Genomic DNA, 131,104 nt, shown 5'->3' with positions numbered 1-131,104 from the left:
AAAGGTAAAAGTATAGACACAACAAAAAAGATCAGTGATTGTCAGAGGTTCAGGGGAGAGCAGAGGAATGAATAGGTGAAGCATACGGGAGTTTTTTTATATAGGGGACTTTTTAGGGTGGTGAAACTATTCTTTATACAGAATACACACACACACACACACACACACACACACACACACACACACACACACAGAGTTTCATGGGACCAGGAACGCAAGCTTGCTGGCCTCCAGAGCCAGGCAATCAACAGGCATCCCTTAGGTAGCAGCTGCAAAACCCGGTCAACAGACATGTATAAAAGCTTCCTTCTGGGAGATGCTGGCACTCTGGAGCATAGCAAAGGGAGAGCAAGGATGGCTCCTGCCAGTCTAACTCTCCAGAGGGTGTTCACATGCAGGCTCCTGGATGCATGTGTTAAATAGATGTCTGGCCTTCAGGCTGATGCTTTAATATAAGCAGGTGACCTCCTTCACTTTAAGACTGGGCATGATCCCCTGTCTCTGAGCTGGGCCCTGGGGCGGGTGAGCCTGATTGCAGGAGCTCTTTAAGATTGGTTTCTCTGATGGCTTCAGTCTTGTGGGTCTCGTGGATGTGAGCCCCGTTGGTTTTCAAAGCTATATAGTTTGTGGGCTCGTCTCTCAAGTGTATGTCTTAAAAGTTGAGATGCCCTTTGTGGGGCTCAAACCCTTTGCTCCTCAGGAAGAAGCTCTGGAGTTTTGAGTTCCCTCCCAGTGGTAGGTCACCATGCCAGGGGTGGGGTTTATGGCAAGATTATGGCCCAGCCTTTCCCACTTCGGTGTGATTTTCTTCTCATTTACCCAATGTGCGGTTGTCACTCAGCCAGCCATTAGGTTTTTTTAAAGAGGCAATTAATTGTTCCATATGTAGCTATAGACTCAGTGTGTCTGTGGCAGGAGGTGAGTTCAGGGTCTTCCTGAGTCGCCATCTTGAAAATGCTTGTCTTGTGGATGATCTCTCTGCACATATGTTGGCATTCTCTGAACAAACATGTGCCTGGGTGTTATTTAATTAACCAGGGAGCTATGAACATTGTGAAATTTAAGTTTACATATGTTTTCAAACAGCTTATTTTAAATAAAGTTATTTGCAACCAGAAGAGGAAGCTCATTTATTCATTATTCACTGGACTAATATCTGTCCAGCATCTCCTCCGTGCCAAGCACTGCAGTAAGATGTGGCTGCCGCAGTGAACCAGATTGCCCCTTTCCCAAGAGACTGTGTCTCCTAAAAACCTTTTCAACAAAGTTGAAATGTTTTTCTTATGGTGCCTCTGTGGAGTAAAAAAAGAAAAAAAAATCAATGTATTGAGAATAAAGGGCATGGCTATAGCCTTTCCACTACATAAAATATAAATCATCTCTAGATTTTCCTGCTCATCCAGCGCACTTACAAAAGTTTCTTGGATGAATGCCTGCCATTCAATCAGAAATTCACCTTTTCTCATTTTATGGAGTGTATTACAAGTTGCAGTGGGGGAAATATGGACACGTTCTTAAGCAGGCGGCAGTCTGGGAGGAGACGAGACAGGCTAACATAAACAAGAAAACTCTAGGTCAGTTTTTGGCAAACATCATATAAAAAATTAGACGCTGGATTTTAATTTTAGTGTCTGTTGTGGTCTCTGTTGTGACTACTCAACTCAGCCATTGTAGCATGATAGCAACCATGAATAATATATAAACGACTGAGTGTAGCTGTGTTCAAATAAAGTCTCATTTACAAAATCAGGCAACAGGCTGATTTGACCTATAGGCCCTAGTTTGCCGACCTTGCTCCAAGTGAAGACAATTTTGCTATGTCTTCCTTCTTGTGGATGGTCAGTGTGGCGGTGTTCCCGTATATAGGAATCCCTTCCTTCCTCACCATAGGATGTCTGTCCTTCCCAAAGTGACAAGGCCATCTACCCAGATAGATAAGCCATGCTTAGGAAAATGACTTTTTGAGTCAATGTATCATTATTCAAGAACTTCCCAAAATCATACATAAGCCCACATTTCAAAATTAAAATATTAAATTAAAATTACAAACGGTGAAGAAAACTGAGGAGACCACTGCAAATGGAAAATAGAAAAGGCCCAGACTTCGGAGGAGAGTACGAGGGTGCAAGGAATGGCCTGATGGAAGAAAGGGCATGAACATGCACGAACGAATGCAACAGGAGGGTCCCGTGGGAAGATAAGAAGGAATCCTTGGAGTTGGGATTTTAATTCAATTTGGAAAGCAGGTGGGAGCCATGTAAGGGAGAAACAAATGCAATGTAATACAAATTAGGAAGAAGTTGCAGGAAGAAGTGGCAGTCTGGAAGCCACAAGTATCTAGACCACAGTCCAGGCTGTAGCATGGAGTGCTTGAAGTCTACTCTCCATTCCAGGCTGTGGCTTATACTGAACGAGATCAAAGGCCTTGGTGACTTGCAGATATGAAGTTGGAGGAAGGAGAAAGAGTAAAGGCTGATAAACCATGTTCTGGTCACTTGGGCAGACAGGACTGGGTGATGTAATCCTGACAGGAGCACTTCGCTTACAGAGCAGAGCTGAACACCCTAATCTTTAGACAGGCATCTTAAATAAGAAGCAGAGGCAGCTGATGCTATAATGCTAAATCGGGTACCTACCTGCACATATGCAGCAGACCACCCCTGCACATAGACAGGCAGCCCCGTATGTGTCCGTCCAACAAGCCTAGATATTGTCTGCCAAAATCAGCAACACTCAGAAGTTTTGCTTTCCTCTTATACGGCAGACACAGGTCTCAGTCACTTGTTTTTAGAAGACCTACTCCATTTCCCCTTCCCTGAACCTCATCCCCTGGTGGCTAAACTGTCCTGGGTGTGCCCCTCTGTCCACTTGGTGCTCAATATTTGTTGTTTTAGTATTTTTCTCTTCTCTTTAGAGGGGTGAAGACTAATTTCTACTTGACCTATTATTTCCACAGTTCTCGTACATCTTTTTTTTCCCCCAGGTCCAGCTTTTCCTGTTACAATGACCCACTTTCCTCCCCATCTAGTTCAATTAGGCCCAACAAGTATTTATTGAGCATTTGTAATGCCCAGACACTGTCTTAGGCTTTAGAGATATAATAATGAGTAAGATAGCACATTTCTCTTCAGTGAGTTCCTGTCAAATGGGATGCATTGACAATTGACGTAGAAAGATTTATCTATAATTTATTAGACATCGTTAATGATGCATACATTATTGTAATAGGACGAGTTTTTTTTTTTTTAAAGCATTGATAGTAATAATATCTTACATTTGCATAAGCAGAATTACAAGCTCAAAAGCCTTCAGGGTCAGGCAGTTTGTATAAATTAATGAAGCCTACCTGGTGTTAAACCTGAGGACTGTCATTCTTCTGAAAGCACCCAAATTTAAAAACGTTAAAAAATTTGTTCTATCAAAACCAAACATGTCTCTGGGCTAGGTGGTTGAGATTATTGGAATAGTGCTTTAGTTTTTAGGAAGTGAATTCACATGTGTTATAATCTAAGATGCTTATCAGTATAGCAACTTGTCTTTGAGGAAGTCTCCCCGTGAATTCTGGTCTTTTAGAATAGTAGCATGTGTGTATAGTACACAATGCTGGATGTGACCTCGCTTGTCTGGAGCCTGGATTCTGAGCACTGACCTCCTTAATTACCATGCTTAAATATAGGTCAGTGGAAATAGCCTCGTAGGGCCACCCATCCTTAAAGAACACTTGCATGCAGCATGGGGTTCAGTGGCTAGTACTTGTCCATGAGCACCCTGGTTGTTACAATCATTCACCCACCACGCAGTAGACCATCAATTGCGGCATTTCATCATTTTGTTCATGGACTCAGGTATGAAGAACCTACTGGTATGTGAAAGAAACTGCTGGATGCCCGACCCTGTGATTGGGATAGCTTTGGTTGACTGCTAGAACCCTAGAGCTAGGAAGGAACTTTAAAGTTAGCCCGAGTTGGGTCAAGATAGCCAGGCTTTTGCACTCCCACATTAATCAATGATCAGATGGGGGCTGCCCTGAGAAGGGACTTGACCTTGGGGAAGGCACTCTGTATAGTGGAGGCAATTGTTGGAAAGGTTGACAGATGAAGGCTGTCTGCAGGGCAAATAGGCTGGAATGGGATGTGTTCAGTCACCCTTAGTTGTTTTGTTTTGTTTTAATTTCATTATTTTTTTATTTGTTAAATTTATTGGGGTGACTTTTGTTAGTAAAATTATATAGGTTTCAAGTGTACAATTCTACAATACATCATCTACATATTGCATTGTATGTTCACCACCCAGAGTCAGTTCTCCTTCCGTCACCATAAATGTGACGTCATTTTCCCTCTTCTACTACAACCCCTCTTTCCTTACCCTCTGGTAACCACTAGACTGTTGCTGTGTCTATGAATTTTCTTTCTTTTTTTGTCTTGTTCCTTTGTTGCTTTCAGTTTTATATTCCACATATGAGTGAAGTCATATGGTTCTTGACTTTGTCTGACTTATTTCGCTTAGCATGATAACATCAAGATTCATCCATAGAGTCATAAATGGCAGTATTTTATCTTTTCTTATGGCAGAGTAATAGTCCATTGTGTATACATACCATATTTTCTTTATCCAATCATCTATCGAAGTTAGTTGTTTCCGTATCTTGGCCACCATAAATAATGCTGCAATGAACATTGGGATACGTATCTTTACGGATAAGTTTTCAGAGTTTTGGGGTACATATCCAGGAGAGGGAACGCTAAATCACATGGTAATTCTATTCTTAATTTTTGGTGGAAACTCCATACTGTTTTCCATAGTTGTTGTACCAATTTACATTTCCACCAGCAGTGTATGAAGGTTCCTTTTTCTCCACAGCCTCTGCAACACTTGATATTTGTCTTGTTGATAATAGCCATTCTAACAGGTGTCAGGTGGTATCTCACTGTGGGCTTGATTTTCATTTCCCTAATAGCTAGTGAAGTTGCGCATTTTTTCATATATCTGTTGGCCATTTGTATATCTTCTTGGGAGAAGTGTCTGTTCAGGTCTTCTGCCCATTTTTCAATTGGATTGTTTTTCTGTTGTTGAGTTGTACGAGTTCTTTATATATTTTGGATATTAGCCGCTTATTGGAGGTGTTGTTTGCAAATAGCTTCTCCCATTCAATTGGTTGCCTCTTTGTTTTGTTGATGGTTTCTTTGCTGTGCAGAAACTTTTTTGTTTGATATAGTCCCATGCATTTTTTTTCGCTTTTATTTCCCTTGTCTTTGGGGTCAAATTCATAAAAACCTCTCTGAACTCAAGGTCCATAACTTTAGTACCTATGATTTCTTCTATGCAATTTGTTTCAGGTCTTGTGTTTAGGACTTTGATCCATTTTGAGTTAATTTTGTTATATGGTGACAGATAGCAGTCTAGTTTCATTCTTTTTCTCCATTGTATGTTTTTGGCTCCTTTGTCAAAAGTTATCTGCACATATATATGTGGGTTTATTTTTGTATTTTCAATTCTATTCCATTGGTCTGTGTATCTGTCTTTCTGCTAATACCACCCTGTTTTGATTATTGTTGTCTTATAGTATAAATTGAAGTCAGGGTGTGATACTTCCAGCCTTGTTTTTTCTTATTTTTCCTTTAGGATTGTTTTGGCTATTTGGGATCTTTTGTGATGTCATACAAATGTGATGATTTTTTTGGTTCTATTTCTTTAAAAAATGCCATTGAGATTTTGATGGGGGTTGCATTAAATCTGTACATTTCTTTGGGTAATGTGGTCATTTAAACTATGGTGATTCTTCCAATCCTTGAACATGGAATATCTTTCCATTTCTTTGTGTCTTTTTCAATTTCTTTTAAAAATGTCTTATATTAGGTTGGTGCAAAAGTAATTGTGGTTTAAAAGGTTAAAAATAATTGCAAAAACCACAATTACTTTTGCACCAACCTAATAGTTTTCAGTGTATAGGTCCTTCACCTCCTTTGCTAAGTTTATTCCTAGGCATTTTATTCTTTTTGTTGCAGTTGCAAAAGGAATTGTGTTTTTCATTTCTTTTTCTGAAATTTCATTGTTCGTATATATGTATTCTGTAAGCAACTCCTCTAGGAATCTAGTTGATTGCTTTTTCTGGAGGAACTTAGCAGAGAAGGCTAGTGGGATGAACTATGCCCCTGTCACTCCAACTGGTCTTAATGCTGCAACTGATATTCATCATTTCCATCTCCTACTGTCCATTTTAGATTCTTCAACTAGCTATCCCTGGTGGGTCAGACCCAATCACCATGATTTTCTCAGGACAAGGTTGCTGCAGTTTTCCATCCACCACAAAAGTCAGGCATTGAAGTATCAAGTGATGTTCCGCCAGTCACCTAAGTGTCAAACATATTTCTTCTTGCTCCCATTACGTAACTCTGCCTGTCCTCAATGATCAGGATTAATTATCGCTGCCAGCATGGTGACTCCCCTTCTTACCTGCTGGTCCGTTGGCACAAGAACCCTGAAGTACCACAGCAGTCATAGTTTATAATTCAATAGGATTTTTTGCTTTGTCTTCTGATGCAGATATTCCCTCTTTTGTAATCAGGACCTCTAAACCTGCAGAGGTCAGAGTAGCAGGGATGGGAAGAACCAATTGTTCATATGGAAAGCAATGGGATTCACTTGGGAGTCATTCTTCCTACTGAGGACACAAAATTCTATTAAATTATTTGATTCAGAGTGTATATTGTGTCCTTTTGTTCTTGTAAAACATTGTCTCCAAGCTTACACCTCAGTTATGCTTTTAGTAGGATCCTCCAATGCTCTATCAAACTATTTGCTTCTAGGTAATGCAGAACAGTAGGAACACTGGATCCCATAGTCAAAGACCTACTCCCACTTCTCCTGTTCTATAAAGTGAATCCTCTGATCTGAAATAATGTTATGTGGGATCCTATGTCTGTGCTCAAACATTCGGTAAGTCCTTGAATAATGGCGCTGGCTGAAGGCTTGCCTGAGAGGAAAGGTTAACCCATGCCAGAATATGTGTCGAGTTTTGTCAGCATGAATTGCTGCTTCTTCCATAGTGGAAGAGGTGCAACGCAGTCAACTTGCACCAAGTGGTAGCTGGACCGTGCAAGAGATAATAACATAATGGGAGCTCAGTGTTGGTTTCTGTATTATAGTATTATAGTAGATTGGGTATTCAACAGTGGCAGTAACTAGAAAAGTCTCGATAAGTAGGAGCCATGCTACTGGGCCATTCCTCCATCCCTGCCACTATGGCCATGTCACTCATGGGCCCTACTGTCAAAAAAAAAATTTGTTTAACTTTTAAGGTATAAGGATTTCCTGGTTTTCCTCCCACCTCCCTATTCACTCCTTCTCAGTAACTTCCCCTGATTCATTTTCTTTTGCTTACCTCTTAAACATTGTTGATACCCAAAGTTCTGCCCCCTGCTGCCTTTCTTCTCTAGTCATATATTCTCCCTGGGTGAAGTCATCCATTGCCAATGCTTCTTTAATTGATTCGACACTGTGTCTTGGCTCCACAGTGACCATAATCCTGAACTCCAGACTGACTCATATTTACATTTTAGAAAGAGAACTCTTGAAACACTGTGAAAGATGGCTTCACCCAACCATATACCATTTTTTCAATAAATATTGAGTTCCTGTTATCCAATTGAAAAGAGGAGAAATTGGAAGTAGAGAGCATTCAGGCAAGTGGTGGTTGAAACCACGAGAATGGGTAAGATTGTGCAAAGTCAGCATGCCAGGGTAAGACAAGGCAAGCAAGATTCAATCCCTGGGATTCATCAACATTTAATAGATGGGCAGAACGTACCCTACTGATCCTGGATGAATTGAAGAGGGCTCAAAATCAGCAGGCAGGTCTCCAAAAAACCCTCATATCTCTTATCTACCTTGCATTTATTTCCTCTTCCTCTTATATCCTTTTGTCAGGCACCCAAGTCTCTCAAGCTCAAAACCTGAAAGTCATCCGTGTCTCACTCTCATTCTCATCCTCTGCATTCAGTTGGTAACTAAGTTCTGTTATTCTTCCTGGGACACATCTTTATTCCCCAAGCCCCTATCTTTGTTTAGTCTTATGTCACCTCTCACCTAGAGGTGACATTAGTTTTCTACTTTCTGGGGCCAGCTTATGGGACTAGAGAAAATCTGGTATAAGCAGCCTGTGAAAAACATACATTGATGTGGGAGGTCTTGAGGCTGTGCCAAAAGGGAGTTTGTAACCAATTATTATTCTGTGAGATTTTCAGCAAGATGAGAGATCTTAATCAGACTCCAAACAGTGGATCAAAAGGTCATGAGTCAGGAAGCAAGTCGTCTGATGTGACAGGTGAGAGAAACTGGACTGAAACTGGAGATACACACATACCACTTGTTTCCTGAAATGTTCCTCTCAAGTGTGTTTTCATTACCAGATTTTTAAAAAACTGAGCTGACAGAGATGCTAATGGATCTCTTGGCCGCTGATCTGTCCCTCTTCAAAGCTGGTACATGAGAGATTATCATGTAACATTCTCCACACTGCTTGTAAGGGTAGTCTTTCTAAACCATGAATTTTATTGTATCATTCTCTGACTTAAAATACTTCCTTTATCAGGGATTCTTAAGCCGAAGGCTTTGGTAGTGGGAAATGGGGTGGGAAATGGGGGAAAGAAGTTTATGAATCACATTGAATTTTCTTGCAGAATGGTACGTTTGTGTTTCTGAAGGCTAAGAAATACCGGCCAGTTGGATAAAATGTAAACTCCATTTGACCTCCATCTGAATTTCTTGTCTCCCTGTCTTCAGTTAACCTCCAATTTTTCAATCTTTGTTCTAGCTAAGTTAAAATAATTGCTGCCCTCAAACATTCATGTATAATTCCATGCCTTTCCACAGGTGCTTCACTTTTCTGGAACACTCCTCTCTGTGAGCCTTCGAATCATCCCTCATGACTCAACTGAAACATCAGATACTCTCTGAAGCTTTCTCTTGACTCTTCCTGGCAAAGTTAGACTCTCCTAGCAATTGGATGTATTTCCATGTCTGACCTTAACGCACATATATTTGTGAATGTCTTTCTTCTTGCCTAAATTTTGGGCTTTTTTGAAAAAAATTTTTTATTGGGGAATAGTGTGTTTTTCCAAGACCCATCAGCTCCAAGTCAAGTTGTTGTTTTAAATCTAGTTGTGGAGGTCACAGCTCCCTGGCCCATGTGGAAATTGAACTGGCGACCTGGGTGTTATGAGCACTAAGCTCTAACCAACTGAGCAAACCGGCCACCCCAATTTTGGGCTTCTTCAAGGGACCACATCTCCTTCATCTTCATTTCCTCAGCACCTTTACTCTGATGTCTTAATGAATATTTGAGGAATGAAACAATAGTTTCAACATGTTTTCAGGTGCGTGAGTCTTGCAATTATATTTAGCTATATACAGAGATAACGGCGCAGCTTCTATATGGGAGGTCAATTCAACAGAAATGAAACTGCTCAAAGGTACGTTGTGCCATGAGCCTCTCAGATATAAAAAATTGGAATTATAAAGAACACCATCTTTACTTCTTCTTTATAAGTAATTAACATATCTACTTGAACCAGAAATGTGAAACTTTTAAGCAACTCTTTAGGCCACAACAATCTAAATTCTAGCTACTTCTTTTTTACAACCACAAAACATAACTATCATTTTACCATCAGTGATGTTCAGCTAGCTCCCTTCAGATTTACCAGCAGTAACACTATCCATGTATAAACTTGATACTGGTTATGATATTATTGGCTCAAGCACAGAAAGAAAACTGGTCCATTATACTGAGTAATAAATGAAAAGGAAAAAAAAACTACATTGGTGGAAAAACACCTTCACTCTAGCCTCGTCGATTGAAATCTTAATATTTTGGCTTTCCTTTTTAAACCTGAATTTTAAAATCATTCTTACATCCAGACTGATACATTAGTATTTAAAGATTATATCTATTTGTGTCTGATGAATAAAGCTTTCCTAAACAAAAGTCCATTTTAGCCTAATTTTCACACCATTCTCACATTTTGCTTAGAGAGATTTCATATCCTAAATATAAAATGCAGAGGAAAGGAAAGAAGAGGAAAGGAAGAAGAGGAGGAGGAAGGGAGATGTTGTTACCTGGCTTTATGGGAAATTTAAACCTCCTCGGGCTTTTCTTATATTCTGAAAACCATTTTAAGATGAGGTTACATAAAAAGCTAAAGATTTGGTTTTTCTTAATCTCCTTTTATTGGTGTGTAAGAATCAGAGACATTTATGAATTAAAAACCAAAAAGTATGCATAACAAGACTGTGCAATCAGTGATTTGATCACGTGCCTTTGTTAGAATCCAGGATGTCTATTTGGACACCCATGAATCTGGTCCAGAGACCTGAAGGCATCTGTATCCAACTGCTTCTCCTGTTTATGAAATAAATGAAGAGTGTATTCCTCCAGCTAGCACCTCAATTCACACATATTTCCTACACACTTTCATGGATGAAGTTTTCTCATTTTTCCAAATTGTGAGGTAGTTAAGATTTTGACTCAATGCTTATTAAAACATTGACTGCTTGTAGACAGTGAGCTGCCTCATTTAAACCATTTCATTAGATTTACACTGAGCAAAAATGGATTCTAACTGTACCAGAGTCTAAAGAAAGAATCTTATTCCTCCACCCCAAATTATTTTTTAGTCCATTAACTTAAGAAAACACATAGGATTATAAAAATCTGACTAGGTCATGCAGAGGAATTTAGTAGGCTCTTCCTCTGTGCCCTCCCTTCAATTTTACTGCAGATTCCAGGACCCACTTTTCCTTCCAGACTGTTCCGTCCAGATTTGCTTTAAAGCAAGTCTGTGTTTGAAGGACGGAAGACGTCCTCTTCTGTCATGGTCATTACTGTAGTCTTCAGCTTCAGTGCCATTATCTGACTGTTCTGATTTTATTAACCTTTTCTATGTGATGGTTGTTCCCATGGCTTTATTCGAGGTACCTCTACAAGAGACATATTTTTGCTTCTCTAATTACAGAACTATCTTGACAATGACAGTTACTGCCTATAATTACTCCAGTTTCCTCTGAATCTGAAAAAAAAATTGTCAAGTCTGACAGGCTACTCTAACATTTCAAAAATAGTTATTTCCTCAGGTACAAAATTGTCTCCTATCTGCCTCCCCAATTCTGCCTACTTGGTTGTCCCCATGCATCCTCTTCCTCTCTCCCAAAGGTCGTCATCAATCATTCAAGAGCAGACCTACACATGTTTTCCCCTTCTGTGCCCACTGCCCTGGAGACCACGGAACAATGAATTGAGTATATGCATTAGAAAGCCTTGTATACATCTCTGCAGCTATTCCATAACTCACTGCGGTTTCCACCAAAGGGTAAGTGTAAGAGGAGTATAATCAAAATTTACCAAGACATCACTCTCCTAGAAGAAGGATTTCAAGTCTGCTAGTCTTGTTTGTGTTCCTGTGAAAAACAATGAATACACTAATGAATTACCTTGAAGCATATTATAGAGGAAAATAGACACAAATCTGTAGGGGTAATGAGACCTATCTCTGTTTTTTCTTTTTTTATTCATGAGAGAAGTATGTCTTTTCTATACAGAATGAAATCATTAGGCAAGAAAAATTTACTTGAGAAAGATCACTGAGGCCATTGTAATATCATTTGCTTACATCTCTAATTTACATCTGTGCTCTGACATAGGAAAGAACCGAAATGTGATACTTCTGGATACTAGAAATATTTGTAATGACACACAGCAAACTTAATCATATGACTTTCTTGCACTTATTATTATTATTATTATTATTATTATTATTTTTAATTCCATATTCCTTCTCTCGAGCCTCTACTTCTCAGGGAAAAAAAGAGTTTATTATGATGGCAAACCATACTGTGAGTGTCTGCACAAGGAAACGTGATTGATGCATTGGCACTTCTTCTCTATAAGACTAATTAGGAATAGTGATAGCACATCTTAATTAGTAATTATTACCATTTACATTGCATCATTCATTTCAGGTCAGTCAACAACAGTAGTATGAATCCAGATTCTGCATTTGTCACTATGTCAACTGATGGAAATTCAATCAGACTGTAGGATCTCAGAGGAATCATAGCACTGAGTATTAGGATAGAAAACACCTTAGAGATGACTAGTCCAGCACTTACCGCAGCAGCTGTACATCAGAATCACCTAAGGTCATTTTAAAATTGCAAATGTCTGTTGGTCCACGTTCTTATAGATTTTGATTCAGAAATAATATGGAGCTCAGGTATCTATATTTTTAAAAGCTCCACAGGGAACTCTGATGACCAATAAAGATTGTGAGTTACCATCTGATTCATTTCTCTTTTTTCAGAGGAAAAGAAAACAGACCTATACAGCTTTTGACATTTCCCAAGAGTCATACAGATAGGATGTGGCACTGTTATGTCTAAATTCAGGTTTCCCCACTCTTCATTCCATGCTCTTGTTACTGGCCAGGATTCTTCTGGTTGTAAAGGGCAAAAATCCAATTTAAATGACCTTAAGCCAAAAAGAAAGTATATTGTCTCCTGTAATGAAAAAGTTTAGGTGTAACACTGGGATGGGGGCAGTGTTTCTCTCCAATCCTCTCCAATATGTCCACTGGTAGCCTTAAAATTATATTCTACCAACTTGGGAAGTCCAGTGGAAAAATAGGTTTTTCCTCATAGCTCTAGGAAAAAAAAAATTCCCACGGAGCACTTGATTTGACTTGTTTGTGCTAAGTGCTTCCTCATCAGCCAAACACGTGACAAGGGATGGAATTCTCTATTGTCAACAAGGCTGGGTGGGTAGGGTTAACTCTGTCTAAGCATGAAATGGAAGTGGTTCTGTTGCCAGAAGTATGTCCAGAGAAGGTGTTTGACAGAAACAACAAATGTCTAGTTAATCTATCTAACCCACTCTGAAATCTAATTCATGACTTTCAAACTTTTTTTACCCATGACCTACAGTAATGAAAAATAACTTGGTCCTAAAGTCCCCAACTTTTGTAAAACACAAGTTTCACAAAATAGTACTCTGTTCTGCAATACACTTGATTTTTCAATTTTTTCACATTCTACTTTATTAAAAAAACAAAATTCTCATTCTGACTTACCAGTGTTTTCATGACCAGAATTGATTATATTTTGAAAACGAGCTTGATTAATATTCAATTTGACAAATGTTCAATGAGCAATTAATAATGTCCAGCCATGTAGATAGGCATTATGCAAAATTTTAATGGCATATATGGCAGTCTCTAGTCTCTAAATGTGTAAATAATCAAAGAAAGCCTCGATAAGAATATGACATAGAAGGAGGAGGCTAATCAGAGAGGAAAACAGTACAGCATCTCTCAGGATGAGGACTGAGGGGATGGGGATACTGAATCTAGCAGAGATGATGCTGGATACCACATAAACAAGTAAAATGGATGACATCCCGAAGCCAGGAAGTAAAACACAAACCAATGGTGAGCAGAAGGTAATCCCAGGAGGCAGCTAAGAAAAAGTGAGAAAACAGTCAGAACTGAGAGTAAAGACACTTAGCAAGATGCTGGAGGTAATGTTAGGTGAAAACTAGCAGCATGTGAAAGTAGGTCAAAAGCCCTTTCTACAGCTTGTGCTGGAAACTGGCCAGTGAAACCCCCAGTGAGACAGAGGGGTAGAACACTGCTCTGTCACATCCACAACCTGGATAGGAAAATGGGAACCTTGCTTAAATGTTACTCTGATCTGCTGAGTAAATCAGTCTGTGAGAATTGCCGCCCTTTCTAGCCCCCAGCCTCTTCATGAGAATATGCATTATGGAGCACACATTGGCCAGACACATATGGTTAACAGGATCCCTATAAGCAGATAGATTGCCAAGTCTCAAATGGTGATGAAGGATTCTAAGCCAGTCAAATCCTGCGGTGAGCTCCTTAAAGCTCACAGTAGTGGTATTATGTAAGAAATACACTGAACATCTCCAAAATAAGTATATTTCATATATAGGTTGTGGTAGATAAGTTTAAATTATACTTGTTTAGTTAATCACACCTCTTTCGTTCATCGAAGCATTTGAACTTGCTCATATGAATGCTTTCTTATACAATAAAGTCTTCACATTGTGGATGCTTTATCAAACTGAGAAAACAACACCTAGATGTCTTCTCACAATATGAAATAGGTGCAAGGAGGCCCATATATTTCAATACCTTTCCTTTTGATTTTCTTGGACTCTTGTCTGCCTTTTACCTCTTACAGAATTTGTGTATTAGCTCTGATCTTCTCATATAATGAAATAAACCATTTCCTATTGAAATGACTTCTATTTTATTTTCTTTATTTTCTTTGCTGCTTTCTTTTTCCCAACTACATCTTCTTTTTCATATAAAACTGAGATCTAATAAGCATGTGGTCACTACTCAGCAAAATCCCTTGGTAGGTTGCAAAACCTGGATTTCTGTTCTCCCAAAGATCCCTTTCTTCTAATAAGCTTCAGGCTGGGTAACAGTGACTGCCCACTCCCCTCTCCTCTTACCCTTCACCTCCATCTCAAGGGCATAGAACATAGCCTCATCTTCCCCTTTGGCTCCCAATATGCGAATAAAGCCCCACCAACAGGAAGGGGCTTTATGCTGGATTTACTGCTTTCTTGACCAGCAGACTTACACACCACATGGAGAGCCAGGGAGCCCTGGCCATGTGTTACCTTTCCTCATGTTTCATTGTTCCCTGTCTGCCCTCAGGAGAGACCAGGCCTTCAGGTTAATCAGTCTTGAGAGTGATTATGCTGCACTTCTGCTTCCTGTTGTATTTCCCTGTGGTTGGAAATAAGTGACTTGACGAGTGTATCTTGGAACAGTTGTTCTGAGTGTGAGCTAGTAAGATCAAAGTACACAAGTTCCACAATCATTTTTCTACACCCTTATGGTTTAATCCTTTGGAATTCAGATTTTTTTTTTAGATTTTATAAAGAAAATATGGTGTATGGGCCATATGTTATTTACTATCCCCAGCAAGTCTGGGACAACACACTACTGTCAAACACATTGATGTCTCTCCAACAAAGCACATGACTGACTACTCACACAAAATAAGGCAAGTAAAAACTATGAATAGCCTCAAGTCAGATCAAGCCAGATATTGCTTCCAAACAATTACCAAAAAACTTTCATTTTCCAGAGCTTTCTAGATTTTTGAACTGTGGACCTGTATTATAGACAGTAGCTAATAATGGACTGGGTGCCAGTTGTAGCGCTTGGTTATTTATCCAGCATTGGCCAATCACCTGCTGCTGATATTGCATTGCTAGCTCTGTGAATCAGCGCTCTTTGATCAGCAGTCTTCAGCCATAACTGCCCTGTTGTGAGACTGGGAAATATAAGTACCCATTTCTATATGATCCATTTGTTGCCTAACCAAGGTCTGAGTCTGGCTAACATTATACGAAGTTTCTTAGACTGTAATGTGAAAGGATTTTTTGTTGAGATATTAATTTGTATTCTTTATTAGTGTTTTTCCCAATCCCGTGGTTCCAAGAAAGTAATCAGGTCCTTCATTTTCCTTTGCCTCTGTGTAGGCAACCTCCCTCGCTGGCATTTGTTTCCCAAAAGTCTGAAATCCTTGAGGGAATTACACTGGGAAGAAATGGAAAGAAGTGAATGATTTTGAAGAGTGAGAGATAGATAAAGGAGAGACGGTGGATTTTTCAAAGATAAGGAAGAGTTCAGAAATTAGCAGCCTCCACTGAGAATGGGGACCTGAGGCTGCATTGGGATAACTGGCAAAACTTTGGGAGGAGGTGGGCCGCATGGTCACCATTATGAACTGAATATTTGTGTCCCCTCCCCAAATTCATATGTTGAAGCCCTAACCCCCAATGCAATGATATTTGGAAGTGGAGTCTTTGGGAGGTAGTTACGTTTCGATGAGGTCATGAAAGTGAGGTTGCATGATGAGATTAATGTCCTTATGAGAGACCAGAGCTCACTGACTCTGCCATACGAGGACACAGCAATAAGGTAGATGTCTGCAAGTCGGAATAAGGACCTCACTAGGAACCAAATCTTCTGTGCTTGATCTTGGACTTTCTGCCTCCAGAACTGTGAGAAATAAATATCTATTGTTTACGCTACCCACTCTATGGTATTTTGTTATAGTAGCTCAAGTGGACTAAGATTGTCACCGAGCATTGGCAAAAATTCACATGCCCAAAGAAATAGAAGATCCTTCAAAGGTCTATCAAGGACAGTGGGAATATTAGTGGTAACAAGGTTGGACTGAAGATAGGAAGTACCACCCATAATATTTTGTAAGTTTCCTGGAGTCCTTCATAGGATTGGGGTGGGTGGCAGGGGGTTCCAGTATCATTGAGACTGAACTTTCTCTCAACCAGGTCATGGAAATTGAGACCAAAGTCATATTAAATTAGATTTTAAAAAACAAAGGAAAGTAGTGGTTTGCACCTAAGTGTGTGGATTCATATTTGCCATAATTAATTTTCCAATATCTTTCTCTCTGTCACCTTTCTTATCTCTTGGCTGCTTTTGAAAGACATATTGCCATCACCCTCCTGATAATAGTTTGATTTACATTTTTTATTCTTTACATTTTACATTTTTTTCACTTCTTCACATTTCTTCCTTACCATTCCATTTTATTTCCTTCTTTTCTTGATGAGGAAGAATCTCTCCTCAGAAAATTTTGAGATGACTCAGTAAGACAAGAATAGAGGTGGAGCATTTGGGAACTTGAGTATAACTTCATATAACACAAACAGTCAGATTATATCTGGTTCTACCTGGGACCCTTGACCCATCTGTGTCTTCTCCTAAGTTAGGCTCTGGCTTGGTCTGGGATTTGGGAACAGAGACTAAGAGTGGGAAAGCGTGGAGCACTTAGTAGATCTGTGCTCTTTGCTGCTGGGCTAACAGCGAATAGTAGGCAAGTATAAGTACGTGTGAAGTGCCTTGAACAAAGTCTCCATAACTGCAACAGTACTCCACGACTGACACCACTCAGGTTGTGTTATGCCTTGAGTACAAAGAAAGGTGGAGGATACACCTTAGTAATTATATATCAAGGGTGTTTAGGGACTAGGAAGGTCTTCCCAAGATGTGGTCGAATATTTCTTATAAAGAAACCACCAGTAGATTCTTCAGATATTATTCCACATCTTGAATGGACCATGTTTGGCTGGCTGGGAAGTATTCTGAAAGAGGAGCAATACACGGTTGAGGGCTTCCCTGACTGGACAAACATCCAGTTTCATGTTAGGGTTTCTCAGTATCCTGCATCCCTATTCCCCAGGGTCCTCCTGAAAGTTGCCCTGAGGATTTTACAGGTGTTGCTGCCAAGTGACTGGACATGGGACTAAATACCTCAAGGTTTTCATACATGTGTATATTTTTAGAGAGATTAGCTCATGGTTTCTTTAAAGTCTTGCTTATTTTTTTTAGATTTATTGCTACGGACTTATTTTATTGTTATTGTTGCTTTGGTAAATAAATTTTTAATAAAATTTTATATTATCATCATCATTTTTTTTTGCAATGTTTTAAATTTATGTTTAGCACTTTCTCACCGTTGCTTCTTGAATTTCAGACCCTCCTTCTGATAAAATTTTTCTTCCTTTTGAAGTACAGCTTTTACATGTAACTTAAGTATAAATCTCTTGGTGGTAAACTCCCTCAGTTTCTATTTATCAAAACAAATTTAGTTTTTTCTCATTCTTTAAAGAAGGTATTCTCTGCACACAATTTGAGACTGATATTTTCTCTCATATCTTGGTAGATATTCTTCTCTTCTGGTCTTCCTTTTTGAGTAGGAAAGTCTACTGTCAGTCTATTTCTGGTTTCTTTCTAGGTTTCTGACTTTTATCTTGAGCTGTTTTTATGATCTTCAGTTTGTTTTGCCTTTTCTGCAGTGTAGTGAGGCAGATAAAGGTGAATTCTGCACTATCACATGGCATGAGTAAGGAACAGGTTTGTCAGGCGACATTCATAAGCCAAGGGCACTAAGCAAGGACCTGAATGTCCCAAATCTTCCTCCAATCCATAGAGATCTATGCCACTATGAGCTATACAATCAAGATAGAGTCGAGATACGCCACTTTCATTCCTTCTGTTTCATTGGGCACAGAATCATCCCAGTGGGACAACCACTGAGATTACCTAGTTTCCTGGAAATGATGATTCAGCTATCAGCTGTTTACAAAAAGTTTTAAGACATTAAGACAGCATTCGCCACCATTCTACCCCAGCAGGAGTCCTGGTCACTGGGGAAAGAGGACCTCAATGAATGGCTGGAAGATTGAGATCCAGACGGCTTAAAGTAGCTCTGCAGCTACTCTTCTCTGATTCTAGATGACAGCCTTGGAGTCAGAATAACAACTGGAGCCCTGAGAAGACAGCACTGCAAAAGGTCTCTGAATCTACCTCGTCCTCAGTGGGAATGACAAATCCTAACTGGTTAAGCTTAGATACGCTGGACCCCAAAACTGAAGCACTGTGGGGGTGGCTGTGACTGTCTTCCTGTGTCAGATATATGAGGAGACTGGAGGTTAGAGGCTAGAATTTATGGTACTGCAATTGAATTGTCTGAGACTCCCAGAATTCTTCTGTTGCCTGGACAAGGAACTAGTTTGGCCCAGCAGCTACCTCCCACCCCCAACAGGAGGAGCTGCAACTTTTTATTGGCTCCAAGAAGAGCTCCAAGGTACTGGGAAGCTGGCTTTCCCTGAAAACTTGTCTGCCCCTTTGCTCCAGGGAGAGATACTATCTGTATCTTCCAAAGCTACTTGCTAGAAATACATGCTGGAAGAAATAGTCTTGAAAACAGGTCAGCCAGTACCTTGCTCACAAGACATCTAGAAATGTGAGAGACCCATGGGAAGGTGTCTTACACGACATCTTGAAGATAGAGCCAGGATTGATGATGGATTTGTGAGGTATGAAGAAAAAAAGAGGAAATAAATACGACTTCAAAACTGTTGGCCTAAGAAAATAAACAAAAATGTAGTGCCAATTTACTGACAAGGAATGACTATGGGAGTAGCAGGGCAAAAATGACAAATTTGAATTTGGTCAGGCTAAATCAACAAAATAATGATAATCATAATGATGTTTGCCATATACAAGCACTGTGTTAAACACATCACATACATTTACTCGACAAATATTAAATGAGCACCCTGTATATGCTAGTCACTATTCTAGGACCCGGAGATACAGTATTGAACAATGCCAGCCAAATCCCTGCCTTCCATGGTGGTGCATGCACACTGATGGACAGTCAGGCTGCTGAGGAAATTCACTGTGGGCAGAGATAATCTCTCCTTGGAGATACAGAAATGTCAACCTTGTGAGGTAAGTATCACTTTTATTTCCTCTTCCCCCCAACTTTACAGATGAGGAAACCAAGGCTTAGAAAAGTAATATGCCTAACCTAAGGTCACAGTTAACAGCTATGGGAGTCAAGATTCTAATTTAAACCTATTTAACTCTAGAGCCTATACTTTATATTTATCTTTTGAATAAGAATGGACTCATGAATACTCACTAGAGAAAGTGATTATAATGTCTTTTAAGCAGTGTCAAATTACCCTGTCCAATAAATTTTCCTTAGAAACGCAATATTGAAAGTTTTAAAAGAAGTAATGCAAAAATAATGGATCTATGTGGCTGTTACAGTGTGAAAGTTAACTGAATTGCTTTTTCAACTTAATATGGATTTAATTTCACCCTGATACTAGATTTTCTTTTATTTCATTACATAAGTTACTTTTGAATATAGTTTCATTACATATCCTTATTATTTTATTTTTCTTTTGTGGTATAATTTTTAAAATTACCTTATTGAAATAAATTTGAGTTGAGTTGAATTTCAAAATGTTTGTTCTATTCAATGTAATATTAAAAAAACTTTTAATATAAGTAGTTCTCAGAGAGTATGAAGCATTGAAAACTGTGGCCCTGTAATGAAAACCCAACACTTAGAAAGAGCTACTTTTTGATCATTTATCAAAGAAAAAGTTTTGTAGAAAATATTTCCTGAGGCTATACACAGTGAAATTCTCAAATAATGTGACATGGACCATAAGAAACATTATATTTGATGCTAAATGTAATATAAAGAGAGGGGGAAATTGTGGAGAAGAGATTTTTTTTATTCACACATTTATTCAACCACTCATTTATTCATTCTATAAGTGTTTATATGAATAATTATTACTGTCTGAGATTTGGCATTTGTAGCACTCAATAATCTTCTGATTACATCTTCATTGTCTTTCTTCCTGGATTGTAAGTTTCATGAGGATGGGGACAATGTCTCTCTTGGTCACACTGAATCTCTGGCACTCCAGCATGATAGGTCCTCAATAGATGCTAGATTAATGAATGGAGTTAATAAATGAATCTGGGTATTTTAATCCAGTTGGTGCCTAATAAACCATAAGCACAAATATCCATTATACAAGATTGAAAGTTTTAGGTGCTATAACAAGTGTAAATAATAAATTCTACGAGACGTCAGCGACTGGAAAATTTTCTTGAGAAAATTGGGAGAGTTTCATAACATTGGAGTTTGGACTTAAGATAGGTAGATGTCTTAGGTTTGGTTTCCTAGAAATACAGCCTGAATCAATGATGAAATTGCATTCAGATGGAAGTTTCAAACCAAGAACAGAAAGAATGAGTAAAAAGGGAAAAGAGATAGGAGAATATATGTGAGCTTCAATGTAGAAAAATAACGAGTTGAGTTCTACTACTATCTAGGTTGTAAAATCTGGGAAGCATTACTCCCATCCTAACAAGAAAAACTGGAGAAAAGGTGTTTCCAGACCCAATTCTAATGTGTCTGTAGAGGCTTCCGCATACCAACAACCAATTCTGGACACCAGCAGGGTGTCTGAGAATTCAACACTTTGGAACTCAATTCTGGAACTATTTACCCAGAGATAGAATCAGATTCCACAGGTAAAGAGCTCAGTCCTACAAGTTGCCCTCGACTTCTGAGTGGCTGGGTATATATATCAGAGTTCCCACGACCCCCTTCTCTAGTTTCGTTAATTTGCTAGAATGGCTCCCAGAACTCAAAACCCATTTATTCATTAGATTACTGATTTACATAAAGAATATTAAAGGATATGAATCAACTGCCAGACGAAGCAACATATAGAGCAAAGTCACAAATGAAGGACCTTCTGTTTTCTTGGAGATTGGGGCTTAGCACATGGAAATGTTCTGGTTCCTCAGTGTGGAAATGCTCCAAAAAGGGCACCTACAAGCTATCCTTTTGGGGTTTTATGGGGGCTACATTACATAGTCATGACTGACTAAGTCATTGGCCATTGGTGATTGATTCAACCTCCAGCCCTCCTCTTCCCACCTTGGAAATCAGGGGGATAGGACTTAAAGTTCCATTCTTCTAATCACATCCTGGCAACCAGGCTCCGTCCTTAGGAGGACTCCAAAAGTCATTCGTTAGCATAACAAAAGACAACATTGCTGCTCTCATCACTGAGGGTTTTAGGAGTTCTGTGCCAGAAATGAGACAAAGACCAAATATTTATTTCCTTTTATAAATCACAGTATCACAGCTCGATAATTTAAAAATAATAATTTTTCTTTAATTCATCAGAGAGCTAAGACCACAGGGAAACTATGTAGCCTGAAATTGAAGGAAAGACAGGCTCCTGAAGAAGAGATGGAATGAATACCAACCCTGACTCACCTGTGGCAAAATTAGGGGTGGGGGAGAAGATAGGTGCCACACAAGCAGGTAAAAATGTTCAAAGCTAAAATGTTTGATAATTTGGTAAAGGCTAATACAGAGCCAGAGACGCAAAGGGAATTCATTCTCACTCATAGGCTTATCTCCAAGAACCTCCACTAAATGCTCAAAAACAAGATTGAGGGTGGAACAGGAGAAAGCCTCCCTAAGACGTGAAAATCTAGAGGAAGAGGAGTGGCCACCTTTCCTTTGGGAAATCAATATGAGAAATGTTGGAAATTTGGAAATGAACAAATCTCTACCTCAACTCTTATTCTGTATAAAACAAAATATCACCGCAGAACCAGCTCAAAGTGGTCCTATCCTGTTTCTAAGATACTGAGTTGATTTTTAGAGACAACAGACCAAAACCAAAGGTCATGCAGCCAAGGTATGCTCAGAGGAGAGACCTTTGACCTCCAGTGGCACTTAGAACCAAAGTGTCAAACCCTGCTCCCTGAACTAATAGACCATGACATGACTGGAATTTGAACACCAGAACCCTTTCCAAAGTGAAGGGTCCATTGTCCAGGAAGATGGGGGTGCTGAAGCCCCTTACCATACCTTACAATAAATGGCCAAGTTCTGGAGCTCTCCAATCAAAACCTGCTCCACCAGCACTTCTGCATACCAGCCTGTTCCCCTTAAAACTCACTCTGCACTCTGGATTGGGAAGATACATTTGAGCTTTGCCTCCTGTCTCCTTGTTAGTTGACTTAACAATAAAAACCTTTTTTCTTCTCAAAAGCCAGTGCCATAGTATTGGCTTCTATGCATGTCAGGCAGTGAGCCCTTCTTGGTAATAATTTTGGTGACTATGAAATGACCAAAGTCTTGTGACTGCCTGACTGAGGCACTGTAGGGGGTGGGGACCACAACCAATCCTGACTGGCCTATTCTGGTTTGTCTAGAGGCTCATCTGCTGGGTTCCGGTTTCTCTGTTGTGGTGCTTCAGGCTCCTCAGCACTATTTTCTCTATTTGAAAAGTCACTCATTAACATAACAAAAGACTATTTTGCCACTCTCACCACTAAGGAAATTCCAAGGGTTTTAGGAGCTCTGTGCCAGAAACAAGATGAAGAGCAAATATATATTTCCTTTATAAGTTACAGTATCATAGCTAGATACATGAGAAATAATAATTTTTCTTTAACTCATCAGAGAGCTAAGATCACAGGGAAACTAGCCTGAAATTGAAGGAAAGATGGCTTCTTGAAGAAGAGGTGGAATGGGAGCCCTGAAGAAAAGACAGCTCCTGGATCAAAGATCTTTCAGGTGAATGACCTCACAAATATACACTTGTGTATGGATTTGTGCCAAAATTGTATAAGAATCTTTGAGGATTGTGGGTTCAAGTACCACCCTAGGGAGATAATTGGAGGAAAGTTTAAAACTGCTGAGGTCCTCAAACATCGGGTTTGAATCCTAAACCTTGGGTTTGAGTCCCAGAGTCTTGGATTTCTTTATCTGGAGAGTAATCAATCTGCTGTATTGTATGTGTGCACTTTGTTTTAGACTAAAGGTTCTATAATTTGCTACTCTTCAGCAAACCCAGAGGGAGTTGCCAGTGGTAGCCAGGCAGGCCTAACTCAGGGCAGCTGTTCATTTCAACTCAGTTCATTTCAATTGCACTGAGCAAACCCTTGCTTAATCACTGACCAGAGGTCAGTTCTCCCCAACTTGAGTGGATAAAATGTGCCTGGTGCTAGCAAGGATGAGCCTGGGTGATCAGTTTGTCCCCAATGAGGGGATCATCACCTAGGGCCTGAAATATTATGGCAAGTCAGATACTGGAGCCCCACATTCATTGGTTTGAAAGTGGAAAGTCACTGACCTGGTCACTTTAAACAAAATTCTCTTAGGATTTTCCAGTCAAGATGGCATAGTAGGTAAATGCTGTCTTTATCTCCTTTCAGGACCACATCAAAATTACATCTAATCCACAGAAAAAGCATCACTGAGAATCCCCTGAAGTCTAGCTGAACAGAAGTCCTACAACTAAGCATATATAGAACAAGCCACGTCAAGACTGGTAGGTGGGGCAGAAATGTGGAACAGGTTGGTTCCACAACTGCCTATGACTATTAAAAATCAGGAGAGATATCTCAGCTATGGAGGTTCCCCTGGAGGAGTGAAGGGTCCCAACTCCACACCAGGCTCAGTGCCCAGAGTTCTAGCACTGGGGAGAGAAGTCTCCATAACTTCTGGCTGTGAAAACCAGCAGCAATTGTGGCTGGGTGAGACAGAGGTCAGCTAGAGTCCCAGGTGTTCCTCTTAAAGGTCCCATGAACAGACTTACTCACTGATGGGCTCACTCATTCTGAGCTCCAACATTGGGGCAGCGGCTTGAAAGGCATCAGACACATATGGGGGAGGAAATGAGTTGTTGAGTTTCAGAGTGAGGACGGGAGAAGAAGCTTTCTTCCAGACAGAAGTGCTGGCAGAATCCATTGTATCTTTTTTGAGACTTCCCTCCTCCTGGCATACAGACCCAGGTGTCCCCAATATCTGAGTCTCCATCAACCTGGCTAACATCATTTGTCCACCCCTCCTTGGTGATTCTCTGAGACCCCACCCCATCCAACTTTCAGGCATACCCAAGCTGCTTTCAGTGGCTTTTCCATGCAAACAGGCTTTCTCGCCTCATGCTATGGACTTTCCTAAAATCTCTCAAAGATTCACAAAACCCAAGCAAGCAGCATCTAGCATCAGTGTGCCCCATTCCTCTGACTGAGCAGCCCCAAGCCTGACACTAGTGGCATCTAGCTTTGATTCGGGGCTTGGTCTCTCAAGGCAGCTCCAAGCCAAAGCATGCATAGAGGAGAGAACTTTGACTTCCAATTGCACCTGGAACCAAAGTCTCACTCACCCCACCCCCATTCACACTGAACCAAAGGACTGGGACATGACTGGAACTTGAACCCTTTCTAAAGCAAAGGGTCTGTTGTCTAGGAAGATGGGGTGCTGAAGCCCCTTACCATAAATGGCCAAGTTCCAAAGCTTTCCAATCAAATCCTGCCCTGCCAGCACTTCTGCATACCAGCCTGTTCCCTCACCCGGAACTCTGGATTGGGAAGACAGATTTGAGCTTTGCTTCCTGTCTCCTTGCTGGTTGACTTTGCAATAAAAACTTTTTCTTTTCTCAAAAGGTGGTGCCATAGTATTGGCATCTATGCATACTGGGCAGTGAGTCTTTGCTCGGTAACCCAAAGTCTTAAGCCACTGGAAGAAAGGCAGCAATTATTGTCACCTTCAGGGTTCATATGAAAATTTGTAGAACTGGGAGAAGGGTAAAAGGAAAAAAACCATCTACCCCTGGAGCAAAGCAGAAAATACTCTTCCACACAAGATCCCCCAAAGACACACTGCTGAGTTTAGCTGTGTTGGAGAGGAGGACAGGTTCACTGAGAAAAAAAACCATTCCAGAGGCCCAGTGCTTACCTAAGACAGAAGTAGCACAGGAGAGCAGAGAATACTTCCCATTCTCCAAATAAGCCAGTACCAAGTAACAAAAGCAACATTCTTTCTCTGGGGGAGAGGCAAGAACGTGGAGGGAGACCACCTCTGAATTTCAGGTGCACATGCACAGGAAAGGCCAAAAGTTGAGGGTAGAGCAAGAATATTGAAAAAAACCAAACCAAACCAAACCCCAAACAACGTCTTTGTCCATTCAGTCAGCTACAATGAAATACACTGACTGGGTAGCTTATGAACAACATTTATTTCTCACAATTCTAAAAGGTGGAAAGTTCAAGATCAAGGCTCCAGCATATTCAAGTTCTATTGTGAACTTTCTTCCTGGTTCATAGCTGGCAGCTTTTTACGGTAGCCTCATGTGATGGAAGGGGTTTGGGATCTTTTATAAGGGCACTAATGCTATCAGAGGGCTCCACCCTCAAGACCTCATCACTTCCCAAAGGCTCCACTCTCCTAGGACAATCGCATTGGACATTAGGCTTTCAACATATGAAATCCTAATGTTTGTCTTTGGGAGAACACAGACATTCAGACCATAGGACTAAGTTTTCAAATTTATTAACACAAAGCTTTCCAGTATTATTTTCTTTATAATTTGGGCTGCATATTTATTGGTGTAAACTCTCCCAGTCATTATTATTTTGTACCTTTCTGGTCTACTTTGTTATTTTTTTTCAAAACCTAACTTTTAGTTTTATTGATTCTCCTACTTGATATTTGTTGTCTATTTTATTAATTTCTGTTTTTCTCTTTCTTTCTCCTTCCTCTTGTACTTTTGGGTTCATTCTAATGACTTAAGTCTTAATTACTTCAGTTGGACTCTTAGCATTAATTTTCAGTTTTTAAGGCTCTGTTTCCCTTTTAGTACTGCTTTCATTGCATTCTACAGGTTTTGATATTTACTATTCTTGTTATTAAATAACTCAGTATTAAATATAATTAAAAATGGGATATTTCTTTACTTATTTAGAAGCATGTTTTTAAATTCTCAAACTTATGGATATTTTTAAACTTTTAATTATTGACATCTGTTTTGATTGCATTGCAATGAGAATATGATCTTTATGATAACCAATCCTTTAAAATTTGTTTAGATCTGCTTTATGCCCTGGTACATGGTGGTCAACTTAAGTAAATGTGCTGCATATGCTTAGAAAGATGAATTTTTTATTATTTAGCGCATGGCTTTGTCTGGTTTTATGGCTTGTTAATTATGTTTTTAAAATCTCCTATATCCTTACCGTTGTTGTCTGCTTAACCTAACAGTAATTTAGAGATATTCTGTTGAGCTTTCCTGCTCAACAACTTTGAATTTCCACCATTTTTTGCATTTTACATTTTGATGTAATTTCAATAGAGTTGTTCCATATGCTGATGCAATAAAAAAGTTATACTTCAAGGTATACTGAATTATGATCCTCACTCTTAAAATGTATGAGACAAATATCCTTTTTAGTCACTTCAATATCCCTGAATTGTTTCCAAACATAATTACTATGAAAACTAATCAACATGAGAACTAATCAGTAGAGTATATACAAATTTTTGTCATAGCAGAAAGATTAGAATGAACTCTAATGTAATAGGTGGTGTATTAGTTCTCTATTCCTGCTGTTACAAATCACCACACTTAATTGCTTAAAACAACACAATTTTTTTTTCTTTCTTATGCTTCTAGAGGTGAGAGTCTGAAATGAGTCCCAAGGGGCTAAAATCAAGGTTTCACCAGGGCTGCATTCCTTTCTGGAGGCTCTAATGGACAATGTATTTTCTTTCCTTTTTCAACTTTTAGAGGCTGCCTGCATTCCTTGGCTCATGTCCCCCTTCTTCCCACTTCCAAGCCAACAATGTCAGTCCAAACCATTCTCACACTGTCACTCTCTGGTTCTCCTTCTGCCTCACAAAGAATGACCCATATGATTACACTGGGCCCACCTGGATAATACGGTCTCCTCTCCCTATCTCAATGTCAGCTGATAATCTTCATTCCATCTGCAACACGAATTCCCCCTTTCCATGTAATCTAACATATTCACAGGAACTGAAATTGGGTCGTGGCTATTTTTGGGAGGCTCATATTTTGCCTCTCACAGGTGGTAAATAGAAGGAGAGGAAAAGTTGAACATCTTGCTTAGATTGAATTAAAGATTTATAATAAGGTTAGAGAAGGTACATAAAATAATACAGCAACCTGCCTAAGTATGACATTGCTTTCAAATCTACTTCATGTTTTCTCCTAACATAAATATATGAATATAATTATTATTTGATCACTATTTATGTTATTAAATATATTTATTTTGGAAAAAAAATATTTGGTTTATTCTCAGATAATACCCTAAACAGTATCCTCAACTATCTAGAAGGACTTTCACAATGTCTAACATGGTACTAAGGATACATTACCCAATTTATAAAGATCGTGCTGGTCCTTCACATTTAAATTTCCTTATCAGTAGATGACCAAAGGACCAAAGGTAACTTTGTTTCAGAGTAAACTCTCTGTGGCCTCATAAGTAAGATACAATTCTCTTAGCATAACATAAATTGTCCCTGATTGACCTCTTGCCACTCACTAGTTTTACTCTTAAAATTATTGTCTAGTCCCTGGTATGGGATTGGCTGTTTGCCCCTTTTTGTCTTTATCTTGACTATTTTTTTTTTTTTTCTTTGAATTTGTCGGTCTCACAGGTGAACCTTATTCTTTAGACTCAGTTTCCTGGTTCTTCTCTCTGGGAAACTTTCCTTAATCTCTCCAGGCAGTAAGGCACTTCCTCTCAGGTCAACAATTATTGCTTATCATACCAGACACTACGGTAAATGCTGAAGATGGAACTATGAAGAAGACAGGGTTTCCTGCTCTCATAAAGCACCTGGCAAACGAGACTAACATTTAATTATTTAGTTATACTTCTGTTGAATGTTGTATAAAGATGTAGTATTATGAGACTGTATAACCCAGTCTTAGGAGGGTGGTAGGGACTAACTTCCCTTAGGAAGAGATATTGAAAGATTTGATGGACGGTCCCATTGTGCTTTTTATAATTCTCTCTTGCTTAGGCAATTGTATTTGAATTGCTGCTTTAAAAATATGATTTTGAGTAGCTAAGTTTTAGACAATGATTATCACAAGATCCTTCGGGCCATCACAAGAATCTGATCATGATGTCCACAATTTAAATCTATGTGTAACATACACTAAGTATATCATCTTTTACTCCTAGCAATATCCTAGCTATTACTGTTATTAGTCCTATTTTATAGATAAGAAAGTTGAGATTCAAAATGAATAGTTCGAGGATTCTTCCAAGGACTCTGTTCTGGAAGTCGTTGAGTCAGTGGCTCCAAACTAGTTGTTTCAGGACCCCAACGCGTTTTTTCACCGTGTATTTCTACATCTTTTCATTTGCAGAATCTTCTGTCTGGTTTCTGGCAGGTGTTCCATGAATAAATAAATACACGTGAAAGCCTTATGCTAAAGGTAGTATTATTTTTACTCCTGTTACCCTCACCAACATACACTAGAACTTCCTCCTCTTAGAGAGAGGTACATGTAGAACTGGTTTCAGGCTTGCATGAAGACTAGCAATTTCAAGTTATTTATTCAACCCATTACATTCTTTTTCTGTCCCGGATGCCACTAATTTCCTACACCCTCGTCAGAGGGAAAAAAAACCCCCATCTTTTGAATATACTGGTCATCTGAACCCGCTTTCCCCACATTCCCGTAAAGAGACGGGCCTAGGCTCCACGCCTGCCTTCCCTTCCTGCGTGGGGCTCCAGGGCGAAAGCTCCTGCATTCTCAAAGTTTCTAAATTTGGGGCCTCAAGAAGGGAAAACAGAAGCCAAGGGTTCGCGGGCCACTGAGCCCAATTAGCTCTTTTCAGCTGCATCTCTGCGCATCCCCGCGTCCTCTCGGCCTCTGGGTGGCAAAGGACGCAGTTGGAGACGCCCACCCCCAGGCAGCAGCCACGGCAAAACTGCCCTGCAGATAAGTACCCAAGGCCAGCTACCTCGAACCGTTGGAGACTAAGGCGGGGCGAAACTACGCGTGCGAGTCGACGTCACACCGACGCACGAGCACGCCGGCCCCTCCCACAAGCCCGCGGGTCGGGTTTCCGGCGGGAGAGGGGCTCGCGGTGTGGAGGTGAAGCTTCGGCTTGTGTCGGGACGCCGGCTGGCCGCGGCTCTACTGTCCCCTGGTAGCCGCCAGAATGCCTCACTTGGAAAACATGGTGCTTTGTCGCGAGTCCCAAGTGTCCACCTTGCAGTCTCTATTTGGAGAGGTATTGTGGTCAGGTGATCTTTTCCAGATCCCGGAGACAAACGTTTTCGAGGTCTTGCGACGTGTTCCTTTTGTGTGTGTGTTTGGATTGAGAACATCTTTTGCGTTGAGCTAGGGGGTGTTGTAGGTCTACCCCACTCCTTCTCCCAAAATAACTTGTGTTAACCCCTTTAAAAGGAAACTGCACAGCAGGATGGGCCTGCCCTGCAGAATGTTAGCCCACGACGTGTGCTTTTACGGACACGCCGCACTTTGGAGATGGTGTTAGCCCAAAGTAGTCACTAGCGGTTGCTTCTTACTTTCACCCAACTGAACAGGATTTTAAACCACAGGTGTGTGTCATTTATTCAAATGTAAGTTCGCACATTTCAGTGAGGTAGTTGGTGTAAGTCAAGTGTGTATATATATAGGTGGTGGTTTTCAAGATCAGTGAGGGCCAAAGCAGTGCTTCAGGTTTAAAAATTCAGCGGCTTTTCCCAGATCACTCCAACCAGAAGTGGTCCTCTTGAGAAAGAATATTGGCAAATAGAGATGCGGTATGGCTCACCGAAAGGGTTTTGACCTCTTCTCTTACTGCAGATCATGTTTAACATCACTTTTTTGCAAGGTGCTGTGTACGTGGGAGATGCTAAAAACTAGTTAATATTTTTAAGCCGATGTATTTATTCAACAAATAAATGCTGAGCACCTTCTCTATGTCAGGCACTGTGCCAGATCCTGGCTATTAAAGTTTATATTGGGGAGTTTACGAAGAAGGTGAAAGGTTAAATAACAATGCAAGAGTTCAATTTAGTTCTAGGGAACAATAAGAAAGATGTTATAAGGAGGGCTATTATTAAGCACCAAATAATGGACGCGGACAAGTGTGTCAGGATTCCATAAAGGAAGAGTTCTAGTGGAGCTTGAAAAAATTTTCTGACGGACGTTTTGAACTTTTCTTTAGAGGTGGAATATAGTATTTGTATAACAGAGATGTTCAGCAAGCATGCATTTAATTTTTGGGACAGAATTTTTGAGCTAGGTAATTTACAGGATTTTTACATACACTTTCCAAAAAGGATTATCGTATTAAAACACCCATTTTTAGTTTATTTTTAGGGTTTGGGCTGCTTTTGCATTAGGCATATGGCATTTAGAAAGTTTTTTCCTGTATAAATCTGATTTCCAATTTGTCTTGCAAGAGGAAATGTATAACTGAGTGGCTAGAATGTGATAAATGTTTGTGACTACTATTGTAGAGGTAGGTGACGCTCATAGACTACTTTCTCATGGAAGTTGCATCATCCAATTTTCTTGTAATTATTTTTAAAATGTATGTCTTCCGGCTAGACTGCGAGCTCCTTCAAAGCAGATTTTGTCTTTAACTGATATTTATACTCTTCAGCGTATCATGGTTTACAGCACTTAAATGTGCATTGAATGACTGAAGCATATTTGTAGTATCACTTTTCACTAGGCAGCTTACTCTTAATATATTACTGGAGGATCTTATGAATATGTACTTTGAAATATGTGCTATGTAGACTTCATAGTTGTTTTATTTGATGAAATGTATACATTTAGGCCAGGGCAATTTAGTATGCATAACTTGAAAGTATTCTGTAAGTTTTCCTAAGAACAGAGGACTCCTGAAATCCTTCTAACCCTGTGATTACATTTGTTTAGTTTTAGAGCTTTAAAATGTATAATGCAGTTGCAACCTGTGTGGGGATTAGATTCTTTACAAAAGGGTTAAAATAAAAATGAAGTGTGGTCAGAATTATCCTTGGAAAACCTCTTAAATCTCCTATAAATTTGAAAATACAAGAATTTGTATATATAAATCTGTACAATGATAAAAAATTATAACTATATATAATAAGGTAGAATATAATAAATATGCCAAATATAATTTTTTAGAAAGTTTAATTTCTTAACAGAGGAACTGCTTAGAGTTGAATTTAGGTACAAAGTGTGGTGATGACTCCACTGAATGCTCACTTTTGAAATAATTTGTATTCAGTATTTTACTTTACTACATGAAACTTTCTCACGAATTGATAAATGCTTATTTTCTGTTTTGCACGTGCAGATTGAAATTTTTCTTTTCTGTTCTAGAGACATCATTTCAGCTTCCCATCTATTTTTATTTATGGACATACTGCCAGTGGAAAGACCTATGTAACACAAACTTTGTTGAAAACTTTAGAGGTAAGAGTAACCCTAAATAAACTCAATGTTAATTGATTTTTACTGAGTCCTAGAAATGGAAGGGATCTGGGAGCTTATTTAGTCCAGTTTACCTTTCTCTCAAGGAATGTCATCTACATAAAACATTTCTGACCAACTTTTGTTTAAATACCTTCAAAGACTGTAAGCTTCAGAAAAGATTATTAGACAACTTGAGCCTTGATGTTAGAAAGTGATTTTTTTATTTCTAACTTTCATTAGCTGATAATATTTGGGAAAAAACACACATGAGGATAAATTTTTAAAAAACTATTAAAATCTGTTTATTTTCCATTGTTGTATTTATAATATTGATACTGGTAAATCTGAATGTCCACAAATATGAAACTGAATATATCACTTTTACCATACCTTTCTTCCCATAATGCCTATCACAGTGAAGGGTATCGATCGATATTCACATAGCTGTTAAACTTTCTCTTTCCTCATCCTCACTCTCATGGTAAATCGAAGCAGTAAACATGTTCTACTCCTTCTACATTATTAATGTCTTGACGCCATGTACCTTTAATCACAGCCATAACTATCTCCATTTCACTTACCATTGTTTCTTCCCTGTATTTCTGCAACAGTCTCCTCAGTGTAATTCACTCTTCACCCTGTCACTAGTTTATGAAAATCTCTCTTAAGATCATTAGGAAAATATTCAAGTGCTTTGTCTGATACATAAGACCTTTCATGAGCTGAATTCAGTTTAACTTTCATAATGTAATAGTTAAGAATTTGGGCTGTAGAGTCTGGCAGACTCATGTTCTGCTTCTGGAATTACCACTTAGTTTTTTTCCCCATTTGAAAAGTAGCGCTAAAAGTGACAACATTTGGAATTGTTGGGAGAATTAAACGAGTTGATACAAAAAGTGCTTAGTACAGTACTTAATATATAGTAAGCATTCAATAAGGGTAGCTGCTATTATTAATGATTATTGCTGTACTGTCTTTCATGTTCTAAGCCAGGATGGGCAAACTTTTTCTTAAGGGTCAGGTAACAAATATTGTAAGCTTGTAGGCTGTATAGTTTCTACCACAACTACTGAACTCTGCCTTAGTGTGAAAGCAGTTGTGGATAGTGTCAATCTGAATAGGTATGGATGGCTGTATTCTAATACAACTTGACCAAAATGTGGCTGGCCTACAGGCTGCAGTTTGCTAACCCCAGTCCCAAGCTCTAGCTCTGGAGGTGCATATTTTGTATGGTATACTGAACGACTAACAGTTTCTGCTCTCTTACTTTCAAGCCTGGGCACATACTGCTCTTTCCACTTGGAATGGTTTTCCTGTACTCACTCACTCGGCCTCTACTACCGTATTGCTTGGCAAATGCTTATGTATTTTGCTAGGTGTTCTTATATTTTGGGAAGCCATTGTTGACTTCCTAGGGTGTTTTAGATTCTCCTCTGTTGCGCAACCTCAGTGCTTGTGCTTAATTCTGTCATAATATTTAGAGCCCTTTCAGTTGTGATACTGTATTTGTGTTTCACTGGCTCAAGACTGAGTTTCTTGAGATTATCCTCAGCACCAAGCACACGCTTGGCACATACAACTTGTGAATTTTAGCCTTTGATCCTTAAGATCACCTGTGCATTTTACAAATACAGATGCCTGGGCTTCATACCAGATTCCAGAATCTGAGTGTACAAGGTCTGTATCGGGCATTTGCATTTGAGAACCCTGTGTATGAAGTGTCCAAATGTATGTATGTAGAGTAAAAGCGTGAAAACCGACTCAGGAAGTCACATATTTAAGGGGTATATTTTATTTTTTAACACATAATTTTTGCTGCTCTTTAATCTTTCTAATAAATGATGATTATTCCTACTTCTGGTACAGGTACACGAAGAGATGCTTAGAATATGCTGCCATTAAAGGTCATGTGTAGTACACAGATGGTAGTAAGCCAGACACCTATTCATAATAGAGATCTGTGGACTCTGGTTCATAAAGTAATGGGGGTCAAGGAGGTCAGCACATGCCGGTGAAACTGTGCCGAAGTAGACGTAATGTAGCCTTAGTTAAACCATTACTCAGAGAAAGAAAAGCCTCCTTATTGGGTGAGGTTTTTAGAGTATCTCTAAATGTAGTTAGAGGTTCCATTATTTGTCCCAGATGCTACAAGTTATCTTCCTCTGAATGATCAGTACTGCTTTTGTGATTTCACCCTGAAAAGAGACTGTATTTGTGAGCAAGTCTTTTGTTTCCTGGTTACTTCAGGAATTGCCTCCATTTTGATAGTTCCCTAAATGAAGAGCTAAGTCTCAGTCCTCATAGGATTATTATGGTTTCTAACTCTTAAAATTCTTTTTTGATCTAGGTTCATTCATCATTAAAATTATTATCTTAAAATTATAACTATAAAATTTCCTGAGAATTTTAACATTCAAATGTACTTGGGTTTTCTTATAAGAATTCTTTAGAAGAAAATACAAGTTTGCTTTGAATGCCTATAGGAAAGAAATGGCAAACTCAAATAATTGAAGTGAGTTTAACGAAGGGACTATATTTTACAAAGGTTGAAGAAAGGTTAAGGGAATCAGTAAGGGATGGTGAAGCACTGAGGACCTTTACCTCTCCCAGATCTGAACTGGCCACAGGAAGGAACAATTACCAGACCCCAGCAAGAGCTGTAGCCTTCCACTAAGGGCTGCCCCGCTGGAGCTGTGGCCTTTGGTAGAAGGTCGTAGCTGCTGTCAAACTGGACCACTGAGGGGTAGGGGTGGGAATCAAGGGAATAAATATTCAGCTTCTCTTTGTTATCACTCTTCAGTTTTCCGCTGGTTCTTCCCATTGGCTGAATCCAACCAGTGCTGGAAAATAAGAGTCTGAGCGATACCATGTGTAGCGTTCAGACTGCTCAGACACAGAGCATGTTGGAAAATGGTGGGGCATAGGTTTAGAAGGGTAAATAGGGAATATCTAGCAGAACTATTATTGTATATATGTGTTTTCTATTTATACTTTTTTGTGCTTTGTTTTCAGCTCCCACATGTCTTTGTGAATTGTGTTGAATGCTTTACCTTGAGGCTGCTTTTGGAACAAATTTTAAACAAGTTGAATCGGTTCAGTTCTTCAGAGGATAGATGTTCTACTCAAATAACCTGTGACACATTTAATGACTTTGTTCACTTATTTAAACAAGTAACCAAAGCTAAAAGTCTCAAGGATCAGACCGTATATATTGTAAGTAATTTAATTATAATCATCTCTCATTTGAAAACTGGTTTATTAGCTCAGTTTTCTTATATTTGTTTTGAGTCTCATTACGTACAATGCACTATGCAAGGTGCTCTTGGAATACAAAATGTTTTAGATGTATTTCTTATCCAGAGGGAGCTTCAGTTTAATAGAAGAGTTATGACGCATATACTGACAGATGACTACATACAGAATGTGGTAAGTGATAACCATGAGATGTAAAGTACTGACTTAGGTACATCCGATACAGCTTCCAGAGGTGCTAGCACTTGAGATAGAACTAAAAGAGTGATTAGGGTGTTGTAGGAAGAAACTGAACAATAGGAATTTCAGATGGAGGAATTATATAAGCAAAGGCATGCCGATAGGAATGGAAGCCCAGGAATGGCAAATAGTCTAGTTTTAGTGGGTTGTAAATATGAAGGGAGAAAAAGTCTAGAAATGTAGGTGGTGGCAGATCACGGAGTGTCTTGAAAACTATATTAAAACACTTTATTTCATTTTCGAGGTAGTAAGAAGAGATAGTGAAGATTTTAGAGCAACAAACATGCTTTAGGAAGATTACTCTGAAGGCATGTTGATTAGATGGTTTGGAGGAGGTGAAAGACTGAAGGCTGGACGAATGGTTTTGAGATTTTGGTAGCTGTTTACTTTAGAGGAAATTTGGGCCTGGACTAGAGTTAAGGCAGGAGATGCAGAAAGGAAAAAAATGCAAGAGACAACAAAGATCAAACCTGTTGATTGTGTATGGGGTAGGTTTGTGGGGAAAGATGAATCACTGATTTTATGCTGGCTAAGTTTTGAATTGTACTAACATCAATGTGAAAATGACTAGCAGTTTATTGAAAATGTGTAATGTGTTTTACAGTCGTGAATTTTACTTTAACCTTTTAAAAAATGATTATCTCGGGAACTGGAATTGAATTTTAATATAAAGCTTTATTAAAACAGTAAGTTATAAACTCACTGAAGGGACCAAATCTTATTTATCCTTGCATTTCCTTAAATGTATAAAACAGTTCCTTCCACTTTTTAATTTCATTCATTTATTCAACAAATATTTATTGAGCACTTCCTGTATGTCAGGCACTATTCTAGGTACTGGCCATAGAACAGGGGAAAAAATAATCTCTGCCCACTTGCAGCTTATAGTTTAGTTGAGGTAGATAAGAAGCAAGTTAATATGTACTGTGTCAGATGTGATACATTAATAGAGTAAGGGAGAATCAGGTGGGTGAGGGAGAATAGTTATTTTCCTAAATAGGGAAGACAGGGAAGATCTCACTGAGATGATGATAACTGGATTGAAACTTGAAGGAAATGAGGGGTAAGCCATGAAAACTTCTGAAAACAACAGTATTCCAAGCAAAAAGATTTACACAAGAGTACAAAGAAGATTAGAACATGCCTTGTGTATTCAAAGGATATCAGGGAAGTCATTGTGGCTGGACTAGTTTAATGGGGAGAGTGGTAATGTTGAGAATCAATGGAAAGGTGCAAGGATAGGAACATGAAGACTAGTGTTATGGGTTGACTTGTTTACTCCAGAAATTCATATGCGGAAGTTCTAACCCCTAATATTTCAGAATATGACCTTATTTGGAAATAGGGTCATTGCAGTTCTAATTCAGATGAAGTCATACCAGACTAGATTGAGCATCTAATCCAGTATGACTGGTGTCCTTATAAAAAGGAAATTTGGAGACAGACATGCACATGGGAGAATGCTATGTAAAGATTGGAGTTACGCTGCCACAAGGCAAGGGACTAGCAGAAGCTAGGAGAGCGATGTGAAACCGATTCTTTGCTAGCACCTTCAGAGGAAGCGTGGGCCTGTCAACACCTAGATTGTGGACTTCTCCAGAACAATAAGTTTCTGTTGTTTAAGCCACCCTGTTTGTGGTGCTTTGTCATGGCAGCCCTAGAAAACTAATACAATTAGTTATGAGGCATTTGTAGTAATCTAGGCAAAACATGTTGGCTTAGACCAGGTTAGTAGCAATGGAGGTGGTAAGAAGTGGCCTGGATATATTTTGAGGATAGGGTTGACAGAATTTTCTGATCAGTTGAGTCTGTAGGAGGAGAGAAAGAAAGAAATCAGAATGACTCAGAAGTGTGTGTGCACCTCGAAGGACGGACTTGTCAGTTATCTGAGTGGAGAAAACTATAGCAGGTGGGGTTTTCCTGTGGGGGAGGAATGATCAGGAGTTTGGTTTTGGGCATGTTAAGTCCAAGTAGAGATGTTGAATTGGAACTTGGACACTTGAGTTTGTGGTCAAATGTGATGATGCTTTTTGGAGTTGTGAGCTGTGAAGCTGGATTAGGTCACCAAGAGAGAGGTGAGTCCAGTGACTGAGTCCTGTGGCCCTTCAGTGTTCAGGAGATGAGGAAGAACAAACAAGAAGAGAAATCAGTGATGGGGTGGCTGGTTGATTCAGTGGTTAGAGCGCAGTGCTCATGGCATCAGGGTTGCTGGTTCGATTCCCACATGGGCCAGTGAGCTGCACCCTCCACAACTAGATTGAAGACAACGACTTGACTTGGAGCTGATGGGTCCTGGAAAAACACATTCTTCCTCCAATATTCCCCAATAAATAAATAAACAAATAATAATAATAATAATAAAAGAAATCAATGATGTACAAGGAAAACTTGCAGAGTGCAGTGTCCTGGAAATCTTGCTAAGCTGCCCTTTCCTCGTCCTTTGGATGAGAGAGCAGGCTTTTGTTGGGGCTTTTTGGTCTATGCTAGTTGGCCTTTCTTCATCTGGCTTCTTCAGCTCCACATCAGGGATATGACAGGCAGAAGACAACTCAGGCAGTTTACTTCCTCTGAGGTGAGTTGCCATTCTTCCAGTTCTGAGGTCCCTAGCTAGTTTGCCTTCTCTCCACCTTTCAGAGCCCTGTTTGTTTTATATAATATTCAAGATTCTTAGTAATACTTAGAAGGAAGAATAGGAAAAAGTACATCTACTCCATCTTCTTAGAAGCAGGAAGTCTATTTTTTTTTTAATGTAAATGCATAGTGAAGAAGATAGTGACTAATATAGTTTGGCACCATTACCACCTTGAGTTATGCTAAGGAGGCTCTAGTTTAACCCATCATTGCTTTTCTTTTAAAAATTTTATTGGGGAAGGGGAACAGGACTTTATTGGGGAACAGTGTGTACTTCCAGGCCTTTTTTCCAAGTCAAGTTGTTGTCCTTTCAATCTTAGTTGTGGAGGGTGCCGTTCAGCTTCAAGTTGTTGTCCTTTCAGTCTTAGTTGTGGAGGGCGCAGCTCAGCTCCAGGTACAGATGCCGTTGCTAGTTGCAGGGGGCGCTGCCCACCATCCCTTGCGGGAGTCGAACCGGCAACCTTGTGGTTGAGAGGACACACTCCAACCAACTGAGCCATCCAGAAGCTCAGCGGCAGCTCAGTTCAAGGTGCCGTGTTCAATCTTAGTTGCAGGGGGTGCTGCCCACCATCCCCCGCGGGACTCGAGGAATTGAACTGGCAACCTTGTGGTTGAGAGCCCACTGGCCCACGTGGGAATCGAACCGCAGCCTTCGGAGTTAGGAGGACCAGAGCTCTAACTGCCTGAGCCACCGGGCCGGCCCCCCACCACCGTTGCTTTTGCACCATCAGTGCAAATGTCAACATGGTGAAAAAGGCAAATCATATTTTAGTATTATTATGAAAATAATTTTGACCTTTTCAGCCGCCTGAAAAGCTATCAGGTATTCTCCCCACCTCCCCCAAGGGGCCACAGATCACATTTCAAAAACCAGTGATCTAGGAAATAAGTTGATTTTTCGCTGAGGTAGGGTAGGAGACAAGATCACTGGTGGAGAGGAATATAAGGAACTAAGAGTCTACCGTATCAGAACGGGCCATTTATGTCAGTTTGAAATATCCAAAAAATGTAAGAATTGTATTAGAGAAGTGATACTCAGAAAACAACATTTATAGAATGAAGAGGAATGACACAAGAATACGTGGATGGCTTCAACAAGTAGAATTTTAAAGCTGTGTGTCTTTAGGGAGGAGAGAGAATCAATATTCTAGAAACAGCCATAAGGAGTAATTAGGGCCCTCCTCATTTGTCAGGCCCAGTGGAGTAAAGTAGGCATTCAGGAAGTATTTATTAGTTGACTAAAGGTTAAGAGTGGATAAGTTTGCAGATATTTAGTTTAGAACATTTTTTAGAGTAAATCTATAGACTGTTCAGCTATCTAATATATGAACTGGTAAGCTTCAGTACTTAGGAAGTAATACAGAAAGGTGGCTGAGAATGTTTTCTAGTCAGTAAACTAATTTGCAAATCAAGAGTCTATTAGAATGCCTTTGTGTAAATTATTAAGAAAAATGCCTGCATCTGAATTAAAATTTTTACTTCCCTGAATTAGTTATCTGATAATTGCTTTTGAAGAGGATAATTTATTAGAATAACATAAAATCATTAATTACAGTCGGTTAACTATATTAAATCAGAATGAACTATTAATGCTCCAGGTTTGTGTTCTATATTAAAATGGACATAAAAATTGACCAATTTATTTGAAATTGTGTCCTGAATCAAAGAGTTATTTAAATGGAGATTGATGGGAAAATTTCATAATGTGAATACATAGTGGAGAGACTAATTTATACCTTTTTATCAGTAAATAATTTCAGCTTTACTTTGTCTAAACTAGTTAGGAGTGAAATAAGTTGATTACTCATATTGTTTCAAGCTGTCTATGTAATAAAACAGATAGAAAACAATTTGTACTACTCAGGAAAACAATTTTATATTACCTACATTTTAGTTTTATTCCTAATTTAAATAATTATAATTTGCAATAATCTATTAATAAAGGGTAAATGATTAAAAAAACACCCTTTCTTTGGAGAAAGGGTGATTTCAGTTCTTGGTAGAAAATGTACAAGAGAAGCTTAGAACATCTTGCCATATTAGAAAACTAGCTAGGAGACTTATCAACTACTAGGGTTATTTAAAAAAGACGGAGGATCTCATGGATCAAAAGAATTAATATTGTTAAAATGTTCTTACTATCTAAAGTGATCTATAGATTCAGTACAATCCCTATCAAAATTCCAATGGCAGTTTTCACAGAAATAGAAAAAACAATTCTAAAATTTTTTTGGAATCACAAAAGACCCTGAATAGTGAAAGCATCCCTAAGAAAGAAGAACAAATCCTGAGAAAGCTGGAAGCATCACACTTCCTGATTTTAAACTATTGTATAAAGCTGTAGTTATCAAAACAGTATGGTACTGGAATAAAAATAGACACATAGAACAATAGGACAGAATAAAGAGTTAAGAAATAAACCCATATATACATGATCAATTAATTTATGACGAAGGAGCCAAGAATATACACTGGGGAAACGACAGTCTCTTCAATAAATAGTGTTGGACAAACTGGACAGCCACATACAAAAGAATGAAACTGGACTAGTATCTTACACCATGCACAACATCAACTCAAAATGAATTAAACACTTGAACATAAGGCCTGAAACTAAAATTCCTTGAAGAAAACAGGAGAATATCTCCTTTATATCAGTGTTGGCAGTGATTTTTTTTTTTTTGGGGGGTGGGGGATTTGACACTAAAAGCAAAGGCAACAAAAGCAAAACTAAACAGGTGGGACGACATGAAACTAAATAGCTTCTGCCCAGCAAAGGAAACCATCAACAAAATGAAAAGGCAGTCTGTGGAATGAGAGAAAATATTTACAAGTCATATATCTGATAAGGGGTTAATATCCAAAATATTTAAGGATCTCGTACAACTCAGTAGGAAAAAATAATAATCTGATTAAAAAATAGGCAGAGGAACTTAGTAGACATTTTTCCAAAGATGGCCAACGGGTCCATGAAGAGGTTCTCCTCATCCCTAATCATCAGGGAAATGCAAATCAAAACCACAACGAGATACCATCTCACACCTGTCAGAACGTCTATCGAAAAGATAGGAGATAACAAGTGTTGGCAAGGATGTGGGGAAAAGGATACCCTTGTGCAATGTTGGTAGGAATGTCAAACAGGATGGAGGTTTCTCAAAAATTAAAATTAAATTCTGTCAATCTTATTTATGGGTATATAGACAAAGGAAATGAATTCGGGTTCTCAAAGAGATACCTGCACTCCCATGTTTATTACAGCATTATTTACAATAGCCAAGATACTGGAAACAACCTAAATGTCCGTCAGTGGATGAAGATGTAATATATATTGTTAACCTAAAATTAAAAAGCTGAAATGAGAAGCAAGGAGTACTTATTTGGGGTTAAAGAACTGCAATTTGGGTAGTACAGATTTAGGCAGAAACCCAAATAGTATCTCTATTAAAGGGTGAAAGCAAAAGGCTTTTATGAGAAAAGCAAAGTAATAATTACATGAAAAGAAAAAGAATTCCTGTTGGTGCTAACAGGCTGAGCTACTCAGCTATACATGATTGGTGACTGATTCTGTCTTCAGATAGAGAGTCCATAATCATCAATCCTTGTGGTCAGGATGTCTGCTTTCCTGCTGGCTTTACAAACAATTGTTTGTAAAACAGTGTTGATTTTAGCCCAGTGTAAAGGTCTGGCAAAGTACAAAGGTTCAAGGAACAAGACAAGCTAGGCAGTTCCGCAAGAATGGTGGCTCCATTTTGAATAGCCTCAGTTTATAGTATTTTTAACAATGAAGTATTATTCAGCCATAAGAAAGGAGGAAATCCTATCATTTGCAACAATATGGATGGATCCTGAGGGCATTATCCTAAGTGAAGTAAATCATACAAAGACAAATACTGTATGATCTCATTTATATGTGGAATCTAGAAAAGCTAAACGTATAGAAACTGAGTAGAATGGTGGTTACCCAGGGGCTAGGGGGTAAGGGAACTGGAGAGATGTTGGACAAAGGGTACAAACTTCCAGTTAGAAGATGCATACGTTCTGGGAATTCTAATGTAGAACATAGTGATTATAGTTAATAATACTGTATTATATACTTGGAAGTTGCTAAAAGAGTAGAGTACAGCTTAAATGTTATCACAACAGAAGAGGGGAATTTTGTGAGGTGATAGAGGTGTTAGCTAACGTCATGGTGGTAATCATTTTGCAATATGTGAGTGTATCAGATCAACTCATACACCTTAAACTTGCACACTATTATGTGTCAGTTATATCTCAATAAAGCTGAGGGAAAAAGACAAAGAAGCCATTTTGAAGGGGCTTCAATTGGCCGAAGATGAGACAATTTGACCTTCAAAAAGTGGATGCAAGCACAGTAGACGTTAAAATTCAGGAATTCATAATATTAAATAAATACTTAAAAAACAAAACCTTAGCTCGTTGGTTACTACGGGAGTTTAATTTACTAGCATACTGCTGTAGGCCGAATAATGGCCCCTGAAAATATCAGGTCCTAATCCCTGGAACTTGTACACGTTACCTCATTTGGCAAAAGGGTTTTTGCAGATGTGATTCAGTTAAAGATCTTGGGATGGGGAGATTCACCTGGATTACCTGTGTAGGCCCTAAATGCAATCACAAATGTCCATATAGGAGAGAGGCAGATGGAGATTTGACCACACCACATAAACACAAGATACAGCCAGATTCGGAAGCAGAAACAAGCAAGAGTGAGAAACTTGGAAGATGCTGGCCTGGAAAATTAAAGTGATGCAGTTACAAGTCAGAGTGCTGGAGCCATCAGAAGCTGGGAGAGGCGAGGGATGGAGTTGTGGAGGGAATATGGCTGTGCCAACACCTTGATTTTGGCCCAGTGAAACTGATTTCAGACTTTGGACTGTGAAAGAATAAATTTTTAGTCTGTTTTAAGCCACCAAATTTGTAGTAATGTATTATAGCAACCACAGAAAGCTAATACAGGCATACACTCATTATTCTGAAAATAGGCACGCAAAGGAAGAATCAAGCATTTCTTCCTTTTGTCCTGTGTGAACTTTATTTCTGGGTAGCCAAATAGGGGATGAGGGAGAACTCTTTCCAGAAAAATGTCCTCCCATAAATGCAGAAAGAATCATAGGAGATTATAGTGTTGTAATCTCTAATTAATAATTGCAGTCCCTAGTTAATAATGTATATAGGTAGTGAGCATCAGTTGATGCTGAAATCATTAGGAGAAAAGCTTCTGGGGAACTTGATAATCAATGGATGGATCAGGCTGACAACACCTGAACCTGTCAGTCCATCTTAACATCATAAAAAAGATAACCAGGTCTTGTGTGCTTGCTGATGTAATTCAGTAAGACATACATAGCACTATTTGTGAAGTATTCTTCCCCAAAACTCGAACCTGAATCAGATCAAAAGTCCGGATCTACTGATTATTTTACAGTAAATATGGAGGATATAGGAACATATTAAATGACGCAACAGAAATGCAATCAGGCGTTTCAGAATTTGGAAAATTCTACATGACAGATGACCTAACTAAAAGGAAAAAAAGATGGTTCAGTAGAAGTGTTATTTGAAACAAACAAGAAACAAACCAAATGTAATGTATGGATCCTTTTTGGATCCTGAATCAAATAATCTAACTCTGAGAAGACATTTATGGTACAAGTGGAGAAATTTGAATCCTGGTTATTAGGTGATACTAAGGAATATTGTTTAATTTTTCTAGGCATGATAATGATACTGTAGTTATGTTTTTAAAAAGTGCTCATTTTTCATAGCTGCATACTGACATATTTACAGAGAATGGTATCTCTGGGGTTTGTTTTAAATTATCCAGCAAGATGGTGGAGGGAAAAGTGGAGGGTGGATAGAAGAAACAAGATTGACCATATGTTGATATTGTTTGAATTGGGTGAAATATATATGGGAATTCATGGTACTCGTCTCTCTAGTGTTGTGTATATTTTAAAATTTCCATAACAAAAAGTAAAAAAATGTTAGGGTAAATATTTTAAATAGTACTTTTAAGACTGATCTTTTTTTTTAAAGGACAGATGGATGACCTGTTCAGAAAGGTTTTTTTTAAAAAAAATTTAATGGTTTTTTAAAATGGAAATTTCAAATACATAAACAGAATAGTGTAGTGTACCCAAATGAACCCGTCACCCAGCCTCAATCATTAACATGTAGCCAGACTTTTGTGTCATCTGTAACCCATTCATTGTTCCTGAATCACATCACATCATTCAAAAAAATAGACTGTATTCTATGTATTCTGTATCTACCATATGTGTATTACACATATATGTATGTCACTCATAAATCTATATATGTATACTATATCTTTCTGTATATAGTATAATATATATATTGTATATCTCTAAAAGATAAGTACCTTTTAAACAAACATAACCGAATAGCATTGTCATACCACTGAACAAAAATTTTTATCTTAACATGATCTGTTATCCAGTTAAACAGGGTTTAGCATGCAGCTAAAGTTCAAGCAAGAAAAGTTTTACGTGATGAAATTCAGAGTTTTCTTGTATGTATGTCTTTTTTTTTAGATCAGAAAGAGCCGTAATTTTTTTGGTTCATGGTGAACATTTGTCTTTTATCAAATGGAGTAAAAAATGCACACGGTTGTATTTCTTTCTTCTTCTTCTTTTTTTTTTTTAAAGATTTTATTCGGGAAGGGGAACAGGACTTTATTGGGGAACAGTGTGTACTTCCAGGGCTTTTTCCAAGTCAAGTTGTTGTCCTTTCAGTCTTAGTTGTGGAGGGCACAGCTCAGCTCCAGGTCCAGTTGCCCTTGTTAGTTGCAGGGGGCGCAGCCCACCCTTCCTTTTGGGAGTCGAACCGGCAACCTTGTGGTTGAGAGGACGCGCTCCAACCAACTGAGCCATCCAGGAGCTCAGCGGCAGCTCAGCTCAAGGTGCCTGTTCAATCTTAATTGCAGGGGGCGGAGCCCACCATCCCTTGCGGGGGTTGAGGAATCGATCTGGCAACCTTGTGTTTGAGAGCCCACTGTCCCATGTGGGAATCGAACTGGCAGCCTTCAGAGTTAGGAGCACAGAGCTCCAACCACCTGAGCCACTGGGCCGACCTGTATTTCTTTAAACCTAAGAAAATGTCCTTAGAGCATCTTATATCATTATTTTTTTGGTAGAATACCTGAAAAATAAACCTTTTTAATGTAGCTGTGACTCATTTTCCATTTAGAAATTTGAATTAAGACATGTCATAAATAATCCGTTTTCTAACTTACTTGATCTATTTAAAATATCTTCCACAAATCTAAATAGCATTTAAAAATTCATGGTACAGTTTTTCTTTTTAACATAGAAAGTTCACTTCTTTAATTGTGCATTATTAATTTTTGTAATTTTGTAACTTAATTGTAAATGTGTAAAAGGGCATTGCAAATTGATTTTGATGCTACTTTTTTTTTTTTTTAAATAAGGTTCTAGATAAAGCGGAGTATCTAAGAGATTTGGAAGCGAATATTTTGCCTGGGTTTCTTAGGTTACAAGAATTGGTAAGTAATGTATGAGAATCTTTTTCCCCTGTGGCCTAATCAATAGACAGTGTTGTCAGCTTTTTACTTTTGCCAGTCTGATAGGGAGAAATGGTATCTTAATATAGTATTAATTTGCATTTCTCTATTATGAGTGAAATTAGCATTTTTCAAAATTAAAGCGATTTGTGACTTGATAACATTTATTTTTTAATTTTAGGTTTTTATTTCTAATTACAAGTGACTAACTGCTTTCTATTAAAAGATTTTAGGTGCTTGCTTCAGTAAATGGCAGTGGGCTAGACTGAGTTTTCTGTAAGAATTTTAAAATTTTTTTTCATTTCAATAATCTAAAAAAAGAATGATATGTCTATTCTATATCATCTTGAGTTCTTTGTCATGGACACTGGTGTCAGAACCAGCTTTGTATTTCAGTTTACCATTGTGTTGGCACTGAATGGTATTAATACTTCTCTAATTGTCATGGTCTGGAAAGAGAGGAGGCATATTTTTTAATATGCATATGTGTCAAGTGAAAGCCAAATGATATTATGGCAAAAACAGGATTTTACAGTTGTTTAAATAAAGAAAATTGGTGAGAGAATTCAGTGTTCACCAATACCAGTTGGTATAGGAATACTGAACTCAAAAGAACTGTGACTGTTCCACTTTGTGAACATGGGTTAGTTTGAGCAAACAGTACTGGTCATCATATTCAGTTAATCTTAATTTAAATTTTGATTTTCTAGTTTTGTATTTAACTTATAAATTTATTTTGGGTTTTATAATTTTGTGGGCACTTTGAGCATAAATGGTTTATATCTATCTAGTTTTACGTCTGTATTATTTAAGTAATAAGTAACATATAGTACGAATTAATTCAGTATTTGTGGGGGGTAGTGTTTAGAGCATTTCTACCTTTGAAAAGTTAAACGCGTTACTCAGATTTGAGAAACTCTTAGAAGTCAGAGAGGCTTTCCAAGTGCCCTGAAATCATTGTGCTCCTAAGGCTAACTCCTAAACTTCAATTTTAGTAATAGTTTTCCAATATGGAGAGGACAGGAGCAGATTAAGTGTAGCTCTTGGTGGCCTGTCGTAGAAGTTTCCTCACACAGCCTAGCCTTTCCCAGTTTGATTAACTCTTGGCATCTTACTGCCAAGATCAGGGACCCATCTCGTTTGAGCAGATGATGCCTCTTGTCTTTTATTATTCTGTTGTGTTTGTTTTTTGGCATTCACACCCACTATTTCCCATTGCTTTGGTCTAGAACTCCCTGTCTAGTATCCAGAGTGCATTCTTGCTTCGTCTTGCCCTGCCAGTATAGTTTACTGCATTTTTTCTCTTCATGCCCAGTGATGGTGATTATGCTTCCCTTCACAGTAGTTAGGCTTTTCACAATTTTTTTTTTTAGTTTTCATTATGGAAACTGAACAAAATTTAAAAATTCTCAGTAATCTCCACTCTAAGAAAAGAGAATTGTTGTTTTAATGTTTCTGAAAACATGCTTGATTTTTAAAAATGTATTTAAGAGAAATAGAGTAAAAACATTTCCTGTTTGTGTGTAGTAAATGTTTTTTCATAATTAATATTTATACGAGTAAAATGAAGTTGAAATTATGATAGATATTATATATTGAAAGTAGTTTCAGATGAACAGATGAGAACATTACCAACTTAAAATCCTTTCAGACTGATACATTTTTTTAAGCCTCTCATTATTTTTTAACTGACTTTATAAAATGCTTTTGGATAATCATATTTTAAAGCGAAGGCAGCTCAATGCTTTGAATCAACATTGTGTTTAGAGCATACTTTTTTATCCCTATAGAAATAAATTCAAGGATTCTTAAAAGTTAATAAGTTTATAAGACAAAAAGTATTTGAAAGTAAACATCTTGTCCTTAATTTCATAAAGATGCTAGATTTTTGTGGAATTATTAATTTATTAAACTCAGCTGCCTTTGTTAATCAAAAGAGTTTTTTCTAAATAATGAATATTGGAATATAAGATTAGACATAAGTTAGGAATCAATAAATAGTAAATTATCATCAAAGTATACTATAATTTATTTATGAGCTAGGGTCCTAAGAATAGTTATAGAACAAAACAGCTATGTCTGCATTGTCAACTTGGGAGATGTCAAAAGAATATGGAAAAAATTAAAATTTGTGTTGAGAATGCAGAGGTATCTACAGATAAATTCTTCACTAGCACGCATAGGGCATTTGCGGCCACTCTGTGGAAAGATAACATACACAGTAAGTTTGTTCTTGCAATGTTCTTTTTTGGTATGCTAATTATAATTTCTAAATATACTTCAAAAGATGTCTGTTTACTTAACACTGGTGTTTTAGATACTAACAGTCATACTTGGTTGTGTTTTTAATGTGTATTCAGCATCAATTTTATGTGATAATTTGTGTGAAAATAACCTTTTAAAAACTTAAACATTTTTAAATAATATGTGGTTGTATAGTATGGCTTACCTGGTTTTCTTCAATTTGTATGTCTTTGTTCTGGGTTGCAGTAGCCATTGTAATGATGAGAGATGTTAAGTTTTGCCTTTTTTGTTTGATTGAAAGCTAAAGATTTTTTTGAAAATTCCCATTAAAAGGTTTTATCTTAATTATTTAAGGAAATGTGTTTCTATAAAATAAATCCTTGTGTGACTGTCCTAGCCTTCATGGGTAACTGAAATGTTGATTAACCTAAAAGTTTTATGGAAATTCCAAGTAATTATGTATGAAAATTTGCTAGTGGAGTAACTCCTTGATTAGGTTTTCTAAATATGGCTTATTAATATGCAAATAATTTGTTATATGTTGGAAGTTTGCTAGATTTATTTGAAAGAAAAATTCAAATGGAATTATTGCTCTGGTAAAGACTTTTAAACGCAAAGTTACTTTTATTTCTTTTTCTTTTACAGACCGACAGAAATGTGACGGTTATCTTACTCAGTGAAATTGTTTGGGAAAAGTTTCGTCCAAATACTGGATGCTTTGAGCCATTTGTCTTGTATTTCCCTGATTATAGCATAGGTAAATGTTAAAACATTATTTTTACAAGTGATATTCAGTAAAGTAGTCTTTGGAAGATGAAGTTAGCATGTTCAAATCGGAATACTTTGATCTCTTAATCTGTTAAATTTTCCTGCCTGTCTCAAAATGTTGCTTACGAGGTGTGATCAAACAATTTGGTGAATGTTTAAATGTAAAAAAAATTATTACAATAAAAGACACATTGCCGTTAATCCCCTTCAAAATATCCCCCCTCGCTTCGAACACTTACCCATTGTTCTTGCTACTTTCTGAAGCAGTTCTGGAAGTCCTCTTTCGTGAGTATCTTTAGTTGCGCTGTCGTGGCTACCTCGATGTCGCTTCGAACACTTACCCATTGTTCTTGCCACTTTCTGAAGCAGTTCTGGAAGTCCTCTTTCGTGAGTATCTTTAGTTGCGCTGTCGTGGCTACCTCGATGTCCTGAATCTATTCAAAGCGTTTACCTTTCATGGTCATTTTGAATTTGGGTAAGAGCCAAAAGTCTCATGGTGCCAGATCTGGTGAATAAGGTGGATGAGGACACAATGTAATGTTTTTATTTGACAGAAATTGCCGCACCAGAAGTGATGTGTGACACAGAGCATTGTCATAATGGAGGATGAAATAAAGACATTCACCAAAGACAACTTCTAGAACTGCTTCAGGAAGTGTCAGGAACAATGGGATAAGTGTGTTCGAAGTGAGGGAGAGTATTTTGAGGGGGATTAATGGATGTGTCTTTTACTGTAATAATTTTTTTTAAATTTAAACATTTACTGTATTTTAGCATACCTCATGTTTCTACACTTACAGACGTTTTATTTTGGAACTCTGAGGGGTTATTCCTGTATAATCACTACAATTTTTTGAATAAGCAGTTCTCACATATTTGTGCTTATGGTGTGTTTTTACATTTTTAAGCTAGACATTAAGATGTATATACTGCAATTGTAACATCCATGCAAATAAGAAACAGACTAGGTTGGCAAAGCACATTAAAATTGTATTGGTATCTTTATCATGTACTTGTCCTAAGTACTATGTGAGATGCATTTTTGATTTTGTAAATCTCATTTTTCATTACTGTAACTCTTAGAGTAACTGTTAACTCTTGTGTTTCTTTTTTCTTTTTGGTTTGTCTTTAATTTTAAATTTCATAGATTGTAATGATTTTTATCTTTGGAAGAACACAATAGCTTTTTGTGTTCCTGAATAGCTTTGTAGATTAATACTGTGATGTCACTATACAAATATGATACTTCTGATTCAAAGATTGTAACTAGGAAGCATAAGGCGGTTAGCAAGCTCTGAAAAAATAGCATTCCTTGACCTTGGCCTCATTAACACTAGACTTCTGAACTAATCAGCTGTAAACATTCATTAAGATCAACAACACATTCTTGCCTGTTTTCACAAGAACAGCAATCAAAAAACACCTCCTGCCTTAACTAATTAACTGAGATTTAAAAACAGAACCAAAAAAATAGATGAAGGTAGCCCTTATTTTCAATAGCTTCTCTTCCATGAAAATCACAAAATAAGGAGGAGAGAAAAGGGTAGAGAGAAAAGGGTAGGAAGAAAAGGGTAAGAAGAAAAGAATAAATCAAAGGATTTCATTTAAATTCCTTTGAACCTATGTTATCACTGTTTGAAGATAAATTTTTTCGTGACCCATTGTAGACTTCAGTATTGAAAAATTATTCAGAATTTAAGAAAATTATAAAAAATGCTGGGGGTCTACATCTTAGTAAAGTTGGATTAAAGTATGCTATAATCAATTATGGAATTTGATTAAAAATTTTAAAAGGTGAAAAAAGATACAAAGCAGAATAGATTGAGAGGATTTGAGGATATAATTAACCAAAGTGATCTTGCCAATTTTAGAGAGTGTAGGCTACTAGATTTTTGAAAAATATATGCGTAATGAGCTAAGTTTAATCTGATTATTAAATTCTAGTGCCTTTTACATTTCAGGATTTTTTTAAACAAAAATACCATAGTCATACAAAAAGGCATTCAGAAAGGAAGCATTAATTGATAAGCCAAATTATAGTCAGAGTAAGCATGGAACCAGGGCAAAGGGATAATCTTAGCGGGTAAGTAATCCAATCATAACTGATACATATATCATCTTTAGGAATATGGTGTCTAATATTGAGGATACCCTCTCCTCTCCATTAACACTAGGGGCCCAATTCGGAATTTTTGTTTTCTGGTCTCTGCCACATGCAGACTACTCATCTTTTGGTAATGCTTTTTTTTCCCCCTTCTTCGGGTGGTTTATAATCCCGTTGATCAGTTTTTGGTTTAGTTATTGTATCAGTCAGGATAAGCTATGCTCTGAAAATAAACCATTTGAAAATCTCAGTGACTTATAATTTTCTACCTCACAACCTTTGCTATTTTTGTCCTACGTTTTACTTCTACATTTATTATAAATCCCATAATACATAAAATCAAAAAAGAAAATATGTTTTATTGTTTATCCTATTTGAGATTTATTGAGCTTCTTGGATATAGTTTCATTAACTTTGCAAAATTTTAGCTATTATTTCTTCAAAAATTTAACCACTTCCTTCCCCTTTTCTGGGACTGCATTACAGGTATGTTAGACCACTTGATATTGTCCCACTGAATCTCTTTATTTAAATTTTTGAATCTTTTCCTGTCTTATTTGGGGTAGTTTTTGTTTCTGTGTCTTTAAAAGTTTACTGACTTTTTTTTTTCTGTAGGTGTCTAATCTACAGTTAATCCCATCCAGTGGAATTTTTCATTATAGATCTCCTTATGCTTTTGTTTTCCTTTATGTCCTTGAGCATCTAAGCATATTTATAACAGTTGTTTTAATGCCTTTGTCTATTAATTCCATAACCTCTTTCAATTTGGATTTATTTCTGTTGACTAATTTTTCTCTATTCTGACTATCCATTATCCTTAGTGTGTTTAGTAATTTTTGGTTGAATGATATTGTGTTCTTTTGTTATTGTTGGACTCTTTTCTGGTAAGCATTTAAATTACTTGAAGCTATATTAGACCCTTTTAAGGCTACTTTTAGACCTTTTTAAGGCTACTTTTAAGCTTTTTTGGAGATAGAATGTAGAGAAGCCTTTATTCTACGGCTAATTTTAGCTCCACTTGTAAGACATAGCTCTTCTGGGATCTGTGCTGAATGCCCCATGCTTTCCGTAGAGGTTCTCTATTCTGACTGGTGGGAACATGAATGATTCACAGCCCTGTGTGAACTCTGTAAATTGTTTGACTTACAGCTTTCCAAAATTGTTTTTTCCCAGAGGTTCTTGCTTGTCCTCATGGGGTTTTGCTCTGTGCATGTAGAGACTGGTATTAAGTCAAGACTCAAGGCGAACCCTCGTGCAGATTTCTGGAGCTCTTTCTTGCATAGGTCTCTTCTCATATGTACTCTGCCTCTCTAATTCTAGCTGCTTTAGCTCCCTCTACTCTCATCTCTGTCTCTTTAACTCGGTGAGACTAATGGACTCCTTTTGGAACTCTCCTTATACTACAGTTCTAAAATTACCTCTAGTTAGAAAGCTTGGCTGATGGTGAGACCTCATTTATTTCCCTTTTCTCAGGTGTCACAGTCCTTTACTGCCTTTTGTTTGATGTCTGAAAATAGTTGTGTTCTGTATTTTGTCTAGTTGTTCGTTGTTTATCACAGGAGGGTATTTCTGGATCCTCTTACTCCCTCACGACTGGAAGCGGAAGTCCCTCTCCAAGTTAGAAATGGTTGTTCTAATATGTGTTAGACTGTACTTTGGTAGTGAAGTTTTAAGATACCAGGAAAGCAGTCAAATGGTTTCTCCTTCCCTTTATTTACTACTTGTTAGTGCACTGTTTTTAACTTCTTGTTAGAGATGGGATTCTTAATAAGTTTGAATAGTCCTAGACTATCAGAGCTGGCATGGCTTACTTGAATGTGGAGTTGTACTCTGAGATTTTGTCTGTGGTCTATAAGTTGGGTTACTTTTACAATAACACACTGAAGATTTCTAATTCTTATAAGACTTTCATCAGGACTGAAATGGGCGAGTGGTAACATTTAATCAACTTTCACACGAGGCACTAATAAGGGACATCTACATAGAGATGTTCGGGCGGAACTCAGGAGTGCATTCTGAGCTGGAGACTTAGCTATTTTCTGAATTTCCTCATCCATCTTTTTTGCCTGTGTATTTCCTTCCTTCTTTCTTTCCTTCCTTCCTTCCTTCCTTCTTTCTATCCAGTTATTTGGTGACTTTTATATAAAAACATCTTTATCTCCAACTTTTAAGACACCTTTGGAAATTTTTAGTGTATCAAATATTTTCCCATGCATAATTTTAAAAAGCTTAGTGACATTAGATTTAAGTTTTGCTATTAGAATATAAAAATACATACACTCTAAAGTCAAGTTTTAGCCTTTGTGTATTTTTTCAGTAGCTGTGATATAAAAATGCAGATCAAGTAACAGTCTTCCATCTGGAATCTGTTCAGGATAATATTTTAAGCATAAAACTAAGCTTTGAAAAAAAACTTTTTCTTTTTTTTGGGGGGGGGTCAACTGCCCTGTTTAAAAGATCCCCATAATACAGCTGTTTCCAAATTTCTGTTGATTAATATCTATTGATAGTCCACATATATTGTTTGATCGTGTACCTGTATCTAACTGATTGTGAGGAACAAGAGAACAGGAGAATGGGTAAAGTCAAGAGCTCTTGATAAATAGCGTGGCATCCATGTTAAAAATGCTCTTAATCGGAACCTTAAACAAAAGGAAAATGACATGATCAGAACATTCTGTAAGAGTTTTTACTTGTAAGTATTGCATAAGTCTTGAACCCTGTGGAACTAGGTTTACAATACCAGTCATTTTCAAAGAATTCTAAATTGAGAAGTGTAAAGAGACCACTGCACCAAGAAGTCAGAGGGAATTGCAGTAAGGAGTGAATGACTAACTGGAAAATTTTGAATAATAGATGTTTATTTCTCTTTAATTTTAACTGTGCTTCTACAATACGATATTTCCAACAGAATTAAATACAAGTTTAAGAATCTGAACGTGTGATATTGTATAAAGAGTTTCAGATAGAAAAGAAATAAAGATACCAAAGTTGTAGGGAGAAAATGTTTTATAAAAGGGGAATGACAAAGTATGATGATTTCATTAAAATATTTATGAATTCATTTTACAAAAACTGAAGAGCATTTTCCAGTTTGGTGGCAGTACCCCTAGTTTATGTAGTACTCCTTGTTTTTACAAGTTGATTTACTTAATAGGCAGAAAAATAGAATAGATCATTTTTTTGTCCTTTATACTGATTTTACTAGTAATACGGTTCTTGAGATTTTCTTCAGATGTCATTGTTTGTTTAATATTTGTCTTAGGCAACATTTGCTATTTTTTTTTTAGAACGTTAGATTTATAATTGATTTACCTCAGGTTCAAAATTTGTATTACTTTTCAAATCTTGTAATATTTTTATCCCTTAATTATTGCTAGGGGTATGTATTTATTGTTTTAAACCTTTGTTATAAAACGCTAGAAGATTTAACTAGGGTGCTGTATTAATCATTCTGAATTCATTTGTGTCCTGTGAATAGGGAACCTTCAAAAGATCCTGTCCCATGATCATCCTCCAGAGTATTCGGCTGATTTCTATGCTGCTTACATTAATATTCTTCTTGGAGTTTTCTACACCGTCTGCCGGGATTTGAATGAGCTCAGACATTTGGTGAGTGAGCAGTTTGCTTTAAAAAAAATTTACGTCTTAATATTCTTCCATGTACAAATGGTGTGTGATAGATTGGAAGTGAAAATTTATTCTGGAAAATTTGAGTTGGCCTTTTGAGGCTAATACACCCTAAGAAGGTAGAAATCCGTGGGTTAGTACAAATTTTGACCTGATTAGAAAATTTTCATTTATCTTTAGTTATGTCTTTTCACGATTCCTTAGGAGTGTTTTCCCCCTTCTTTCTTTCCTTTCTAATTGCAGAAAATCTAGAGTTCCATGAAAATCAAAATGAAGAATAAAGAAAGGTGTAAAAACTTAATAAGCAATATGACATCTCTTTGTTAATATTTCTGAGAAGTATCTTTCAGTGTTTATGTATGTAGTGAAAGTGGTCTGGAATCTAGATGAACTTGAGTATGATCAGAAGCTTTAATTACAGGTCTCTCATTAGCCATTGGCTGTGTGTTAGTAATCTTTATATAAAAATTACTTTTATAATTTGTACAAAAGATCATCTAAAAGTTTTTAAACATTAGAATAACTTTATATTTCACAGGCAGTTTGGAAAAATGATTGTTTACCGTAATTCTTTTCTTTGACTTTTCCACTATAATTGTGGGGATGTGAAAGAAAGGAGGCAAGAATGTCTGGTTTCCCTTTTAGAAACCTTCAATTAATAATACTTAGGCTCTCCCCATGTAACAGAAAATAGTAATATACCTAAGGCTGGGAAACAGTGACTTTCAAAGTAACTTTCTGTATCTCTTAGCATATTTTCTTTGCTTTGCTTTTTTTTCCCTCTGAAAACTATTATGCAGAGGGAGTCAATGTGTGTTTGAATGTGTGTTTAAGATGTCATTAGGAGAAGATGACCATCTAAACTTGTGTTCACCTGTTGTACCTTTCAGAAGGTTTAGATTCCAGGCCTCTTCTGATTTAGTTGTAGATTCAATCATTTTCTGAATTAAGAAAAAAACAAAAGACAAGCTGTTCTAATTTAAATTTGTCACTAAAATCTTTCCAGGAGTTCAATATCCCTGGTGCCCAGGGGAAATGACAGCAGAGGTTTTTTCAGAGAGGAGAGAGGATCAGTGACTGGTCCCTGGGTGAGACTGAGATGTGAGCAAATATTCATCTGTCTTTCCTGGGAAATAACCTGCAATTCCTGCTCCTCAGCACTGATGTCCATGAATCCAGTGGGACTTTGTGTTGGCAGCCATTTCACATAGATTATAGAAGAAGGAAGAATTATTTAGGGAAACCATTTCTAAAAAAAGAAAATGTAAATGGAGAAAATATATATTTAAATATGGTATTTAAGTCCTTTGGGTTTCACTGAGGAATGATTTTATTTAGGTATGAGGTTATAGCTTTTTTTGTCATTGTTACATCATACAAGCTTGGACAGTTAAGGTCGCGAACTCATCCTAGGAAAAGTGCTACAAACCTCATTGCTGAATATCACCATGGTCACCTTCAAAGTACTCCCCCTGGGAAGCTATGCACTGACCCCAGTGTCTAGTCCACCCTTCAAAGCAGTTTTGGAACTTTTTTTCTGAAATGGCCATCAGAGCTGTCGTCGTATTACACTTGATGTCCTGAACGTCATCAAAATGTCTTCCTTTCAGTATTTCCTTTATCTTCAGGTAAAGAAAGAAGTCATTGGGGGGCCAGATCAGGTGAATAGGGAGGGTGTTTCAATACAGTTATTTGTTTACTGGCTAAAAACTCCCTCACAGACAGTGCCGTGTGAGCTGGGACATTGTCGTGATGCAAGAGCCATGAATTGTTGGCAAAAAGTTCAGGTTGTCTAACTTTTTCACGCAACCTTTTCAGCACTTCCAGGTAGTGAACTTGGTTAATTGTTTGTCCAGTTGGTATAAATTCATAATGAATAATCCCTCTGATACCAAAAAAGGCTAGCAATGTCATTGCAACAAGTTCGTGAACTTAATTGTCATAACTTGTATTCATAAACTTGAAGCTTGAAGTGTGGTCTAAACTTACTGGACTACTAGTAATACTTATAAAAAATGATCTTTAAGCATTGGAGAAAAAATAACAGTGTTCTTATTTTCTCCATATGTTTAGGAGAAAAAATTTTCCTTTTTTCCATCAAATGGATAGTGTTGTTTCAAAGTTTGTAAGTGGCATATTTCTTGAAAGTTTAATAAATTATATGCAAAAGATTCTTTTCAGTCAATTCAATCTGCTTTAGGAGTTGTTGTTTCTTTAAGTAGTAGTATTTTGGAGGCCAGCATAAGATAGGAGAAATTGAAGTACTATTTTGATTATTCATTTAGGTTTGTCTGCTCTGACAATCCTTATGATAGTCCTAAAAAGTAGTAATTACAATTTTTAAAAAGGTCAATTGAAGAAGTTAATTTTATACTCGTATAAATGCCAAGCACAGAATAATTCATTTTCTAAATAAGCTTTACTTTTGCGTGATCTTTCTGTTAACATGTGTCACAATTTAAACTTATTGTATTACAAACCGTTCCGCCCCAAATATCGTAATTTTCTTAGAAATTACTCAGAAAAATGATTGCTTAGCCAGAGCTTAGCAGTCCTTTAGAGTGTAATTCCGAGTTTCTGCTGTCTGATGGTTGTTGTTTTTGTGTGGGCCTGTGGCTAGTGGTGGTGGCTGGTGACATCATGACTAAGCAGAGGGTGCCAAATAATTGAAATATATGTGGTAGAATGAGCAGAGGACTTAATGTTAAAATACCTTAGCTTTAACATTAAATACCTTAGCTGCTTACCAGCTGTGTCATGTTGGGTATGATACTTCATTTTCTGTACTTCAATTTCCTCATTTGTGAAGTGCGACTAAGAATACCTACCTCAGATGATTTTTATGGGTATAAAATGAAATACTCTGTATTAAAGTGCTTATAAACAATACCTGTAAAAATGTTAGGTTATATTACTGATACCACTAAGTCATTTGAATAGATATTTTCCTTCTAAAATACCATTTCTGAGAGGGTCATTTATATTTTGTGAATTAATTGATCAGTATAGCTGCTTTTCTTAGTCAGGACCCAGCAATTCCTACGGAATAGGAGTTTTGATTTCATTCGTGAGCATGGGGTAGATGTAGCCCTGGATGTTTGAAGAGTAGGAGAGTGGGTACTGGGAGCAGGATAGTGAAGGAGATGGTACAGAGAAGCTGCATAAAGTTCAGATAGAAAGCTTTTGCCTCACACATAGCTTAGCCATCTCACGTGCAGCTGACCAAGCTAATCTCTGACTACTTCAAATGGTATCTCAACTTCCTTTACGTATGTTTTTTTTTTTTTTTTAAGGAGGGCGCAGCTCACAGTGGCCCATGCAGGGATCGAACCGGCAACCTTGGTGTTATCAGCACCGTTCTAACCAACTGAGCTAACTGCCACCCTTTTACATATTTTTTAAACAATGTTTTTGATGAGGAAGCAATTGTTCTGAAATGGCTACAAACCTCTCCTCCAGCTTTCAGTGGATTCTTAAAGACAGTGTATACTAATGTGTTTTTGTACATACTAGATTTTTGCTTATTTTCCATATGATTGTATGATAGGAAAAAATGGTCCCTGAGAACTAAAATGAAAAAGATTATAAAATTTTGTGAATAAAGAATCATGGTGTCTGGCTCCACAGCATAAGCTCATAAGTATTATACTATTATTAATTCAGTTAATCCTTACAAGTCCTGAAAGGAAGGTACTATCATGAATCCTCATTTTTTGTCTTCATTTACCAGCTCTGTGATCTTGGCCAAATTACTTAACCTTTTTGAATGTGAGTTGTCTCTTCTGTTAAGTAGATATAATACCTACCTCAAAGGAATTTTGTGAAATAATAAGAAGGGAATACATGTAAAATGCCTGATAACCTGTTGGAGATCAGTTAATTTTAGATTGCTTCCTTCTTCTGCTGAGCAAAAGTTCATGGGCTTAAAAATAGATTGAGATCTTACTATCTGCAAGAACATGAACCGGAGCCCAAGTATGGAGACTGCTAGTACCTGTGGTAGGTTTATATCATATATTAAAGTCATATGAAGTTTGAGGGATGATCTGGCAGAACAGCTATCATCCCATTGATTGCCAAAGTTGATTTGGCAGGTGGCTTGGTGAGTGGGTGTCCTTTACCACTTTTTTATTTCCCTGTACTGATTGCCTTATGGATGAGGTTGTTTTTTTACAGAGAAGAGCTATTCTTTGGTTAAGGGTACTTAAGGGAGAGGTAGAATCTTTAATTAGGAGAAATGATCTAGTTAGGTTTGTTTTCGTTTTTCTTACCTTTTTGATTAAAATATACCATTACATATAGAAAAGCACAGAAATAATAAATATATATCTCATTGAGTTATCACAAAGCGAAAACACGTGTGTAAATAAATCCAGGTCAAACAGAAAATTACCAGCATCTCAGGAGCCCATTTCATGTTTCCTCCCAATTTCTGCCTCTTCTTTCCTCCCCAAAGGTAAATCACTGTCCTTACTTCTAATATCAAAGATTAGTTTTGCTTGTTTTTGAACTTTTTGTAAATGGAAACATAAGCATGTGTTCTTTTTTAAATCTACTTTTGCTCAACATTTTGAGATATTCATCCATGTTAAAAGGAGCTGGGGCATATTCTGACAAGTCTTCTTTAGACTTGGAGTGCGCAGGAAGTGGTATTTAAGACAGCTTTCCTAGTTAGGCCTTTACAGGGTGCCTTCATTTATGGCTTTGGATAATTAAGAATTCTTTTTGTATCACGACCACATTCAGTGATATTGACATGTTATTAGTTTGCTCTAATTATTTTATTAGATATAGTCTTTACATATAATAAGAGTATTGGCTGTTTTTAAATTTTATTTAAAAAATTTGGAAACAATTTTAATTTATAGAAAAATTGCAAATACAGTAAAAATAACTTTTCCTCTTTTTTCCCCAAAACATTTGAGAGTAAGTTTTGATGTCCCGTCACCGCTGAATGTTTACTGTGCATTTCCTATAAAGACATTCTCCTACATAACCAGAGCACAGTCATCAAAATCAGAAAATGGTTTATTCCTACAATCTGATGCTCAGACCCTATTCAACATTTGCCAGTTGTTCCAATAATGTGCTTAAGAGCAAAACAATTCAGTTCAGAATCATCACATATTACAAATTAGTTGTTATGTCTCTTGAACTTTCATCTGGAACATTCTCAGTCTTTGACTTTCATGATCTTGAGACTTTTGATGGTTACAGGCTAGTTGTTTTGTAGAATCTCCCTCAAGTTCGATTTGTCTAATGTTTCTTCATGGTTAGATTCAGATTATGTATCTGACAGGAATATCACAGAAATGATGCTATGTGCTCATTGCATCTTTCCTGTCAGGTGTTACAAGATTGGATTTTATCTCATTACTGGTAATGTTCACTTTGATCATTTGATTAAGATGTTTTTTTTCCTTTGTAATTAATATGTATTTTGTGGGGAGGTACTTTGAATACCATGTAAATATCTTGTTCCTCATCAGAATTTTAACTTGTTTATTTTTTCACATCACTCTGGCTTCCAGATATCCTATTTTAAGACAGCGCGATTATCAGGGTGGTTCTGACCTAATCCCATGAGTCCTTTAAAAGGGGTGAGTTTTTCTCTAGCTGATCAAAGAAGTGGAAGTCAGAGATTCGAATATAATTTAACGTCTCTATAAAATGGGGATGATAATAATAATGTCTACATCATAGCATCATTGCTGCACAACAAATTACCACAAATGCAATGGCTTAAAACCATGCACATTTATTAGGTCACAGTTCTGTAGGTCAGAAATCCAGGCTCTGTGCTGTTGGCTTCTCTGCTCAGGATATCACACGGCTAAAGTTAAAGTTTTGGCTGAACTGAATTCTCATCTTGAGACTCTGGGGGGAAACCGCTTCCAAGTTCATTCAGATTGTTGACAGAATCCAGTGCCTCTTTGTTGTAAGAAGGAGGTCCAAAGTTCCCTTGCTGGCTGTCCTTCTCTGGCCTCCTAGATCACCCACATTCATTTGTGGCCCTCATCTAACAAGCCAGTAAGGGCATGTTGAATCCTTCTTATACACCCAATCATCTCTGATGAGCCAGGTGAAACTTCTTTTTTATAGGGCTTATGTAATTAGGTCAGAGTTACCTGGTCATCTCCTTATTTTAACTCTCCTTTAATAGTGTAATCTTTGGGACCTAATTGCATCTACAAAATTCCTTCACAGCAGTGCGTAATTAGTGTTTGAATAACTGAGAGAAAGTGGGTGTATACTAGGGGCCGGGAGTCTTAGGGTCTATCATAGAATTCTGCTTATTAGAGTGTACATGTATCAGATTATTTTCTAATAAATAATTTCAAATACAATGATGAAGGCTCTTTGAAAATCTCACTGAGGAAGAGCTGGAAGAGCTTCCCAAATTGCCTGTCCTATCTTGTGGCAACCTATTCAGTATTCTTCATACGTTGTTTTGCTTCTTAAAGCAATGCAAGTTTTTCTTTGCATTGTAAGGTGAGTACAGGCATATTGCAGGTTGGGTTCCAGACCGTAGTCAATAAAGCAAGTATTGCAATAAAGCGAGTCGTAGCATTTTTCCTGGTGGAAGGTCTTGCCTTCAGTTTGTGAAAAACACAATATCTGTGAAGTGCAATAAAACAAATACCATATTTTGCCTTGTATAATGTGCACTTTATTGTCCAAATTTGTGAGGGAAAAATAAGGATGAGCATTATACATGGGTAGTAGTAATTCTGTATCTATATAAATGTTTTTAATTCTACTATATTCGTATGCAAAATAATACCCTGGAATACGATAATTGATTTTCTTGAATTTATGATGAACTTGTTCCTGGCCTTCTGAAGATGAAGAGTTCTTGGCCTTCTATGATATGTAAATATCATAAATTTGTTACCGGTATATAAAATTTCTTGTACCTTGTATCTGTTCTCATGTTTTGTAATTATTTGTTACATAAAATTTCTCGTACGATAATATGTTAAAAAGTAAATGCTAAAATTCCTTCATAATGGGAAAAAACAAGTACCTAAATGTAAACAAATAAAAATTTGAATTAAAAAATTAAAACGAAGGATTTTTTTCCCTGAAACCTTGGGCCCAAAACATGCGTGCGCATTATACACTGCACAATACAGTATGTCTGTATTCTCTGTTTCACCTGAATCAGGCTTTGATAACATGGCATCCTTAATTTGTTTTGAAGTAAATTCCCGGAGCATCTCACAGATCCACGATCATAAATTTAGGCATTGTAATCTCTGTGTGCCTGTAGGCAAATTATATTTTGCTATGTTCCCTCAGCTGACAAATGGGTATAATAAAAGTGTACTTGTCAGGAATAAATGGGGTGACAGATGGCCATAATTAGTTCTTGATAATTATGCTTCTGTTACTGTTATGAGTACTAGTGTTCCCTGAGCACTTCGTTATTTCTTAATAAAGTTACGCCTCTCCGCCACCTTTTCATTAATGCAACTAGTTGAGAGTAAACTATATACTTAAAAGTTAAGGAATAATGAGGAGTTATGCGGAAAAATGTATAGTGGTAGTAAAAAATTCAATATCAAAAAGTCATCTGCTTGGACTTTGGAATTATTTTTGTGATTTTGTTAATAGCCTTTTTATTTTCATTCTCTGGGTAGTTAGGAGGACAGTTTAAAATACTAGTGGGCTTGAATATAGATTTTGTTGTAAATAATCCTAATACAGGGAAGTGGGAATTTGCCTATATTTGAGGATAAATGTAGGAGAAATGGGCATAATGTTGAAGAGCATCTTTGAATGATAATAGCCAAAGTTGTGAAAAGTATTTTGTATTTGAACAGATATTTTGTTTGTAAATTTCCACTTATTGGCAAAGGGTAGGTTTTATAGGTTTACTTAAATATGCAGACTGTTTGGACAATTATCTGTACTCAACTTGTTTAAACAACCTTTCAGTAGAATTCAGTGCTGACTCATGAAAAACTATGTGGTATGATTAGTTAGTGCTTTTCAGACTTCAGAATACATAGAACTCCTTGTTAGAACATAGATTCCTGGGACTCATCCTCAGAGACCCTGACCTAGTATGCCTGGCTGGGATGGTGCCAAGAACTTGAATTTGTAACAGTCTCTGGCAGTGCTACCAGTCGAAATAATTTGAGTTGTACTGAATTAGATGATGTTTAATTTGTGAGAATGATCAGACCTTGAAAATAACAGGTTAATTTTTTGGGCTACAGGTATTTTATTGTATGTTTTATGGTCCTTTGTGACATAATTATGACCTAAAATTCTAAATTATGCTTTGTTATATTACTTTATATCTCAGGGCTAATACATTAGGGCAGGATTTAGTCAACTAAGGAATATTTTACATATTGTTTTGCAACCTTTATTGATATTTGCTGTTTTATTATTGTAGTAATAAGCTATAACAACATTTTACTTGAGCAATTCTATTGAAATAAAATTGCCTGAATTGTAATAAAAATTTTACTTGAAAAATAATTCCTAATTGTGGTAGATAACTACTTTTTTCTTTGTTTACAGGCAGTACTTAATTTTCCGAAATATTGTGAACCTGTAGTTAAAGGAGAAGGTAACTGTGCAATTTTATTTATTAATATGTCTTTTAAAAAAATTTATAAGCTCTAAATTATTGAAATTTTCTCCCCTCTGGGATAGCAAATGACCGTGATACTCGCAAACTCTGGAGAAATATTGAACCTCATTTGAAGAAAGCCATGCAGACTGTTTATCTCAGGGAAATATCAAGGTAATATTCTATATCTTTATTTGGGATATTTACTAAAATATGCATGTTTTCCTTTATCTTCTTCACATTTGGAAAAAACTCTGGAGGTTTGTGTTATTTTTCTTATTGTTTTGGGAAGGACAATTTTTAACCTGTATGTTATATAATTTGAAACAATTGAAAAGTTTAAAAATCTGGATAGCTACAGGAAAATCAGTTTTAGGTTTGTTTTTCGTATTTGTTAGATATTTGAATGGTATGAAAATTTGATTATTGAAGAAATATGTAAATCGAATCGTAAATCTACATTTGTCTTTTACTAGAATTTCCTAGTAATGAAACTGCTCAGCAGACATGGTGGCACATAATGTAGTGGGAAGAACATAGTTTTGATTTCCAGCTCAGCCATTTTCTGCCTTATGTGGTCTTAGCAAGTCACCTAGAAACTCCAGTCCTTAGTTTCCTCCTCTAACAGTCCTTAGAAGGTTTAAATAATATATGTGAAAGTGATTTGTGAATAATAAAGTGCCTTATAGGAGTTTGATTAAGCCTAGGTTACAAAGCAACATAAGAAATTTAAAAACATCAACAGTATCTACTTTTCTTACTTTCTAGTCAATTTTATTATCATTTTTCTCTCATAAATCCTTTATTCTCTAAGCTGCTTTACTAACTTTGCTTTCAATTTAATTCAGTGATTAAACTACAATTGAGGTTAAAATTTAATAGTCTCTGAAACAGTAGAAACATTACAAAGATACTATTATTCTTCTTTTCAATAATAAAGTCATTGATGAGAGGTTTTGGAAGTCACAGAATAGAAAAGCTTGTGATCTACTCTTTTAAAGGTAGAAAAATTTGATGTTTGTTAAATGATTCTTATGTAACAATGAAAAGTTTTCCAAGGATAATGATGACCACCTGAACCTGTTCTCTTTATAAGATCAATAACAATAGCAAATAAAACCACTTATAACCCTTTCCTACAGCACAACTAGGAGTCTCTAGCGTTGACTACAAATTCAGTTTATTTGTAAATGGTGAAATAACAAGTCTGCAGAGCCAGCTCTGGAGCTCTTGTTGAAGTGCAATTAAGCAAAGACTGCAAGGAAAAGAGGAGAGGACAGTGCGGGCAGGGGATGGGGTTGCCTAGTAGTGGTGAAATACAGAGGAGATCTCCAGAAAGAAAGTCTAACCTGAATGAGAAATACTGAGAACAGGTCTGAGACCTGAAGGATTAGAGTACTGGCTACTGGAGAATAAAAACGCAGTGTTTTAAGAGTGTGTAGGACAAGAATTAGCGTGGCAGTCCTGGGAAAGTACTATTTCTGACAGGAGACAGGGAAGTGATGTGGAAGGACATGGCATCCCCTGGAGGCGTGGTAGTGAAGACAGAAGCAAAGGATAGAAATAGGGATAACACTCTTCCCACCTACCCCCACCTCTGTCTGTCAAACAAAAAGATAATGACAAAATCAGAAGATAAGCCAATCTTTCCCCATTCAAATGGCACTATGTATTAAAGAAACTGTACTTCATTATTCTTAAAGAAAAAAGTACTTCAGAATTAAGAAATCTAAGTCATCCACAACGCTCACTGCTGCATTCATAGAATCATCTATTTGCTGATCTATGCAAACCTTGGGCATTTCAAAATGAATGGAAAACAAAATGGAAAAGCCATGAAAAGGCATTATAAGAGAAACAGAATATGTGAAGAAAAACGTTTTGAAACCGGAGGCCAGCCAAGTCCGGGCCTCGTGCTGCCTGCGCTGCTCAGCCAATAGACCAACACAGGAGTTGGGCTATAGGATAAGTGTTTGTCATCAGAGCACCGGTGGTCTGAGAAGACGGGGGGTTAACACCTCCAAAAACTGCCTTAACGTTCTGAGACCGGCTTCGGGTATTTAAGGGCAAATCTGGGCATTCCTACAGAGGCTGTGTGACAAGGCTGTGTGCCGGTTCCTGGGGTCTGCATGAAGCCTTCCCTTTGGCAACGTGGTTCTCCCGAGGCATCAACAACCCAGGAACCATGATGGGAGTAGCCGGGAAAGAATGCTAGACCATAGAGATTGTGATCAGTAAGCATAAAGGTATTAATCAAGTTTCAGGGTGATTTTCTAAAGCAGGGAACTAGGACAGGACATTCAGAGCTCAAGCCGCAGGGGGACAGTCTCTTACTAAGCTCTAGGGCAAGGAAAGGTGAGGCCGGGGTCACAGTGAGGCCTCCACGATGGGGGTCCTAACTGGCCCTGCTTTAATTTCAACTGAGAACATTGCCCCTTCCCACCCAAAATAAAGCAGAGGTAAAGGTAACACAGTATTCCAACTAGATTTAAAATTTTTAAACAGCATTTTCAGATATGAAAAAATACCTTAAATTAGAAATTCAACAACTCAGAATAAATGGCCAAAGAAGAGGAGGGTGGGAAACAAAAATTAACCAATCCCAGGAATGAAATCCAAGCAAAAGTAATCGTCTCAGAAATGAAAATGAAATTTTAAGATTTCTAAGAGAGAATGCATTCAATTGAGAATATAATAAAGGATAATGAGGAGAGGGATGAAAACAACCAAGAGGACAAAACTAAATAAAGAGAGACAAATAATAAAGTAGAATGTAATAATTGTGTTAGGCGAAAAAGAGTCAATGTATCTATAATTGGAGTTCTTGAAGAAAGAAAACGATGGATATGAATTAAAACTAGAATCTAAGAAAACTTTCCAGAAGTAAAAGAAGACCTGGCTCTACATAATAAAATGTTCATCTTTCCATTTGACATAGAATAGTCAATTGGGAGAGACTGCCCTACTCTATTACTCTGTAACAAATTATCACAAATCAGTAGCTTAAAACAAGACACATTTATTTTCTTACATTTCTGGATTCAGAAGTCTAAAATGGGTGCATAGGGCTGCATTCCTTCTGAAGGCTTTTGGGGAGAATCTATTTCTTTGCTTTTTTTTACCATCGAGAGGCTAGCTGCACTCCTTGGCTTGTGTTCCTTCCTCTGTCTTGAAAGCCAGTAGTGTATCATTTTATCTTCTCTCTGACCTCCTATCTTTCTCTTAGAAGAATCCTGATTACGTTGGGCCTACCTGGGTAATCCAGAATAATATCCCCGTCTCAAGATCCTTAACTCAATCCCATCTGTCAAGTCCCTTTTACCGCGTAAGGTAACGTTCACAGGTTCCAGGGATATCCATGGACATCTTCGGGGACTATTATTCAGCCTACTGCAGAGACTTTCTTGTACTTTTAGCTTTAAAAGTAAACATTAAAGAAAAATACATCTCTGACGTAGGCAAAAAGATTGATAACGTACCAAAGCAAGTAAATCTAGTAAAGACAAGAAGTATAGCAACATTTTCAAGAAGCTCAAGGAGAAAGGAAGTGTGAGGCAAGGAATTTTATATCTAGCCAGTCTGTCATTAAGATATCAGGGCTATAGAAAAACAGTTTTAAACGTGTAAGAACTCGGAAGTCTATACTCATAAACTCCTTCTGAATAGTCTTCACGTGACAGTGTTGGTGCAACAGAGATGACTGCAGAAACTAGCAAAAGGACTTACGATGAGCACTGAAGCTAATTTTAGCTCAAAACTACAAGGTGGAAACAAAGGCAGAAGCATACCATGTATATATGTGTGTGTATATATATATGTATATATATGGTATTATATAATATACCATATATATGATATATATTACATATGTATATGGTATGTGTGTGTATATATTTTTATGTGTTCTATGGTAAAAATAATAGTTACAAAGTTAAAAAATATGAAGAGAAGGGAGAGATAGGGCAAAGTAGAACAAACTCATTGTTGAAGGAGAGATGAATATCAAAGAACAATTCAGAAGTTAAAACTACATTTTAAGAGAAGTGTACTCAAAGAAGTTTCACATCCATCCTATCCCTTTCACTCTTTTTATAACCACATACAGCATTTCTGGTCTATTCTCTTATCTTTTTTCAAAAATAGGCAAATATATGTATCTTTATATATGCAAAGGCATCTTCTTCTTTAGTCAACCTTAGTCAAATTAGTGCACCTCTCTGACTCTCAGTTTTGTCATTTGTAAACAAAGAAAAATGATAGTCTTTCAAAAGTTTATGTGGGTTAAATGGGATATGTTAAGAGCTGGATTCCTAATAGACATTTAGTAAATGTTAGTCTCCTCTCTTACGATTCAACATGGTCAGCTTTTCCCTGGTCGTCTTTTGAGAGCTTAAATAACAACATTAAATGGGTAATTGCCCTATAAGAAAATCTTATCAATTTAAAATTGCAAAGTCTTGAGTTGTAACATTGTAACGGATAAAAATTTATTTTTGTTGGCACTTATAAGAAGTAATGAATGTGAAAATACTTTCTAATCTTTGACGCACTGTTCAGCCATAAGGTGGAGGAAATGATCTACTTCGAAAGTAAGTTTGTTATACTAGGTTTCCTCTCCACAACTGTGCTTGCAGACTTGAAAAAATATATACAGTTTGATTTAGGGTATTTAATTGTTTTGATACGGCATTTACTTTTAAATTACTTTTAAATTAAATCTGATATCTCACTTTTGATATCAGAGGGATTATTAAGAGCCATGTAAGAGAGTTTTAGAGTTGGATGGGGTCCTTCCAGATCATTGCATCTAACTGCCTCTTTTCAATGAGGTTAGTGATTTATTTCGGGTCTCGTACAACTAAAACTTCTGTCTCCCAGGGCAGTCTTTTCACTACACTATGGTGTGTTTCCTTGTGATTTTGAGTTGACATATTATAATCACTTCATAGTCTTAATAATATTTAGGGCTGTTTAACAGTTTTAATTAGAAGTAAGAGAGTGGGAGAGTAGAAATAGCATGAAGTCTGCAGACATTCTACAAGGATTTAGTTCTTAGCTCAGCTATTGACTGGCTGGTGTCCTTGGGCAACTTAACCTGTGGGCCTCAGTTTTCTGATGTAATGATACTTATTCTAAGAGATTGTTACTGAGATTAGAAATAGCATAAAACAATTATATCTAATATGGTAACTGGAACATTGGGAGTTTTACTGAATGATAGGTGATACTATTTATTTGTTGGTACTTTTTGATAGCTTTACAATTATGATCAGAGGAAAAGAGATTTAAAAAAATTAATATCTGAGTGTTAGTATATGAGTTCATGTTATTCTAATATACACGAAATGATTTTATAGAGGTACAAACATGTATACGAGGTGTGACAGTTAAGTTTGCGAACTTGTTGCAACGATGTTGCTACCTTTTTTGATATCAGAGGGATTATTCATTATGAATTTGTACTAACTGCACAAACAGTTAACCAAGTTTACTATTTGAAACTGCTGAAAAGGCTACGTGAAAAAGTTGGACGACCTGAACTTTTCACCAACAATTCATGGCTCTTGCATCACAACAATGCACCAGCTCACGTGGCACTGTCTGTGAGGGAGTTTTTAGCCAGTAAACAAATAACTGTATTGGAACACCTTCACTACTCACCTGATCTGGCCCCCAATGACTTTTCTTTACCTGAAGATAAAGGAAATATTGAAAGGAAGACATTTTGATCAGATCCAGGACATCAAGGTAATACGACAGCAGCTCTGATGGCCATTCTAGAAAAAGTTCCAAAATTTCTTTGAAGGGTGGACTAGGTGCTGGTGTTGGTACATAGCTTCCCAAGGAGAGTACTTCGAAGGTGACCATAATGAGGAGTGTAGCACTTTTTCTAGGATGAGTTTGCAAACTTAATTGTCCGGCCTTGTATTGTGTGTATAGAGGGTGCCAAAAAAATGTATACACATTTTAAGAAAGGAAAAAACTATTACAATTTTAATAGTCAATATATACTGATAACAAAAAATGAATACAAGTCATGTGTATACATTTTTTTGGCACCCCTGGTACATTACTTGTTTATAGGGAAATTGAATCTTTGTAAATAAATCTAAAAATTTACTTTTTGTAGGACTCTGTTTCAAGTACAGTATATTGATTTAGTATATTTTCAACCCATTATTGTTTTTCTATTTTCTTTCAGTTCACAGTGGGAAAAGCTACAGAAAGATGACACAGACCCAGGACAACTGAAAGGTATCAAAGGAAGTATTGAGACAATTACCAGAGACACTTCTTTATTTGATTACTAATAATCAAGACACTAAAGTTAATACTGCAGATAACAGTCAGTAGTGTTATAAAAGCAAATTTACTTTATAACCTATAATGGTTTTTTAATTTATGATTTTCTTTTAAGTGAATCTTCAGTTTAATGGAAGAAAGTAAAGTATGAATACCAGTTTTCTGTTTTCTAAATGTTAGATTATTATCAGGTGAAAATCAAGCAGTTTGTATTTTGTTAAATGCTTTTGTTAAAACAATTATATGATGCAATTTCACCTCAGTATGTATGAGTAAGTATTTCATGAGTTTTATGAAATAAACCCAATTTTATGTTAATCTCGTTTGGGGGATGCATTTCAGTTGATTACGTTTTAAAAACTTTGTGCTTTTGTTTTCTTTAAAGAAACGTACTTTGGATTTATACCAGTGTAACAATTTTTACTTTTTGTAAAAAATAAGTGATTAAAATATTCTTATTTAAAAAATAGATCAGTGGTTAGTGGTTGAGAGAAGTGGTATGAAATGAAGTGGTATTGAGATTCTGTTTTGTCTCTTGGTTTCTCAGTGTTCCAGATGCTACACAAGTGATTTTCAGTGTGTGTTTTAATGGAAAGAAATATGTCTGGAGTTAGAAAATCTGCAGTGACTCGTCTGCACTACTCCCTAACTGTGTGACCTTGAGCACAGCTCAGTGTCTTCATGTAAAATGGGAAGAATATCTAGCTTTAAGTTACTGCAAAGATTCAGAGATGCTTAAATAAAGCACCTGGCACAGTGACTGACATATACTGTGTTTTCAGTAAATATCAGATTCCTTTTTCCCTCATAAAGATCACTGCTGCTTGATCGACCCAATTGTTGCATTTATCCATTCATTCAATTATTTTCTTTGTGAAAGGTACTGGATACAAAAAATAAAAGTGTGGTTCATTCAGTGAACAGTATAGCTTGGTAAGAAATATAATTTCAGTATAATTAACTGTTAATACAAGGTATAAAGTTACATGGGCCGTAAGTGAACTATACAAAGTAGGAATTCATAGTAGAGGACAGATTTTTCTGTTTTGGTGTGGTAGGGAAGTATAATGGAAGGTTTAATGGAGAGTGTGGCTTTGAAGAGCAGGAACCGTAGGATGTAGACTTAAGAATAGGAGCCAAACATGTGATGGAGTGAACAAAGCATATCAGTAATAATGTTCACTGCCACCACCATCATTATCATGGCACTTGAAGCTCAAGGGGTAGGTCATTTTGACTAGAGAATGCTGTATGGAAGTCAAAAGGTAAATGAGAAAAGATGAGATGCTTGAAATCCAATGGTTGCCTGGAAATACCTTTATAAAAGTTTTTTGTTGTATAGGTCTCTCAGCGTATACTCATGTGGAGCTTCCATATTACTCTAAGTTTATTCTGATTGCTGCGTACCTCGCTTCATATAATCCAGCAAGAACTGACAAGAGGTTCTTCCTTAAGGTGATAATTACTTCTTTTCACTTTATTTTTGAAGATCCCAGGAATATTTTGAAATTTTTCAATACCTGTAAATTTCTAAGGGGCAGAGATTAGAATAAGAGATTGCTAAATATGTATTTAGGACTCATCCTCCAAAGACTTTAAGATCACAATCTGAATGGGAAAAATAGTTTTATAGAAGAGTTCAGGTATACCTTAGGTAATAATTCTAGATTTGAAAAATACATAAATAAGGTTTTGTTTGAAATACGAGAGGTGGGAATAATTTTAAGTGTGGTAACTTTTATTGTTCTAAAGCCCCAGCTGTAGTGTCATGTACTCCATACATTATTTAGAACCTTCAGGAGCCTCTTCTGCGTATATATTAGCTGAAGAAATCTCATTTTAGAATTGTTTTCTTTTTGAAAAAAAAATACGCAATTTTATTTATTATGAAATGTATTTATAATGAATTTTTATTTTTTTTGCCTATCCCACTAATCTTTAGTTTCATGAGGGCAACGAACATGTTTTTTTTTTTTTTTTTTTTTTTATTGAATCCCAAGTACTTAATTAAATGCTCTCAATCTGTTTTCATGTGAATTGACAGCTTGCCTTAAGGGATGAATAAAAACCCATTTATCTTTAGAATGTTTGTTTTTATAGAAATAAATATGCTGTAATTTATCAGAATAATAAGTTCTTTTAGGAACTATCACTTTTATTTTAAAAACCTTTTTCTTTACATTTAAAAGTAATCTGTATATAATTGAAATCTAAGTCAAATCAGCCTAAAATATGTTGATATTTTAAGGTGGTATTTTAAATGATAAGTAGAATAAAATAAAAAAAACCTAAGATACATTAGTATTAGGTATGCCATGTTTTAAACAAATTATGTTTTCTGTTTTTGTGGAATACTGTTTTATTTTCATCTTAAAAATTATTTTCCTTAATTGCAGCATCATGGGAAAATCAAGAAAACCAACTTTCTAAAGAAACATGAAAAGGTATTTACATTTTAATTTCTCTAATGGGAAAAACTCATGAATTTAGGATTCTGTAGGAAGTGGATAAATGCATGCTTTTATTAGTCATTTGGATATAAGAAGCTACTTATATTGCTGTAGTACCATTATAATACTGTACTAGTATTTTGTTATGTTGTATATAGTGATTGAAGGCACATTCAGGTGAGCTGGTATTGGAGGTAAAAGGAAGTCGACAAGTCTTTTTAGTATAGGTGAAAAAGTTCACCCTGGAATTTTTAATTAAGCACAGCTGATTTTCCTTTTCTCCCCCTTGGAAACACCCACAAAAATGACGTTGAAGAAATAAAAGAGGTAAACATATAAACGATTAAGCAGATGAGAGACCCAGAAAATTTGGAATTGCATAGTAGATAGATACACAGGTGACTCAGCAGACCAGAGAGGCGGAAACCTTTCCAGCAAGCTGATTTGACCTGAGAAATCTTCAAAAGCTCAGGAATTGGAGAAACTGAGTACCTTTGAAGATGGGGGTTTGGGGCAGGAAGTTGAAAGGAGCCTTTGTTCCACATCGTATATCTAAGCTACTGCTGCTTCTCTTGGCAGAAGATGGAGTTTGAACTGTAAACTTTGCATTACAGAAGCTGTGATTTGTTTCTCACTCTCATTTTTAAAAGTGGTTTTGCTCATTGCACACTTCTAAATTAAAAGTGTTTAGGACTTTGAAGACATTGTCTAATTGTCTCCTGGCTTTATTGTTTCTACTGAAAAAGTCTGTTTATCTTAATTCCTTTATCTGTTTTCTCCAGCTGCTTTTAAGTTTTCTCCTTTTCCTTTCGTGTGGTGTGGTGTGTGTGAGATTGGATTTCTTTTTACGTGGGATTAATTTTGCTTCCTGAGTTTGAATAATGATGTCTTTATTCATTTCTGATAAATTCTCAGAAATGAGAATATTTTCAAATATTGCCTCTCCTCCATTCTCTTTACTATGTCTTCCTGAGATACTAATGAGACACGATACGTCTTCTCACTCTGCCCTCTTTGTCTCTTAACTCGCTCTCATTCGTCATTCCCTTTGGTTTCTGTGTGCTATATTCTGGGTAATTTCTTCAGTTCCATGATGAGATTTTTCTCTTCAGCTTTGTCTGCTCTCCTGTTTACATCAGCTTTGTAATTCCAGTAATCTTATTTATAATTTTTAGAAATTTTATCGTTTCAAGTTTATCTGTTCATTTTTGTACTTTTTCTAGTCATATTTTTCTTTAACATAAAAATACCTATTTTATATGCTTTATCTTATATTCCGATATTAGAAGTCCTTGTTGGTCTAATTCCACATTTTCTATTTTTACTGTATCGTGCACAGATGCCTTGTTTCCTGAACATTTTATTATTTTTAGTTGTTGGCTCAACTTAATCTTTGGAATTTTTGAGACCTGAGGTGTGTTCCTTTAGAAAGGTCTTCCGTTGACTTCTGTGCAGGCGCTAGAACACCAGTAACCTGGCATCATTTGACGTTCAATTCTCACATGTGGATTTTCAGAGCACAAAGATTGAATTCTGCCCCCACATCATAGTTAGCCCTAGCATTAGTTAACATCCTCAGGGAAGACTTTTTTCCTCTCTTCACACAATGCCCGAGTTTGGAAGGGGAAATCCCTTAACAAAACCATTTGCTTGGGTTGAAAAGATTTTTCTGGTATGCCCTTTCACTGAGACATCTCTGATTAGGCCTTCCACCATAGGCAGATTGTTGACTTTGTACCCTCTTTCTTTCAAGTGTGGGTGCTTTGGGTCATAAAGGATTGATAGGAGAGAGTACTTATACCTGGATTGGTCAGGCAAGAATTTGTGGTAGGGCTTGCATTTGAGTGGGCTCTCAAGAATGGTGAGGATTAGACATACAAAGTTGGGAGAGGAAGACATTTCAGTTGAAATGATTTCAGCCAAGAAGCAGACGTAAGAAAATGTAGGGCATATAAAAGAAATCATGAAATATAGTTGGCTGGAGTGTGTGGTGAGTTTCAGAGAAAAGTCACTTGAGGCCAAATTGTGGAGGAATAGCCTCACTCACCAGTTCTGAAGGAAAGGAGGCCCATCTGTTCAGTTCCGTATCTCAGCACTTGGTGATGTTCGATGGGTGTTGATTGAACAAATGAATAAATGGAATGAATGAATGAAGAAAATTAAAGAATGAACATAAAGCTAAGAATTTTATCCTTTAGACAGGGGAAAGCATTTAAGAAATTTGAGGAGGGAGATAATCTGAGTGATGAAGATGAGTGAAGACCGGGAAAGGACCGGCACTTTAGACCATCCTTGTGGAATGGGTGGCTTTGTACAAGTCCAGGGAAAGGACTGTGTTGACAGGAAACTGAGCAAAGACATCATGAAGCTGTCTCTAGTTCTAGATGAACTCTAGTTCTTCTGATGTTATTCTTACAGATTTGACTTTTATAGTAGCCTCTTTTATCTTTGGTTCATGTTCTAAAATCTGAGCTTAACTGAAAGCTCCCTGTGTATGCTTACCAGTTTTTTAATATTTTTTCCCCCTCTCTTCCTAAAATCTTGATTGAATGCTAACTTTATGCCAAGCACTGTGCTAGATGCACAGATAAGAGTGCGGAACAAAATGGTCATTGTCTTCACCCTCACAAAGCTCTCAGTTAATCAGGCATCAAACATTAAAAAGCAAACCACACAAATAATTATCACAACAGTTGTCTTATAATCTATTAATATATCTTCAGTTGTACGATTCTTTTTTTCTGTGTGTCCTCAGCTGATTTTTTTTACGATTTTACTTTTTAATTCAATTAATGCATGTGTATGGTACCAGATTACTTGCCAATTAGTTTATGTGGAAAAGCACGTCCTTTTCCTCTCCTCACCCTTAGCCCCATTCCCCAAAGGCAACTTTTAACTGTTTTCTAGTTTTTGTTTTTCTGACATAAATATTCATAACTCTAAGTTTATGTTCCTGTCTCTAATTTTCTTGACTCTACACCAATTTTGATTCCGTTCCACTCCCTCAAAAATTATTTTACTTGGTTTCCTTTTTTGATTCTCTCTTCCATTCTTATAGGCCTTCTTCATTCTCTCTAATGACCTGTAGTGAATCTAGTTAGGTATCCCTCAGACTTTGCCTTCCTCTCTAGGTAGAAAGCCATTTTTCATTTATAACACACACAGTTCAGTGAAGAAAATAAATGTCATATGCCCTGCATGCCACTAGACACTTTAATTTTAAATTGGAAATGTGGTTTTTAATCACAAAATAAAAACAAAAGTGAAAATCAAAAAAATATCAGCAGCTTTCACAGTGTAATTCTCAACCTGAACTGCCTCCCACATTATTCCCAGCACTTCAGGAATTTAGCTGATTTTTACTAACCTCAGGTCACTTCTAAGTGAGAACGAGGGCAGGGACACCAATTCCATTTAGCTATCTCAACATTTGCCTTAATTTTTTTCTTTTCTCTAACACTATTGTATTCATTCATTCATTATCGATTTCTCCACTTATTTAACTAATAATCCCAAGTGCTAGGGATAAAAAGATGAATAAAATATTGTTTTCAAGGCATTTGTCTAGAAAAGAAAAAAAAACGCATAAACAAATGTACCGTGTTTCCCCGAAAAGAAGACCTAACGGAAAATAACCCCAGCATGACTTTTCAGGAGGACGTCCCCTGAACATAAGCCCTAATGCGGCTTTTGGAGCAAAACTTAATATAAGACCCGGTCTTATTTTTGGGGAAACATGGTATCATGATGGTAATACTGACAGCTGTGAGCACCTATGAGCCAAACACTGTTAAGCTCTGCACATGATGTCATTTAATTCTCACAGTGATCTAACGAATGTGGTTACTCTTGTCCTCATTTCTAGATGAGGATATACTGGAGTATTAAAGAAATTTTATAACTTGCCCAAGATTACATAGTAGTGTGGTAGAATTAGCATCCAATTCCAGGACCGTCTGCCTTCAAATCCCACCATGATGTTAACCACTGTTCTTGAACTCGTGCCACCGACAAATGATTAGTATCTAGTTTTTAAAGACTCATACAAACCAACAAGAAAACAGCAAAAATCCAATCAGTAAATGGGTAATCGATACAAAAAGGAACTTGAGTGTCTAACAAACATGACATGATTATCAGCCGCGTTCACTAATGAGAGAAATGCAACTTTAAACAGCAGTAAGGTATTTCACACTCTCAGATTGGGAAAACTGAAAAAAATGTCTGATGATTCCAAGTGTTGGTGATAATGTGGAAGAAGATCCTGAATATTCTGCAGGCTAATAAAGTTAATATGTGAATATATTTTGTATTGATCAAGGTAGGCTGAGGTGTGCTGCAGTAAAAAAATAAGCCCTCTAACCCATAGTGGCTTAACATATAACAAAGATTTATATTTTGCCCATGACACAATTGAATATGAGTTGGCTGGCATTCTTTCATCTTATGTCAAGTGAACAACATGGTGGCCTCCAAAGTTACCACCAAAGAGAAATCTAAAGGATCCAGTGGTTTGCATCTAAGCCAGACTTAGAAGTGGCTTACATCACTTTCACCCATATCCCATTGGCCAGAACACAATTGTATGACCTTCGTTTAACTGCAGGAGAGACTGAGAAATGTAATCCTCCTGTGTCCCAAGAAGAGATAGTGTTGGTAAACACATAGCATTGTCTGTGCCCTATATTTTAATTTAGCAACCCTACTGAGAGAAACTCACACATGTGCACACGGAAAAGTGTAACTGGATTGTCCATCACAATATTATTTGTGATAGTGATGAATTTTTAAAAGTAGATAGTGATTTGTCATAAAATGGAATTCTGTGGGATAGGTTAAAGATGGACTAGACCTATATGTGTCAATATGATAAATCTCAAAAACAATGTCGAAGGAAAACCATTCGGTAGAGTGCTATGTCCAAAAGTGATATTATTTATGTAAAATTTTAGATCAAACAATGCTGTATATTGTTTATGGATACGTATATAGTATAAAAACCTCATGAAAGTGATAAAAACACCAAATTCTGGATAGTGGTTTCTTCTAGGGAGGGATGGGGAGCGTGGGAAGTGAGAGGAGTGCAAGGGAGCTTCAGCTTATCTGTAACGTGGTTTAATGTTTTATTTCTTTGGACATATTGCGTAATGTTAGGGTTTGATAAAATTTGTTGCTGGGGTGATTGATATTATGTTAACTTCTGTAAATGTTTGAAGTATTTAATCAGAAAAGCATATAAAATTTAAGACTTGGAAACATGATTTCTAAACTATCTTTTAGATATAAATAGCTGAGGTAAATACTTCCTTTTATAATTCTGAGCGGGTATTTTTCTTTCGTCATTCTTCTTTAAAGAAATAGTTATTCCCATGCACGTAAATATACCTTCCCATTTTATTCGCCGTTTGCTAGTATAGAGTACTTAAATTCTTACATTGCTGCTAAAATCATCTAACAGAGTAGACCTTGAGCACTGCAGTTTTCTACTGACAAGTAATTGTACTGTATGACTTTGTATATCACTATGAACATTTTATAGTCTTTAAACTTTTTATGAATTTTGCACTGATTTGAGCCAACAGCTTAGTCACAAATTATAAAACATTTTATTAGTTTTCTGAGCTAGTATTCACTACAACTGATCTTTCTTGAACTGTTAATGATGAATAAACACATTTTCCAGCCTGTGGCACAAAGAGGAATGGTGAGAAGTAAGTAGTAAGTTCTAGGCTAGGAGTTAGGACCTAGACCCTGGTTTTGGTTTTGTACTATCTTGACAAATGACTTAGCTAAGTCACTTACCATCTGGTTACAATAGCAAAATAGGGGTGATGTTTAGGACTAGGCTGAGTGACTTGTGAATTCTTTAATTAATATTTGTTGATAAGTCATAAAATAGTGAAGAAAATGTCACATGATAAATCGTGATTACATCAGGTACTGCAAGTTGGGTTTGTTAGCATCTTTGGGGAACTGTAGAGTATAAGTATATTGTTACTGGGAATTTATAGTGAGAAAGTGAGTTCTCTGCTATAAGAAGAAAATCCATGTTCTTTTTTCTTACAGACAAGCAATCATCTCCTTGGACCAAAACTGTTTCCACTGGATAGATTATTAGCAATATTGTATAGTATTGTGGACAGCAGAGTTGCTCCAACAGCAAATATATTTTCCCAGGTAAGCTTAATGATAGGTTATTATCTATCATCTTTATCTTTATGAAATTTTTCAGGTAGTATAGCTGGTAGAGTTCCAGGCATTTAGACTTTTGGTCAGCATGTTAGTGTTTTAGCTATATAATGCACAGTGTTCTTGGTAAGTAATTGAAAATTCCAAGTATAGAGTCTTTGACGGTATCACTGAATTTACATATATTTACAGGTATAACTTGATAAAAACAGCTTGATGTTCTGTTTCTCCTTTTTTTAACAAGAATTTTAAAATTAAATGATTATAATTGCTGAATAAACAAAAGTCTTCATGATTAAATTGATGAATTGTAATACAGAAATATGTTAATGAAAACAAAATTTTAAAAATTATTTACAAAGAGGTAATCTTATTATCCTTATTCCTCTTATATATACGAGTATATACGTTGCCGGTTGGCAGTATGTATTTTTTTTAAAAAATAATCTATTTTCCAGAATGAGTGAGTTCTCAAAATTTTCACTAGATGGCAGCAGTAGCATAAAAATAGGAACTAGGACGTATTTAATCAAGTTAAGGTTTCTTTTTTAGTTGCCATTTTAAGAAAAACCTATTTATTAAAAATATAGTAGATTTCTTAAATGGTCCAGAAAAACAATACTTAGCACATGGTATAAATGGATAGAAGAAAAAGCAAATGATACGACTATTATTTATTGAAAAGGAAAGTTACCTGAGATGTTGCAGTAGTTTATGTATAAGTTTTTAGATTGGGAAATATGTCAATAATGACATTTAAATTTTAATTGACTGCAAATAAATTTGGTCCCTGAGTGGATGCTAAACTTTGTAATCTAATGTGTGTTGGTGGTAGCTTTTAATTCTTCATTTAAAGAAGTCCTTGAGAACCAAACATACATCTTCTCCGTTTAAATTAAATTTAGATAATTTTTATGTCAGTATTTATAGAAAATTTTGTCTTCCTTTCTGTGTTTTAATCTAGTCTTGTATTAGACTATGCATGTAACTAACTAAATATGTAGGTAGATTGGTAGCCCTAATGCCAATATTAAAAATCTACATAATTCAGTTTTAATCTGTATTATGGAGATTTTTTTCCCAATGCTTCGTCTGAAAGTAATTTTTAATCAAACTTTACATTGTATTAATAGCTTTCTACATACAATACATGAGTTTTTTGTTCTATTTTAGCTGTTGCAATAACTATGAAATAGGTATTACGATCTTTATTGTAAAGAATTGAGCCTGAGAGAGGATAAATGACATTGCCTGTATGACACAGCATGTAAATCTCTGAGAACTAAAGCCTAGGGAAGTGAGGTACTTCTAAACAGAGGAGGAAGGTATTAGGTTGGTGCAAAAGTAATTGTGTTTTTTGCAATTATTTTTAGCCCTTTAAACTGCAGTTACTTTTGCACCCACCTAATATTTGTATCACATGTAATTGTACTTCCCAGGTACCTGAAAATTACCTTCCTGGGGGACACAAAGAAGGATAATAAATATTTTTCCTTTCAGAGATCTTATAATTTATTCTGGGGGGATAAAACATGTACATAAAAATAACGTCGTAAGGCTGGAAATGAATGCTAGTTAGTGCTGCTGAGAAGTTTCGAGCAGAGAGAGATCACTTCTGGATTGGGTAGGAAGAGAGAGAGAGATGACTTCACAGACAAGGGGAAAAATGGAGCTGGGCTGTGGTGAATGAGTAGGATTTTATTTTTCTTTAAATATTTCTAATTAAATAAGTGATTCATTTTTATTGTACAGAAATGAGAAAATGGGTAAATAAAAGGAAAAATAATAGATAAAATTAGCTGACATCTTATTTCCAATGGATGGGGTTTAATCAGACTAGAGATTTATGTGGGGAGGATAATCTGACCAAAAGGGTAGGACTAGGAAAATGCAAAGCACATTTGGGAACTGTCACACTGGTTTAGTTGTAGAGGATGGGACTGTATTGTGGTAGTGGTAGCAGTCACTGCAGTGTCATCTATATAGTAATACTGCTGCCACCACCCACCGCACCTTGCTTGTTGGTACCTTACATGTCGTACCTTACATCGGCAGAGCATTTTGCATTTTATAAAGTCTCGCCACATACTAAGTTAATCTTTAAAGAGAAGGAACTGAGGTCAGAATGCCTAAGAGATCTGTGCAAGGCCACATAGCAAATCACTGGTAGCTTCCAGACTTGAAGAAGACTTCCCAGCAGCAGGCTTTGATAATAGATGAATAATGTCACCTGTCTTTGTATTCAACAATGTTTGTAATGTTGTAACTAAGAAACAATTTGGCCCAAGATGTGTCTTTATTTTTTAACAAAGTTGAATTCTTTTTAACCTTAACAATTTAAAACAATGTTTTATTCTTTCTCTGCTCATTAGCAGTAGTCAGAATAAGTTTTGTATATTTAAAACATGGCTATACTGAGTTTATATTCACTTGATGACATATCACTAAGGACTTGATCTCAGTTGATTCCCATTTTGGATATTAAGGGTGGGGCACTACAAAGGAATGATGCAACCAACCCTAAGGAGCTGACCATTACTTTTGATTGGTCAGTAAAATAATAATAACAAACAAGAAACATATGTACTGTATTTAAGAAAAACTGTGGCAGAAATCATATCCAAAAGAAGGGTATTTCTCCCACATGCCTTATTTTCTTTTTCTTCCCATTGACTCCCAGTGACCTTTTCTGTTTTTCTCCTTTTATTCATCCATCAAAACTATCTTCTTGCTCAGAGGAATGACAATTTGTATTTAACCTGTGCACACTGAATTCCTTAAGTGAAAAACAAAAGTTTGACATTTGTATTGGAAATGCTTATTCGATATGAACACTAGATGGCGATATTGTTGCATTCTAGTTTTAAGATGAACTAGGAAACACCTTTTACTTGTTAATATTGTCTTTGATATTTAGAGAAAGTTGTTTGTTAATTTAATACATTGGTTTAAATAAAATTACCTGAAGATGTTTAATGATGTACATGTGTACACTGTACACACTTTCATGAAAATGTAAATAAAATTGATTAGGAATTGTGTTACATAAAATTTTCCACCTGGAAGTAAAGTTCTTTTTATTGGCTGTAATGTGTCTGCATGCGATAATTATTTTTTCTTTTTTTTTAAGAGTTTAGTAATGTACTACTTTATAGCTTGATTTACCAGATACATAATTATTTATAATTTTTCACATGTAATAAATTGATCAAATGTGGTATATATATATATATATATATGTCCAAAATTCTCTTGAACCAAAAGTTTATTTCCATTGCATTTCATTAAATCTATTATGTAATAAAGTTATAAAAACAATAGTTTAAGGAATCTTTAAAGTTAATAAAATTCTAATTGAGAATAATAAATTCATAATAGTATTAGTAATAGTATTATATTGTAGTTGGTATTCTGAATTTCTGTATTCTTTATTAAATTTTAGGTGAAATTCTACTCATTAACTTTTTAGTCTCATAAATAAGTAAAAGAATATTAGTATATTTGCTATTTTATATTAGATTAATGCTCATTCATTGAATTGAAATGTGATTTTTAAATTTTCCTTAGACTGGTGAGATAATTTTAGCTTTATCCAATTTACTACAATGTTACAGTCATGATTATAGGTCATTTTAAAACTTTTCAAATAAAATAAATGTAGTCCAATATATCTGAACGTTGTGAATGACAAAGCATTGATCCTGGTGTTTTCATTTTTTTTCCCCCTCTCAGCATGGATAGAATAGATAAACCATACCATTTACATGCAGGAAATGATAAAATTTATTACTTTCAAAACAGTTTTATCAGATACGTTATTAAAGACCATTTATCATCTTTAAAAGAAATACTACTATTGAATTGTAGTTTGTTTTTTTTTCAGAATTACTGAATTTTGCCGTGTATTAATGCGCTGCCATGTGTAATGTGCTCCCGTGTATAATGCGCACCCATGTTTTTGGCCTAAACTTTCAGGGAAAAAAATCTTTCATTTGAATTTTTTAATTCAAATTTTTATTTATTTACATTTAGGCACTTGTTTTTTGTATTACAAAGGAATTTTAGCATTTATTTTTAACATATAGTACAAGAAATTTTATGTAACAAATAATTACAAAACACAAGAACAGATACAAGGTACAAGAAATTTTATATACCAATAACAAATTTACCATACTTATGCATCATAGAAGGCCAAGAACTCTTCATCGTCTCAAGTTCAACCAAACTGATTCTTGTATTCCTGGGTATTATTTTGTATACAGATATGGTTATTGATTTCTAGAGTTACACTTTTAACTCTAAGCGTAAATAAAAAAATTAAAAACATTTATATAGATATGGAATGAGTACTACCCATGTATAATGTGCATCCTTAGTTTTCCCTTACAAATTTGTGCAAAATGCACATTATACATGGCAAAATACGATATATTAAAAGCAGGTTAAACGTTTTTGCTTTATCTTTTTTTCCTTGAAGAAAAATGATTAATTTGGAAATTTTTGAATACTCTATTTCATCTTTTGATATTTCTGTATCTTCTCTTTACTTATCCTTGCCCACCCCTTTGTAGTCTTTAGTTAGTAGATGAAGGTAGTAGAAGTACAGTTCTTCAAGACTGTCATCAGGTGTATCACTTAGTTTAAAATATTAAATCATAATGCTTTATCTTTTCACAGATGATAAAATCAGTGAATAGTTTACTTCTAAAATTATTGCTATAGGTTTCTAAAGTGACTTTTAAAAGGAGAATTATCTTTAAAAAATTAGGCACATTTAATTGTGTATTTATATCACATATTACCATTGATCTTATTTGATTAGTTAGCATTTTGAAAAATTATCTTAGAAGGTAATTCACTGTAATTCTGCATTTTAAAAGGTTTAATATAGTTATATTACTATATTATAAGAAACAGTGCACTCTGAATTAATATTTAAAATTAGCTGAAAGATAATAAAAGGAACATTAGAAATAGTTCTTTCTAATGACAGGTTGCATTTTTTAGTAATTAATTTCTAGTTTCTGAATGGCTTCATATTTAGTTGTACATAATTTAATGAGGAAAAATTAAATTTAAATGTCCTCATAAATTTATTTTCATTTCAAAACAGTATAAAAAGCATTTTGGAGCAAAGTATAATGTACAAATATATTTTTTCGAAAAATATACATTTCCATTTGTAATTTCTGTGCTGTTGAACTTTCATTGTGATGCTATATGTTGAAGTATATTTGGACTATTTTTGTTACATCATTTTTATTTCTTAGTCATGAATGAACTTGATCTTTTCTTATAAAGGTTGCATTAATTATAGCATTTAGATAATCCTATGCTTTCTATTCATTTAGGTGTTGGTTCTGTGAGCCATACAGAATATATCTAAACTAATTATTTTGATATTTTCCAAATGAATTTATCATCAATCAGAAAGAAGAATGATAATTTATTTATTTTATCTAGGAGAGTGTTTTGAAGCAGATGCTTCAACTTTTAATTTACCATAGCTGTAGGAAGATGTTTTGCTATACTTGTCAGGGCAGCTACCGTTTTATTCAACCCAAAACAGATTTTTGGCATTTTTCTTCAAATATAGGTAAATTTGTATAATTTTTCATTTTTTAAAGTAAAGAAGGGATTTGGAGAATATTATTTAATTCAGAAATGTTTAACAATAAAAATATTTTTATCTAATTCAAGCTTCAAATTCAAAGTCAGTATTTACTTTTTTCCCCAGTTGTAATTAAGTTTTTCTTTCTCTGCTTAAAATTTCATCTAAGAGACACTTACTAAAGGCCTACTATGTCCCAGGCACTGTGCTGGGTAAATAGAATACAAGTGAGGAAAATGCAGTTCCTGCCTCAAAGACTGGAGTCAGCCTGTGGCTTCCACTGCCCTTTGCTTATACTTGGTGTAGTTGTCAGATTCCAGTCTCTAGGAGAGTTAATGGTATACGAGTAGGTATGTGTTTATGGGGAGGACATACTTGCTGAAGGAACTAATACTTGATTACTTAAGTGAAAACTAACACTTAAATACTTGCAGTGAATAAATAAGAGTAGGATTTTCACTTGTAGTCCCTGTTACAGTAGTACCTCGGTTTTCGAACATTTCTGTTGACGAACATTTCAGTTTACGAATGCCGTAAACCCAGAGGTAAATGCTTTGGTTTTCGAACACGCCTCGGAAGTCACGCAGCTTCCGCTGAGTGCAAGATCCTGAGGCCTAGCTGTTGGCTGTTGTCCAACATTTCAGAACTCGAATGGTCTTCTGGAACGGATTACGTTCGAAAACTGAGGTACCACTGCATTTGATAATATAGGTATTGCGAGTATTTAAGTGTTTTCTTCCAAGTAAATTAACAAACCTGTTTGTTGACTATTTCCTTCTAACATGCCTTGAACTTAATTGTGGAGCGTGATTGATACCTATGTCATAACTAAATTTTGCTAGTAATCAATTAAATTTAGTTTTAAGTAGGTAGTTATGTTTATTGGAATTAATCTTAATTAAGACTTGAGAAAGTTATGAACAAATAAGTAGTGTATTGTGCATGGCCTACTGTAATCTAAGTGGCTCTTCTTAAAAAATTACATGGTTATATTTCAAATACTTTATCATTAAATGTTATGCTCACATCACTTTTTTATTTTATTTTATTGGGTAATAATGGGGAACAGTGTGTTTCTCCAGGGCCCATCAGCTCCAAGTCGTTGTCCTTCAGTCTAGTTGTGGAGGGCGCAGCTCAGCTCCAATCCAGTCCCCGTTTTCAATCTTAGTTGCAGGGGGTGCAGCCCACCATCCCATGCCGGAATTGTCACATCATTCTTTTATGTACAGTATTTCAAATTATTTTTATAGATTTTTACCCAAAAGCATTTCAACCAAATATGTGATTTTATAGACATTATTTAAAAGACTTCTTTACCTTAAAAAATTAGTTTGTATATTACATGTTATGGTTGTTTGATTTATATTCCTATAAAAAAAAGTAATATAATTACACTTATCAAGTGCTAGTCATATAACATCAGAAATCATAGTTGATGAAATCTACTTAGTGCATATATTGATTAGATAACAGTTTGAACCTCATAAACACAAAATGTAACATGCTAATATCTAGCTATTATATATTCATATAAAGTGATTTGAGTATGAGTTGGTGAACAAAAGGAAGAGTTTTCCTAGAAACAAATTCCTTGGATACTAGCGTATTAGGAAACGTGAAAAGCTGTTTATTCTTTTTCAATTTCTCTGTGCTTCATTTAGCTTGTACCAGCATTCCAGTGTCTCTATTAGTATCCAATTAAAATATTTGACACTTAAGATAAATTATGTAAATCACAGAAAATATCTTGAATGGTAACTTTGTCTAATAATCTTACTAGTTTTTTTCTTAACCACAACTGACACTGTGAGGCATTCCATTCCAAAGATGGTAAAAAGCCCACTCCGCTGATGAATTGGTCAGCAGGACTGCTGTCTGCCAGAGGCAGGCTCTTCTCAGGTGGCTAAGAGCCTTGCTGCCACCATGTTCAGTCTTCACTGGTGGAGTAAGTTAGGTTCCCAAATCTCCTGCTACACCTGTGGTGGAGGTGTTACTGTCCTGCCCTCAAACCGCTATGCGGTAGGTGCCTGTTTCAGGAGACTGTAAAAAAACTGTCTTGGGATGCTTCGTATTTGAAAAGAGGTAAGTTGCCCTATGATTTTCCTTAGCGGCACTTTTGTTGTAAGGGATACTAATGCTAATCATTACCAAAGAATAAAAAGCACAGGATATTTTACTCTCTTACCAAGGGGTTAAAAAGGTATCTTTCTTGTTTTCATTTATGAAAGAACAGTGTTTACTCCCAGTTTTCTCTTGTCTTCCCTAAACCTGGTGTTAAATTTCTACAATGTGACCACTTTGTCGTTGTGGATCTTACCAGCCCGGCAACAGGCATTTTTGCTAAATTCTAGAAAAATGGAACCATTGCTTAAGGGTAACATGGAAAATACTGCCTAAGGGATTAGAAAGTGCATAGATTCGGCCTCCAACTTTTTAATAACTAGTACTTTGATACCTTATTTTTGTAGGCAGTATTTCATAACTACTTTTTCAAAGCCTAGTATTGCTTCTAATAAATATACCAAATGTATACCTTTTACTCACTTTTTTTTGAGGAAATATATTCAACCAATAAATTTTATTTGACTTGGCAGATGTTTTGCTAAAAACAGAAAGTTTGTGTGGATATGTGCTTGCACATAGGGATTTAAGAATCTATGCCGTTAATACAGTGACTACATAGGCAAATGCACACCTCACATAGAGCTTTACGACTAGACTGGTTTAATGAGAAAAGGGGTTTTAATAAGAACAGGTTAGGAGAAAAGTGATTTGGAAAAATCTACCTTACAGAACTTGCTACATTTTAAAATATTTTTGTAAAAAGATAATTAAAAGAAATGTTGCTGCTTAAGGGAACTGTTTCCAATGAGAAGTTGTCTTGATTCCTGGTGGAGACTGGCCTCACCTGCCTGTCATTTTCAGTAGCTGGTGCTGTAGGAAAGGCCTTGTGCTTTCCCCTAGATGAGAAATCAGGGTCATCAGTCCCAAGTCCGTATGGAACCTAATTGCTCCCTCATCTGGGGCACTCTGAATGGTGCCAAAGAGTTGGATTCTTAGAGTAGAAAGTGATCATGCCCATATAGTTAGACTATGAAAGGGAAGTAGGTTTACCTGGAACTGCCTTACCTACTTCTCTGGCTTCCAGTGCGATGTGTAAGCTGAGATCGCCGAGATCTTTTGAATTCTGTATTTCTAGCCGTTATCCTCTAGCTCTGGATCCACACTGCCAATCGAACAATGATACCTGAACGTGCTAGGTTTATTTAAGATATGACATATCTCAAACCACATTACTCCCTCATTAACGTCTTCTGAGTTTTTTTCAGCCCTACCTAGATTTCAAAACTAGTCGTTTATTCATTCATTCTTTACCAAGCATATACTCTGTGACATGCACAATGTTAGGTGCTAGAAAAACAAGGATAGTACATGGTTTCTAGATTTTAGTTTAAATGGAGAAATTATTTCTGAACCCTCCCTTTTTTTCCACTCCATTTATTCAATGAGTCCAATCTATTTTTCCTCCTAAATACAGATGTGTCTTGAACTTAATTCCTAGCCTCTCACCCCCCACTGCCATTGCCTTAAATCTGTAGCTTCATTATTTCGTAGACTGTTGCACAAGCATCCTAACTGCTCTTCCTGTCACCAGACATTTTTGAATTCATTTTCCATACTCGTCAGTATAAATCTTTAAAAAAAATTAAAATTGTTTTCTGCTTATACTTTTTAAATGAATTACATTGTCTACAGAACAAAGTCTACGTGCCATAGCATTTCTTGTTAAGGCCCTTTACAGACTGGCCCCATTTCCTGCCACTTCCTTCATTCATGTGCTATGCCATTCATAGTAAGCTGTTTCTTCTCTGAAAACACACCTTTTTTTTTTTGTATTGTTACTCGTGCTGTCCCCTACCACTGCTGAACACTCTCTCATGCTTCGTGGCCCACGCCCCAAGTGCCATTTCTCAAAATGAATCCACATATTGTCTCCCTCCATCTTTGTCATTCCTTTCTCTATAATCAGATAATTGCATTTATACCGGGGTGCCAAAAAAATGTATATATTGGACACTAGGGTCAACATTGCTCAAGCAGTAGTTCGCCGTCATCAGAAGTGGCTGGACACTGACAGTAACCACTTTGAGCACCTCTTGTAATTACAGAAGTCAAACATGACTTGTACTCATCTTTTGTTATCCATATACATTGAGTATTACAATTTTAATAGTTTTTTTTGTCTTTCTTAAAACGTGTATGTATTTTTTTGGCACCCTCTGTACATATCACTAGCATAGCTTTCATATTGTGTCATTACCATTTTATTATGCTTGTCTCCCCAATACGTTGAACTCTTTGAGGGCAAAGACCTTGTCTTTTCATTTTTGTGTCACTGGCACAGGGTCTTGAACGTGGGATTCAGTGAATAACTTCCCTTTTCCCTAAGCATGCAAGTGGTCTTTTTAGATACTAGCGGTTTACAGGCATTTGTGTGCTGATAAGTTCTAGGCACTCTCCTTAGAGTGCCTCTAAACACGTGTGTAAACACACATGCCACTTTTTGCTTACCTGAGCATATTTGAAGAATAACAATCCACTCCCTGCCCTTTTTTTTGGAAATAAAAATTCCAAAGGTGAATCTCCAGAGGTGATGATTTTAAGTTGAACAGCTTTGGCAGTATTTGCCTGTCTCTTCCATTGCTGCACTCATCACCTCTACTTTGTGTGTGTAAAAACGTCATTTGAACTCTCTTGGTATATGCTCATGAACTATCACATGGCCCAAAATCAGATCAAATGTAGTGCCTATTGGATTGTGTAAACCTTATACACTGACATACCACATATTAAGTTCTTTTGTTTAAATAATTTAATATGTTTCAGATTGTAAAGCTCCTCCAGGGCAAGCAAGATAGGCTATTTTACAAATCAATTGACATATGTACCAACCTATGAAAGTATAAAAGTAATGAGCGTGTTAAAAATTAATTACAGTTGTAAATTGATTTTCTTTTTGTTGGCAAAAAGAACATAGTTTATTAGCCCGGGAACAGGTTCACACTGTTTTAACATCAAGCACTTCACTTCCAGCTGAAGCTTGTTAGTGACTGCCTCTCAGATCAAGAAAAAAAAAAATCCGCACTGTGGTACACGAACTCCTATTGTTAAGACATAAATAATCAGCTCATCCCCCACATGGATGAGAACAAAGAACATAATAGTACACAGAGCAAAGATTAACTAAGCAAATATTGCACAACCCCATTTAAGATGTAAATTAAAAAATATTCTTTGTAGAAGGAGGTCCTCAGTTTTTTTTGTGTGTGTGAAAATCTCAGGCGTGACAAGAGCTAGTTAGAGGGAAATAATATATGCTTTGGCTTCTGAATTAGGTACATTGATTACTTTAAGCTAAAGTAAAGTAAAACCCTTTAATTTGTATCAATATGCTACTAACATATGAAAGCTAGGGTATACCATTCTCTTTGATAGCAAGATGCTTCAGATTTTAAGAAGTTTTGTTTATTTTTAAACCAAGGACTGAAAAGCAGAAATTTTATTTTCAGGAAAAATGTCAATGGGATCATGACTAAAACTTAGAGGTAAAGTCACTGACTTAATACAGATTTTTTTTTTTTAACTTTATTCGGTATTTTTTAGCACAAAGTCTAAATCTTGACTTTGAAAAAGAAAATCCACTACCTGGCTGCTTTTTTACTCATTTTAATTTTATTTGTTTGAATTTGAGTATGAACTTAACACATAGACAAGAAAGCAAGAAAGCAGTGTATACTCGCATAAAATCTGAAAATTGTTAGCAAGAGAATATGTCTTTGTAGGTAACAGAAACCACAAAGGGAGTAATAATTTTCCCATAAATTTTTAAATTTATTTAAATTACTAAGATTATTCCAGTGTTTCAGGAAAGACCTTTTCATTACCTTTGCTTTTTAAATTGTTAGTGTTTATCTTAATTCATTCAACGATTATATTTTATATGATTTATAGTCATGAATTTTTAAATTCACAAATGTATAAGAAATCTTGCATTGGGGTACCATTTTCAGTGTTTAATAATTTCAGATTTTAAGAAATCATGCTTTCCCTCCCTCCCTTGAATTATTCATCTTTTAAAAATTAAACCTTAAAACAGTAATTTATGTCTAATATAATATGCAACCTGATTTATGAAGTATTAATATGTCATTAAGTTAATAAATTCCACATTTACTTTGGTGACATCAAACCCCTCACATCAGGTTCCCTTTAAGGATTTTTCTGTTTTATCTTCAGTGCGTTTGCTGCTGCATCTCTAACCTCTGTCATTCATAGTACCCCTCTCAATGTGAAATGCTCCCAGAGTTGTCATTTTACTCACTTCATCCATAAAGCTTTCCTTAGTCTGTTCAGTTACCTCTTCTCTGTGTTTGCAGCTCCCTCTTTGGGGTAGTGCGAGTCATGGGCTGGAGGTTCAGATGGTATTCAAATCCAGTACTGCTTTTCCTGTTACTAGCTCAGTGACTGAACATTTACTAACCTCTCTGAAGTTGTTTCTTTGTCTGGAAAAAGTTTATTTATAGTATCTAACTCATGGTGGGGTTTTTATGAGGATTGAAGAAATTACATTTGATGCTTGAACAATACAGGGGGTTAGGGGCATGGACGCCTCCCCCTAAGAGTCTAAAATCGAAGTGTAACAACTCCCCAAAATTTAGCTAATAGTCTACTGTTACTGGAAGCCTTACTGATATCATAAGCAGTCAAAACATATTTTGTATGTTATATGTATTATAATATACTGTATTCTTATAATAATCTAGAGAAAAGAAAATGTTAAAATGATAAGAGAAAATACATTTACAGCACTATACGTATTTAATGAAAAAATTCATGTATAATTGGACCCGTGCAGTTCAAACCAATGTTCTGGGATCAACTATAAAGTATCTAGCACAATGTCTATATCGCTAATCTATAGATAGAGATCTGTCAATGTCTATATCTGCTCTAGAGCATGGACTCAGTAAGTTCCAGCCCCTGTACCCCTAATCACCCATGGTCACTGATAATAGTTTGTTCCCATAGCTCTTGTTTTCCCCCCTCTCTTAAATTTTGTCCATGTCCTCTGCTAGATCCTGAGGGAAGGAGTGAATGCCAGATTACCTGTGTCATTCTTAGGAATTTTGAAGGGCAGTGGAAGAAAAGATAAAAGCGCTGACTGGGATCTTTATTCCAATAGTTAATAGTCTTGGCAAAACACCTTTAATACTCGTCAACACCCAAAATGAGGCATTATTTTGGCTAAACTTTTTTAATATGTTAAACATTTCTAAGATTAAGTGCTTAATTTAAAACTTGTTGTTACAACTCTAAAATGTTTTCTAACCACACCTACCTCCTTCTTGCCCCCTCCCTCAATCCCTGGTAACCATCTCTAATTGCCATCTCTACGATTTTGTCATTTCAAGAATTTGTATAAACAGAATCATCTAGTAAGTGACATTTTGAGATTGGTTATTTCACTCAGTATAATTAATTCCTTTGAGATTCATCCAAATTGTTGTGTATGTAGATAGTTCATTCTTTTTTATTGCTGAGTAAGTATTCCATGATATAGATGTGCTACAGTTTGTTTAATTATTCACCCATTAAAGGACATCTGGGTTCTTACCAGGTTTTTGGCGATTATAATAAAGCTACTATGAACATTCATGTACAGGTTTGGTATGGACGTGCACTTCTCTGGGATAAATGCCCAAGGGTATTTGATGGGTAATACAGTTATTGCATATTTAGTTTTATAAGTGGTATCCATGTTTTACCACTTCCAGGGAAGTATGGCAACCTTCCATTTAGATCTCTTTACTTTCCCACTTTTGAAATATTGTCTTTGAGTATCAGGTGGTGGTATAATTTTTAATCTATTATGATTTAGAAAACTCATGAGAAGATAGTCTGATTTATCCACATATTCTTTCCATTGTCTTCTTTGATGCTTAAGTTTCCTTTTATCATTTTCTTTTTGTTTGAAGCACTTTAGCTGTGCTTTAAAGGTATGGTAGGTCTGACAGATTCTTTAGTTTTTTCTCATTTGGGAATGTTTTTATTTATATTTCATTCATGAAGGATAGTTTTTTTGAGATACAGAATTTACAATTGCCATTTCTTTTTGGCAGGATTCCTGTTCAGTCCAGCGGGGAATAAATCTACCTGAGTAGTTTTCTGTTCTGGGTTGGGGGTTGGAGGATGCTGGGCCTGGGTCACCTTGTGTTGTTGGGTGGGGAGTCACAAGTTCCCTGCCTCTACCTGTTCCTCCAGTCCTGGGTCCCTATGCAGTCTACCTTCTTTCTACCTCGCAGAGTCCTCTGTGGTTGCCTCTTACGTTATTTCCAGGGTTTATAGTTGAACCTAGCAGGGAAGAACAGTAAATATGAATGGACAGTAAGTCCAGACAATAAGTCCTCCTATATATTTTCTTTCTTCTTTCTAAGTCTTCTGTCTAGGCACTTCGTTAGTATGTTTATGAAACGTGTTCCTAGGTAATTCAAAGCTCAATTGCATTCTGTAAATTAGTGCTAAAAAAGATTCCAGCATATTCAAGTGTGTTTTACCATTGTTTGGAGAGCTTTCTCCCAACAAAGATTAAATCATTTTAACACATTAATTTTATTGGCTGTAAAATATTCCAATGTATTCTTTCTTGCTGGAACTAGAGCCTTATTCTAACATTTTCTGCACTTGGGACCTTAACAACAGGTATGATGGTCACAACAGGAAAGGCTGCTGCTGCAGATGGGAAAGACTCTGGTCAGACCTGTACATGGGGCAGCACATGCACACGTACACGTACAAAACCGAGACTGCTCGGAATCTGGTCCTGAGTACCTTACCTGACTAGACATGCTGCCATATTCCCACTGACCATATCAAGCTATTTAGGTATTCATGCCAGCATGAAGATAGGACTTCATCATATTGTCATGAACATTTAAAGTTCTGCAAGGAAGTAAATTAATATTTTCTGTGATCCTGTTAATCTCTGAATACACAGTACCTAGAGCAAGTCCTCAAGAGCTTCATGGATTGCAAAAAAAAAAAAAAAAGATAATTTTAAGTATTGGATAATGAAGAGGAAGGTGGATATTCTACTTAATGCATGTATAGAAATAATTTTCCCAAAGTTTCCTATATTTTTTCCCAGAACTTTTTATTTAGGTATAAATTAATATGTTTCAGATTCAAAATGTTGACGCTATAAGTTAATCTTTGTACTTGACTTTTTCAGTTTTACTCTAGCAATATTTTAATAAACTGGCATAGTACTTATAAATTGTTGGTGCAGTTGTTCAGTGCTTTATGTCATGTTCTCCTAAACTGTATGTTTTGTTCATATTGTAAGGTCAGGGAATAAAAGTTTTCTGAAATAAGTATTTTTTAATGTAAAAAGATCACATCCTAATTGAATTGCTTCATTTTGGTTTAGATTTTTTGTGTATTGGCTTTTCCTAAATCAGACCCCTTCCCCCAAAATTGAGCTATCATCTTATTGATGTTTCGGAAACACCTTTTGAGTGCTACATCTACTGTATCCTTTACACAATTTACATGATTAATTTATTCATGGAGTCCTGGTAGAACTGAGTGACTTCAAAGGACTGTTTGGTTCAACTTAACTGCCTTTGGAAATTTGTTGTAAATAATGGGGTAAAAGTAATAAAATTGTAAAATATCTAAAAATATTCTTGGAATTTTAACTTTATTAAAGACAGATTTTGTGTTTCTCTATGAAGAATAATATTATTTGAGTTAAAGAACTGAATTAAATATATGATAATATTCGAATCACAAGGAAGTCGAATTATAAAAATATTAAAAGGAAATGCCACCGGCTATGTAAAAGGTAATTAATGTTTTTCTCCATATTAAAAAGAACTAAAGAAACCTGTCTTTAATAATAAAGGCACATTAATGTGTGAGTTTTATATGACTATTACTAACCTACTTTAGCAAATGAATCCCTTACAGAAAAATAGAAAGGACTGAAGTTAATATATTTCGCTATAGGAAACTGTTAACTCTTTTCTGTATGTCCTCCCATTTGTTAAAATTTCAGGCCTACTTTCATTGTGATTGGTGCCTGTTTCCAAACTGAGAAGGATACAAGTTTATCCAGATTTCAGCAGTACTTACTGTCCCCCAAAGACCCCCGTTATTCCTTGCTGCCCATCCTGTTCTGTGTCTCAGGTCTTCATAGTAAAAGTTTCAAGCAAGTCATATTGTAGTAAGAGTGCAGGGCCTGCATTTTGTCGTGAAGTGAACCTTTCTTTAAATCTCCTCCTAAGTCTGTTTTGTCTGTGTTAGTATACCTTCATTTTCCTTTTTTTTTTTTTTAGTATTTGATATATCTCATTATCTCTTTTGACTTTTAACCTTTCCATATTCTTCTCTTTTAGATGTATCTCTTCTAAACAGTGTACGGTGGGATTGATTTTTTTCAATCACTCAAACTTTGTCTTTTATTTGCAGCATTTAGTGTGTTTACTTTTATTATAATTACTATCATATTTTTGTTTATATCTATTACCTTGTTTTATACTTTTTATTTGACCTACCTGTTTTTATTTCTTATTTTCTTTTGGATTGATTATTTTTATAATTCAGTTTTCCTTCTCTACCAATTGAGAAGTATACAATTGTTTCTGCCCTCTTAATTCGTATTTAAAATATTAAGTTTAATGAATATTTTATTTTTTCCCTCAGATACCACAGGGCCTTAGGACGTTTTAACCATAATTTCTCCACTCCCAATTTATATATTACTGGTATTGTGCACTTATCCTATTTTTAAACCCATAATATATTTCTGTTATCATCTGTACAAGCAAATTCATTTAGATTTACCATTTTATTTCTTTATTTAGTTTTTTTCAATCATATATATATTTTTTTATTTCAGGTGTACAAAATAACATAATAGTTAGACATTTAAACCCCTCATAAAGTGATAACCCACCCCCCCAAGCTACTACCCCTCTGACATCTTATATAGCTGTTACAATACCATTGACTGTCTTCCCTATGTTGTACTCCACATGCTGTGACTATATATACCTATATATTTAGTTATAGTTTACATTCAATATTATTCTACTTCAGGTGTTTAGTGCATTGGTCAGGTATCTACAGTCTTATGACATGATCCTGACAACATTGTTGGTTATATACTTTATACTGTATTAACTACCAATTTATATTTCTTAATTCCTTCACTTTTTTCACCCTGCTCCCAACCCTATTCCCAACTATCACCTTGAAAGATCTAGTATCTATCTGGCACCATACCTAGTTATCACAATATTATTGAGTATATTCCTTATGCTGTACCCTACATCCCCATGACTACTATATGACACCCAATTTGTACTTCTTAATCCCTTTTCCTTTCACCCATCCTTAACCCCCTTCCCATCTTAAAGAAGTTCTATAAGATTCCTTGTAATGCTGGTTTGGTGATGATGAACTCCTTCAGCTTTTTCTTGTCTGAGAAGCTCCTTATCTGTCCCTCAATTCTAAATGACAGCGTTGCTGGGTAGAGCAATCTTGGTTCTATATCATTGCTTTTCATCACTTGGAATATTTCCTGCTAATCCCTTCTTGCCTACAAAGTTTCTGTTGAGAAGTCAGCTGACCCTTGTAGGTAACTAACTGCTTTTCAAATTCTCTCTTTTTATTTAACGTTTGGCATTTTCATTATGATGTGTCTTGGTGTGAGCCTCTTTGGGTTCATCTTGTTTGGGACTCTGTGCTTCCTGGGCTTGAATTTCTATATCCTTTACCAGATTAGGGAAGTTTTCTGTCATTATTTCTTCAAATAGGTTTTCAATTTCTTGCTCTTCTACTTTCTCTTCTCCTTATGGTACCCCTTTGATGCGAATGTTGGTATGCTTGATATTGTCCCGGAGGCTGCTTAAACTCTCCTCAATTTTTTGGATTCTTTTTTCTTTTTGCTGTTCTGGTTGGGTGTTTTCTACTACCTTATCTTCTACATCTCTGGTTGGATCCTCTGCTTTATCTAATCTACTGTTGATTCCCTGTAGTATATTCTTCATTTCCATTATTGTATCCTTTATTTCTGACTTGTTCTTTTTTATGGTTTTCATCTCCATTTTTATGCTTTCTGTCTCTCTGTTGAAATTCTCCTTGAGATCATTGAGCATTCTTAAGAACCAGAGTTTGGAACTCTGTGTCTGATAGATTGCTTATCTCTCTTTTGCTTAGTTCCTTTTCTGGAGCTTTGTTCTTTTTTTTTATTTGAGACACATTTCTTTGTCTCCCCATTTTGGCTGCCTGCCTGTGTGACATAGCTGCTATGTCTTCCAGTTTTAGAATGGCCTTATGTAGAGGTGTGCTGTGGGGTTCAGTGGCACAGTCTTTCTGGTCACCCGAGCCATGTGCTCCAGGTGTGTCCCTTGTGTGGGTTGTGCGTGAGCCTCTTATAGTTGAGCCTTGGTTGATAATTGCACATCAGTGGGAGGGACCAACCCTTGGGCTCACTGGTTGTGAGGACTGGCCTTGACTACAGTAGAAGAGTTGTTGTGCAGGGGTTGACCCTATGGCTCTAGCTTGTTTTGAAGCTGGTCACTGGGGACGCCAGCCCCAGGACCACCTTGGAGGGGATCTGCTGTAGGTCAAGTTCATCCACAGCCTGTGCCCTACCTGGGGCCACCCAGCAGGAGCCAGAAAGAAATCTGCAGATGGCTGCCACCTGTGCTGTGCTTGGAAGCACCTTGAGAGGCCAAGCTGTGAACAAAGCCGGCTGCTACTAGTGCCGGCTTAGAGCTGGTCAGACAGAGATTCAGGACACACTCAAGCCAGACGCTGCTTGTCTGCGTTCCGCGAACTGTTGAGAGTCTGGGAAAGTCTGCAGCTTGAGCTGAGGCAGACGGTCTGCACCAAAAAGCCACTGAAAGCAGCCTTGGTGTGCCCAAAAGTTGGGTGGGACCAGGTCTCCAATCGGATTGGCGGAGACTCAGAAATGGCAGCCACCTGTGTTTGCACGGTGGGAAAGGGGAGGGCACAACAAAGAAACAGTGGCCTCCGTCAGCTCCCCCGTCCAGGAGAAAGCCACCTCTCCAGCCCCTGTCCTAAGCCAGACAACTCAGTTCTCCCCATGTATGCCCCTGCCACCTTTCCAGCTGCTGCCCCAGCTCTGGAGCTCAAAGCGAGTGATTCCACTGGTGAGTAAGTCCGTGTGCGGTGCAGTCCTTTTAAGAGGAGCGCCTGTGAGCGCAGCCGCACTCAGTCTCACTCAGTCACAATCTCCACTGCTTTTCACAGCCAGAAATTATGGGGACTTCTTTCCCCGGCACTGGAGCCCTGAGCTGGAGAGGGGCTGGAATCTCTTTCCCTTCTAGGGGTTGGGGAAGGACCCCCACAGCCGAAATAGCCCTCCTGTGGGTGTGGGACCAGCCTGTTCCGACTCTGACCTTCCTGCCAGTCTGGAAGTGGCTTTCATTAGTTGAAAGGCTTCAGATCAGCTTGATTTTAGGCGATTCTCAATAATGGTTGTTTTGTAGAGTAGGTGTAATTTTGATGTGCTTGTGTGAGAAGGGAAACATAGCGTGCACCTACTTACTGCACCGTCTTGGTGGTCACTTTCTTCATTCGTCATTCCTTCTTACATTTGAGACCTTCTAACTGGGATCAGTTTCCTTTCACCTGGAGGTACAGAGGAGGAATTTCCTTGAGTAGGGATCTTGTGGTAGCAGATCTTTGGTGGGTTTTAGTTTGGACTAATCCTTCTGGTGTTTTCTTGACTTGACAGTCATTTTTAAAGCAAGACTAAGCCCAGGTCTGAAGGATGTATTTCTTACTTGCTCCTCCAACCAGCTACCCAATTCTGAGAAAGGCCCACATCCACATTTTAACTGCTTGAATCTCAAGGGAGCGTGTATTTGATATTCTGAGGTATTTAGGTAGAAACTCCATAAAATTCACACATAGAGAAGGGATGGGCATCATTTGTAGTTTTAAAAGTTCGCAGTTGTGTCGTGAGTCATTAATGAAACAAAGCTATGTCTAGTGGGCTCCTTAGAGACTGACTTTAGTTTGATTAACTAGGACGTCGAGCATATGTGCAAATTTCAAAGTAGTCGTATTCTTTGCAGATATTCCTGTGAATTCAGTTACATATCTTTATCAATGGAAACTATACAGTGTTTTAGAAACAAGGGTATCATGTAAGCTCATGACAACATTTTCTCATAAAAATGCTTTCTTTTAGATTACTTCTCTAGTGACCCTGCAGCTATTAACCCTGGTTGGCCATGACGATCAGCTTGATGGACCAAAATACAAATGCACAGTATCTCTAGACTTCATCAGAGCGGTTGCTAGGTAAGCATAGAATAATTGTGAATGTAAAATGTCTTGAATTATGTAAATGATATACCAAGTATAAAAATGAATGTTCTTCCTAATGTATGTCATTGGTCATTTAAGCAAGAAAAGATCATTTAAGTGCCAAGAATGAATACGTTTCAATGTAGAATTAACCCTGTCATCAAATTTACAAATGACATAAAATTGAGAGAATTAGCTAATATGTTAGACGGCAAAAATCAAGATTCTGAAAGACCTTAACAGACTGGAATAACAGACCCCACAGTGGCAAGGTATGATATAATAGACAGTTGGCTACAAAAAACTCACACGTACTGAAACAAAGCGGGAAAGATCTGGCTTAAGTCCTGAGTGTTTGGCTGACTACAAGGTTTTAAAAATCCTGGTGTCTCGTTCAAGGGATGTAATATGTCTAGTGTGTGTTGCCATAGACAGGTCAAGTCTGATGTGCTGCGCTGTGCTTGGAGTTTTAAGGGGGGCTTTGACAAATGGGTACATGCTGAGGGGGTAGGAGGAGAGTGGCAGAGTGAGGAAGCATGTCACATCCCTGACTGAAGGATGGGGTGTGAGGGGGAAGAAAGCCTTAGAAAGGATATGGTAACCGTCTCAAGTATTTTCAGAGGTTGTCATATGTAAAATGGATGAAACTAATTCTGAATAATTGTAGTGCGTTAGAAGCCCTAGGAAAGAAAGTATGTCTGTCAAAATGAGAGCTATCAAAAAACGTAAGAAGTTTCCTCACAAAGAGGTGTACTTACTGTTATGGAAAATGTTCCAGCCATTTACATTTTTAACTGATGTCATCTCATGGTTGCAGCTGGATAACAATCTGTCAGGACTGGTAGTAGAAGAGGTAACGTACGTGTGGAATGGTAGGTGGTACAAGACAACCCATAAGACAGCTTTCCCAGCATTTTTGAGTATGAAGATTTCATTTTAATGTCCTTTTAAAATTAATGATGACAGTATTAACTTATTTCAAATTGATAACACATAGGCATGAAACAGTATTTATTCAGACTAAAAACATGCTTGACATGGGTGTGGATTTGTAGATCTCCTCTAATGAATTGTGCAGCTTCTTGAAGTTCTGAAATGTACACATTGGCAGCCTCTACCCTGAAGTCTCTTCTGAATTAAAGGTTGTATTATAATATGATGCAGGTATTTGAAACATTTTCATGGTGTGTAGACTCTAAAACATAAAATAAGGGTTTTGAAATATGTTGTTTATGGTAAAACTGGGCAACCGTTTACACAGAAGAAATTGAGCAAAAAGTTTTTTTTTAATGTATTCAATAGGACCCTAAGGCAATGACTTTCTTTTTCCAAACAATGATGTTAAAAATTTTATATCTAAGAGCCTCTATCAAAGACACAACTTTTGAATGAAGCATCTTTATTTCAGGGATTTTGTCATCGCTCTGAATGTGTTGGGTCGCGCCCCAGCAGTCATGTACAGGACAGAGGCTTGTGGCTGTGCCATAGGGGGAACATGCCGTGAGCCAGACTGAGTCGGGCGGGACTTAATCTACAGCATCAGTGATATTAGACACATCCAGGGAAGTGACTTCTGTTTACCACCTCAGAAAGGAGCAGGAATTGTAGACCTGGAACTTATTAGCTCTAGAACTTGCTTTGTTACCTTTGCTTTTTTGTTGTTCTTCGCTTTCCATGAGCAGTATCCAAAGAGTAACTACCTCCTTCTTCCCACATCTGCCCCCGTCCACTCTCATCCTCATGATGTTTTATACTTTTTTGACGATTTCCCGTTCTTTCCCTCCATCCCATATTTTCTATCTTTTCCTAACATTCTGCCTTAATGCAAACTTGATTCTTACCTGGGGATACTACTTTCCCTGGAGTTATCTCTAGTAGTACCTACTTATTTCTCAAACCCCAATCCCTTGGGGTTGCAGACACTTTCACTGTCCTCCTTTGTTTTTGTTGCCGCTTCCAGATTGTTACTAACCCCAAATTCTGGTAAAAATGTGGGCTTCTTTGAGACTCATGCAATCTGGCTCTATTTTCCTGTTCTCCTATGATTGATTATCTTCTACCAGCTTCCCAACCATTCCACCTCATGTGTTGAAGAACAGAGCACGTGGTTTAGACTTCTTTCAGTGTAGCTACAAATCCTAACATCTGTAGTCACTCCTCAGCATTCACTGCTTCACAGAACAAATGGAAACCGTCTGTTGAGAATTCCTTCAGCTGCCTGCATTCAGTAGGGTGGGTTCCTTTTTGTAGTATCTAAGGAGGGTTCTTTACCTGTGTTCTGAATTCCGTTTCCTCAGAACAGTCTTTAGTCTGCAGGCTATTTGTCTGCTCTGTGGCTCCTGACACTGTTGGCCGCTGTCTCTTTCTTAAACTCTCTTCTGTTAAAGCCCATTATTCTAGTCTCTGGTTTTTCTCTTTATTCTCTGGCTGTTTTTTTTTTTCCTAAGGCTCATTTGCCAGCTTATCCTCTCCACCTGACCTTTAAATGTAGCTGGTCCTTGAGGCATGGCTATTTTTTGATATTATACTTTTTTTCTAGACAGTTTGAGCTATACCCATGACTTCAACAACCATCCGTGTATTAATAACTCCCCAATTGTAAAGGCCAGACCTTTCTTCTAATATTCCTGACCTTTGTTGGATGTTTCCTACCTACATCAATACATTTCCAAAACTGCACTCAGGAACTCTAACCTCTCTCTCCACCTGCCAACAAAAAGGAATGATCCAGCTTCCCGCCAGCTCCCTACTTCAGCAGTTGGCACTGCAGTCTGTCTGCCGTGTTACAGGGGCTAAAACCTGGGAGCCACTCTTGACACTGCATTCTCATACTCCCGGTATCTAAGCGTTAGTCCTGGAGCCTACCACTCCCTCCTCTGTATCTCAGAATTACTTTTATCATTTGTCCTGTTCTTCTTCTAGACTAAGCCACAATCATCTCTTCTCTAGTAGCCTCCTAATTGGTCTTCTGTCTATTTTTATCCCCTTATAATTTTTTGTCTATAGTATAGCCAAAATGATCTTGTAAAAATTTAATGTCACCCTCCTACATAAAAGTCTTCAGTAGTTTTCCATAACTCTTGGGATAAAAACAGAATCTTTTTTTTTTTTTTAAGTTTATTGGGGTGACAATAGTTAGTAAAATTATATAGCTTTCAAATGTACAATTCTACAATACATCATCTATATATCGCATTGTGTGCTCACCACCCAGAGTCAGTTCTCCTTCCATCACCATATATTTGACCCCCTTTACCCTCTTCCATCATCTACTCCCCCCTTACCCTCTGGTAACCACTAAACTGTTGTCTGTGTCTATGAATTTTTGTTTGTTTGTCTTGTTCCTTTGTTGCTTTCATTTTAATATCCCACATGAGTGAAGTCATATGGTTCTCTACTTTTTCTGACTTATTTCACTTCTCATGATACTCTCAAGATCCATCCATGTTGTCACAAATGGCAATATTTCATCTTTTCTAATGCCCAAGTAGTAGTCCATTGTGTATATATGCCATAACTTCTTTATCCAGTCATCTATCGAAGGTCTCTTTGGTTGTTTCCATGTCTTGGCCACCGTAAATAATGCTGCAGTGAACATCAAGGTACATATATCATTACAGAGAAATGTTTTCAGATTTTTTTGGGTAGATACCCAGGAGAGGGGTTGCTGGGTCATGTGGTAATTCTAATTTTTTTGAGGAACCTCCATACTGCTTTACTCCATACTGCTCATAGTGGCTGTATCAATTCACATTCCCACCAACAGTGTATGAGGGTTCCTTTTTCTCCACAGCTTCTCCAACACTTGTTATTATTTGTCTTGTTGATGATAGCCATTCTAAGAGGTGTGAGGTGGTATCTCATTGTGGGCTTGATTTGTATTTCCCTAATAGCTAGAGAAGCTGAGTGTCTTTTTATATATCTGTTGGCCGTTTGTATGTCTTCTTGGGAGAAATATCTGTTCAGGTCTTCTGCCGATTTTTAAATTGGATTGTTTATTTTTTTGTTGTTGAGTTCTTTACATATTTTGGATATTAGCCCCTTAACCCCTTATTGGAGGCATTTGCAATAATCAAAACAGCATGTTGTTGGCAGAAAAAGAGACACACAGACCAATGGAATAGAATTGAGAACCTAGAAATAAACTCATGTGTATATGGGCAGATAATTTTCAACAAAGGAACCAAAAGCATACAGTAGAGCAAAGAAAGCCTCTTCAATAAATAGTATTGGGAAAATTGGAAAGCCACATGCAAAAGAATTAAACTTAACTGCTGTCTGTCACCATACAGCAAAATTAACTCAAAATATATCAAAGATCTAAATACAACACCTGAAGCAATAAAATGCATAGAAAAAAGTATAGATACTCAACTTTTGGACCTTGGGTTCAAAAAGGATTTTATAAATTTGACCTCAAAGACAAGGGAAGTAAAATAAAAAATAAATGAATGAAAGGGACTACATCAAACTAAAAAGCTTCTGCACAGCAAAAGAAATCATCAACAAAAGAAAGTGGCAACCAACCTGTTTGCAAAAAACAGAATCTTTAAAACATTTGCAAAAACCAGAATCTTTAAAATAGCAAAAAAACAAAATATTTGCAAAAAGCAGAAGTTGAATGAGTCCTGGTCTGATGGCTTCTGTTTTACCTGAGAAGGAGGGGCCAACATTGAGACTAAGACTAAGGACAAAAGTAGTAGCAGTTTGAGAGGCATGTTGATCATTGCAGCAGCTGCTGTGGGAATGGAAGAATGCACTGATAAGGAAGGCAGCTTGCTGGGCGTGGTGAAGGCCCAGCTGAGGTTTCTGACCTTGAATTTGCAGTGGCAAATCTGTGAAACTGGTGGTCCTCTCCAGCAGCATTCCACACGCTGGGTACTGGGACAGTAGAAAGATGGGATTGAAATCACAGAGGACTGGGGTTTGCCAGGTGAAATGAGAGCATGTCCACACATGAGTGCTTGAAATGATGAGCTGTGGGGTCTAGGCTGGAAAGGGAAGGAAGACGGTGAAGCCGGTGGAGGGCTAATCGTTCACTGTCTGGCACATGGGTCCTCAGTAAGTATGTGTAGATCAGGACAAAGTGGAGGAGTTTGTGAACTGGTTGTCTCAAGGTGCTCAGGTAGCTTGAAGGAAGAGTTTAGGGATCAGAGGGTAGGAGGTCTGAATTGATGTTTTTAGAGGTCGTCCATTTCTGATCATGGCTCATGAGAGCAGAAAAGGCCATTGGAGGTAAAAACGACAAGTGTGCAGTGAAGTCACTAAGGCTCACGTAGATCTTGGGATGGAAAGGAAGACGAAACTGGGCGCTGCGTTATTCGGTGACTAAGAGATGGTGATAAGGGGAATAAAGTGTGGTGAATGCAGTGGTTTGCATCTCAGAAGCAGAGCTTTTTGTGCAAGGACCAACCCCATCCGACAGGACTGCCTGGGGCACAGGAGAGTCTAACCTCATCGGAAAGAGCTGAAGAGAAGGATTGGTCTTTCAGGGAAGCCAACTTTCAGTTAAGCCCAGAAGAGAAAAAGTCATTCACGGAAGAGGGAGAAATCATAGAGATCTTTATTGACCAAGGAACAGTGGAAAGGTTTGGACACAGAAGTAGTAGGAGGCTGGTTCCAGAAAAGGAGCACAGAATATGGAGGTAGAGTAGGGGAGAATGCAGATGACAGGCGACTGAGACACTTACGAAATAGTGCCCTTGGCCTGTTCTTAATGTGAATGGTAGTTCTAAGTTTCCAGTGTTGTTTTCCTCTACAGTTAGTGGGAAGACACCACGAGATAACTTAAGATTGCAGCTTAAAGTTGTAGGGTTGCACGTTGTCAGAAGAACCAAACTAAACTAAAAAAATCTCAAACTGCCCACCAAGTAAAATGAAATAAAATAGTATCCCACGAGAAAGTATTTCAGTGTTGTAAAAGAATCAACAAAATGACATAAAAGGAGAAAGGCTAAATTAAATACTTTGATGTAGGCTATGTAATTAGCTTGTATTAAAATATTCTAAATTCTAATTTAAGAATCACTCCTAGGTAAGTTGCCACCAACGCTGTTTTTGTTTATCCTATTTCTTTCTAGATGCTTACTTTAGAAAGTAACTAATTTGGGTTCTATGAAAGAATCTCCTGTGGTATACAGAAACTATCCAAAATCTTAAAATTGTATTTATGTGAATCTAATAGGCATCTGAAACCATGAAAAACCAGAGAAAGCACTTGCAAAGTACATAACTCCCTTTGTAAGTTAAAACTTTCTTTAAAGGGAGTTGTTTGTCTCTAAGTCCTTGAAGCCCAAAGTTATATTTGGAATGTGTTGCATCTTGCCCTTGTGGTTAGTCTATCAAATTCTGCCACGTCTTAGAATAATTTAAGTGGGGATTAGTTGGGAAGTCACCACTTTGTATTGGAGGATGGAGTGATGATAGAGGAAGGTAGTCATGCATTTTGTGCAATAAATGTTTTTTAATGATCTTACATATTTAGTAACTGATTTAGTTTTTTAAAAAACCTCCAGAAATGTTAACTATTATTCAATTTGCTTGAGTACTTCCCAGTGCCAAAGCAGAGAAGTGGAATATAGTTAAACTTTTATAAATTAATACATTTAAATTGCTTAGTGATTTTTAAGTCAGTCCATTCATTCTATTAAAGGAAATTTTATTGCACAAACTATGCTACAGTTACACAAATAGATTACTGAATAAGAGTGCTGCCACTAACAAGTCATAGTATTTTCATTTGTTTATGTTCTCGTCTATTTTTAGTCCATCGTACATTTCTCCTTGGCTGTCAAAACATAGTTGTAATTCTCTGTTCTCCTTTTCTCTCTTAATACTGTAGGTATCTCTTCATATTGGCCATTTTGTATGGCTAAGTAGTATTCTATCAAATAATATCTTCTAATCAATCCCATAGTGTCAGAATTTAAATTGTTTTAATCTTTACCTTCTTCTGAACTTTTTTTTTCATCCAATACAAAAAAAAAGAAAAGAAAAAAAGGTAAAACTTGACATTAAGCCCACTTTACCTTGCCATTTCAGGTTTATAACGTTAAGACCCAAAGTCGTGGGGAATGTCCCTGGAGGGATGTACAAATTCCACTTCCCTTTTTGCCTGTGGTTAAAAACAGCCTACTATGTGTGTTTTCTTCTAAGATCCTCTACAAAAGATCTTTTCACCAATATCATGAATTTTTAGAAAAAGTTATCTGTTAGTACTACCTTGTTGCCAGTAAATTTGGGGGGTTCTAGAGTTGAATGAAAGAAAAACACATAAAATAATACAGCTTTATGATATAATAATTACACTTTTTGTGTCTTTATGCCTGAGATAAGATTTTTTAAAAAATGTTAGTACCTGTTTTTAGTTGTTTTGTTACTAATAGTGATAACAGGATTGTTTTGACAGTGCTGCTATGCCATTTGAAAAGTTGAGATATTCTTCAGGCAGGCGCTGTTCTATGAAACAATTAAGGAATTCTGCAGTCCACCATTAGGTACCATAATAGCCATCGCATCCCATTTGAGCTATTTTTAAATGTGTTTTCATAAGCAGTGTTTATAATTCCCCATTCCAAATTTTAAAAAAATATTTGATATGTCAGTCATTCGCTTAGAAACGTTTTTAGGAAGTATATTACAAAATGATAGACAAAAACATTAATTGATGATGGTTTAATAAATAAGAGCATGCAATTAGTGAATCTTTAAAAGGCTGTTCTCACATGGATGATTATTTTTGCAGAATAGACTACTTTAAGGCTTTAATTTTATACTTACTGCTAGATCATTATGTCTAATTATTTTGACCATTTATTCACATAATAAACCTCCAAGTTTGAATATTTATAGTGAAGAATGAGTTTGGAGAAAGGAAAATAATTATATGTCTCTCTTTCCCTTCTATTTTATTCTGCTTGCCATCAGAGTACAAAAATATACATTCACATCGTCTGTTGTATCGTATTCTTGGATCATACAGATTTAGTTACAATACACACACAGGTCAGCCAGTGTTAAGACTGAAAAGAATGAAAACTACAAATGAGGACAGATGAGCTATGTATTATGTAATGATAAAACAGGTGTTTTGGAAGATAAACAATGTTCAAAAGCAAAGAAGCTTTAAATACTTTTGCATCTCTAATTACTTTATTCTGGTTATTTGACAAAAAGCAAATAGCTTTCAAATGAAATCGAAACTTTCTGTAGTATAATTGAAATACAGAATGTTGAATAGTTCTAACTTCATTTCTTTTTTTTTTTTTAGAAAAGCAAACTTTATATATGGAGCGGAAAAACTTTTTAAAGAAACTCTTTTCCTAGCCACATTTTGAAAAATTACTCTCCTGTCATGGTGCTTTTGATAGCACAAGAGGATGATTTCGCATCAGTTGTGAATTATTCTGCATGTGCTTCCCAGAATCATAGGTACAAAGCTGAGCAGTCTGAGGGGTGAGGATGCTAACATGTTATCTGTTTTTGTTTATAGGACGGTGAACTTTGACATAATAAAATACTTGTATGATTTCTTATGAAAACAAGCTTCAAAGCCATATGGACACTGTGACAATGACTAAGCCAAGCTGTGTGCATCCAACTCCTTCGCTGGCCAGGGAGAGGAGTTCTTTGGCTCGATTGGATTTGTCCAGACAGGTGCTGGCCCAGCATGGAATCTGATGAAAATACTCTGATTGGTCTGGGTGGATGTGAGCAGAAGACTATTTACCAGGGACCCTGGAGTATTTGGAAGCAACGTGTTAATTATAAACAGCAGGGTTTGAGCACAATCTGTTCTACTCTTAATGATGTTATCTTAACACTGAAATTGCCTGAAACCCATTTACTTAGGACTACATTTTGCTGTGAACTATCCCCTGCGCTTTGAAGGTGCCAGCAGCCCTTGTATATAAGCCCAGTCTTCCCACTTCCTCTCCACAGGAGCCTCTGCAGTTGCTTGCCAAAGCAGATTTTCCTAAGGCCCCTGCTTTAAAAGATCATAGTTGCAAAATATAATAAATAGAAGGTTTTTTTAAAATCCAAGCGTGTATATGCTTATCTTTCAACCCTGCCTTTCTCAAAAGGCAAAGTAGTTTGATCAAATAGAGGCCAACCTTCCTTCCATCTCAAGTCTGCTTGGTAGTAACTAGTGTGCTTGTGTGAGGTTTATCTGGTCACTCTTGCAATTAACCACTCCAACTAGCTTTTTAATCTGCAGGATAGTTTTCTTTTCTGTTTTGAATCATTGGCCTTTAAAGTTCCACAATAAAATTTTTTCCTGTTATATCAGTTATGAACCTTGGGTCTGATTTTCTTGTCTGTTCATGTTTTTGAAGAAGCTTTCTGTTAGCATTTGAATGCTTGAAGATTGTTTTGAGCATATTTAAAGTGCTTAATTACAGAGCCTAGTTTAAATTTCAGTGGCATTTTATGCTTTCATTCCTTTCTTGAAAAATTCTCACAGTAGGCACTCCCAGATAGGAAGCCTTTCAAAAATACAGTCATTATCTGACACTCTGGATCAAAGAAAACAAGTAGTTGTCTACTTGCATTTATTTAGAGGTAGTGAGTAGCAGGACAAGACGAATTCTTTTTTGTCCCCCTGCATAAGACAGCAGGGGCAGACTTTCTTGCCCAAAGGGTGACATCCACAATGAGTGATAGAGCACCCTCACCCTGTCTCTGGTCCCACAAAAAATGGTGAAATTTGTATTCCACAAGATGTTTGGAGAAACCAGGACCAAGGAAAAGCCGTGTGCATTGCAAGTGCAGGCTTACGTTTCCCACACACAGAAATCCATGTATCATTAAAGTAGTGAGTTAGTGAGTGAAGAGTAAAGAAATAAAATGAAGTCGCTATAGGCAAGCTGTTAAATTACTAAAATGAAGTAGGCTGAGATCTGAAGAAACAATTGTATCCTTGCTTTAACTAGCCTTGGAACTTAAACTTTTGAAATTTCTGTTACGTGTCAATTCTTGGAGACGTATATATCCTATAGATAACCCTCTGAAGAACGTAGGAAAGGATGTTCACGTGTCCAGATCACCTGACATGTGTTATCCAGATCATCTGACATCTAGAAGATGACCATTTTGGATCAATCCAGAAGCTAAGAATGCAAGACTGATTTTTTTCTCAAGAATGTACTTTTTACTATAAGAACTCTCAATTTTTCTCTTTTCTTTGGAATACTCTAGGTATTAACCTGGTAGTGTTTGTGATTTGCAAATCCATAGACCCTTGGATAAAACTTGGCCATTTTTAATTTTCGCAAAGCCAGATCATTTACGCATGGCTGACAGTCTGGGTAGCTGATTCCAGGAAGGGCAGTGCTACTTGGGAAAATATTCAGCCCTCAGAATTTACTATTAAGTGGCAAGTCTGCTGTGCAGCCTTCCTGGATAGGCTGGGATCAACCTGCACGTCAAAGGAAGAGCTCTAGAGTATCGGAGGGTTGAGAGACTGTCAGAGGGAACTGGGGAGTAGGATAGAAAGGAGGCAGTTTCCTGTGAGTGACTTCATGGCTTCGCCTCACTGTTGGCCACCTGTCCACTGCCTAGCACATTGCCCGTCTTGTATGCCCCATACTAAGCTACCAGCTCCACACGCGGCTTCTCTGCAAAATACCTTGTAACCAGATTTTCTCTGCTCCTGACGGGGCCACCAGAACTTTCCTGTTTTGTAATTTACTTTCTAATGGCTCGCTAAATGACTCAGCAATTTGATTAATTTATTTAAATGAAGATTAACAGAGCTTAATATGGATAATAGCATTTTAACAAGGGTCATCTGCAAATGAATTCTCTAATTGAAAGATATAAATCTCCAATTACTGGAGGGAATAATGCTGGTTGGTGGGCCAGATATTTTCATTAACAGAGGAGGTGCTTAAATTCTACCTAGCTAATAATGATTTAGATGGTACAAGAAGTGACTAAGCTGTGGGATTTTAGATTTTTCGTACATGTCTGATCCTCCATGTTTAAAATACCTTCTTTTAATTCCCGTGACCCAGGTATACATTAGTCAGGTGAAGACCTTACTGCATCTTCCCTCTTTCAAGTCAGTTTCAGTCCCTGAATGCATTGCTGAAACAATTCCTTTTCAATAACTCTAGAAGGGGATCTGATCCAACAAGCCTCTTTTCATTAAGTCCTAAAGTCAGAAAGGGGTCAAGTCCCCCCGGCAGCAGTTAAGAGGGCTATCGAGTCAGCCCAGCTTGGATCAAATACCTGCTGTATCTATACAGGCTGTGTGACTTTAGGCAAGTTATGACTCTTTATGTGCCTCTGTTTTCTCATGTGTGCTATGGAGACTAGAACTGTCTCATGGAGTTGTTTAGAGGACTAAATAAATTATATATCTAAGGCAGTTTTGCCTACCATGGAACATTTACAATTTCTAGACAAATTGTAACAACAATTTTTGTCTGTCACAACTAGGTGTGAGTGGGGAGGGTAAAGGCCTGGAATGCTAACCATCTGAAATGCATATTCCACAACAGAATCATTAGGTCCAAAATGTCAGTAGTGCCAAGGCTGAAAAACTGAATTAATGAGGTACCTGACACATAGTAAGTGCTCAACAAATATTAGTGGTTGTTATTAGTACTATCATGAAATCTTTATTTGTGGCCTAGAAAGGAGGAAAGTGAGAGAATATGGTAAGGTAACATTTTAACTAAAAAGAGAAGAGGTACTCTTACCTAACCGTACCTTTGAAAATTATTTCCTGTTTAAAATTTTGGAGTTACTCAAATGGACACAATAGCTTGGATTCCTTTAGAATGGAAGTATTATCTACTGGGTTCTAATTCACATGCAGATTTCATTACTTATTTTTCAGGCTCTTGTCGAATAGTCAAAAGCATGATCTGAGAATGAATTAGGGCAGGTGACTGAGGAATTACATTGTTTGCTCTCAAGCTATGGTGGCTGGACAATTAGTGGTGTGTCTCCAATGGATTTAGTTAACCAACAACTGTTTAATGTAATTAAGGTGGTCTGGAGCATGAAAACTCAGTAAGAAGATGCCTCCTTAGTCTCTCCAAAGTCTGTACCACTCTGCTTGTACCATACAAAGAAAAGTAGAGTAACGAGCCAAGTCCAGGAATAATGCGTCTCTTATCGCATCAAGCCCTCAGTAAGTCTCTAACATAGTAGATGAAAGGCAGCAAGGAGCCCGTGCGTGCAGTCAGGACTATTAAGGGTCCTCCCTTGCTACCTGATGCCTCACACACGACTGTGCCGTAATTGTTTGTATTTTATGCCTTTAGCCATGAGCAGAGACTTGGATTGGAGGTAACTGCTTGAGAGGTTGATAGTATTCAGCTTCATCAGCTACATTTTGAAAGCTTCATCTGCTACAAGGTGTGACTGCCTATCATATGTGAATAGTTTCGATAATTTTGCATGTAATTTCAGCCTGCTGACACAATTTGCCTCAAAAATGCTTAGTAGAGCTCAAAGAAATCTTTCCTATCAAGATATCAACATTTCACTCAAATTTGCTGTTAAATGCCCTGAATACACAGTGTTCATTTTCCAGCAGTGACACAGTATGAGAAGTAGAAATTTGGTAGAGCAGAGAAAATTATAATCAATTCATTCATTTAACTGCATGTTGATGCACAGTAATGACGGGAATTTTAGAAGGCATTCAACTGTTTGAGTAAATAGTGGTAGCTCTGGCATGATGGAAAGAGCCTGGGTTTTAGCATCAGTAAAAATCTGCTTGGGTTTGGGATAAACCATAATTCATTTCCTTGGTCTATGATGGAGTTGAGAATCCGATTTAATGGCAGTTGCCATAAAAGTACTCAATTGTTATTCAACAAGTACTAAGTACCAGCTATGTGTCAGGCGTGTGTCAGAGAAAAGAGATACAGCTGTACACAGGGGATGGAGTTCTGGCCTGGACAGCAGGTGCTATCAGCACTGGTAGAGCCAGTCCTCGAGATAGGAAAGCTTGGGGGAGGACTTCGGCCTGTGCGGTGAGGAAAATCGCGAGGTCAGTTTTAGACATGTTGCTTTGACTGCTTATAAGAAATCCAAGTAGTAATAAAAAGTAGGTCATTAGATTTAGGTCAGAGGTCAGAGTTACTACGAAGTATAAATGTATGAGTCATCAGAATAGAGGTGGTTATTTAGTGAGTTAAAGGTCTTAGTTCTTAACGTAGTGTCCCTGACATGGTGAGGGAGAAACGATCTTGAAATGAGTTAAAGAAAATATATAGAATGTGGTTGTAACTATTGCTCTTCAACTGCAAATTAATTTTTTAAGTAACGATTCTCCGCTATTCATGTGAACCTCATGCCCTTCCTTATATGAAGTGGCAGTAAGAGACCTGGGCTAAGTCCCATTTGTCATATGGTCCCAAATGGAAAAACCAAACCCACATAGAGTTTTAGTTCTGTGAAGAATGTTAGATCCAATGACAATTTCATCTTTTTTAGCTGACTTTCATAGTGCAGTTGACCCTGAACAACACGGGTTTGAATTGTACAGGTCCACTTATATGCAGATTTTATCCCATAAATATATTGGAAAACTTTTTGGAGATTTGCGACAGTTTGAAGAAACTCGCAAATGAACTGTGTAGTCTAGAAATACCAAAAATTAAGAAAAAGCTAGATATGTTATGAATGCATATATGTACATATTTTCCTTATGGTTTTCTTAATATTGTCCCTAGCTTACTTTATTGTAAGAATACAGTATATAATATAATATACAAAATATGTGTTAACCGACTGTTTATGTTATTGGTAAAGCTTCAGGTCAACAGATAGCTGTTAGTAAAGTTTTTTGGGAGTCATAAATTACACGTGGATTTTCGACAGCACAGGGGTTGGAGTCCCTAACCCCTGCGTGGTCCCTGTAATAGAGGCATTGCTCTGGCTCAGATATTTACATATAAGTAGTTGAAATGTGAAATTACATCAATATAATGAAAAGCAATATCTCAAAGACATCAAAAACCAATTTTCAAACGTGTGGCCAATATGTCTCTTGTAATAGAATTGCTTATTTAAAATGCTTATAATGATGAAATGGGAGAAAGAACAAAAGAGACACTAAAGTGAAGAAAGAGTAAAAAAAATTGAAGTATGAAAGGAGGAAGACAGTGAAATAGATGCTAACTTGTAGAAATTGGAATCCAAAATGGTGCAGAAACAGGATATCTACTGCTGGGTAACAAGCTACCCCAAACTTAATGACCTAAAAGCAACAGTCATTTATTTTGATCGTGAATCTGCAGTTTGGGCAAGGATTGGCTCCAAGTGGTAACCTTGGGGCAGCTTGAGATTCAAGTTGGAATCACATGAAGGTTGCATGTAGGCTGGCTCACTCACGTCTGGGGGCTGATTCTGGCTGGTGGCTGTCACCTAGAACACCTACTCGTGGTCTCTCCGTGTGTTCTCTCCCCTCTTCCTGGGGTGGCGACTAGGTTCAGAAAGCCAGCATCCCGAGGGAAACCAGCAGGTGCTGCATGGCCTTTTCTAAGCTAGCCTCAGAAGATAACACAGCGTCACTTTTATAGCATTGTGATTAAGACAGTGGTTATGGCCTTATATTAAAGGGAAGGAATTAGACCCACGTCTTGACAGTAGGAATGTCAAAGAATTTGTAAACGCTCTAAATCACCACACAGGACATATAGGCTGAAAAGTAGTATTAAATGCATATGGAGTATATTTTATGTCATTTCAAAATTTGAATTGGTGTGGCAGAGACTGCCGGTCATCCCTCCACGCCATCGAGGTACCTCTTCTTCGTTCTTCTAAAGCACAGGAACTGTGGCTGCAAGGAGGTCAATGTGGCCGGAGTATAGGACGCAAGGGCATCTGTGGTAGGAGGAGGGATCAGAGAGGTGGCCAGGTCGTGTGTGTCCTGGCAGCATGCTAAAAGACTTTGGTTTTTACTCTTTGTGAGATGGAGAGAGTTTGGAGCCAACCAATCACATGATCTGGCTTTGATTTGGATCCGTGATCTGGATCATCGGATGCTACACTGAGAATAGGCTATAGGGGAGATGAGCATGGAAGCAGGAAGAGCAGTTAGAAGGCTATTAAAATAATCCAAGTGAGAGGTAATGGTGGCTCAGGTAAGGGTGTTAACAGTGGAGGTGATGAGAAGTTGTCTGATTCAGGACATAATTTGAAAGAAATGTCTGCAGGATGTGCTAATTAATTGGATATTGACTGTGAAAAAAAGTCAAGGTAGACTCCAGAGTTTTTTACCTGAACATCTGGAAGACTGGAGAGGAGAAAAGATAAGGGGTTCAGGTGTGGACATGGTAAATTGGAGATTTCTACTAAGTATCTCAGTGGAGATGTCAAGGAGGCAGATAGACAAGTCTGGAGTTAGGGTAGAAGCCCAGGCTGGAGATACGAACATGAGGTTTGTCATCATCTCAATGGACATATATAAGGGAACTGTGTCTATAAAGGAATATGGTTAGAAATCTCTTCCCATTCGCTGGCCGAGCTGCCCAGGAACATTCAGAACCCTTCTAGCATGACCGCTGTCCCTGGGGAGTTCAATCTCTTCTATGGGAAGAGGGGATTCATGATACAATTGCAACTTCTTTTATTTAAATACTAAAATTTAAATACTAAATTTTAATATGAAAATTTCAACTGGTCCTTGCATATTAAAAAAAAAAAACGCTAGGAAAGGAGTGAATGAATCATAGATTTAGACATAACAATGTTCACCATGCCCAGCCCACACAAAATGGCCTGTGAATGCTGCGTATACAGATTAAATATGCTGATTAAATTTCAAAAGCCAATTGTTTTAAAGCTATTCTTATTACAATATGTTTACTTTCTCTCCATTTCATGAATAAATAAAGTTATATGCTATATCTATAAAAGTTTCTTCTAAGTAGATCTAAGTGTGGAATATTTGGTTATTTGTACCTAACTCTCTTCTTTCCCTTAGAAATATCTATATCTTTCGTTGTATTTTTCATCCTAGTTATGACGAATTCACTACTGAATCTCAGTAGAGGACATGCTTGGAGTGTGGCTCCAGGTGTTGGATTGGTTTGCATGGATTTTCTCTTAATCTCCATGGGAACAATGGCAGTCATTAGCAAGACAGTTAGTTGTAGAAAGCAGACAAGTCCGTTAATGATTAAAACTGTCAGTATGGTTCCATCATTTTCGTACAATAAATAAGACCTACTTGAGTAAGGAAGATGAGGACAAAAGTTAAACTACTGGACACGTTGTCCTTTGAAATGGAAATTGATTTTTCTTTTTCCCTTGCTTTTCACTGTTAAAACTATGTGATTGTACTAATGCTAACTACCGCTTGAGCATCTATGTGTCTGGCACTGTAATAGACAGTTCTCATATATTATCTCTAATGTTTATATAATTTGGATGAAAAAAAATGTATTCACTCAACAGCTGACAGCGGAATGAATACCTCTCAGGGAAGAAAATACCTCAATGAGTAGCTAGGAGCAGAAGTTGAGAAAGAAGCTGCAGAAAGGGCAGAAAATGAAACCCTAAGAGTTCCTTGGAAGGCTAAACTCTTTTATATAAAGAATTTGTTTTTGATTCTGAGGATCAGGCAAGGGAGGGGGTTGGGGAGGAGAGAGAGAGACAGAGAGAGAGAGACTGTAAGCTGGGCTATTGTATGGGTGATACAATAGCAAAGGAGAAATTTTAAGGTATTGCTTTACAATTCCAGATGTGACCAATTTTTGGAACTCTTAAACTTTCTATAATAGCCATACATTGGGGGAGATCATTTTAAAAAGGCTGTTTCCTATAAATGGGTTGACACTAAAGTAAATTTCTTTTAAAGCCTACAAAATACCAAGTAGAAACCACAGTTAGCTGAAGTAAGAATTGGTTAGAAGTGACCATGACAATGTAAACTTCAAGCCCCCTCCCACCAAACAAGGAATTCAGAGACATCTTGAGTGTGACAAACTCAAGCAAAAAGCATCACGTGCTTTTTTTAAAAAAAAAAACCACTGAAATTCATTTAGCTTTTGAGCCCCCGCTTCTGTTGATGGTAGAAACTAACTGGCCAATTCAAGATTAACTCAGCCTTTTGTAGTTTGGACTGTCTTCCAGGATTCGATTCTTTTCCTCCCCCTCCACCCATAGTTTTAGGCCCACGCATAGCTGGAATCTCTGCTATTCATGTGCAAGCACTGGGATAGTTGAGGACAGACACTGGCTGACATCTTCTGACCCACTCTTTCTTTTCACTTGGTGATTTAGTGCATCCTTTGCAGTGGATGCATAAGAGCCCCTTGGTCTATGCCTTTCTCATAGGTCGGTCCACATGCCTCTTCTACAGATGTCCTTGTCCTTGATTTTCCAGTCTTGTTCCTTATAGGCTTCTGACCAACCAGCCAAGCCATTCACCCCTGGCCCTGAGTGTGACTGTAACCTTACCTGGGGCTGCTTCTCTCTTCACATAAAGTGATGACCACTCAAAAGTGTCCACTGGGAGGATTTCCATTCACCACTGTCACCTCTACTGAGTAGCGCTCTAATGCAACAACAGTCCATTTTCAATTTGCACCAACATACAGAGCTTACCCATCCAAGAAACAAAACCAGACTTTTTCCTCTTGCATCAGTTGATCATGGGGAAACCCACCATGAAGCCATAGATCTGAGCTGTGGGAGAGACACTGGTGCAACAGTGGATGTGGGTAACCTGTTTCTGTGCTTTCTTATGCTTTCCAGACCTATTTGAGATTGATCCTCAATGTATCACTTTCATTTTAAAATGGATAGCTGCTGGATTGGTGAATCTGAGAGTACCCTGTTCATCATAATGGATAATTGGCCATGTGACACATGATGTCCCATGGTTAGATGCTCAGCTTCTACCAAGATGCTGTAGCTTGCCAAGAGCTATTTGCTTCAGCCCTGAATGGGACTGTGCTATACCTCTGCTGTTGGAACTTGTCAGAGGCTCCACACAGCATCCTTCTCTCCCACAGGTCTCTATTACCATGGGAACTGCTGGGTTGTACGGCCCAAGAGGCAGGGTTGCTTGTACTACAGCCTAGATTCTCTACAGACCTCTATCCTGCTCTGCTCCCTACTCAGAAATAGCAACCTTTTATATCACTGATAAATGGGTAGGAATAGTGTATGTTGCCCCACAATCTGAAGACACCTTGTATTTCTTTTTTAGCAATAGGAGGTGTATGTGCAATAATTTTACCTTTACTTTCGAAGGGATATCACATCATATCTCAGACCAGACCCCTAAAACTTCACTGATGTGGAAGGCTTCTGAATCATCATGAGGCTTATTTCCCATCCAGCACCTGGGACATGTGTTGTCATACCAAGGTGTCCAGATTCCTTGCAGGTTCTTGCTTAATAGGCCCAATTAATACCATGTCATCAACACAGTGAACCAATATGATGTTTCATGTAATATCCAGATGGTTCAGGTCCCTTTGGGCATATTATAACAGAGAGAAGAATTAGCATAACTCTGGAATAAAATCATGAATATATATTAATTGTCCATCATATGTGAATGAGAAATGCATGTAATTCTCTTTCCTGATTGGTATAGAAAAAATAATTTGCTGGATCAAAAGCTATGTGCATAGAAAATCAGAAAGAGTATCCCCAATCATACAAGAAGAAAAAGATAAATCTACAAAATCATGACTCCTCTTGTGTCCATCAGAAAGCTGCGGTGGCAGAGCAACCAACTAGCCTGAGATCCAACAAAAGCTGACTTGAAATCAAAGAAAAGCAGGACATGAGCATTTGCTTAACCTGGGCCAGATGCTAGGTGTCATATAAGTTGGTAAGAAGAATACAGCTAAATTTTTTAACAAAAATAAAGACTGAGTGTAAGTTGTTATGGAAATAGAGAATTCCTGTGAGATGCAGACACAAGATGAATTTGCATGCATTCACAGGCTCTCGTCCAGATGTTCATAAGAAAGACTAAGGGCAGGGCCAGAGACTGAAGAAATCCTTTTCATTGTGCAGAACTGGTAGAGGGGAGAAACAGCTGCTGTGAAAAGGTATGAAGCCCCACTCATATGACTCTCTCCTACCTTCCTATGAAAAAAAGCCATAAACCACTGGAGGAGAAGGAAACAAATCTAATAATCTTTGGGGACACATTACAGAATAAAAAATCTATTTACCACTAGGGAAGCTCAGCGAAATTGATAAACCTGTGGTCAAATTAACCAAGAAAAAAGAAGACACAAATTACTGCGCGAAAGGATATAACCACTGATCTCAGAGACATTGAAAGGAAAAAACAGAATATTAGGAACAGTTCTGTGCCCATCAATTGGATTATTTAAATGAAATGGACCAAATCCTTGTAAAACACAGATTACCAAAACTTAAGAAGAAATAGATAACCTGAAGAGCCATATCCTTCACTGGAGAATTCTAACATTTATTTAAGGGAGAAATAATACCTATTCTACACAAACTCAGAAAATAAAAGAGATAGGACCACTTTTCAACTCATTTTACAAGGCCAACATTACACTGATACCAAAACCAAAGACGTAACAAGAAAACTTGAAGACTAATATCCCTCATTAAGATAAAGACAAAAATCCCCAGGAAAATATGAATGAATCAAAGTTACCAAATATATAAAAATAATGATATAACCAAGTGGAGTTTTTGCAGTAATACAAGATTGATTTAATACTCAAAAATTAATCAATATAATTCACCATGACATTAGACTAAGAAAGAAAACCACATGATTACCTTAATAGATAAAGAAAATCATTTGACAAAATCCATGATCCATTCATGATTTAAAAACAAAAGATAAAAACTGAACTCCATGCAAATGAGAAATTAAAGAGAACTCTCTCTATTTGATAAAGGTCATCTGTGGAAAACCTATAGCTAACATTACAATTAATGTTGAAATATCTGTTTTCCCCCTAACATCAGGAAAAAGGCAATGATGTCTATTATCACCACTCATATAAAATATACTCTCACCATTCCTATTAAATATACTTCCAATAACTACATTAAGTATACTGGAGATTCTAGCCCATGAAATAACAGAGGAAAAGGAAATAAAAGCCATGCAGATTGGAATAGATGAACTAAAACTGTCACTAGTTGCAGATACCTCATCTACTATGTAGGAAATTCCAAAGTGTCTATAATATGAGCTTCTAGAAGTCACAAGTGAATTTAACAAGGCTGCAGAATACAGGGCACAAAAATCAATTGTATTTCTTTATACTAGAAATGAACAATTAGTGAAATTTTAAAAATTCATAATACCAAAAAGTATGAAATACTGAGGTATAAAAAAATGTGCAAGGTTTCTATGTAGAAAATTACAAAATGATGAGAGAAATCAGAGGACCTAAATAAATGGAGAAATATATTGTCTTCAAGACAACATTGTTAAGATGTCACTTCTCTCCAAATTTATATAAAGTTAATGCAATAACATTCAAAATCCCAGCAGGATTTTTTTTTTTTGAAAAAAAATTGACAAAGCTGATTGTAAAATTTATATGGAAATGCAAAGGAAGCAGAATAGCCAAAACAATTTTACAAAACAGAGAAAAAAAATTGGAGAATTTACACTAGCAGATTTGAAGAATAAATATAAAGCTACAGTGATTGAGATAGTGAGGTAGTCTTCCTATGTTGAATCACGAAGAACTGGAAAGTCTAAATAGACTGATAAACAGTAAGGAAATTGAAACAATCATCAAAAACCTCCCCAAAAGTAAAAGTCCAGGACCAGATGGCTTCTCTAGTGAATTCTACCAAACATTCAAAGACAATTTAATACCTGTCCTTCTCAAACTTTTCCAAAAAGATTGAAAAAGAGGCAAGACTTCCTAACTCATTTTATGAGGCCAACATTACCCTGATACCAAAACCTGGAAAGGATAACACAAAAAAAGAAAACTACAGACCAACATCTCTGATTAATAGAGAAAGTATAAAAATTACGTGATCATATCAATAGATGCAGAAAAAGCATTTGACAAGATACAGCATCTATTTACAATTGAAGAACTTAATAAAACGGGTATAAAAGGAGAGTACCTCAACATAATAAAGGCCATATATGCAAATTCTCAGCTAATATCATACTTAATGGTTAAAAACTGAGGGCTTTTCCTCCAAATCAGGAAGAAGACAAGGAGGCTCTTTCTCACCATTGTTACTCAACATAGTATTGGAGTCCTCGCCAGAGCAATCAGGCAAGAGAAAGAAATAAAAGGCATTCAGATCGGGAATGATTAAGTCAAAGTGTCATCTATTTTTGCAGACTACATGATTCTTTATGTAGAAAACCCTAAATACTCCACCAAAAAAAAAAAAAAATCCATTGCATTCCTATATACTAACAATGAAATTTCAGAAACACAGTTCCTTTTGTGATTGCAACAAAAAGAATAAAATACCTAGGAATAACCCTAACAAAGGGAATAAAGGAGCTACACACTGGAAACTATAAGACATTATTAAAAGAAATTGAAAAAGATACAAATAAATGGATAGTTATTTTCTGTTCATGGATTAGAAGAATCAACATAGTTAAAAATGGCCATATTACCCAAAACAATACAGATTTATTGCAATCCCTATCAAAATCCCAATGGCATTTTTTAAAGAACTAGAACTAAAAAATCATCAGATTTTTATGGAATCACAAAAGACCCCAGATAGCCAAAGCATTCCTGAGTGAAAAGAACAAGGCTGGAGGTATCACATTCCCTGACTTCAAATTATACTACAAAACAACAATAATCAGTATGGCATTGGCAGAAAAACAGACACACAGACCAGTGGAACAGAATTGAGAAGCCAGAAATAAACCCACATGTATATGGGCAAATAATTTTCGACAAAAAAGCCAAAAACATACAATGGAGAAAATTGGAAAGCCACATGCAAAAGAATGAAACTAGCCTGCTATTTGTCACCATGCACAAAAATTAATTCAAAATGGATCAAAAACCTAAACATAAGGCCTGAAACAATAAAATGCATAGAAGACAACATAGGTACTAAACTAATGGACCTTGATCATAGAGAGGGTTTTATGAATTTGACCTCAAGACAAGGGACATAATGTTAAGAATAAATGAATGGGACTGTGTAAAACTAAAAAGCTTCTGCACAGCAAAAGAAACCATCAACAAAACAAAGAGTCAACCAACCGAATGGGAGAAGATATTTGCAAACAACACCTTCGATAAGGGGCTAATATCCAAAATATATAAAGAACTCATACAACTCAACAACCAAAAATCAAACATTCCAACTAAAAAATGGGCAGAGGATCTGAACAGACACTTCTCCCAAGAAGACATGCAAATGGCCAATAGATATATGAAAAGATGCTCAACTTCACTAGCTATTAGGGAAATGCAAATGAAAACCACAATGAGATACTACCTGACACCTGTTAGAATGGCTATCATCAACAAGACAAGTAATAACAAGTGTTGGAGATGTCTTGGGGGAAAAGGTATTCTCATACACTGCTGGTGGGAACGTAAATTGGTATAGCCATTATGGAAATGGAGGTTCCTCAAAAAATTAAGAATATAATTACCATATTATCCAGCAACCAATCCCTCTTCTGGGTACCTACCAAAACATGAAAATATTTATTCGTAAAGATACATGTACCCCTATGTTCATTACAGTATTATTCACGGTGGCAAAGACATGGAAAAAACTGAAGTGTTTCTTGATAGGTGATTAGATAAAGAAGATTTGGTACATATATACAGTGGAATATTACTGAGCCGTAAGAAAGGATGAACTACTTCCATTTGTGACAACAAGGATGGATCTTGAGATTATCATGCTAAGTGCAATAAGTAAGACAGAAAAAGTCAAGAACCATATGATTTCACTCATATGTGGGATATAAAACTGAAAGCAACAGAAGAAGAAGACAAACAAACAAACAAGCAACAGAAGAAGACAAACAAACAAACAAAAGCTTATAGACACAGACAACATTTTAGTTAGAGGGAAAGAGGGGCGGGAGGAGGTTGAAAGGACTAAAATATAATAAAATACACTAAATGATCTTAGCATCTTTTTCCAACATCAGCTGATCATAGATAGAGATAGATCAATTGATGTTCAATAGAGGTGTCACAATAATTCAGTAGAGAAAGGATAGTCTTTTCAATTAATGATGCTGGAAAAATTTGACATCCATATTCAAAACAAAAGAACCATGACACATAACTTCGATCATGTATAAAAAATAACTCAAAATGTATTATAAATCTAAATTTCAAACCTAAAACTATAAAACTCCCAAAGGAAACATAAAAATAAGTCTTTGTGATCTTGGGTTAGGCAAAGATTTATTAGGGCACAAAAATTGTAAACAATATAAGGAAAAATGATAAATCATTTTTCATTAAAATTAAACATTTTCTTCAAAAGACATTTTTAAAAGGGTAAGGGGAGAGGGGGGCTGGTAGAAGAGGGTAAAGGAGGTCAAATATTTGGTGATAGAAGGAGAACTGACTCAGTGGTGAACATACAATGCAAATAGGTCTGACAATTAAGTTCAAGAACTTTTTGCAATGATGTTGCTGACCATTTTTGATATCAGAGGGATTATTCATTATGAATTTGTACCAGCTGGACAAACAGTTAAGCAAGTTTACTATTAATATTTGGAAGTGCTGAAAATGCTGCATGAAAAAGTTAGATGACCTGAACTTGTCTCCAACAATTCATGGCTCTTGCATCATGAAAATGCACTAGCTCACTCGGCACTGTCTGTGAGGGAGTTTTTAGCCAGAAAACAAATAATTGTATCAAAACACCCTCCCTACTCACCTGATCTGGTCCCCAATGACTTCTTTCTTTATCCAAATATAAAGGAAATATTGAAAGGAAGATATTTTGATGACATTCAGGACATCAAAGGTAATATGATGACAGCTCTGATGGCCATTCCAGAAAAAGAGTTCCAAAACTGCTTTGATGGGTGGAGCAGGCACTGACTCCAGTGCATCGCTTCCCAAGGGGAGTACTTTGAAGGTGACCGTAGTGATATTCAGCAATGAGCTTTGTAGCACTTTTTCTTAGGATGAGTACGCAAACTTAACTGTCAGACCTCATAGATGACGTATTATAGAAATGTACATTTGTAACCTTTATCATTTTAGTCACTAATGTCACCCCAATAAATTTAACAGAAAAAAAGAAAATGAGCAAAGCTACAGATTGGGAGAGCATAGTGACAAAACACATAGGGCTGGTATCCCTATGTAAAGAAGTCAACAACTCAATAACAAACAACCCATTAAAAATTTCACAAAAGATTTCAATAGACACCCTATCAAAAAGATATAAAGATGGTAGAAAACTCATGAATAGTATTCAACATCATTAATCAGAAGGAAAGGAAAGGCTAAAACCACGGTGAGGCAACGCATAGGTTAAGCTAAAGACAGCAAACAAACGATAGCAGACTGAAACCATCAAGTGCTGGCAAGGATGCAGAGCAAACAGAAGCCCCTTATGTTGATGATGCTGGGAACGCCACGTGGTACAGATACTTAGGAAAACAATTGCCAGTTTCTTAAAAAATTAAACATACACTATACACACAACCCAGCAATTCTCCTCCGAAGGTTTTTATTCAAGAGAAATGAAAACCACTATCCACCAAAACAATAACAAAATCAAACAAAAAAGCACAGCTGTACTTGAACGTTTATAGTGGTTTTAATCATAATAGTAAAACAAAAAAAGGCCAAAATCAAAAAGCAGGGAAAGGCAAACCGTAGGTTTAAATTTCCCATTTTTACAAATTCTGCCACATTTTCAACTACCCAGCCAGGGAGATACTATTCTTTTTTTTATCGATGAAGAAGCCAAAGCTTAGAGGGGTTAAGAGGTATTTCCAAGGCACAGCTAAGTGAGATGCAGAGCTCAGTTTCAAACTCAAGCCATTGAGTTTGGACACCCCCACACCCCATTATATCATGGCTACCATTTTGGTGATGCTAGGTTTTGATCAGTATACAGTAGTACCTCAGTTTTCAAACATCTCTGTTGATGAACATTTCGGTTTACGAACGCCATAAACCCGGAAGTAAATGCTTCAGTTTTCAACACGCCTCTGAAGTCAAACACGTCACACGGCTTCCGCTGAGTGCAAGATCCTGAGGCCTAGCTGTCGGCTGTTTCCAGACGGTTCAGAACTCCACCGGTCTTCGGGAACGGATTACATTGGAAAACCGAGGTACCACTGTAGTTTCAATACTGTTGTTCTCTAGAAACTGCATAAGACAGGCTGAGTCCTTGAGACAAACCTTGGAATTCTAGTTAATGGGGATGTAGACACACAAGCATCAATTTTAAGGTCTCGTAGTTTACTTTTGCCAAATACTGAGTCAGCATATTTGCATTATATTGTATTCCGAGGGCTCCCAAAATGTTTGCAGTAAGGAAGTGGTTCATTTCTCACCTGAAACCTTGCCGTTGACTCAGAGAGGGAGTGCGGTCAAACAAGTTCGTGTATGGGGAGGGGGCGGGTGGTTGACTCGTTAACCCAGGCGTGTTTCCTTCCCCACTGGAAATACTCCTGGGACATGGTGAGGGGCTGCTGCTGAAACTTGTGACCCCACAGTCAGTGTCGGCTGGGCTCAGTCAGTCATGAGCAGCCAGTGGGGACAGGACCCTGCGGGGTCAGTTGTCGTGGGAATCTGACTGTTTTAAATGCTGACAGTGAGAGGAAAAAATGCATTGAATCTAACAAGCTACTTTGAAAATCTATGGCTTGTGATGCTGAGACAATATAACAGACTTACAGCAAGGGTATGAAAATTATTACCGAAAATCCTAGCCTTGTATTTGTAGATTCACAAACTTAATGAATGAGAAGAATCGTTAGATGTCTGTATTAAAATAAAGTCATCTGAAAAAAAGCTTTTTCCAAACTAGTTCTTGTAAATTAATACATCTAAAAGTGTACTGATTAAAATGCTAAGCCCATAAAAGGTCAATTCAGTAGCAGCATATGGAAGGGTGAGGAGCGCCCAGTGAGGCTGGGTGCTTAGTTAGGGCTCGTCTGAGAACTAGGTTTGAAAACGTGCTCTATGGAATACATGGCGCATTAGTGACATTTGATAGTTATTCTGATTACAATCAGTGTCAACAGCAGTAAAATTAAATGATGAATGGACAGGAAAGAAGAATATATATATAGAAGAATATATATTCTTCTTTATATATATATATATATATATGAATGAAGCCACTGCCAGCTGTACTGCCTAAAGGAAAGAGCTATCCAGAACCAGCACTGGTGGGCGGCTCAGAAGGTTACTTTATATGGGATGCTCCCCGCAAGTCATTACAATTTGCCTTTTACACATTTTCAATCTTGTGATTTGACAGAGTTAATATCTTTCCAGTTGACATTCTCTTCATTGGTGTTCATGACCCAAATTTCTCTGGTGTCTATCTTAGCCTTCCTCTCTTTTCACTATTCCACTGCAGGATTTCGTCCATGGTCAGGACTTCAGCTGCCACCCATAAACCGATGACTCCCAAATCTACCTCTAGCTCAGGATTTCTCCAGAGATGTCCAAGAAAGGAAAAAACGGTATTAAAATTGTAACCCTCAAGACATACCGATAACAAAAGATGAATACAAGTCACATTTGACTTCAGCAATTACAAAAGGTGCTCAAAGTGGTTACCATCAGTGTAATTTTAATACAGTTTATTCCTGTCTTAAAATGTGTATACAATTTTTTTTTTGTGTATATATATATATATATGTGTGTACACACACACACACACACACACACACACACACACACATATATGGAAAATAAGCAATACAAAAAAATAACAACCAACATGGGCACTTAAACAAAAATACGAAAAAAGAGGCACCCATCACAGTATTTCTGCAACTGACAGTCACTTACTTTAAGGATCATCCAGCCATGTCCTTGATAAATTTAGAGATGTCACTTACAGACAGTATCTTTATAACAAGTTCTACTGAACATTTTATTAGTTGGATGCGAGGAGCCCCAGGAAAGCATAATGGCAGAGTACGAGCTGGGTGGTAGGGAACAGGTCATTCACCTTACCACCATTATGCAGCGGCCCAGGAGCGGCCCATGAAGGATATGCTTGGGGGAGGGGCGTGAGACTTGGTATGGCGGACTGTAATTACAGTAGTCTCCCCTTGGCTGCAGAGCTTTGTGAATGGCTTTGGGGCCATTAGTATATAAAATAAGGTCACTTGAACACAAGTACTGCGATACTGCCACAGTCAATCTGACAAGTGAGGTGGCTGCTAAGTGACTGATGGGCGGGGAGCCTCTACAGAGTGGATATGCTGGACAAAGGAATAATTCACATCCAGTGGGGGACGAAGCAGGCAGGCGGGAGATTTCATCACGCTACTCAGAATGGCATGCAATTTGTAACTGATGAATTGTTTATTTCTGGAATTTTCCATTTCATATTTGCAGACTGCAGTTGAACACAAATAATTGAAACCACAGAAAGTGAACCTGTGAATAAAAGGGGACTCCTGTATTCCAGTTGATTATATTCCCTCAGAATTTTCCTCTACCTGCTCTCGCATCAGGTGAAGAGGTGACTATACTTCTGTCTCATTGTTTGTGAAGGAATTTTGAAATGAGGGTGCTTACTTACAGTTGTTTATATCCACAAAAGCCTAAATGAGATAGAATTAAAGCAAACAATTTCAAATTAGGACTAGTTTGCAAAACAGGGTGAAATGTCCTTTCTTGTTAAGGGATGAGACCAGAAAACCATTCAACTTTATCAAATGATTTAGGGCCTCATTATCTATTGCTTTGTAATTGTTGAAGATTATTCTACCTGTGTTAAGCTTGTTCCTGCAACAGTCAGGCACCGTTAAGGCGATGGACATCTCTGGAGAAATCCTGAGCTAGAGGTAGATTTGGGAGTCATCGGTTTATGGGTGGCAGCTGAAGTCCTGACCATGGACGAAATCCTGCAGTGGAATAGTGAAAAGAGAGGAAGGCTAAGATAGACACCAGAGAAATTTGGGTCATGAACACCAATGAAGAGAATGTCAACTGGAAAGGTATTAACTCTGTCAAATCACAAGATTGAAAAGGTGTAAAAGGCAAATTGTAATGACTTGCAGGGAGCATCCCATATAAAGTACCCTTCTGAGCCGCCCACCAGTGCTGGTTCTGGATAGCTCTTTCCTTTAGGCAGTACAGCTGGCAGTGGCTTCATTCATTCCACACAGGTGTACAGGGCGCCCTGGAGATGCAGCAGCAATAAGACAGACTCAGACCTTGCACCCACAGGCATACACTCGAGCAGGAAAGAGGGCTACGGGACAGGCAAATACAGGAAACTTGACAGGGGTCAGGGACTGCTGGGCACACATCAGGTCTGTGAGACCCTCCTTGACCCTCAGGCAGTGTTGTGGAAGTTCCACCTCCACTCAGACTCAGAGCACACAGTGTGGAAATATTTCTGGGTTTATAAATGTGTTAAGTAAAAACCGTTCATTCTCAAGTGGAGGCTTTCCTGAAATGGTGCTTTCTTCCCTTGAGCAAAGCTCTGATCTCAAAGGCTGCGGCAGTGGCGGTGGTGGTGGTGATGGTGGTGGTGGTAGGGTGGGGCACGGCGTCTGCCCCTGTGATGATATTTAAAAAGACCTGGAAGGTTGTGCAGACAATGGGCATGCCTTGTTGCTGAACGGGCCACGAGGGAGTTCAAAGTAGTGTTCTTTGAGACTGCCCTGCGGCTCACATGCCCAAGGGGAAGAGGCCTCTGACAGCTGAATAGCTGGAAGTATATTAGTTTCTTGTTGCTGCTATAACAAATAACCACGAATTTAGGCCTCAAAACAACACAAATCTACTGTCTGGCAGTTCTGGAGGTAGGAAGTTTGAAATGGGTTTCCCTGGGCTGAAATCCACCTGTCAGCATGCCTGAGTTCCTTCTGGAGGCTCTGGGGGAAAATCTGTTCGTTTGCCTTTTCCAGGTCTCGGAAGCCTCCTGCATTCCTTGCTTTGGTGCCTTTCTTCGTCTTCAAAGCCAGTGGCAGAGCATCTTCAGATCTCTGTCTGACTGACTGTGACTTCCTCCTCTGTCATCACATCTCCTCTCCTTTCCCCTATAAGAACCCCTGTGATCATCACCTCGGGCCCACCCAGAGAATCCAGGATAATCTCCCCATCTCAAAACCCTTCATGTCTGCAAAGTCCCTTTTGCCATGTAAGGCAACATGTTCCAGTCAATATCCTTGGGGGCCGTGATGGTGCCTCCCATATGAGGACTCCTCTTTGTTGAGGAAAAAGAAGCTATGTTTCCACACACAGGTATTCACCCAGCACCAGTTTCGGCCAGGCACTGTGCAGGGCATATGCAGCTGAGTGGAACCCCATCCTTGCCTGCATGGAGACTCACCCAGTAAGGGTGGTGGGACCCGGATGCATGCACCACGTTACGTCATGACCAAGGAGAGTGCCGAGGGGTTCAGGCGTGGGAAAGGTCACATCCACTGGGGGTCAGGAGAGGCCTCCTTCCATCTGGTGGGGTAAGGACTGTGAGAGAGGCACACACGGTGGAGGAATGGGAAGGCAATTATCCAGCTGGGCCAAATAGAGACAGTTCATTGTTTGGGGACAGCATGCGGGGAAGGAGAGGGCATGTGGCCTGGGCACTGAACTGGTAAGATGTCAAGTGGTGGAACTGGGCGAGCAAAACCTGGAGGCCAAGACTGCTTTCATCTTCAGGAGGCGTGAGGGGAGGATCTGGTTGGCAGAGGAGCCTCACCCACTGGGATCGCACCACTCCACTCACAGCTCCTGTAGTGAGAGAGCCTTGTTCCCTGGCTCTGACCATACTGTACTGTTTCTTTACAGCTTCTGTCACTCTGTCCAAATGAAGCTGTTCTCTTGTGTTAAGCTGCCTTCTCTCTTGGCTTTTTTAACTCTTCATTTTCACTATTATTTCTTTTTCCATTCTCAGTTTTCACTGTGCTACAACTTTGTCTTCTAAACCGCAAGTTCCTAGAATACTTTAGTCCCTCAGGTAATGCTGCTTATAGGGAGATGCACTTCTGCATTCAGCTCTTCTGCCTTCTGGGGAGCAGCCCAGCTCACCACGAGTCCATATTTGGTAAGAGACGCTGCGTATCAGGGTGAGAAGGGCTCACGCTCAGCTGTCCAGACACGGGGAATTCCAGGCGGGCTCCATCCTTTGTTCCACAGTTACCCCTTACGTAAGTGATGGTGCAGTGCTCCAAGTCCAGTGTCTCCTAAGAGTCCGTTTTTCAAATGTGGCTCAGCAGAATCAAAAAGATTTGAATAGGTATTAGGATTTTTTAAAAAGGTGGCAATCCATTTTCTAGAAATTTGAAATGCACCAAAAATTACGACTTTTACCATTATCAACTGTCTTCTTTATTAGACTAAACAACCCAATTTTTCAAGTTGCTTGTTCTTCTTGGAATTCATCTCCAATGATGCTGCACAGTTAGCTTCAGGTTTTGATATGTTGGATCCCAGGAATAGTTTGACAGTTTCCTTACTGCTGATAACCTGCAGCTCCCTGCAGAGGCTTCCTCACTCTCCACTGCAGTCTCTGCCAAGTGGTTGTCACGGCATTAATTAAACTGGAAGAATAAAGGCATTGCATGTCATTTTCTATATTGCATGCCTTCATGTTATGGACATATCTCCATGGAGAAATCCCATACATAAACTGAAAACAAATGCTCGGTAACTTTACAAAAGCTCAGTCAGGGTATTAGTAAGAGGAGAAATTACAGCACTCTGAAATGTGAACTCTGTTGCATGTATCATATTTTTTAAATGTCTAGAGAAATATGATTTCACTACCTTTTTTGTTTTCCAAATTATATTTCAACTTCCTCCCCCAAAACATATTCAGCAGCTTTAAAATGGTCAGTCGTTTTTATGGGTGCAATTCTTATTATTACTGTATTCAGACAATAAGCTATTAACTGCTGTGAAATAAGAAATATGTTGTTCACTGCATTTATACATATGGATAAAATTTTAGATTTGTTTTTAGATGTCCCAAGTACCATACAGGCAAAGTTTATTGAGCATGTTGCATTTTAAGAAATATGATTTTTCATTAATAGTGAATGTAATGAGACATGAAATAAAGTGGCCTTGCTGTTCCCCAACAGAAGGATAAACGACTTCAGAAAGATAAGGCTTTATCCCCACGTTCCAAAGGTCAACTCACTGGGCTTCTGTTAAACTAAATTTGTAAGGCTCCCATAGCAGGCCTCTGGAGGCCTTCCCCAGGAAGAAATTGTGGGCAGAGTTAGCAAAACACATAGGCCCACCTCTTTGACCTGAGGGCCTGAGGGGCAGGACACGCTGAAAGCTTGGGAGGGGCAGGAGAGAAGAGTGAAAGAAAGCAGAGTAGACGGCTCTCTCCAAGCTTGTCTCTCCAGCTGTTGTTACTCACCCACCATTACATAAGGAAGGAGATTAGAAGTAAGTGTTGAAAATTTTTATAGCAATTTGACAGAGTAATTACATTTCCATTGAATCTTATAATAATGCATTATATTTTATGAATTTATTATTACTATTTATCTATTTTAAAATATGTTTCTAGTAATTAATTTTTATGGTAATGTATAAAAGTATTGGTCCATTGCAGACTGGAATTTTTTTTTAAAAAAAAGGTCTTTCATTGCAGATAATTTTAGAAGCACTTGTTGAAATTAAGTTGAACTCTGTAAATAAATCCATTGCAAGGAGTGCCCTCTTAGCAGAGCTGAGTTTAGAGCATAGAAGTACCCACTGTCCTCAGTTTGTGTATTAGATGCATCCTTAGAAGTCTGAGGTGTCAGGTGGGAGAAGTTGGATTATTTCTAAGGAATCTCCCTACCCTGATTATGTGATGAATTTGCCCACTTAACAAATATGATTGTTAAATGTTCCAGGGCTTAAAAAATACACTAATGAATAAAATAGCAAAAATGGAGTGGAGTTTACATTCGAGTGGAAGGAGATGAAGAATAAACAATAAACATAATAAGCGAGCAAATTACACAAATTTTAGACCAGTAAGTCATGGATAGAAATAGAAGTTAGGTGTACCAGAACGCCAGAGGTGGTGCGTGTGTGAGTGGGGGGGATTTAAAATACTGTGGTAGGGGTAAGCCTCATTGAGAAGGTGACATTTGAATAAAAGTTTGCAGATCCTGAGGGGTTTGTCATGTGACTTTATGGGGAAGCATGGTCCAGGCTGAGGGAAGAGCTTGTGCCAAGACCCTGGGAAAGGGTAACTGGGAGGGTGGGTGAGGGAGCAGCAGGGAGACGCGTGCAGTAGAGCAGACAGGTTGGGGGAGGTGATAAGATATGAGTGCAGAGAGGGAATGGGAGCCCAGATCAATTAAGATCGCTGTAAGGACGTTGTCTTTTATTTTGAAATAGGAAACCATACACCATAGGGCCTTGACTATACCGTAGGAGTGGCATGCTTTCAAAGGTCCTTTTGGTCTACTGTGTTTAGAATCATGTGATGGGAGACCAGTTAGGAGGCTATTCCAAATGAAAGACGAAGATGGCTTGGTCTAGGGTGGCAGAGGAGCTGTGGTGAGAAGTGGTAGATTCTAGTTATATTTTTATGCTAGAGCTAACAAGATTGCCTGGCCTACGTGCGGGGTGTAGAGTATAAGAGAAAAAGAGACATCAATTGTTTTGGTCTCAAATCTTTTTTTCTACCATTATAACTTCAGAGCTGTGCTTCCTCAGAGAAACATTCATGAATTCAAGCACTGGATTGTGGCCTTCTTCGGGACAGGGCTATGTCTTTCCCCATCTCTAATTCCCACATAAGACATGATTTCAGGGACAATACAGGCTCTGAATAAATGTTTCATGGCATGAAAAGGATATTACATATATGCTTTCATTTACACACAAGATGCATCTATGTAATTCTCCCATACATCCTTTGAGAAAATAATTAGCAAATAACCCCAGCACTCTTTCATTACTTACTATCTATTTAATATCTATATTAGTATCTAAATGATATTGATTCTTACTCAACGGGTTTTATGTAAGAAGTTTAAGCTACTATGTTGATTAGTTATTATTTTTGATTTTTATTGAAATCCCCAGCTCCAAGAAGCACAAGGAGATGCTTCTTTAGGAGAACTCCTCTGTCATTCCCAGTCTGGGACCTGGTGACCACTCAATGAGGCCAGAAGCTCACACACTCTCTGTTGTGGAGGTGATGAGACCTCTGGCCTTCCGTAAGATCTGTTCATCAGACATGCAAACCAGAGAGCTACATTTTTTGAGTTCCAACCATGCCCCTTCTGGAAACCTGGAATTTGGCCCCTTTAAAAAATCC

The 131,104-nt window shown here is 37.2% G+C and overlaps 1 protein-coding gene across 1 annotated transcript; it reads left to right on the top strand.

Annotated features, from left to right (window-relative positions):
* The first annotated feature begins 29,343 nt into the window (after positions 1-29,343).
* Positions 29,344-106,741, top strand: ORC5 (origin recognition complex subunit 5). The gene is made up of 14 exons (XM_033088792.1): positions 29,344-29,528; positions 31,625-31,717; positions 34,730-34,930; positions 45,312-45,386; positions 48,294-48,405; positions 54,002-54,132; positions 62,686-62,734; positions 62,821-62,911; positions 68,940-68,992; positions 70,383-70,495; positions 71,437-71,484; positions 77,557-77,667; positions 97,581-97,693; positions 106,191-106,741. Exons 1-14 carry the CDS (start codon positions 29,457-29,459, stop codon positions 106,234-106,236), a joined length of 1,308 nt encoding a protein of 435 aa, XP_032944683.1. The 5' UTR covers positions 29,344-29,456; the 3' UTR covers positions 106,237-106,741.
* Positions 106,742-131,104: the final 24,363 nt, after the last annotated feature.

The sequence above is a fragment of the Rhinolophus ferrumequinum genome, chromosome 20 (genome assembly GCF_004115265.2).
Source record: "Rhinolophus ferrumequinum isolate MPI-CBG mRhiFer1 chromosome 20, mRhiFer1_v1.p, whole genome shotgun sequence".
Classification (NCBI taxonomy): Eukaryota; Metazoa; Chordata; class Mammalia; order Chiroptera; family Rhinolophidae; genus Rhinolophus; species Rhinolophus ferrumequinum.
The sequence above is the reverse complement of the archived record's forward strand: the minus strand, read 5'-3'. Positions and strand labels throughout refer to the sequence as shown.

What these genes read in the sequence shown, in the direction of transcription:
- ORC5 (XM_033088792.1), top strand. Translation starts at nt 29,457, where the DNA reads ATGCCTCACTTGGAAAACATGGTGCTTTGTCGCGAGTCCCAAGTGTCC. An exon ending in AGGATCAGACCGTATATATT is followed by an intron (nt 34,931 to 45,311) that starts GTAAGTAATTTA and finishes TTTTTAAATAAG; the next exon opens with GTTCTAGATAAAGCGGAGTA. An exon ending in TTCTAAAGAAACATGAAAAG is followed by an intron (nt 71,485 to 77,556) that starts GTATTTACATTT and finishes TTTTTCTTACAG; the next exon opens with ACAAGCAATCATCTCCTTGG.